General features: G+C 43.6%; 2 long non-coding RNA genes across 2 annotated transcripts; both read left to right on the forward strand.

Moving 5' to 3' along the window:
* Window positions 1-1,850: 1,850 nt before the first annotated feature.
* On the forward strand, window positions 1,851-80,463 carry LOC117802972. The gene is made up of 3 exons (XR_004626461.1): window positions 1,851-2,426; window positions 79,370-79,472; window positions 79,812-80,463. It is a non-coding gene; the product is annotated as an uncharacterized LOC117802972 (long non-coding RNA).
* On the forward strand, window positions 52,962-57,829 carry LOC117802973. Its single transcript, XR_004626462.1, has 2 exons — window positions 52,962-53,236; window positions 55,519-57,829. It is a non-coding gene; the product is annotated as an uncharacterized LOC117802973 (long non-coding RNA).
* Window positions 80,464-144,179: the final 63,716 nt, after the last annotated feature.

A 144,179-nucleotide genomic window follows, 5' to 3' on the forward strand; every position in this document is an offset into this window, starting at 1 on the left:
CCGCACTCTCCCCACACCACCACACGCACATACAACACCCCCGAAAACCCGCCCTGGAAGAGGTATTTCTGTGCTCGCTGCGGACTCTTTAAGCCGCGGGAACATCCGAGTGGGAGAAGCACTGAGCCGGTCTGGGCCCGAGAAAGGAACAAATGGAAAATTCCCTCACACCCAGGCAGCCCCGGGGCCCAGGCTGGGGCGCCGACTCTCGCACCCGGGGCGGGCGCGGTCCGCCAAGCCCGCCGGCTGAAGGGAGGAGGGGCAGGCCGAGGAGGCGGGGGCCTGAGCGAACTTCGGCTCAAGTAGTTGGGGAGCGCTGGCGAGGACGGGGGGCGGGGTCCTCCGGGGTCTCCCCAGCGCGGGCCCGAGCCCCGGGGCAGCTCCGCAGAAGCAGCGCGCCGCTCTTCGCCGCGGTTTGCCGCCCTCCCGGGGGTGCCCCGTGCACGTGGCCTCGCTCGGAGCGGGAGGATCGGGCCGAGCAGCCGCAGCCGCCGCCGCCTCCTGCTCCCTCCTCCTTCTCCTCCTCCTCCCGCGGCCCGCTCCGTTCTCCTCCTCCTGCAGCCCCGCTGGCTCGCTCCCAATCCCCACCCCCCGGGGCCCGGGGCGCCGGCGGAAAGCGGCTCCCTCCCCGCCGGGGTGCAGGCAGGGCGGGGCGGCGGCGCGCCCGAAGCTGCGAGGCGGGCGGGCGGGCGCGCGCGNCCCCGCGCGGAGGGCCCCGCCCCCACCCCGGCCGCGATCCGCGGGGTCCCGAGTGAATGAACTTGATTTCGGGTATCTGGAGGGAGGCGATTTGCCTTGCACCCTTTCTGCGCGAGCGGGGGCGCGCGCGCGCGCACACACACACACACACACACTCCCCGCCCCCCAAATTCCGGTTTTCGGCAAGGGGTGGGTGGGGAAGAGGTGGAAGCAAAGGCTGTCCAGACAATGGAGAGAGGAAAAGTGAGTGCCAGGGGCTCCGCGTCTACCTAGCTGGGGGCTGCCGCGGGCGGTTGGGGCCACGAAGCGGACTCGACTGCCCCAGCCCCGGGGCGGGGCCGCCCCTGCTCCCAACTGTGCTGCTGGGGTCTGGCGGGGCTCTCTGACTCGCCTTCCCTCTTATCCTCTTCCTCTCTCTCGGTTTTCTTCCTCAACTTTCTCCTTTCTCTCGCTCTCTCCCGCTTCTGCCAACCGTTCCCCCCCCTCCGTCCCCCAGCGGACCTGAAGGAACCAGTGACTTTTTCCTTCACCAAGTGGGAGTTATCCACATCAAGCATTTCACAACGACACATCAAGAAAAGTAGGCAGGTTCAAGTCAACCATGAAATGGTCACTTTTTAACCCCGTCCTGTCCTCATTAGGGAAATGCTCAAACACAGTCCGTTTTCAAAGAGCGCTCTTAATGAGGCGAGCTTGCCAAGTCTACCAGCTGCAGCCCCCGTAAACCCAGAGCCCAAAGAAGAAAGGCGCAGGGAGGGTGGGGAGCTGAGGAGGCCGGAGAGAGGGGGAGCGGTGGATCTGGGAAGACAGGTAAAGTCGGGGAAATTTCGAGAACTCCCCCGAGTTAACCCTTCAGGGCACACACCACTGGGAGCGGCCTCCCTGCTCCCCCCGGAGGCAAATCCTCTCTAGTCAGCGTTCTGACAACGTTAATTTCCTTTGTGTGGGTCATTTCTTCTTTTTGAAAAGCCGGGATAAAGTTGACAGTCTTTATAGATGAAAGGAATGAGGTGACAGTCGGGATTAATCCAAATAAATACTCATTTCTCTCTCAGAAATTTTTAGGCAATCTCAGATTAAAAATAAAAACCCGAAAGCATCACTTTGTATTGTACATTATGCTGCCTCCCTCTTCTCACCCTCGGAGCGAAGTCTGAGGGGAGGGGGCGGGGAAGCGCTACTGATAATACCAGCTTTAACTACTGGAGTTTCCCTTTGAACAAATATTCAATTTAACCGGAGTTAATTTACCATAAAAGACATTCCCCTTGGCACGAATGCACTCATGTCCTTGAACACACCTCTTTGAATGCCTGGACTCTTACAGAAGCCATTATTTCGGGGTCTCTTTAAAATCCGGAGCCCATCTCTCTCTCTTTCTCTCCCTCCCTCCCTTCTTCCCTCCCTCCACACCACACCACCCCCAGTGAAATCCTGGCACCCAGAGAGCGCTCCTTTCAGCCAGAGATCCCAGAACCAGCCGCTGTCCCCTGGCAAAAGAGGCCCAGGGCTGAGTCCTGGGCAAGTGTCCGCAGACATTGTACCCCTCCTCCCCTATTAGTTTCCCTTACCAACAGAAACCATTTCCCTCTGCCACCAAAACTAGGTTGCATCCAAAAGTTTCTCACAAGCTTAAAAAGGAAAGGCGAAAAATTGACAACTGTTACACAGAAGAGCCCACAAATCTGCAGCAGCACCAGGGGGTGAAGAAGCAACGACAGACCCAGGTAAGATCCCAGAGAAGTGAAGTTGTCTGGGGCCTCCCAGGCCTATCACTGAGGGGTTCAAATCTCTTTCAGGTGCTCCGTGTTTGTAGAGCGCTTGGGGTCGGGTACAGTCTGATGAGCATGGAGGATGCTTGGTAGTTTTGAGTTTTGATTTGTTTCCAAGAAAAGGGAAATTGAGAAAGGAGTAATGGTGAGATGGGGTAAACCAAAAGGGCAGAAAGAATGAGCAACGGAGACATCCTGGAAGGGCTTCCTAGGTGCTCAATTTATATGGATTTGACTGGCCACTCAGGCCTCAGAGCCACAGGCAGGATGGCTGACATCCACTACCCCCCCCACCACCAAAAACACTGCTTCTTGTCCAGCCAATGTCAAGGTCACTGCAGGCCTTCCCAGGATGAACTTTAAGGGAGACTTTTGTAAAGAGAGACTGGTAGATTTGGGTGTATGGGACATCTGCCTTCTCTCAGCATACTCATCCACCACGTTTGATGTGAGAAGTACCACTCTTTTAAATCCCAGGTAGAAGGGTAGAGAGAGGAAGTTAGAAAGTACACACATTTTATTCACTTTCCCTTTTTTCCAGTATGTCTGTGCCATGGTATTAAGAGTGCTGTGAAAGTATCTCTGAGAAGTTTCTGATACTATAAAAATGGGCCCAACACTTCTTAGACTTGGATACTTACCTCTTCCTAAACCCTCTTTCTTCTCTCTCTCCCACACTGAAAGGTAATGACAGGCCAATTGCATTCACCCCAAAATCTTGTTTGAGGAGCTAGAAAGAAGCGAAAGCCTCCTGCAGCAGCAGGAATATTTGACATTTCAGAATTACTAAAGAGCTCCTCCCTAGAGCACTTATTCCCTGCCACCTTAAAGGAGGAAAAAGTTTCTTTGCTGACAGATAGTTTGTTGACTTCAAGAAGGAATGCCAGTGCTTTGGGGACTGGATTTTTCAAAATTCAATCGTATATTTGAAAAATTAAGCAAGTTACCCAATTGGAGCCTTTCACTGACCTCCAAAGAGGACTTGACATCTCAAGTATCTATCAATATTGATTTTCTTTTAACCTTCTCCCTTCTAAAGAAACTCAGTGACAGGTTGCAAATCCTGGGCAGTTTAGGGAAAGGTTTCTTGGAGCTTAACAAAGCTGTCATTTTCAATACACCCGATGACTTTTTTTTTTTTTAGCTCTTGAATGTGATTTGAGGGGAGGTTCAACAACCACACACCCTGGCTGCATCGCCAATATCAATATTTTAAAACTAAATACAAAAGAGACAGATGACCTCCTGACCCCAGGAAACAGGCCTGCAAAACTGCAAGTATCCACCACACCATGCCCAGGGACCTTTCCTTCTTCCAAATGAACCACAAAAAATCAAACATGTGTAGCCCGGAAAACACAATTTCATATCCACAAGCAGGAACACCAAAAATCCACTCAAAAGCACATATATAAACAACCAACAAGTACTGAAATTGCTTGCACTTGATGGGAATTGCAAAATCATGCCCAGCTCTCTCAGCCCTTAAACTACTACTGTCAAATTAGAATAGCAATTTTTCCCTCCTAGAAAATTCACAACTGGTGAGCTTCCCCAACCCCCATTGCCAGCTTTGCCTTTCACTGAAACGAATAAATAACCGTGGACTTTTCTTCCCTCCTCTGGGAGCTGTTTGGTGTCCCCTGAGGACAAAACTAAATGAGAAAAATGACGCTGTTAATAATGTCGCTGCTGAAATGCCTGTACTCGACTGTTAAAAAAAAAAAAACAAACCATCCCACTAAGTGTGCTTACATTTCGGGCACATTTACAAGCTAGGACTGAATGTGAACAGCGACTGGGCCAGATTCCTCTATTAAGGCTAGCCGGTTTCCACTTCTCTACAGAGATGAAGCCAGTTCATCAACAGAGATTCCCAACTTCTGAAGACATTTGCTCCCGGATTACAAAGTCAGCAGTTGCCTGAAAACTTTTGCATGATTTATTTTAAACCTTGAAAATCGTGGTAATAATTGCCATGCTGCGCTCACAATACTTCAAAAGTTACATACACTCTCACTACACAGTCTTTTCTCTGTGCGACGGAGAGTGTGGTAGTTAACGTCCTTTTTCAAAATAGCTGACCTTTAAAGTAAAATTATACTATCATTTTATTTCCACGTATAAATCGGTTTTTTGTTACCCATCTACTTATGCCTTTGTGACATGAAAACAGATTGGTTTTAAGGAAATGTTTAAAAAGCTTTATCCAAAATAGCCAAGTAGTCTTTACATTCTATATTAAGAAGTGTAGAAGGTGTACTGCAAAGAACACCCCTTTCTCTAATTCTTCTTTTGAAAACTGCCATTCTGTTTCAAAATCAAAGTAACGCATAACAACAGAACTGTGCATTTTAACTTTCAAATTAAAATTTAACAAACAATTTTGTAATTACAAAGAGAAAAGACAAACAACTGGGCCTACACAAAATATATGTTCAGTAAACTTTATCTCTGAAATGTTTTAACAACACAGAAAGTTAATAAATTTCAAAGCAATAATATTGTCAAATCGTGTGATGTCACAAACTCTAAAAGCCAGGTTACAGATGTTCGTGACATCATATTCACTCATAATTATGCTGCTGCTCAGTCTGATCATATTAAAATTAAATAGATGTCTATGCCTGCTAAAGAATAAAAAGAATTTATTTTGGACATCAAACAATGAAACTGTCACCATTTATTGTATGAAACACTAAGCTAATCAATTTCCTATTAAAACAGCTTTCAACAATACTCAGCTTTAAAATTCATCGGGGCCAGTTAAAACCTTTTACCAGTGCACAAGAATGCAGTCCCAACCACGACGATAATTACCCTTCTAATACTTTTATTGCCCAAGCACTTTTTCCTGTGCTCCCCATCCGTTAGGCAAGAATCTGCAGTATATTGTATCGGTGAGTTGGAGTGCTTGACCTTTGCCCACATATGATTTAATAGGGACTTTTCAACGCTGGAGCTTTCTCCATCTCTCATACCATTAAATGAAAACATCAAACCTCAAATGTAAAACTGGAAACCACAAAGTTTTGCGTTTCACAACTCTTTGCAGTTTTTACTTAGGCTGCTTAAAGGTCAGCTTCTTAGCCTCACGATTCTCCACCTCCCCCCATACAGTAAAGGTACTCAAAAGTCACACTAATTCTGATTTTGATTAAATCTTGAACTCCCCAGTCAGATATACACATGCACCCTGCTTATTTACACGTGCATTCTTTTTCTAACCACATAAGCATGCCTGTATGGCTTCCTGGATTTATTCCATTTTAGAGCTGATTTAAATGTCTGTTCAATATGGGTTCAAAAGTTAACTTTTTCCCGCCTGTTGGAAAATTAAAATTACAAAGGATGGTGCTATAAGATTCATTCAAAGAACGTTAGAGTTAATCTTGTGTATTTTGGCGCCTTTTCCCTGCCAGCTACTGTACTGGGGGGGGGGGGGCGGGGGGGCGGGACTTGGAGATCTTGTCTGTCCCGTCTCAAGTTCAATGGCAGTTCTTCTAACCGGAGGAGAAGATGGCCATGTTCACAGCCCTAATAATAATTCCAATCACGCCACTTCGGCATCTTGTGTCAAAGTCGAAACTGGCTTCCCCGCCCCCTTCAGCCTGAAAGCTGCCAAGTCCTCACACACTCCGCATTCAACCACAACTTAATGGATGGGATATTGTGCATTAAAATGTGTCCCAGACGTACTGGCGAAGAGAGCACAAGGGAAAAGGGAGGCGTGCGCTCGCGCACGCGCGCGCGCGCGCGCACACACACACACACACACACACACAGCGGTAAAAATCCTAGAGCAAAAACAGCGGGACTTAAAAAAAGTATTAGGAGCGGGAAGAAATCCATCATAATCTTTTTTTAAACAGGGAGGGAGGTGTGGGAGGACTAACAATTCGATCCTGAAACTTCAGGGACAAGGCGGGGGGAACTGAACTTGGGAACAAATATTGATTTAAAAAACTCTTAACACACCAAGCAGAGCTAAATAAATAGTACTACCCTCACTTATTTTTTTTAAATGCACTGTTAAATGAGAATATGTAACAAAGCTGTGCATATTCACCTTAAAGTGGAGGAAAGAATGCTATAAAAAGAGAGAATGGACTACAGGGTACAACTAAAAATATCATTTGTACAGTAATTTTTTCCAGCATTGGGAGGAGGAGAAAATAGGGAATTAAGCAGGGAAAATGCTCCTTTTCACAGTTTGGGCTCACAATGTTATCCACTCATTCCCGCCATATTAGTGTGACACATGTATTAAAGTTGCTAAAGCTAAAAAAAAAAAAAAAATTTTGCATTGGCCTGGAAATCCAGCACTATAGCTCAACCTGTAAAACAGATGACATTTAGGTAAAACAGTCACTTCACAATGCACAAACAGGAGAAAAAAAAAAAAAACCTGTGTTTGGGGTGAAGGGATACAAGGGACGAACAAGACGAGCAAATAAAACCCATCATTTCCAAAGCCACATACCATTGCACTGTATTGCATTAAATAAAAGAGATCTTGAGTCTGCAACAGAACCCTGGGCCGCGGACTTCACGTGTCTCAGGTACAGATTTGTGGATTTTCTCAAGGGTTGTTTGGGTGTCGTTTTTTGTGCTTAGTTCAAAAAAAAAAAAAAAAAAAGAGCAATCCGGGAGTAGTCTTTTATTTTTTTAATTATTATTTCTGCAATGCCCCAATTCTTGGCCCGAGTAGAAAAAGTCACGTCTAAAAGCAAGCAGCCCCTCAGTCTGGATATCCAGTTTTCCTTCCTCTCACTTGCAGAAGACTGTTTCTCGTGGTTGACTTGAACGCTGTCCAGAGTGATGTATGTGTCTGTGTGTGTGTGTGTGTGTGTGCGCGCGCGCGTGTGTGTGTGGCGTGTGTGTGTGTGTGTTCGGTGGGTTTTATTGTTGTTTTAGCAGGGCTGCTCTAGGGGTGGGGGCTGCCTCCCCTCCCGGGCTCCGGGCGCGCTCGGCAGGGGCAGCGGGCGCGGCCGCGGGGTCGCGCGCTCGCCCCTTCCCCGCCCTCGGATTGGCCTGGCCAGCGGCGGGGCTGCCCCGGAATCGCCACCCACCCGCGCACCCTTTCTGCGCCCGGGCCGCGCTCGTCCCGCCGTCGCCTCCCAGTTTCTCTTTCTCCGGCTCGCCGGCCGCCCTGCCCCGCCCCGGCCGCCCCGGCGCGCGGGAAGCGCGGCTCTTCGCTTCCGCCTGGCGGCGGGAAGGAAGCCGAAAGGAGGAGCCGGGGGGCGGGAGCGCGGCGATGCATATTCATCAGGACGCCCGAGGCGGTGGAGGCGGGAGCGGGCCCGAGTGGGTGTGGCGGCCTGTGCGGCGCGGGCGCCCCTCGCGAGTGGCGGCTCTGCTCTTTGTGCGGCCCAGGACGGGCAGGAGCGCGGCTAGGGCGGGCGAGGAGGGCGGCGCCGCCTGTTTGCGGGGCCGCGCCGCTCCGCGCGCCTTTGTGCTCCCGGTGTCACAGGGCCTCCCTGCCGGCTTGCGGGAGAGGAGAGCGGGGCCGAGCTGCGGCGCAAGACTCTTCACCAAATAATAGCGATGCTTACGGAATTAGTGGTGCTCCCCTGCTTCCCGCCACGTTGCTCGGTCAACTTCGCAAGGCCGCGTTTGTTTCCGTGTAAAAGGACTTCTGAAATGTTCCTCCCGGCCAATCGTTAGCGTTACAACAAAACCACCCGAAAGAGAGCACTCTTGACTTCTATTTATATGCATCCATGTGAATGTCAATAATCTAGGAGTAGGTGCAAGAAATAATTAGCACCAAGAAATATACAACCTTTGGGGCCCCAGAAGTAAACTCTCTAGGTGAGCTTTGGTAGACAGTTAATATTCATAAACAAAGCGGGTTTGATTAGTATTTTTTCAAAGTTAAATGTATGTAGTGGTTTTGCTTAGTTTTTAAGTAATCCAGTTATTTTTATTTTAAAAGCGTTTGTGGTGCGGTAAAATGCTTAACGGTGAAGTTGTTACATAATTCTAATTTAAAATCGAAGTATTAGAAGTAAAAATACAACATTAGCTCTAAATTTACATGGTACTAACCCACGTGTGTTTAGAAAAGATTTTATTACAGAGATTTTGACTAATTATGTAATTGCACAACAGACAATGGCTTCAAATATCCTCTAAAATCCCTGTTCAATTATGTGATTACCAGTGGGACCGGAATAGCTCCCGATGAATTGTTCTTATCTTTCCACTAAATGTGAGCATGGCAGTATTTTAATCCTAGTTATGTTTACCCTCAATGTCCAAGAGAACTTAAACAACATTGTTTAGGCTCTTAGTTTCTACAGTACACATTATAAAACAAGGAAGATATTTTGGCCTCATCACCCCCCAAAAAAGTTTTTTTCTAACATGTATACACACACACACACACACACTATAGATCGTGTATGTAATATACATACCTATTTCAATGATAAGCAGAAGAGTAGTAGTTGTATTGACCCAATTGGACTTCAGAAAATGGCAAATTTAAAAATGGGTTATTAAACTGAAGGTTTAACAGTTCCCAATTTCCCCTCTAGGAAAAACTAGCACAGTATGTATCTATATAGATTTGGGAAGGGAATTGAGGATGGGATTACACACATATACACATATGTATGTATGTATGTATGTATGTATGTATCTCCACCCTCAGCTATAACTTCCCTAGGAAAATTAATTTTTAACTTCTTTCTTGATCCAAGTTAGGTAATTTTAACCACTCAGCTAGGGTAGCTGTAATTTAGTCTACTCAGGCAGTCAATTCAAGTGGGTGACAAACAGATCTGTTTCCATTCTAGCATTTCCTAATAGTAGGTTCATGGTGAAGTAAATCACATTTAGCACTGAGAAACCAAATATAAAATATGAAAATTCAATGCAGCTAACCTTTACAAAATTGTTGCGGATGCAAAGGGAGTGTTTAAATGGACAGTGCTACCAAATTCCAAAACTTTTGTACAGCAGTGTGCCTCAGGAAGTCTTTCTCTTGCAGTTATTTGAAGTCCATAGTGGAGTTACCAATCCTTGCCAACATCTATTTCATGCAAAAGAGAAATTACATTACAAGAAGAATCCAGTTTTGTTTAAGAAATATCCAAAGGCATGAAATAGGGAAAAGAATAGGGAAGGGAAAAGGGAAGGATTTCCTGTGCTTTTCTAGCGATGACTTGAATGAATCTGGAGTTAGTGTCACCTGTCAGAGGATTTCTGCCTAAGCATATTATTTAGTAATAGAACGTACCATTGTAGGTAATGTTCGGTCTTACGTAGATTATCTTTTTTTATTTGCATGTAATTTGTTTCCTTTGACATGTGATGCTTTCAATACTTATTCTCCTACCGATTACTCTTCTGTCTGTCAAGTATGTACATATATCATAATTAAATGATATCCAATGCTCATAAAATAAGAAAACTGATTTCCAATCATGTCTTACAGAAATCGGACTCACTAATTTGTAGTCACCTCAATGGGTTGTTGCTCCTAAGTGTCTTATTTGGCTAATGATAATGGTCTTCTAATCTACACTACTGGTTGATTTCCCAGTTTTCATATTTTGCATTATAAATCAATATATAGAAATTAGGGAGTGCTTTTTTTAAATTAAAATTATCTTGTTTGAAAACCTTTCTTAGAATATAATTAAGGTCGAATACCTTTTTATATTCATCTTTCTAGAAATTATAACTAGTCATTTTTTAAAAATAAGGACTGCCCAACGTTACTTAGGCATTTTGGCCCTCTGACACATCTAACTGAAGCGATTCTAGTAGAAAAGTTAATTTTTTTCTGCCTTCAGTTACAGGCACAATTGATTCTTTAGAACTAACTAGATTTGCGAGTACACTGACACTTTAGATTTTCTGGTTCTTCTTAAAGGCAATTAACTGGTAATGCAGTTTCTGTATGTTTTCTTCAAATTAAGAAATTTTTTTAATGTACTACAACATCTGCATGTGTTTATCTTTGAGAATAATCACTATATAATTATTTCTAAAAGCATGCATTATTACAATGCTTTATGTCATAATTGAAGTAATTCTTCTACCCCATCTAAACCAGTAATTTTCAGTCATTACCCCAAAGGTGTTTATTTTATCTTACTTCGCTATTTCTCAAAAATATAGGAAGTGTGTTTTTATTTCTATTATTTTTTATCATTAGAGGGCACACACTAATTTATTAGATTATTATATTTAGGCCATTATTATGCTAGCATGTGTGCAAACTTAATTTATATAATAAAGATAGTGGAATACTTAAGACATGATACTAAATAAAACACACCATCTTGTAAAACAATTGGATGATATTTTTTAGAATTTAAAAACTGCATAACGTATAAACCTGTGTAAGCATTCACATTGCATATTGCCTCCAGGAAATAGCCTCAAATGTTTCTTAATTATTTAAAAATATTTAGAGAGTCTTAAAGCAGTACGTGTATAAAGTGCCAAGTTTTGGCACTTTGCTTTAGTTCTGTAGATGAGCGATGTCTTCGTACAACTTTTACTGAGGGAAGGAGAATGTGTATCTAGTGTATCGCTGTGGAAGAGGAATAGCCAAGTAGAAACAACAACGTCTGGTAATTATTTCTATTTTCCATTGGTTCTAGCAGTCTTTAGCTCTAATGCACCGTGCCTCTTCTTCAGACATTGCTTGTAAAAAATAAACACAGCATCTTTCCCACAAGACATAGTTGCTCATCCTAAGAATTATATCTGTGGAAAAGACTTCAAGAGATTACCAGATAAGCCCTTGCGATGGAGTTGAAACCCCACACTGCCCAAGACAGGCACACCAGGTCCTTTTCTAACCATTAAGAGTATGGGTACAAAAATAAATACACGCAGTGTTCCTTCTTTCACTAACTGCACGCTGCACCTGTGCACACATATATCTGATGACATCTGCTAACATAATAAATCTCAAGGGGTTGGTGGTGTCATCAAAAACCTGAGACGGTGCTATGGCTCACAGCCTTCCCAACCCCAGGCTAGGGTCTTGTTAAATTTCACGGGCAAAACAGAGGAAGACTTAGACTCATTCTGTGCATGAACCAGGGGTTTTCGAGAGCAGGTTGAAGTGGTTTACCAAAAGGAAAAAAAAAAAAAAGCCTCTAGTTATGACTCAGTGTGCGAAAAATTTGCTCTCTGATTCAATGGTGATAAATCAAGGATGTCTCCCAGCTTTGAAAAAAACATTTTTATCTCAATTGTTACCAATTCTCAATTCGAAGTATCCACCTTCCCTAGCCTACTTAAGGTTTTGAAGACTGACTTTAGGAAAGAAAAGCTATGAGCAATTAAATCTTCATATCTTGCTTACTCACACTTTCATGCAACTTTAGTTTCAACCATCGAAATGCCCATAAAAAGAAAACAATAAACTTGAATGAATTTAGGCTGTAGTGATGATTAAATTGAGCAAAGGAAACACAAGTGTTTTCTCAAAAAAAATGTTCGGGATATTTTGTGCCATATGTAAGGTTTCTGAAACAACAGAATCACTAAGGTATTTTTTAACCATTTTCAAAAAACAGAAGCATCTGGCAATCCAGAAATCAGTGAGGCAACAGGATGCAAGAAAGCGCTAGACAGTCTACTGATCCTTCAATATAGTCCTGGCAAAGGACCATCCTGCCTTTTGCTCAGTGGGCCATTTTTAACACGAAAACGAAAGTCAAGCCCCCTGCATCCCCATCCTGTGGCTACTTGTTCTCAGGGTCAAAGATGCTTATTGGCATATCTAGAACATGGCGATATCATCTCAAATTGCCCACTACTAAAGAAGATCAGTAACCCCATTTCGTGTCTTTATTCCATAACTACGAAAGCCTCAATGCAGCCTGGGGCGTAGAGGAAGAACACAATTCGTCTACAAACACGTATCACATGCTTAGTATAGGTCTCGACCTGGGGCTGGGTGCTCCTGTACCAGGGTGAATACATTATTGAAGATTTCTGCATTTATGGTACAAAGGCCTTCCACTGCTTTGTGCTAATATTCTCTTCTGCATTTGTCGAGAAAAGAGTAAACTTCCCGTGGGATATCTTAAAAGCCTTCAAATAAACACACTAAATAAGAACCTTTGGTTTTTTGCTCACTTTACAGGTAGTTGATGTGGGTTTGTAGAATGAAAACAGTGTTCATAGAAACCAAAGAAAAATGTAATTAGGGACGAGAAGTCAGGTGCCCTTCCCACCACCACCCCAACTGAAAACAAAACCAAACCCTCGAATAATGCATTCAAAAGCCAAACTAACAAAGTCGGGAAACTTTTGATACCACTATTCTTCATGATGTGGGAAGTACTTTTGTGAACAACAGAGGGGGGAAAGAAGGAGCAATGTTAGGTGGAAAAAGTCAGGCGCCCGGGGTTTACCTAGGTGCAATTAACAGTCTTAAGAGCTTATTGCTTAAGGATGGTTGACAAGCAAATACACAGAGCAGGTTGGAAATACAAGTTTCAAGAACATACTTAATATCACTACCTTTCCCTTTTTCTCTTCATGTCTGGCTCCATTCTGAGCTGCCCTCAATATTTCTTTTACCATTATCTTTTTCATTTTCTTGTTGTTAAACAAGCAAACAAGAGTGAGACCCTTTCTTTATTTTTTATTTTTTTAAGAATAGAGACACTTTCAGCGAACGATTAACAAAATATAAATGACATCCACCCACAGTCCCATCACCTAAAAAAAACCTGTTTCATTTGCATATATTCCAATCCAGTATTTGCTTCTGTGCTTGTGTAGTATTTGGCAGAGTTATAAGATTTTAAGGTCAATAGAATTTTGTTTCGTAACTCTTCCACTGAACCCTCTATTCCTATCCTCGATATTAGCGAAAGGGTGTAATATTGTAAGATGCTAAAACTAGGAGAGACTTTGGGGACTTTTGGCAGCATCCTGTGTTTTGCCCTGTCATTTTTTGAATGTTGGAATTCATTTAAAAGGTTGGGGCAGAGTCGCCACCCCCTTTAGATGGGGCTCATCTCCTGGACCCCCTGTTGCATTCCACAGGCTCGCTCTCCTCATGTGGGTTTACCCGCTGCCTCTCACACTCACAAGTTTACAACCCTTGATCTAAACCAACTGCTCTTCTTATAGATGAGAAATCAAAACAAGGTTCAAAGAGATAAAGTGACTTGGTTAAGGCTACGAAGCTAATTGGGAACCAGGCTGGCATCATAGAAGGGTCCCTGACTCTAACCAAGTGCTCTTTTTATTAATGTTTATTTCAGAGCATGGGGAGAAGTGGGGCTCTGTGCATCAGCATGGCAACCTCACCACAACTACTGTGACCACAAGCTCCTTTATAGACCGAAATGTCCCAGGTTAGCCACTCACCATCTCTTATGCTCCAGGTCATAATTAACATTTGACGTCCGCAAGCCAGACACCTGAACCCCCATAAATCCTGGCCATACTCACAGCGTTCGTTTTCTCTTTAAAAAGAAAATATCAGAATGCAAGTGAGGGAAGCTGATCAATTTACAGAGAGAACGTCAAATCCGCTCTCGCTGATAAAGTAAACTACTTTATCATATTCCTATCAGACATATCTCACAAAGGTGCGATGTTCTGCCCCTACCCTAGTAGACAACCACTCTCCTAGAAAATCTAAAACTCCCATATCTGTGCAGCGACTGTATTTTCTGAATATTCAATCAGGACACACGGTACAAATAAGAACTTTTTTGGAAATGAATTTAAGATTTTGGAAAGTTCTACACGAGTTTGTAAAAATGAATCATTTTTAGCTATGGTTTAATAAATGGGCTTTATGAAAAATAATAAACATGTATACCATCTAAGAATGCCTGATCCCCATGTCCATGTGGGCAATATTTAGACATTTGCCCGGACAGTGGGATTTGATTCCAGTGACCGCCATGTTGTCATTGCTGTTTGTGCCCTGTGCGGTTTGCTCGTAGTGCCTCGTTCATCAGACAGGACATCTACTCTCTAAGTTCTTCTCCCAAATGGACGTCAATGTGCATCTCCTACGTATGACGTCACAGAGTCAAAACGGCACATAATTGAGAAGTTCATACATTATGTACACGGGGAATCTGTTGTTACCCTCTTGGTGGGCACAGAGGAGGTCCATATTCAATCAGGCTCTAGGCTCATTCCTAGAAGTGATCGTAGTGGCCCTTATCCTGCACAAAGCTCCATCTGAGTTGAGCAGCGGGGGCACGGCACTGTGCATTCAGGGGGCCAGACCCTACGTGCCAGGTCTCCCTGCTGTGCAGAGATGCAGGCTCCTTCCAGCGCATTTTAAATGACTGCCTACAAGCTGGATCTTCTCCTTTGCTGTGACCAACGGCAGCACCTTAATTAAGCAAGGTCTCCCCTAGGGCAACGGTTTTCCCCAACCTTAGGTTAAAATGAGTGTCATAACAGGTGGTAATAATTACCGTGTACTCTGATCTACGCGTGGCTCTGCTCTGTGCTTGTATGTCACATTTATTATCGCAGCTCTTTTAAAGGTGAGGAGCCAGACGCTCAGAGAGGTTGAGTTTCTGTGAAAGGTTATGGGGCTCCTAAACCAGATCTTTCTAATGCCAAAGCCTATGGCCAAAGCTGACCGGTACACGCAGCGAGGACATAGTGCAAGACTGTAACCACCCAGGCTGAGGGTGGCCCCTTCACAGGACTTGCCTTGGAAGGCTTTGCAACTATTCCTTTTTTTTTTTTAATGTTTTTTTATTATATTATGTTAGTCACCACACAGTACATCCCTGGTTTCTGATGTAAAGTTCGATGATTCATTAGTTGCGTATAACACCCAGTGCACCATGCAATACCCATCACCAGTCTATCCCATTCCCCCACCCCCCCTACCCTCTGAAGCCCTTAGTTTGTTTCTCATAGTCCATAGTCTCTCATGCATCATTCCCCCTTCTGATTACCCCCCCTTTCTTTATCCCTTTCTTCCCCTACCTTGCAAGTATTCCTTAAAGCATTTTTATCACTCTTCTTTTGAAATTGCCTTTAGAACTCCAGGCACATTCTTTTAAATATTATCAATGGGATAGATCTTCCTCCTTTGAATGTGGATTTGAGTTTTGGATATAGCTATGATTCATTCAATACCCTGTGGTGATTAAAGAACCTCTCAAGCTGGGTAAACCAGTTTAGGGCACAAACAAGCATGACAGAATGTAACAAGATTATCTTCGTTCTCCAGCATTTCTGAAGGAATGGAATAGAGGAACAGAAGGGGATAGACTGGACTTAGAGGCACCGTGGTTTGGGGTTCAAATTCTGACTCAGTCACCCGAAAAAATTGTGATTCTGGGAAAGGTGTATAATAATTCATAGCCGAGCTTGCCTGAACTTCAAAAAGAGCATAAGAATCTAACATACCTGCTTCAGTGTTGTTTGGGGATCAAAAAATCTTGTCCATCAAAATAAGTTGGGAGGTGTCTGAAATGTAGTCCTTTCTCAAGAAATATTTCCTGAATCTGATTATCAGGTCATGATTTGTCTCTGTCCTTCGAATGCAGTGAGGGATGGTCAACAAGAGTTGACGTGGTCTGTGACAATGACTCAGGGCTCCTCCGAGTGCTGCTGGGCCTGGCATACAGCATTTATTTGGATTACAGTTTAAAAACCAAGATGGAGGTCCCGAGTTCCCTGATGCTCAGGGAGGTGGATTTGAAGGAGACTAGGGCATAGTATGAAGTTTATGGTAGGCAGTTTCTACCTCAAGTTTACTCCTAGACCTTCTAGAACAGTAGGAAATATAATAGCAGCTTGAGCCAGGACCTCTTCCTACACATTTATGGAGTGCCGGCCCTATGGCGGGTTGTGGTTGAGGGTGGGACATGGGTTGCTGCTCCTGTCGTCAAGAATAGTGTCCAAAGGGCTGGTTTAGTGCCAGGCAGGGAATGATGTTACCGAAATGATAAGAACTGAGAACACCTCAGAACCTAGTGACACAAACAGTGTCGTTCATCTATTGACTAAGAGGTCATAGCTCTTCAGGTACCAAATAAGCACCTGCTGTGTCCAGGAGATTCAGAGTGAACGACACAAACAATATTCTAGCATAGAGGAAAGAGACCTGGAAATGGGAGAGGGAGAAGAAAGTGCCGGAATAGTTAACAGAAATAGAAGCCTTGTTTAGTGTTGCTCTGAATTCATAGGACTGTCAGGCTTCTTTGTGGACGCCAGAAGGGTGATTGGAGAATTCTAGAAAATTTGCAGAGAGGTGTTTATCAAAAGATACAAGAGAAGTGTGCCGAAGCTTTACATACATCGGGGGTATCTATCTATTGAAAACAGAGGATGGGAGCAGCCTCTGAGGGGCTCTGTAGCACTTTCATAACTGATCTAGAAGCACCCTGGCCTATCTTTTGCAGCACCCTATAGTACATGTACAATATTATTTCTATTTTGCAGATGGGAAAACTAGGGTACAGGGAGGTAAATGACTTACTTAAGGCCAATAGCTCCCAAGTGTCAGAGGCAGGATTTGAACCTAGGTAGTGTGGTTCCAGACCCTTGGCTCTTAACCAACTTCATACAAACTTTTTCTTCTCCCCTGCATGTCCCACCCTCAATGGACTGGCATTGCCCAACCTTGAAGTCTCTCCTCCTTCCTGTAGGGCTCATTCTAGGCCCCACATCTCCCTAACAGGGAGCCGCAAGTGTGGGCGACCTCAGCACAACTACATGGCATGACATGGAAGTCTGGCCGAGACTTAGTTACAAAGGAGAAATGAAGGACTTCAGAAGCCTTGGCCTAATTCTTTGGATCCCTCCAGGGTGAGATACAGTGACTGCCCTGTCTCTCTTCCTATGCTTTAAAGAAATAAATAAATTGTTGCCTAATCATACGATGGAACATTATATAGCAAGAAGAACAAACATCTCTACAGCCTGCAAGTAGAAAAGGGCACACCCTAAGTGTACAGTGAGATGACTGATTCATGTCACCACCAACCACAGGAAGGAATGGAAAATCACTAGCAATCAAGAAACCACACTCTGCTCTCTGCCAATTAGTACCCCACCATCCCTCCCAAAGATACCCACTGTCCTGATTTCTAATAATACAAAGTTATATTGTCTGGTTTTGAAATTTATATCGAGGGAAGCATATGATAGTCACTTTTTTATGTCTGAACTACTTTCTTTGATATTTTTTGTGATATTTGTTCTTGCTATTGCTGATAACAAAGGTTTTTTTCCCCTTACTTTGCAGTATGATTTCTCTTGTATGAATACAACACAATTCATCTATTCTATACTGACAATCACTGGGTTATTTCCAGTTTGGAGCCAATTACAAATATCAGAGAGTTGAGCATTCTTCCATATGTGTTCCAGTGTTCATATGTATGCATTCTCTTGTGCATAAACCTAGGAGTAGAATTTCCGGGTTATGAAGTAGCCTATGACAAATTTTATTTTATTTTACTTTATTTTATTTTATTTTATTTTTAAGATTTTACTTATTTATTTGATGGAGAGAGAAAGAGCACAAGCAAAGGGAGCAGCAGGCAGAGGGTGAGGGAGAAGCAGACTCCCCGCTGAGCAAGGAGCTCAATGCGGGACTCCATCCCAGGACCCTGGGATCGTGACCTGAGCAGAAGGCAGATGCTTAACCGACTGAGCCACCCAGGCATCCCAGCCTATGACAAATTTTAGCAGATAATGACAAATAGACTTCTAAACTAATTTACACTCCCACCAGCAGTGCCTGAGAGTTCCAGTTGTTTTACATCTTCGTCAACACTGTTGAATTGGTCTTTCTTCTATTTCTGGAGGATAATATCTCAATGTGGTTTTAATTTGCATTTCCAGATGACTGATGAGGTTAGCTGCTTTTCCTCTGCTTATTGGCCATTTGGACAGCCTCTTTTGTGAAATGTCTGTTCAAATATTTTGCCCATTTTTAGTTGGGCTTTTCTGTCTTTTTCTTCTTCACTTGTAGGTGTTCTTTATACTTCGGGATACGAGACCTTTGTCCTTTCCACACAGTGTAGATTTCTCTCTTACTTCGTAGCGTGCAACTTTACTCATTCAATGTTGTAATAGTTTTGTGAGTTTTAAAAAGCACATTGATGATTAATTAATTAATTATTAGTGCCATATATTTAAGGTGTACCATTTGATAAGCTTTAACATATGCATACACTAGTGAAACCGTCACCACAATCATGATAGGAAACGTTTCAATCACCTTCGAGAGGTTTTCTGTTCCTCTTCATAATCCCTCCCAACTTATCAGCTGTCATTATAACATGGTTTGGATATTTTAGAATTTTATGTAAATAGAATCACCCAACAGGTACTCTTTCTTTGGTCTGGCTTCTTTCATTCAGCATATTTTGACATTTATTCATGTCGTTCTGTATATCAATAGTTCATTTATTTTTCCTACTGAGTAGTATTTCATTGTCTGGTATGGCACAATTTAGCCATCACCTGTTGATGGGCAAGTAGATTGTTTACAGTTTGGGGCTCTTACAAATAAAGCTGCTATGAACATTTCATGTGCAGGACTTTACACGGACATAAGCTTTCAATTCTCTCATGTGAATACCTAGGAATGAAATTTCTGGACACATGGCGGGTAACTCTTTAAGGGTTTAACTTTTTAAGGAGCTATCACACGGTTACCCAAAGTGGCTGTATCTCACAATTCCATCAGCAATATATGAGAATTCTAGTTCCTTCATATCCTCACCTACTTAGTATGATCAAGTCTTTAATTTTTAGTCATTCTAACAGCTATGTAGTGTGTTCCACTATCATTTTAATGTTTGTTTCCCTAATATTTGTTTCCCTCATGACTAATGGTGTTAAGCATCTTTTTACATGTGTGTTTAACATTCTTAGATCTTCTTGGTAAAGCATCCGTTCAAACATTTTGTTCATTTTAAAAATCGAGGTGTTCGCTTTCTTATTGTTGAATTATTGTAGTTTTATTTTTTTCGTGTTGTGGATACAAGTCCTTTATCAGATATTTGATTTGCAATATTTTCTCCCAAACTGTCTTTTCTTTTCAGTCTCTTAACCATATCCTTTGAAGAATAGAATTTTTAAATTTTGATGAAGTCAAAATTATGGATCGTGGGGGCGCCTGGGTGGCATAGCGGTTAAGCGTCTGCCTTCAGCTCAGGGCGTGATCCTGGAGTTATGGGATCGAGCCCCACATCAGGCTCCTCCGCTATGAGCCTGCTTCTTCCTCTCCCACTCCCCCTGCTTGTGTTCCCTCTCTCGCTGGCTGTCTCTATCTCTGTTGAATAAATAAATAAAATCTTTTAAAAAAAAAAATTATGGATCGTGGAAAATATCTAAGACATTTTGCCTAATCCAACAGCACAAGAATTTTCTCCCTATTTTGGAAATTTTATAATTTTATGTTTTACATAGAGGTCTATAATCCATTTTGAGATACCTTTCATATATAGTGTAAGGCATGGATTGAAATTCATTTTATTTATATGGATATTCAATTGTTCTCATACCATTTATTGAAAAGACTGGTTTTTTCTCCACTAAATTGCCTTTATACCTCTGTTGAAAGTTGGTTGTCCATATACAACCATATATGCTATTTCGTTGATTGATGTGTCTATCTTGATACCAATAGCACACTGTATTAGTTACTATAACATAATAACACTTTAAATCTAGTAGTAATTAGTTGTCTAAATTTGTTCTTTTAAATATTGTCTTTTGATGAACTCTTGCTTTGTATTGTTCTTTGGATAAACTCTTCTGGTGCTTGGTTTTTAAACAAATTTTCCCTAAGAAATCTTGAATCTACTCAGACAGACACTCTCCCAACTTGAAGCTGGAAATCACACCTGTGGATTTTAATGCCATCGTTCCTTTGGGCTTAAAAAGTCACTTTCACTCAAAGATCTGTTACTACAATGCACGAACCCCAAAGAGAGTGGGGTTGGGGCGATATCAAGCCAAATAGTCATCAGCTATTATGGTGACTGACAGCCAGCTGAGAATCTGACTTGTTTGGAAAAGGATTCTTCAGAGCCACCTCTTGGAGGTGGGGAAGCCCAGGTGGAAGGTGGGAGGGAAGGGAGTCTCAGATTTATAGTAACTCCTACAAGTTACCCCGCATTGTGTTGACGGTTTTGCATTTAGCCTCTTCTTTCACTTAAGATCTTTATAATTTCCCCTCGAGGACTCTGCTCTAGAGCAGGGTCCTTTTCTGTAAAGGGCCAAATGTTTTAGGTGCGGCCAACTTCATGGACATGAATGTGTGCATTCACACAGCACAGCGAATCATTCAGATTTTAGGCTTTGCGGGTCCTACGGTTAGTCTCCAATGCCTCTACTCAACTCTCCGTGTTACACAAAAACAGCCAAGGATGATATTTAAACAATGAACCTGGCTGTGCTTCAATAAATCTTTATTTATGGACATTGCAATTTTAATATTATTTTTACCCATCGTAAGATATTTTTCCTCTTTTTTTTTTTTTTGTCTCAATCATTTAAAAACATTGAAACCGTTCTTAGGTGGCAAATCACACAAAAAGCAATGGGTTCTGTTTGGCCTGGGGTGGTAGCTTCCCAGCCCCTCCCTAGGGAAACTTCCACACATGAGCATCAGCTCACGTGTACAGGAAGTGCACATCAAAATTTTTCTTGAACCCTCCAAACTAGAAACAACCAAAAGTCCCCACAAAGGTAGAGCGGTTAAATATATTGTAGTTCATTTATATATAACATACAGCTGAAAGGAAGAAGCGAGTCTTGAAAGAATACATACAGGATGATTTTATTTCTATAAAGTTAAAAAACAGACCTGCATAAGTGCTAAAACTAAAATAAAAAAAAAAAATAGAAGCAAAGAAATGATCACAAGAAAAATGGGGGAGGGGACTTCTGAGGTCCTGGGAATGCGGCATTTCTTGACCTGGGTCATGTTTACAATGGTGTTTGCTTTACATTTATTCTTTGAAAGGTACCTTTTATGTATCTCCTCTGACATGTATATCTCATCAGTTTAAAAATCTCAGTTCCTAATTCTGACTCTGAGTTGGCATTTGGAGCCCCATTTCATAGTGAGGTTGGGGAAGGGGGGGAGCTGCATGCCCAGGCCACATGTTTCCAACTTCCTAAAGCTCCTTTGATATAATTTTGAAGACCTTTGGCATCCATCTGGCCCTGGGCTTCACATTTGCCAAGAAGAGTCTTGGCTTTTATAGCATTCAAATGTTTTTCTTCTCAGTTTACTTTTGTCTCAGATACTAATGCTCTCTGCCAAATTCCCTCAAGGTCAAATCCACATTATTATGGGTTCCATTGTCTTGAAGCCTTTCTTGTTTGCAAATTCCATTTTTCCTAATTTCAAAATATAATTATAAATAATTCAATCACATTGAATTGGGCAGTGTATGTGTATACTGGCTACTTTCCCTTTATCCCTCTGCTCCTCAGTGTTTATTCTCTTCTTAATATTTCTACCTTCTGGCTCTCTATGCGTGGCTGTATGTTGTCATTAACCAGGCAGGGTTGAAAGGAAAGAAAAGAAAATATGTATTCATGGTTGGAGAGGACATGAGTTTAGGAGTAAACCAACTGCAGTTCGAACCTCCACTCAATCTACTGGCTGTCTGTTCATGGCCAGTGACCTAACCTCTCTGAGTCTTTTCTTTCATCAATAGAAGTGAGGGCCAACAACTATGAAAGAGAGTCATTGCGAGAATTAGACACGTAAAGGTTAAACAAGAAAATCTGCGCAGTGTACGAAGTTTAACACCTCATGCTCCAGCCACTTCATGACTTGGGATAGGGCTGCAGTAAATGTTAGTTTTCTTTCTTCTTGCCTTCCCTCTTCCCTCCCTCCCTTCTTTCCTTCCCTCCTCCCCTCCTTCCCCCATTTTGCAAGATTTTTCTGTCCACCCTCACCAACCACGTTAATCCAGCAATGGCTTAAGGAGAGAAAAGGATAGGAGGTGGGTTGGGGACAGGAAGAATCAAAGGTGAAAAGAACGATTCTGCTCAAGAGCCTGGAGAAAGAGCCCACATCACATTCTCCACTTTCCTTGCCCATCCCTCTTCATACTTCTCATTTTCCCATGAACTCACAGGTCTATTCACCCCTAGAAATCCAAGAACCCCGGGAAGGCCACTGTCAGAACCTTTAGAGAGCCTAGGAGACTCTATCATGGTTAAAATACCAGGAATAAAAACCACCTCCATATAAATCACTTAGAGCCCTGTCTGGCATATTGTGTGCACCGAGTCAATGCCGGGTATTATTATTGTCATCGCTGGTGTTACAATTATTATTGTTGTTCAGGACAACATCTCTCTGTGCCCAATAGAAGTTGCGAGGCCATCGGCTGCCTCTTTGCCAAATGCACACCCAAGTTACAAATGGTAACGGTTGTTGTTTCTCTCAGCATTTCTCAGTCTCCCTTGTCGTCCCCCCCCGCCCCGAAACGTTTCATTCTGCCTTTTCCAGAACAAACATCATTATAATCACTTCTTGTTCACATCTCCAATATCCCCATGGCTCTCGCTGCTCTCACTGGTAGTAGCAACACCTCTGAATTTACTACCATCTGCAAATATCATTAGCTATTGTTTATTCCCTCTCCCACACTATTAATGAAGATGTTAATTAAGACCAGAACTAACACTGACCCCAGCAGCAATCCACTAGACATTTATCCAACTGGATAAACTTCTGTTAGTCATTACCCACTGCTCATAGACATTACCACTACTCCAGTCCCTTCATCTGCTAATTTGTAAGAGACCAGGGGAGAGAATTAAGGGAGCCCAGTATTATTTAAAAATTAACACTCTGATACTTAGGGTTTTTGGAAAGGGATTTGGTGGAACATCAGAAGGACGGTTGTCAGTAGTATGCATGAGTGCAGTGAGCCAGCCTCTAAAGGAATTTGGTAATTGCCTGGCTAAGCTTATGGGTTTCTGAGAATTTGGCAATATGCTGCAAGGCTAGAGTACACTGACACAAATTATAGAGTTTTCTTTCCAGCCACTTCCATTTAAAGATGAGCAGACTAAGACCCAAAGACTTGTCCAAGGTCACTCCCTCGTTCGTGATAAAACCCAAATTGGAACTTGGGGCTCGAACTTCCTGTCCCACGCTCTGGGTAGAAGCAAAGTTGCTCTTACTTCACAGAGGTTCACCAGCACAATAGCTTTGCCCGCTAAATCCTAAACCCGCGCAGCCCAGGGCCCATCAACTCCATCTATTCGTTTTCAGCAAACTGTGTATAGTAGGAGTTCCTTACATATTCACTCAAGGAAAGGGCATTATTCACCACCATGTCCTGTTCTCTCAACAGATGTATTAGCGATTCTCAATCCTGGCTAAACACTAGAATCACCCAGGGGAACTTTTAAAAAATACCAATGCCCACACCACACCCCTAGAAAGTCAGATTTAATTGGATTGAGCAGAGGCCTAGGCACTGGTAATTTTTTAAAGCTCCCCAGGTGATTCTAATGTGTAGCCAGAGCTGAGAGCCCCCTCAGAGGAGAAAGTGTTTTTCCAAAGTCTCCTAAATTGGGAGGTTTCTCGTTGCATAGAATTGGGTCTGTACAGAGCTGCTGTGACTTAGCCCACGGGAGCAAACCCTTCTCTTAAACTGGAAACTGACTGCCCTTCAGACTTGTCCCTGGTGAAGAGTGCAAATTACATCGCCACCTCAGAGTGACGTCACTTGGCATCTGTTAATCCGGTAGTGGGTATTTACACCCGACAATTTTTCCAGACCTAAACTGTGGGGGCAGTATTGCTCACTTCAATGCTCTCAGGCAGCCCTAAAGTAAGTTACTGGTTGAGTAGGAAAGCTGGCCCACTGGAAGCAAAGGCAAGCAAGGGACAGAAGACCTACCAGGGTTTGAAGGGTTTGCCACTTCCACATTAATACCCACTGTCCCCAGTGGCCCACATTAATACCCACCGTCCCCCCAGAAAGGCAGCAAATGCCCTCTTGCCGCTGGTATGGCAATGAAGCCTTAGTAGATGAAGAATGTAGGTCAAAGACAAAATAAGGAAACATAATCTCAGGCTTCTGCCTGGACAAGAGCCCAAGGAGAATAAAAGACAAGGCTTTGGAAGGTTTCAGAGTCTGCTAGTCTTCTGGCGTCACACTTTGTGGCCTCCTCCATTTTAGGGGGACATCTCTACATGCCTAATTGCCCAGCAACACTCACACCTGTCAGAACTGGGAGTTCACGGTGCTCCTGTTTGCTCCTGCGGGTTGTTCACGACCCCGGGGAGGCCTGGTACCCCGGGACTGAAATCTGCAGTGGGAAGGGGTGCTTCCAGGAAGTATAGATGACTCTCTCTGTGGTTCACAGAAAGATGCTCCATGGAAATTAGGATACCCAAAGAGGGATAAAGACCCAACAGTTTTCCACATCCTTGTCATAAGGAGCAGAGGCCTCATGATGAAACGGGGCGGGGGGGGGGCAGAGAGAAGAGCAAAGAGATAAGAGATGACCAAAAGCATTAGGGAGGGGCCATAGGGATTGCCCTCCCTCCCCAAATATGCTCCAGGATCGGTGCCTCTGGACAGTCGTTAAGGCTGGGCTGACAACACAGGAAAGTGTCCAGGAAGCCGGTGAAATGTGGAAATGGGATATCAGTAGAAGAGACAATAAGACCCAGGGAAAAAGGAAGTGTAAGGTGGGAACATTTTTAGCGTGCTCACTCTCTTACCAACTGAAGTTGGGGCCCCAGGCATGGCTCACAGGCTTGCTGGCTGCTGTTACAACCTGGTTCAGCTTCTGGGAGAGAGAAAGAAAGAGAAGGAATCCCAGCAACGAGTCACTGGTGGAGGGCCAGGACAGGCGCCTCCACCAGTGAATGCTTCCAGATGCACTGAAGTGTTGCCCCAAAACACTTCTGGAGAAACAGCTTAGGTAGAGAGTGCCCCTCTGGAGGAAAAAAAAATCAGTCATTTTGACAAGGTCAAAATACCAAGAAAACAGCATTCCCTATTGAGATGTTACGGGTCAGGACCACACTCCATTAGAAAATATTCTTTTCTGCGTCTCCCTTAGACATTCCGGCTTTGGCATGATTTTTAATATTCCCCCAAACAGAGACTCTCTGGGTACACAGTCTCAACTAAAAACATGTAAGTGATTGGATTTGGGGTAAGGGTTCTCTCCCCCTTAACTGATAAAAAGAAAGACTCTAGAGGAGGGGTGGACTAAAGGAGCTAAATAATCCCATCCAAGAACAAATGATCCCGGGTGGTATTTGGGCACAGAATTAGTGGGCTGTGGTGTGGTCTGCACTCCTCCAATATTGGGACCCAGAGGGCAGTAAAGTTGTCCTTGGGATCTGGAAATTGGGGGCAATTTGGGTGATTTCCCCTTCGCTTGCACCTTGGAAAGGCAGCCAGGGAGGAAGCCAGTGGAGAGAGGAAGGAAGGAGAGAAGGAGGGAGGGAGGGAGGGTGGGAGGACTAGGGTAGGAAGGGAGGATTCATCTATTGAGCACACAGAGCTTGCCAGATATTGCTTTTGGCTTTTTCATATGTGCATTCCACTTAATCTCTAGAATGCCACTGTGAAGAGGGTACAGTTGCTTAGCGAATAAGTGGCCAGGTTATATTCCATCCAGGTTTATCCGATTTCAAAATTCTTCCCTTTTCCCCTTAACAACGAGTCCCCACCAACTACACATACAGACACGTACACCTGTGTACACGCGTGTGCATAGGTGTGCTTGGTTACTTAGTGCTTCTTAATGTCGCCCTATCACCAAGCAACCAAACAATGAGGGCGAATTTCCGATTTCTGTTTTTTCGTGCTCTTCTCAGACTATAAATGGTTTTCCTCTCTTCAGAGTTGCCCCTAATGTTGTTTTCATCTGGCTTTGCCTGTGTATTACTGAAGAAAGGAGGAAAAGAGGAAGGGTGGGGCTGAGGGAGATCATTGGTCCTGGTTCTGTTGCTTACTGGGCAAACACTATTTTGGGGGGCAGGGGTGCGGTGGGGGATGCCACCATTTTGCCAAACCCTTACCATGCCCCCGTGGGAATTCTCTGGTCTGCTTTAGATAAACAGTTCAGCCCTGTTTTACCCCAACTTCTTGATAGTTGAATCCTCCTCCTTGACTGAGAGGCAACCATCCTTGGAGAAGCTTCTCTTCAAGCAGCCATTCTATACTTTTCTGAAAGAGGAACTGCAAACCTCAGCCCCCCCCCCCCATTCTCTCCCCCTCCACCTCATTGCCAGGGGCCTCTACCTTTTTGTTTGTTTGTTTGTTTGTTTCCTGAGAGGAAGTGGAGAGAGGGGCTGGAGATGGGAATGTGCCTGATGAGGCTGCCGCCTGCCTCCCCATTGGTCAGCTCTGCCCAGTGGAGGAGAGCCCTGGCCAGGTTTCCCCGGTGCCTCCCTGGAGCAGACACAGATGCTTCAGGAGGAGACATTATCACAAAAGGGTTTAATAGGGAAACAACAGCGACAACAAACATGTGGAAGGGGATGGGGTGTTGGCAGGGACCCTTGTTCCAGGCTCAGTCTCTGCTCCTGCAGTCTCCATATATTGACTCTCTCCCTTCTCTAACTCCCGACTTTCCAAGGGTTTATATTCACTCCAAAAAGAAAAGCAATCCCCAGGCAAAAATGTGTGCAGTATTTTCATTAAAGTTTGGTGGAGAGGAGGGAAGAGAAAGGAAAAGGCTGGACTTGTGGGGGGGGTGGGGGGGTTGATAATGGCTGCCTGGTTGTGGTGGGGGGGAGAGAGGAAGAGAGAGGGAGAGAAAGGGAAGGCAGGCATGCATACGAGTCTCAAGCAGCAGCCAAGAAGCAGAGAAAGGGCTGCGGGGACAAGGAGGGTGTGTGTGTGTGTGTATGTGTGCCAAAAGCCTTCTAGAAAAAGAGCAAAGATCTGAACGGGAGGAATGGTGAAAAGCCGAAGTGCAAATGGACTTTGGGATCCTCCTGGCAAACACGGCTACGAACAAAATACAAAACAGGCCACTGTGACAGCTCCGAGAAACCCAAGTCCTGAGGAGGCCGGGGCTCTGGAGATGCCGCAGAAATGGCCTGATAGATAGATAGATGCCAGAGTATGCTGACCTGCGGAGGGCCTTTAAAGACAGGGAGAGAGAGAGAGAGAGTGAGAATGGGGGTCTGAGACACTGAGCGACATCAGGTGAAAGCAGCAGAACAGAGACAGACAGGGACAAAACACACACACACACACACATAGCCAGACCCCAAGAGAGGGACACAGAGAGAGTCGCACGCAGAGAAAGAAAGGGCTGGGAGAGGGGGCTGGTGGGGGCGGGAGTGGGGCGAGAGGGAAAGTCTCCAGCCAAATGCGAGAGACTTGGCAGGTGGAGAGCAGCAGCCGGCCGGGCAGTCCCTGCACTTGCTGCCTCTAGTCTATTGTTGTCTGGAGGGGGGGAGAGGGACTTGTTTGTTTGTTTTGTTGTTTGGCCTCTTTGTCTCTTTTGTTCCAAGCAGTTAGTTTGCTCCTTTCCCAGACACTGGGCTCATGGAAGCGCTTTATGGATTTTTCTTAAAGGGACAGGATTCGCTAGTTTACCAGGACAGTTTTAGAGATGTCTTAGTCCTAACCAGTTTTCACCTAACTGGCTATACATACACGTCCGTATTTTTAAAAGATCGTAGTAAGTGTGGAGGGTTAGTATTTATGCTGTTTTGTGACTGGTTAACAAGAATAAACGGGTCAAGTTCACCCTCCCCCCAAGCCTCCTCCAAGCTTGCCAACAGTGCATGGGGAAGAAGGAAGGAAAGACAAAAAGAAGAAAACCCTATAAACAAAAGTAAATGGAAAGCATACATAAATAACTCCAAACCTTGGTACATGTTCTTACCCTTCCCTCCCCCTTTTTAACATCAAGATGAGAAATATAAACTTGAGCCTTAAATAAGCCCCAGTAGAGGGGTTTGAAGGACCAGGGATGGCTAGGACATCCCTTCCCTGACAATGGCAAGGCGCTGCAGGCCTCCCGGCCTCACCCCCAGGCCCCTTTCCTGCAGGCCCTTCCCAGGCTCCATCCTGGGCGCTGGGGGCTTGGGGAGCCCAGCCCAGTCTTGGGTCACCCCCTGGGGCTTGGCCTTCCTGAAGGAATGGACTGTGAACCCACTCAGGAGGCCCAGTGCCCGTGTTGGAGGGCACTGAGTCACTAACCTGAGCGGAGAGCTGCTTTTTCTTTATTTGAGGAGAGGTCTGGGAAAGGGGTATCCCACAAGCCTTTGACTTTTTTGTTCCACAGAGACTCCCAGTTTCCTGTCCTTCATAATAATTTAAATAAGTTTTGGTCTAAAGCAGACAGCTTTTGAAAGAAATGGAATTTCAAAACAGGTCCAAATTCATTCACATCAATTTTGAATTTCTCTCTAGCTCTCCCCTGAAAAGAATGCCTAGTCCTTTTTCTCAATCCCAACTCTGTCCTCTCCTCCCCGTCTTAAAATCTCTCAGTGAAATCTAGGGTGCCAGAGATTAAAGATCAGTGCATACAATCCAAGCGCTTGGGGTTCTAGGGAAGGTTCAAAGAGGGTGGAGGTGGGAGAGGGAAGTGGGTGCCCCTTTGTGAACGGGATCCTTTATAATTCCAAGCAAACACAAATCCGAGCGGCTGCCACAGTTGTAGGGTACAGGCTGGCTCTGGGGGCACAGCGAGCCCTCAGCTCCACCCCACCCTCTGGGAGTTTGGTACTTAAAAGAAAAGAGAGACAATTCTGTCAGCTGCTCCTAGGGTTTGAGGGTGGTGGGGTATTTTTCTCCTCTCAGGTTCCGCGCCCCCCGTTCAAAGCTGCCCTAAGTGTCCTGCCAACATCACCACGAAGTTTTGCTTCTACTAGGGTGCCAGTTGAAGGACCCAGGCCGCCCCCCTCTCCGACACAACCTTGGTGACAGCGTGGGCCAAGGCTTGCAGGGACCAGCCCAGAGTCAGGGGTTCTGGGGAGCAAGGCGACAAGGCGATGGGACCTCGGCTCCTGGCAGGCCCAGTCCGAGTGAGGCCTCTGGGAGGTGCGGCCCAAAGCACGTGGGACACGTGTTTGCCCAGAGTTTGGAAAGAGAGAATGTTGTGGGGCGCAGGTCTCCCCGAGACTCTTGGGGGAAGGGCGCATTTGTAACCAGCTTTGATTTGGGCAGACGTCTCCCGTCCCGGGTCACACGAGGTAACCGATGTCCTCCTAACCTTGAGCGTAAACTTGATTCTGATTTGGGCACATAGGCACAGCCCAGCTGAACCCGTTAGCTTCTGCGGACGTCGCTTAGGGGCAGGCTTCGTCTGTGGCCAATGATCACAGGATCACAACCAGCGCGTGGAAAGATCAAAGCAAAGTGCTGGCCTTGACCCTGGCGGGGTCAAGTCCGATTCCAAGCCCAATCCAGCGGGGTTCAGAAACCGCGATGCAACCCCAGGCCCGGGAGTCCGCCCGGCGCCGTCCGAGGAGGATTTCGTTTCTATTCCCCGCACGCGTCCCAGCAGCGCACCAGGAGATCCAGTTTCGCAGGAACGTTCCCGTTGACTTGTTGGTTTGAAAGTTGAAGCCCCGGGGTAGTAAGGCTGGCCACAAAAATTTCAAACCCCGCTAATCCTAGACAAAATAAAAACATAATAGGCCACAAACCAACCAACTTGGGGCAAATTCTGTGGTGGTCTCCTGGCTGGGCACATGGAACTGCGGGACCTGGAGGGAGTGAACCTGTCTGCCTCTAATTCCCAATGTGTGGGAAGACCTCAGGATGGTGTTAGAGCTAGGTCTCCTCTCCATTGCTTCCTCCTGTCTTCCAAAGAAGTACAAAAACAACCCCCCAAACCGGCCGGGGGGTGGGGGGCAAGGGGCACAGGAAGCCTGCCTAGATCCCGAGCTTTGGCACGAATTTGCCTCACACCAAGACGTAGGGTCTCCCAGGGAGACGAAACCGAGGCGGAGAAACCGCGGCCAGGGAGCCCCTGGCCCCCACTCGGGAGCCAACCCGCCCAGCACGAAGAGTGCGCCTCCCGATCCCCACGCTGGGGACCTGGAAGGCAAGCGGACGCTCGAGGCTACAGCAGGGTGGAATCCTAAAGAAAAAAAAAAATGAAAGGAGAAAAAAATAAATTTGAACAAAACTAAACTACAAGCCCGAAGGTCCCCGCCGCCAGCGAGGTGGGGGAGGAGGGGGCGGGAACGGCCGAGGCGCGGAGAGTGGGGGATGCGAAACGAACTCCATCCCCTGCAGCGTCGGTGCCTTCGGGGGCTCCACCACCGCGCGCTCCCACCCGCAAGGTTTGGACTCGCGGGGGAGGGGGAGAGGGGAGGGAGAAGAGAGGAGAGGAGGCTAAGGTGGAGGGAGGGGGGAGGAAGTTGTGGTTCTCTTTCTCCTCCTGCCAGCGTCAGCCGAGGCGAACTTGATGGAGGTGGCAGAGCTCGAGAAAACTTTGGAAAGTTTAGGTAGCGCGGCTAGCGGTGGAGGCGCAGGGCGAGCAAGCAGTGCTGGGGGAGCGGGCTGGGTGCCTTTGGGAGGCCAGGTCCCGAGGTAGATAAAGGTCCAAGTATCCGGGGTCAGGTCCGCCCACGGCCCCAGAGGCTTCGAGGGGCTGACCGTGGGACGTTTCTTTAAGAGACGGACAAGACAGAGCCGGTAGTAGGGCGGTGTGTGCCAGTGCCGAAAGCACTACCAGGAGACGGCTCAGAGCCACAGCGGGAAAGGCTCGTCTGCCAAGGCGGGATTAGATCCGCCCGCCCAGGGGCCCGGTCCCCCATCTTCCCCCGCCCTGCGAGGGCCGCGCGCGCCAGGGATCTTTGGGGCGACGCGCGCGGTTTCGAGTCGCGCTTCGGGTCTCTGCGCACCACGTGCGCCCACGGCCTCAGGCGGGGACGTCTGCGCGAGTGCCCCCGAAGGGGAGGGGGGCCACGCGGCCGGGACCGGGCCTCGGCGACGTCGCAGCCCGCGCACCCTTGCTGGGGGCAGGACAAAATGGCCCAACCCAACTTCTCCCTGCGCCCTGGGAAGGAAGCGTGGTGCGCCCGCTGGAGCGCGAGGCCGCCGCCGCCGGTTCCACACACTGCCTGGCATTCTGCTTTTCCTCACTGCGCACCAGGGAAAGGCATAATTCAATTATATCATTCAAGTGCCACCCAGCTTTTTCCTCTTTTGCTCTGCAGCCTAGTGCATTTCGAAGGGGAATCTCCCAATTCTCAAATAAATCGCTCTCTCTCTCTAAGCCCAGCTGGGTTTTGTAGTAACCATTGGGGCGAAAAAGACCAAAAGAAAAAAAAAGAAAGAAAGAAAAGAAAAGAAAGAAAAAAAAAAACCCAAATCAGATGTGAGTTTACAGTCTGAAGCGGCTTATTTGGACTCATTGAGCTCCATTCCAACCCCGCGCAGCTCACTCTATTTTGGGAGAAGTTGGAAAAAGGAGAGGATACAAGGTTATTTAAAGTGACTCCCAGAACGCGACTTTCCTTCCAAGACTAGCTAGGTGTCTGCGTCTGGGCTCCAGCTACCGCGGGCCCAGGCGACCCAGCCTTGATTATTGAAACCGGGGTAGCTCCAGGGTGAAACTACCTGTTGGGAGAATGCGCTGTCTAGACCTTCGGCCCTCCTTTCTCCCGCGCAATCCAGGCAGCGACCGGATGGTTCTGGGTTTGGCACGAGAGGGGAGAGGGCAGAAGAGCCGGGAGCAGCGGACAAAGTCAGCAGCGCCTGGTACTACCCAGCGGACTGCGCTGGCGCTTTGGGAACTGGAAGCAGTCCCCAGTACGTTGTGCGGGGCCCCTGGCTGCAGCGATGCGCCCAAACTCGGCACGATTGTCGAAATTCGGAAATCACGAAACGGTGCCGTTCGTGTTTGCGGCTTCACGCAAGTCTAACTTAATAATAATAATAAAAAAGCAAACAAAACAAAAAAACAAGAAGCCTCCTGGCAGCTTCCTCGGCGCCCACCCCCACCCCGCACTCCAACCCCCAGCACTTTCCCCTGCACCGAAATTCACTTTACTACTTCTTAAAATTCGGAAAACGCCGCCGCCGCTTGGACGCGCGGCAACCCAGAAGCTGCTTGAAGCAGCTCTCTTGCGAGCAAACAGAATCTCTGTATCTTAAAACAACCTAACTGGACGAGGAAGCAGAGCTAGCAATAACAATCTGAGTAGTCTTTGTAGCCTACTGGGGAATTTTTGGAGGCTGGGGGATAGGGGACTTGTCTCTCACAGGGACCTGTGAGAAGGACAGTTCGGGCCGGGCCCTGGGGCTGGAAGTCTCATTGGGGAAGCGCGCAGCCCGGGTTTGGCGCGCGCGTTTAATTACATTCTTTCCGGCAAACTCTACTGCAGAGCCGGCCCCGACATTACATCGGGGGGATGTGAAGGCACAGGCTGGGCTAAACCGGGAAATTTCCCCCTCACGCGGAAAGCACTCGGTGTTGTGTCTCCGATGCGGGTTTCTGCCTATTGATAGCGAACCTCACTCAGTTTGGGGAGCAGTGGAACTTGGGAGAAGCTCTACCGACGGGCCCCTTTGGGGTCCGAGGGTACGGGAACCCTTCTCTGCGATCGGGAGCACAGCGGGGCTTTATTTCTCGAGGCATGCGCTCGCATTCTCCACGCTCACAAAGCACTCGGCTTAAAACGAAATGGGGACAAATATTAGGCCACTGCAGGGAAGGAGGAGGGTGAGTCTCATCTTGTTTAGGATACTTGTTTTGACAGCGAAGACTGCTGGGCTACGCGGAAGAACGAGAATTTATTAATGATAATTTATTGCACAGGAATGAGAGTTGTGACTTCGAACTAAAAGACCGCGCAAGACGCTTCCCGCGCGGCGGTCTTTTATGATCCAGGCAGTGTTAGCCTGTTCGGCCCATAAGTCACACCCCTATTCCCAGTCTTAAGTGGCATTTCCCTTCCCAGTGTGCCTCTTTCCTGTGCCCACTCATCTGGGCTTCGTGCTGCCCAGGACCTTTCGGCGTCTGGAAAAACTCCTGCAAACTTGCCTTCACCAAGCGCATACGCGCGGGTGGGTTCTCGCCGCGCCGCGGCGCCGCTGCCCCGGGACCCTCCGGGGCCTGGGAAACCCGGCGTATTTTCCAGCGCTCAGCCTCGGCGCTCCTGTTTTATTTCAGTTCCATCCCAGGGGCACGGACCCAAGGATAATAAACAATGCTGCTTATTAGAGATACAAACGGGCGCAGAAAAGAACCACGCGGAAAAGCAAGCACAGAGACATTTTAGCAAGCGGCCATACATTCAGAACTGTCTTTGAAAGTAGCTTGTAATGAACAGTGGAAGGTAGCTCTTCAAAATTACGGAAATTCGCAAAATATAGGTTTGTCAAAGTATGATGGTTGGAACTATTTTTATTTGGTTTTGCCTCTGGAAATCAGGCGGAGTTGTTGCTACCTGCCCAAGCCTCTCTACAAGCCGCCTCCTCCTCCCTTATCCCCCTCTTAGATCGCTAGGCCTCGCAGGAAAAAAAAGGGGGGGAGGGGTCTTCCAGGTGTCGGCATACTTTGCTACCGTTATTCCAGATCCTCAAGAGTTGAAAACACTACCTTCCCTTTAGGCAGTGACAACGCGGGCTTTGGGGGGGGGGATGTCATTGTAACGGGTGTGGTTAAATAATTCAGAGATGGGGGGGAATTCTCCCTTTCTTCTTTCTCTTCTTCTTCTTTTTAATATAAACGCAGATACCTTCTGAGTGGTGGCCATGAGAGTGGGGGCCGATGATTCCTCTTGAGGTGCGGGTGAAACCGATTTCTGCCCTGCCTGATGGCCTTGGGAAAGGGCCTCCCATCTGCTCTGATCACCCCCCCCCCATGTCAGAAAATCTTCCTGCCTGCAAATATTGGCACGACGCTGCTGCGACAGGCGGTGCTGCTTTAAATAGGAAGGAGACCGCGGGGCGAAAAGAAAGTCACAACCTTCCTACCCACCAGACTACCTGCCTCCGGTCCCCAAAGGCCAAGCGCTGGCAAAGGAGACTTATAAGGAAAACCTCCGACCTCGGAGCAGGATGGGAAATGAATCAGCTGAGAGTTCCAGGAACAAATCTCTATTTGATTCTCAGGGGCTGGGGTGCCCCACAACAGGTCTCCCCCGATTTAGTGCCTGAGCATCTGTACTTCCTATGGCCCTGTCTCTCCACTCTTCCATTGTTGTTGTTCAGATAGAGGTAATGCTGGACAAAATTTCAGAGGTGCTTTAGCCCAATTCTCCTGGGCAGCAGGTTTCTTTTGACTTTATCCAAAGGGCCGGCTCTGCTCTGGCGGTGCTAAGGGGAGGGTCTGTTCTCATCAAAGCTAGCCCCTTTGTCCCACAGAGAACCCTCCTCCCACCAACCAACCAACCGCCTGGGGCTGGCTCTGGCTGGGCCAGGGGACCCGCTCCTGAATTACACCCCCTCTGACAACCAAGGGCATCTCTCTGGAAATGGTCATGGTGTCCACTGCACCCAAGGAATAGTCTAAAGCTTCTCTGCCCAGCCCCTACTTAAGTTGATGGCTTTGGATGGTGTTTGCAAATTTTTGTTTCCTCACTTAATTTCTGTTTTATCTCCAGAACTTTGTCCGCTGTCTCCAGCACTTTCTGCCCAAACTAGAGGCCAGCCTCTCCTAGGAAGGGAAGGATTTGTGCCTGAGGAGCTCCAGCTTGCGTTTGCAGAGACTGGCCGCATTTTAGAGGGCGCCTCGGGCACTTCTGGTGGTGAGCTTGGCTCTAGCCTTCCCATTATTTTCCAATCAGTTGGATCATGTCTTGTAATTTTATAGAGGAGGGAACTGAGGCACAAAGAAGGGACTTGACTTACCCAGGGGCATACGATGAGCTGAGAGCAGAGGCTGCACCCCATCCAAGGATTCTTGATTTGAGGTCCGTTTGCTCAGTTCTGAGGCTGGTGTAGCTGACAATACACTACTGTTCAGGAAGCATCCACAGTGTGCCAGGCCCCTTGCCGTGCCAGAAGCTTTACATAGGTTATCATTACAGTAATTCTAAAGGGCATTATTAGCCCCAATAAAAATTTTTTAAAATTATAAGAGTAACATATACATAAATCAAAATACTTCAAATAATGCAAAAGGACCTAAACTGAAAGTAAGTCTCTTACTCTCCCCCCTTTTCCAGAATGATGTTGGTATTTTTCATCCCTCAATGGCTCTGATCATATCTAATAGATGTTACCATTACTTTCTGAGCGAGGAGAGGGAGGCTCCCATTCAAACTGGTCACCGGCCGTGGCCACCGGTCTCCCACCCCGTGCTGCCATCACTACGTCAGCAAAGGCAAGTGGGGAGAAACGAGAAGTGAATGAGGCCACAGGTTAAAAAAAAAAAAAAAAGGATCAGGTGAGAGTTCACATCACCGCTTCCTTTCCTCCCCACCTGCATCCACTAATGCTACAGCTTTTCAGGAGCTGAGACCATTAACTCTCTTGGTGCAGGTAACCTCATGATCATTTGTGAGGGCTGCTTTCCGTCCAGGCCTCGGTGCAACTGGACAGACAGCTTTCCTTGGGCCCCTGTCACCTCGCTGCTGTCCCCCCAGTGCTGCCTCCAGCCTGTGCTAGTTCTGGGACTGGGGCAAGCTGCTCAGGCTTCCGATTTCCCTGCCTGTCCCTCTGGGTTGCTGGGAGGCTCAAATGAGAGCCCCGGAGAGGACTGTAAACTCGAAATCTTTTTACGTAAATAGAGCAGCTGCTTTTCAAAGGCCTGGTGTAGGACCCTGTGGCCCTTCAGTTCAGAAGAGTGAATGTTTAGGGTTCTTTGCAAAAGGGTGTGTTTGTCTGTGGGATACGGGGGTTCACATTTTGGGGGTGTTGTGTCTATAGAAGCAGGTATGGAAGTGTGTCTTAAAGTGGTAAGGGATGTTCATTTATCTGTGAAAGAGGGGAACACTGAGCCTCTGGAATCCGAGACATCGGTGAATGAGAAGTGGATTTCCTCTGCTGGAGAACACTTACAGCCAAGTTGGGGGGGGCAGAAGGAGGCACGTCCTTGGGGTGCACAGTGGGTCGGTAAGAAGTGGCTGAAAGGATGCTTTAGCCTATCCCTTTGGGTAGGCTGTATTAGATGTTCAGGAGTGGACAGAGGGCAGTGAGGGTGAACGCTGAGCCACTCCAGCTTTCCAGAACCAATCATTTCATTTGTTCGTTACTATTTCTGTGAGTGGAAAGGAGAAGGATTTTAGAGGATGCATGTGATCATGCTTTCAGGAAAAGCTAGTTCTGTTCTTCATTCTGGAAAAATTGCTAGAAAATCCTGAATTGGTTGGGGGGGCCTCCAGGTGAGAGCAATGGGGCGGTAGCCACTGGCTCCAGGGCTTTGCAGAAGAGGAGCCGCCTGGAAGGGTCTGGTGTCTCTGAAAAGCCCTTCTAGAAACGTGCACGAATCTGAGACAGTACAGAGGGAGAGTCTGAGCGTCCAGGAGGAAGGGGAAAAAAAACCGGTTTTTAGATGAATGAGGGGGGTTGGGGAGTGGGCCGGTTCCTGAGTGAAACCGAGAAAGGAGGGAAAGTCATTTTTTTTGAGGCCCAGCCAGACTTCAGGGCTTGCCTTCAATGCCTGTGTCAGGACAAAGGATGCTGCGCCCCCTGGTGTCAGACTGGCAGTCAGCACCGCTCCCTGCCGCGGAGACCTGAGGACGGAGAGCCCCGCAGTCCCGCTGGAAAAGTCCACGGGTCAGGAGGATGCCTTTTATTCCGTTTGCTAAGGGAGTTGAAGTTGAAATCGTCTTTGCTTTCTCGACTCTGGAGTCTAAATAGAGACTCTGCCGGAGAGAGAGAAGGGTTTTGTTGTTGTTTTAGGTGCAATTTAGGCCAACGGGACAATGACTGCTTGGAAGTAGCCTGGTGAGGTGGGAAGTCCATGGACCTGAGAGAAAAGACCTGCGTTTGAGGTGGAGTGTTGGTCTGGGGCGAGTCATTCAACATTTTAGAACCTCCCTTTCCTTGTCTTAGAAACAAAGGGATTAGAGTACCATGCTTTTAATGGCTTTCCCAAGCTCCAGTATTAGGATTTATGAATTACTGCACTATTCTCCAAGAACCTTGCAAATTGGACATTTTTATTTTTATTAACACGCAGGTACACATGTTCTATGTTTCATCATGAGCTCCCTGGTTCCGAGCAAAGGTGTTTGTGTCCCCTTTCCTTTAAAAAAGGCAAAACACGCCTCTTTTCAGTACAGAAGCCATCCCTTCCACCTTTCATGGAGCCCCCTGCAAAAAGCAACAGAGTGAGCAGGTCTTCAGTCTCTGCTCTGTTTCTTTTAAAAATAAAGTAGGAAAGTGTCGTGCTGGAAATTATGCTACTGAGTGTTACATGCGGTAGGTGTGAATATATGCTTCAACAGTTCCAGGCACAAGACCAAAAACGTCCCCAGAATTAGCAGAGTTTTCAGCTATAATCTGGCTAACATTTCTACAAATAGGGTACAAAGACCAATTTGAGAGTGTGCTCTCTCTAAGGGGCTGTACGGTTGGGATTCCGCTGAAATGTAGGGCCATCCCTTATACGGTCACGTGATTTTAGTGGGCTCAGCCCCAGGAAAAATTATGTAGTGGCTGAAAGCTCCCTCTCCTAAGACCCACACATCTAATCACTGGGATGAGTAGTCAGTTAGACCTCATGGTGACTTCTTTCTACGCTGCACTTGAACTCCGATCTCTGCGTGATGTCTGCATTTGGGTTTTGTTTTTAAGAAACTGGTTGGAGCCCTGCGAAGGATCCCTTGAGTCGTCTTGCAGACGTGGAGGGTGTGTGCAGCCGTGGGTGTGTAACAGACGGTGTCAGTACTCTGGATGCAACACCAGGGAAGCAGGTCCCTCTGTAGGGGAGGGGCGCCCAGGGGGAAGGACAGCAGCACAAATGAGAGGACCCATGGCAACTTTTGGGGCCCAGGCCAGTGCAGAGAGTTGGAGCTGTGTGCCCCTCTGAAGTGAACAGCTGTGGCGTGGGCTGAGTTGACCTCCCAAATTCATATGTTGAAGGCCTAACCGCCAATACTTCAGAAAGTGGCTGTATTTACAAATAAGGCCTTTAAAGGTGTGACTAAGCTAAAAGGAGGTCATTAGGGTAGTGCTAGTCCAGTGTGACCGGGGAAATCCTTATAAGAAGAGGAGCTTAGGACGCAGACAAGTACAGTGGGAAGCCAGTATGAAGACACACCAAGAAGGCCCCCATCGCTGAGCGGGCGAGCCGAGGAGTGAAGCCATAGGAAGAAGCATTTCTGCTGACACCTCATTCTCAGACTTCTAGCCTCCAGTATTGTGAGAAAGTAAATTTGGGCCACTCGGTCCATGGCACTTTGTCATGGTAGGCCTAGCAAATAAATACAAGTCGCAGCCTGGTGCGATCCCCCCAATTCTGGGGATCCGTTGAGGGATGTGGACCTGGAGTCATCCGTTTTTTTACTTTTGAAGAGAGGTTCAGAATCTTAAATGTTGGGAGCAGGGTAGCTTCGCGAACACGCAACCTGTGTGCAGTCGCACAGCACCCCATCCTTGGCCCAAGAAGGGCCTCCGTACTTGGTTTAATGCTCTGCTGTGGCCATCTGGAAATTCTTTCATTTTGAGCAAGGGGCCTGCACTTTCTTGTTGCACTGGGCCCTATGAACTATGTAGTTAGCCCTTGTTGACAACTAACACAAACGTAAAATAAAGTGCTGGTTCAGAGTATGGGGGCCAAAACAAAACATGTCTGAGGCTGGATGTAGCATGGGACGCTCGTATGGACTTTCTGTCACCAACTGGATTAAGACCTTCCATTCTCTGAGAATCCCTAGGAATGAAATGATGGCGCCCAGAGATTTTCTGGGGGTGGGAGGAAAGGCACAGATATTCTGTGGCTGTGATTCCCTGAGATTCTGCATGAGCTAGTGCGGCCCTGACCAAGATTTCTTTTTTCCCCTTCAGGGATGGGCAGTGAGAACGTCACAATAAGAATATATGTTGAGGAAAGGCCCAACACGAGGAACCGGAGGGTTGGTTTGCAGGGGAGGGCTAGGTTGGGCCCTGCACGTGGCTGGGGCTGGAGGCTTCCCCCCCCCCCGGAGTCATCACCCATCCAGGCACTGGAGTTGGGCTGTGGAGACTGGAACGGAGGATACTTGTCCCCCAGTCTGAGCAGGATTCTGAGGGCCGGTGCAGCCTCATGTCAAGGCAACATGGAGAGACAGCAAGTAACAACCCTGAGTGAGGATGGGCTAGACTCTGGTTTTCTGCCCGCGGTTTGCGGGCAGGACTCTTGCTTTCGAGCAAGTCGGTCCCAGGATTCTTGGGCGGTTCTCAGTTGGGCTGCATTAGGAGCCTTGAGCTGCTGGAGGGAAACTCTGCCTGTTGTGAGGCAGACTCGAGCACTCACTTGTATGTCAGTAATACACTTCCATTTCCTGGGACACGCCATACCAGCTGCTTCTAATGTGGAAGGGGAAGTTTCCCCCCGATGAAAGGCATGTAGCCATCAGTGAGTAGAGTCATGGGGATATTACGGGGAGATCCTGTTTTTAAGAGAAGCGTTGATTTATAGAAGCTCTCTGAAAATATTATAGTAGAATTGTTTGGTCAGGAGGTCTGCTTTTCTGGTTCTCTTTCTGCACAGTGCTGGCTAAATGGAGAGTGTACATTTTAAAAGAAGTAATTTCTAATGCACATTTATGCAAACTCCCCGAGGGGAAGGAGTGAAAGACTGAGACACTGAATTTCTTGGAAAGAAGTTGCTATATAAATTAGTATAGAGCTTCCCGCCCCCCCCCCCATGGCAGGTTTGCAGGACATACCAAAGAACTCTCCCATCGTGCAAGAGAGAAAATGAAACTCTCTCCTGGCCTCTAACAGGGAAACTAAAATTCCCCCTCTTTCCTGAAAGTTTCCCAAACCCCGTGAATCTGATTTCCAGATCAGAGTAAGGTTTTTATTTTTATTATTCTTTATACTTTGCATAGGGAGAGCCCCTGAAGGAGTACTGTGAAGGACTAAGTGTGGCCTCTCGTGGGTAGGCCAGGACGTCGTACAGCAGGGGGAATCCAGGCACACCTACACAGTGCGCCCTGAGCCAGCTCTTCCTCCTGACAAACACTGCCCTCCTCTTCCCTGAAGTGCATAAGTAGGACCCCTCCTTTGGGCTGATTCTGAAGGGGTTAGAGATACTGACCCAATATGTAAGAGGATTGAACTGCTATATGTGGCATTTCTGACCTAATTCCTAAGTGACAGCACCGTTAAACATGTGGAAGATAAGAAACCTTGCTAAACATTTTAACCGAAAAGACCATTAGTTTCAGAGAAATGATATCTATGTCCACATAAAAACTTGTCCACAAATGTTCACGGGAGCATTATTCATAGTAGCCCGAAAGGGGAAACAATCCAAGTGTCCATCAGCTAATGAATGGATAAACAAAAATGTGATGTAGCCACACGACGGAATACTATCTGACAATAAAAACATGGTATCAAATATTGCTACGTGCTACACTGATGAACTTTAAATCATGATGCCAGTCACAAAGGAACGTGTATCATATGATTTCATTTGTATGAAATTCCTAGAATAAACAGTCCCACAGAGACAGAAAATAGACAAGTCGCTGCCGAGGGCTGGGGGTCAGAGTCGGGGCATTGGAAGATGACAGCACTATGGTAGTTTCTTTTTAAGGTGGTGAAAATCTCCTAAAATTAATTGTGGTGGAGAATGAACAACTCTGAGGATGTATCAAAAAATACTGAACTTTGCACTTTAGATGGTGAATTGCATGGTGTGCAAATTATATTTCAATAAAGTTGATGAATTTTTTTTCAAGAAATACTTTTTTACAAAGATTTTATTTATTTATTTGAGAGAGAAAGAGACAGAGAACTTGCAGGGGGAGAGAGAAGGGGTAGGAGAGAGAATGTGAAGCAGACGCCATGATCAGTGGGGAGCCCGAAGCGGTGGCTTGATCCCATCACCCCACGAGATCAGGACCTGAGGCGAAGCCAAGCGTTGAACACATAACCAACTCAACCACCAAGGCACCCCAAGAAATGATACTTTTAAAAAGACCATTCGTTTCTGTCTCTTTCTGGACACATGTATCTAGGCTTAAAAACAGATTTTATGAGCTAAGTAAAATGACAACGTGAAAAATAGTGATTTTCCCTTAGGGAGAACTTGCAGATCCAAGCATAGCCACAATACTTGTACCTGGAACGACTTGGAACTTTGCTGAAACATTTTTCCTTGGCCCGAAATCATTAAAATATATTTAAAGGATACTGAAGTGACTTTGTTGTTTTTGTCTTCCTGATACTCCTTTCCCTTCCTTTATGTAATAGCTCCCCAACTTTCTCTTAAAGAACCATCCACTTATTTTCAGTTCATGGGGTTTGAATAGTGCTGACCCCACATCTCGGGCTGTATGAGTTAGTCCCGATGGATCAGCACATTTTAGCCAGCGGCGCGTTGGAGCAGCCTCATTCCAGCTTATTCGAACCAACTGGAAAATTTCTAGAAATGTTGTGAGCCACTTGTTAAATGTGATCGTTATTAAAATTTAAAGTATATACATTTATAATTAAATAAATGATATTTAAAACAGAGTTATTAGGCACTCAAAACTCCTCACCTCCTAATGATTTGAATACATGTTACGATTATCCATGCTCCCGAGGTTCCTTACATCTGTCAGATATGCACGATTGAAGTGCCTTCCTGTGCCTCTCTTCCCGACTCCATGGTTCAATGACTTCCTGTTGGCAGCTTGAAATTGACCGTTCGTACTATTAATACCACACAACTATGTAAATGCCATATGTTGGGGCTTCTCCTTTTTCGTCAAGGAGATTGTTAATCATTTACCAGCTGTAGTGGGGTAAATAGTGCCCCTGCTCCCCCCAAAAAAGATGTTTGTGTCCAAATCCCTGGTGTTTGTGAACATGACTTTGGGAAAAGGATCTTTGCAGCTGCGTTTACGTTGAGGCTCTTGAGGTAGGATCATCCTGGATTATCCTAGGAAGCCCCACATACAATCACGTGTGTCCTTGTACGATGAGGCAGAGGGAGTTCGACACGGACACACAGAGGAGACACACAGATAGGACAAGGAGGCAGTGAGACTACAGAGATTGAGTGAAGTGATACAGCCACAAGCCAAGGAACGCCTAAAGCTACCAGAAACTGGAAGAGGCAAGAAACAGAATCTCCCCCTGGAGGTTCTAGAGGGAACCCAGCCCTGCTGACACCTTGACTTTGGATCGCTGGCCTCCAGAAATATGAAAGAAAACATTTCTGTTAGTAAGCCATCCCGCCTGTGGTAAACTGTGATGGCAGCCACAGAAAACTAACATACCCACACACCACTGGCGTACTGTTGTAGGGTCAGGGATGGGCATGTCACCCCAGTCAGGACAACGGGAGGTCAGCTTCTATTGTCAAAAAAACAATCTCCTACTTAGGAGTTGCCAAATGGTGCCATCTTTGCCATGATAGTTGCCTAGGAATTGAACACAGCACAGAAAGCCACCAAGTTGGGATCTAGAGAGAGAGAGACATTCCGGACCATGCTGTTTGAGAAGCTGGATCTAGTCAACTACTGGAATTCTCTGTTACACAAATTAATTAGTTTTTTTAAACCAAGTTCCTAACCAATATACACCTGTGACCTTTCAGAGAACATTGGAAAGGGTTTGTTTGTGCTGACAGGGTTGTAAATACATACAATTGCTTTTATTTGATCAGTTCCTATTGAAATCAGGCCTAATAACAAAGACAGTCAGGGAAACATATATCAAACAGGGAACAATCTGACGTCTACCTGAATTCAATCATGTTCATTTGTTCCAGAAACACTTTTGGTACCCAACCATGTTTGAAGTCTTCTATTCAGGACAGAAATCCATACATTTAAGAGCTTACAACTTATTTGCCAATAAGGAGTTTAGGATAGCTCACATTGCTGAGGTCACCAGCGTTATTAACTTTTCATTACATAGCCCATATTTTTCTGGACAGTACTAAATTCATATAATTTCATTATTTTTCCCAAAAAGAATTTGTTTAATGCACAATTAAAATATTTTAACTTCTTTATGAGATTACATTTAAGTACATTCACAAATCATAAAAAAACTTTTGGCAAATTGAATGGTTTTGGGTTGGGAAAATATTCTAGTGATTTTCTTTCTTTTTTCTTTTTTTAAGATTCTATTTATTTGACAGAGAGAGAGGGAGAGAGCCAGGGGAGAGAAGCTAAAGGAGAAGCAAAGTTCCTGCTGAGCAGGGAGCTGACCCAGGGCTCAATCCAGGACCCTGGGATCATGACCTGATCCAAAGGCAGACGCTTAACCGACTGAGCCATGTAGGCGCCCTTCTTCTAGTGATTTCCAATGACAATGTACCTTTGGTAATTTTGTTCTTCTCAGGAATTTTTATTTTCCATTATCTTAGTAATTTGTTAGCATGGATAGGCACATTTCTGAAAGGAGGGCGTCACAGAAAGTTCCAGAGGTAGACATACTCTACGGAATATTTTTAAAATAAAGAATATCTTTTAACAGCTAGCATCTCTACCTTTACTTTTTCAGTTCAGGAGATTTAAAATTAATATTGCCCCATAATTCTATTTCTTTCCTATACCTTTTCAAATAGCCTTTTTTTTTTTTTTTTTTTTTTTTGATGAGGACATTTTTTGTTTTGGATTAATTCCCAGTCAACTTTTTAAATCTAATTAAACTCAACCTAAGTTTAACTCAGATAGCATTTGTGGTTAGTTTCTTTTTTAAACATTTATTTTACGTTTATTTATTTATTATCCATCTATATATTTTGAAGGGGGAGGGGCAGAGGCAAAGGGAGAGAGAGAATCTCAAGCAGGCTCCATGCCCAGCCCAGCACGGAACCTTTAGGTTAGTTTCTTGATAGTTGATAAACTGAAAGCCCATCTTTGGGAACAATAAAAAAAAAAAAAAAAGAGGTTCCTGAGGGTTGCTTGTTGCTAAAAGAGCCCCTTACTAATAATAAGGCACTAACATCAATAAACTAATGCCTACTTGTCTTGACTTAAAATCGAAACAAACTTTCAAATGCCAATGTCCAAATATTATATTATTGTTTAGAACTTTACATTTGCTAATGGCATTACTTACCAAAGAAAGAATTGTTCTAAGTATTTTCAAGGCAAACAGCAACAACAAATAAACCCATAAACCGCCTAACACAGAAAGAACAAACAAGCCAACCACACACACACAATCACACACATGAGGCCTACGGATCAGAGATTTCGCCAGGACAGCCAGCAGACATTAATCAATCAATAACAATTCAGGTCAAGGGTTGGACTCTCCTTCTAGTCTAGAACAATCCTCTCTTTGTTACAAAAAAAGTAGCCACCAAAATCTTTTGGGAGATGAGTAGTATTATCAATACAGACTGCAAGGAAAACATCAAGAAGTAGAAACTTAGCTTTCAGAGTCCCCATTTTTATAGCCCCATAAAAGCCTAAAATAAAAATTGGGAACACACTAAGTTCACCAAGGACAGGTAAACAGACCCAAAAGAGTGTTTAGGAAGTCACTTTCTATTAACAAAAGCAGCTTTTCAATATTACTCTTTCTTGGTAGTGCCGGCTAAGGGGAACCCCAGCAAGTTAGCTTTTCTCCTAAGGCTAAGAACGAACTCACCACCAAAGCTGAAACACAAGGAACCGGAAAAAATCAGTGATTTGTTCCCTGATGGCAACTTTATGCCGGAGACACAAGAGTTTCTTTACACTAAATCGTTTTCTTCATGTGGAAAACACTGATAGAAATCTAGGTGAATGGATATAATTAAGTACTTGTGTGGCTCCAACTCTAAACTGCTTTTTTTTTTTTTTTTCCATCAAACACCTCAACATTTGCCCAGTAACCAGAAGAGAGGAACAGCCTTCTAAGAGTGAGGCCCTCAAGACATTTCCAAGCCGCCTGGACAAAGGCTTGGAATGACTACAATAGTGAACCATCCTGCCTTGGACCTCAATCTGGATTGATGACCTAATCCATCTTTTCCAACTCCGACTGCCATGGTTTTACGAGCATCAAGACCTGGGCGTCTGCCATTGTCAACAAGTACGGCGTCTTCAGAGCCTGAACATCCACAGAAACTCGAGTATCCCCCCAAAGAACAGAGATCTCACAGTCTCCCACGGCCCTGGGGTGCCGCCTCTAGCTTTCACGTGTGACACCGAAACTTCTCTTTGGCAGGATAATTCTTAAAGGAAAGGAAGTGTTCCCGTTACTCTCCCCTGTTATCTTGGTTTAAGAACTCTGAGTCAGACGGGGCAGATCTCTGGGAAGCTAATTAAGCTTAGCTTAAGGGCCTGTCCTTTTCAGGGGCCGCTTCGGAAGTGCTGTACCTAATTTTGTATTTGTAATTTTCGTTCTTTGTCATGAAGAGTCGCCTTAATTGTATAAGCCATGGCCCTCCCCCCAGCCACCATCGCCACAGTAGGAATCGGCCCCTGAGCTAGGTAAATCGCACCGCGTCTTAGTTTGGAGAAAGTGTCAAAATTAAACACAAACTCTTCTTCATCTTTAATGACACCCCCGACCCCCAAATCACCGTTGAAGCGGAGACCTCTTAGACTCTCTGGTCCTCAAACGTCTTCTCAACTACAGCGCTGGTTCAAAAACTGGCTGCATTTTGAATGTATTCTCCTTAGCTCCCCTTGAAAAGAACTTTTCTTTGTGGGCTCATTATTACAATGGCTTGTAGACTCTAAAGGCCAGAGGAGTTTCCATGAGTGGCCTCCCTTTGGTTAAGCAACATCCCCGTTCCAATTTCAGCTAAGTTTTGTTTTCCAGTAGAGTTAATGGGTTTGGACTAGCCTTCTACACTTTTGTAACAGGGCTCTCAAGGGACCAAGCTACAGAAACATTTATTTTTTTCTGATTACAAAAGTAATGCATATCTATATAAATATACATATACACATATATAAATAACTTGAAACATTATAGTAATATATAGCATTGAAAGTGAAAATCTTCCATAATCCCACACAGCTGAGAAAACCAGTTAACATTTTTTCTCAAGGCATATTTTAAAATTTCATTTATTATTTTACAAAAAATGGGATTATAGTTCAACTTTGAAGCATGCTATTTTCCACCTAGCAATATGTCCTAGACATCTCTCTATGCCAGTCTGAAAAAAATGAGCTGCTTTTTAATTTTCTTTTTAGTGGCTCCATGGTATTGTACCGTATAGCCGAACTGTACTATCTTTAACCAGTTGCCTGCTAATGCACATTTGGGTTCTTTCCAGTTTTCCCTGTATCAAATATTCTTGCAAACATCATTTTACACTTACATCTTTGAGCTGTTGTAGGAGTATTTCTCTATGATGAATTCCCAGAAGGTGAGTTATTATTGGGTCAAAGGGTATGAGCATTTCATTTTTAATAGCTATTGCCAAATTGCCCTCCAATAATTTTATACCGATTTACACCTTCAACCACACTGTAAGAAGAAGCCTGTTTCCCCACCCCCCCTTAGCAACACTAAAACCATGCAATTTAGGGATGTCTGATGTGAGTTAGGAGTTAAGAGGTTCAGCCTGTGGAGTTTTTTGCCTTTGTGAAAAGCTAACAAAGACATCAAAAGTCTCCCCCTTTCCTTGATGAACCCCCTGCTCTGAGCAAGCCGATACCCAGACAGACATCTAGCTAATGTGAGAGGTAAAAATGCTAACACCTAATGCTTGTATCTAGCTGCATTTTTTGAGATAATTTGTCGTTCTGTGTTTAAGCAAATGTGTTAGTTATAGAATACTTAATAACTTAACTATTCAAGAAACAGAAATCGGTCCTGACCCTAGCACTGCTGTTTCAATGTAAACAACATATTTAATCTCAGAGCTTCAGTATGTTTACATCTGCAAAATTCCTTGATTTCATCTTTACGTTTATTGATGCAAAGCAATTTGAAAAATCTATTCTCTAAAGGTATGTGAAAAGTGCCTTTGAGTGGGCTATTAAAGAAGAGCCAGGTTTGCCAATATCTAGGCCTCATGAACTTGCTTTGAGGATTACTATGGTTTACAGCCCCAGAATTAGGATCACCGGGCTTTAGATGGGATAAAACTTTAGGGGTTATCTAGTCAAAAGATTTCAAAACTGCTCCACAGAGCTTTGGGGTTGCTTTAAGGAGACAGAAGAGGCTGGTGGAAGAGGAAGGCAGCCAGCAGTTAAAGGTTCATGGTATTCTAATCCTAGTTGCCCCGCAAGAGCCCTGCTTTGATCTACTTCATATGGTGGGCTACATATTATGTTGATGTCTTATTTTCCTCGTCTATAAAATAGACATGAGAACAGTGCCTATTTAAGAGTAGTGAAGATTAAATTAAGTGATACTATACACATACAGTGCTTAGCCCAGTGCTCCGCACATGCCAAGGACCCAATAAATGTTTGCTAATCTATTATCTAAGATTTTCCTTTGAAAAAGGATTCTGTTGCTTACATCTCAAAACCACTCATTTACTTTTGCATCTATACAATAGGTGATATTTCAGATGGAGTGGTTTTCGATTTGATTGATTTCCTGCTTCTCAGTCCAGTGATCCAACTCTCAGATCCCAGTACACGTTGCTGGAGATGCTGGGGGCTCTGATGACTCCGAGGGTAACTGGCCTCCCACACACCAGGTGGCGCCACCTGCCACCCAGCTGGCCAAGATTATGGCTCCTCTATCTGCCTTGCTCTTGATTTATGAAAGAAATATGATCTTGTGAAGAAAAGTTTTCCTTGCCCTATGGGTGAAGTTGCCCACAGGTTCACCCCGAGAATTGAACATGAAAGTTGCAAACTGTTAGAAACCTTACTTAGTTGCCATCTCTTCCATGATGACGAGGACAATTGCAAGGAGTTCAGAAGTGGACCCTTAAGCCTTCTAAAACTGGCTGAATTTTCTATTCTTGGCCAGACACTTTTAAACGGAAGAACTCATCCAACAAACATACACCCTTATCAATCCTTTCTTAGGAAAGCTTGTCTTTGTGTAGGGGAAGTTTTCAAGTGTTCCTAATGAATCACAGACGTGAGGCAGGACGGGGAGAGCTTCAAGCATTTTCCTTTTTGAATATGTCTAACATGAGACCAAAAATCAGGGAGTGAGGAGCAAAGTCTTCTAAACTGTGTATCTTTTCTACCCAAGAACTCCTTCCGTGCCAGTCACTGCTGCTGTCTGAGAGCCAGACGTGGGCTTGGGGAGGGGCTTCCCTGTGTCAGGGCCATTCAGGGTCTGTGGTAGACTTAGGAACAAGTAGACGTAAAAGCTGTAGAATTAAGAGTTGAAAACAGCGTTTAATGAAACCCCTCCCTCCAGATGCTCTTGATCAAAGTCTATCCTTGCACTAAGACAATTGATCTACAGTTGCATACATAAAATTTTGGCAACACTCTGTCCTCATTGCTTTCACCAGAGGCTTTAGGCCTCTGAGACTGGGCATTGTCCCAGAACTGAGATCCAGTTGCATTACGCATACCAGAAGACACACCATCACAGCCGAGGCCCGTGCAACCACTTTCTTTTAACCTCGCGTCTGTGAAAAATTACTTTCCAAAAAAATAAGTGAAACCCGATGTCTTCTCCGGGTGGTTATTCTTGCGCCTATGAAGTCAATAAAACTCTCCAGATTTATTAGACAGCCCTGCTGCGGAAGACAAGACCACTTCCTATTCCCTAGCAGAAATGTGTACCTTTCCTTTCTGTAACCTTCTGGCCACAGATTTTCATTTTACTCGTTTCTTTTATTTTTCTCAGAAAACTGGTCAGAACCCTGTAAGATAAGTGGCCTGGCCTGCACTAAAATCCCAATTTCTGGCCTCCAAGAGTGATAAAATGAGCACATTTCAGGCTCCTCTAGCTTTTCGTGTTTACCTCCCATTTTCGAGAGGCGCTCTTTTCTTCGTGCCGGAAGTAGCAGAGTTTGGTCATCTCAGATGCCACCACGCTAAGCATGAAATGTAGCGTCTACCAACAGGTTACAGTCCTGTGAGAGCCCACTAACCAGGGGGTGATGACCATGAAGATGACGATTGGATTCAGTTCTTTTTTTTTTTTAAAGAATTTATTTATTTATTTGACAGACAGCCAGTGAGAGAGGGAACACAAGCAGGGGGAGTGGGAGAGGAAGAAGCAGGCTCCCAGCAGAGGAGCCTGACTTGGGGCTCAATCCCAGATCGCTGGGATCATTCCCTGAGCCGAAGGCAGACGCTTAACGACTGCACCACCCAGGCACCCATGGCTTCAGTTCTATTTAATACAACAGTATTTACTGAGCTTTTACTATACATGCTGGGGCCTTCCTGCAAAGGTATAGAGGCTGATGTGCCTTCTGTCAAGGGGGAAATCAACACATTAATGAGTGAAAATCTGAGAGTGACAGATTCCGTAATAAACAGAACGTTGTGGGACACAAAAACTAGAACATGGAAAGGGACTGAAAGCTTTCTCAGAGAGGATGACTCTTGGACTCTGTGTTTAAAGATGAATAAGAGGTTATCAGATGAGCTTGGGGAAGGGCAGTCCAAGCAGAGGGGCCAGGAAGCACAGAGAATCAGAGGTGTAAGGAGCAGGGCATCTTTGAGACCTAGAAGTTCTGTGTATTGAGAATGAAGGCCCAAAGGTTGTAAGCGACCTGTGTTCTTACATGAACGTGGGTATATTTTTTGGTGATGGGAGCTACTGAATGGGTTAGAGGCTTGGAGCAATCACGGTAGCATGAGCAAGGAGGTGGGGGACAAGTGGCTGAGGGCTATCCTGGGGAGACAAGGAAGACAACATAATAGGGCCAGTGCGGTCGAAATGAAGAGGGCGATTCAGAGTGAGAGCAAAGCAGAAGACATAAAAAGGGAGTCAAGTGGCAAAGATTCTCACTCCAGAATGATTTCTAAGCAGTCATATTCCATTATTTAATGGTGCAAATTACCTCCAAAATGCTTTTAATCGTAAGTTATTGACTCACTAATTCTTTTTTTCCTACCCATTTCCAGAAATGATTTGAGGTAGGAACCAATTTTGTACCTGGAGCCAGGGCCGCCCTGTACGGCTGTGGGGCCTTTGGCCGACCTAGGAGCTGTTGAAGAGCATTTGTAGGACATCATCCCTGGTTCAGTCATTCGGAATATCATCAGAAGCTATTTATACCAGTGCTATCTTGACTAGTTTCAGTTTGGATTATCCTCATGTTAATATGGCATCTTAACTGGCACTTCCATGGATGATAACTTCTAGTTCATTTACTCATATTTTCGGACATTAAGAGAGAAGGCTCTTGCCTACAGCACGAATCTGACAAAGGAAAAATGAAGCGCAACATTTGGGGAGTCAGAGAAGTCTTGGTTTGTTCCTCATGAACTTGGGCAAGGCACCTAAGCTTAGTTTCTTCAATTGCATATAGAACAACATCAATCTCTACCTCATAGTTTTGGTGTAAGAATTAAATGAGCTAATGACTAGAAAGTGCTTGGCGCTTAGAAAACGACAGGTTCATAGCATTCTCTGTGTCGTGCGCTGTGCTGACTGCTGGACGGTAGTGTCTCGTTGCAATCTTCAAGTTTTTTTTCAAAATGATCATTTAAGCTCTTTTTTTTTTTTTTTGAGGGCAGGGTTTATTTATCATTATATTCCCAGTCCCCGGAATAGGGTCTGCCTCAAAGCACATAAAGTGTCTTGCCAAGAGGGATTAAATAATTACTTGTCCAAAGTCAAACATCTAGTAAATAACATGACCAGGATTCAGATCTGTGTCTGCAGGGTTCTAAGCCCAGTGCACTTTTAATCATCTCCCGAGTTTGTTGTTCTCCCTTTTTTTCCCCAAAAGAAAATGACGTGGAAGCTGGATGAAGTGGTGTTTTGTGTTTTCTTTTACTACGAGCTTTTAAAGTATTTAATTATCATAAGTTGGGGTTCTCCGTATAAGTAGTTTCTGTCGGTATCATATAAAGGTCATTTTCAGAGCATTTCTACATGAGTCAAGCTCTTCGCTGATCACCTTTCCTCTTGGGCCCAGTTTGTTTTTAAGCTTTCTTGGTGAGGTTCACCTACCAGAGCCTTCTATTTTTTTTAAACACATAAAACTTTATTGAGAGTTAAAAATCTCATTTGAGATCAGAGTCTTCTGAAGGCACTTCACTTGAATATCTCCAAGCTTCACCTCATCAACCAGCACCCCCTCCCTTCTCTCACCCCACCCTCCGAAAGCCCTGCTTCCCCCTAGATCCTGATAGATGGCATTTTTATCTGCCCATTAAAGATGTTGCACCCAGTCTGTACCTCTTCCATTTTCCTTATCGAACTGGTCACCAAGCTTTATTGTTTCTACCTCAAACAAAAAAGGTTTTCAAATCTGGCTTTTCCTTTTTGTCTCAGCTGCTATTCTCATTCAGTACTTCAGGAGTTTGGAGAGCTTCCTAATTGACCTTCTTACCATCGGTCCCTTCCCTCACCAGCCTTTTAAAGGCAAAATTATCCTCCTGTAACGCAGAGCAGGTCAGATGCTCTCCTGCTCTGAGACCTCCGGTCGTGCTCCTTCACGTTCAGTGTCCGAGGTTCTGCTCCCTACTACGTAATCGTATATTCAAAACCAAGCCCAGTCAGATTTTCCCACCACTCTCCTCATGTGTCCTTGGCTTTAGCTGGACTGCACCACTCCTTATTCCCCAAACACCCAACACACTTTAGGATTTTGTGCCTATCTTCCAGCTGCTTCTTCTGCCCGTAGTGACCTTCTACTCCTTTTTGCCCTTGGAAATTCCTGCTCATTCTACAAGGCTCAACTCAATATCACATCCGGGGTGAGGTCTTCTTCACCTCTGCATGTGACCCAACGAAAATGAATGGCTCCCCCTCTGCTTTTATCATAGCATTCCCATCATTTTTATTTTAAGTTTATTTAGTTCTTTATGTATAAATGGTCTATGGAGTCTTAAGGTCAAGGGCTACTTAATTCATTTATATAACCACAATCTCAACACTGAACGATAGTTCAGTTTTTTTTTTTTTCTTTTCTTTTTTTTTAAGATTTATTTATTTGGGGGCACCTGGGTGGCTTGGTCAGTTAAGCGTCTGCTTTCAGCTCACGTCACAATCCCAGGGTCCTGGGATCGAGCCCCGCATAGGGCTCCCTGCTCAGCAGGGAGTCTGCTTCTTCCTCTCCTTCTGCCCCTGCTCTCTCTCTCTTTCTCTCTCACTTTCAGGCATGCAGGCTTTCTCTCTCTAATAAATAAATAAAGTCTTTAAAAAAGCTTTATTTATTTATTTGAGAGAGAGAGAGGGAGAGAGAGTGCATATGTGTGTGGGGGGAGGGGCAGAGGCAGAGAATCCTCAAGCAGACTCTGCTGAGTGTGGAACGTATCGTGGGGCTCGAGCTCACCACCCAGAAGGCCATAACCTGAGCAGAAACCAAGTCTGATGCTTAGCCAGCTGAGCCACCCAGGGGCCCCCAGTTTTTGTCTATTTAAGGAAAAAGAACACATGGATTTTTTGAAAATTAAGTGAATCACAGTTTGGGAATTTTGGTCTAGCCTGTAGCAGGTCCCGAATAAATGTGAATTAATCTATGAACAAATCTGTTTTTTGAGGTTCTCTATTCTTTTTTCATTAAGTCTTTTAAATTTTAACTGCAGTATAGTTAACATAGAGTGTTATATTTGTTTCAGGTGCACAAGATAGTGACTCAACGCTTTTGTACATTACTTAGCGCTCATTGCGATCAGTGTATGAACAAATGTATTTTATGAACACTTGACTTCACCCTGGGCGCAACCTTGTTTAATAACAAAGGTAAGGAATAACTATGAAAGAGCACATTGGTCTCAGGATCATATGAAACTAGAGATCCATTAAACTCAGATGACCCCTAACAGTGGCGTTTCTTCAGACTTGGATGCTTTCTCACCCTGCCAGGGCGCACCCTCACCATGGAGCTGTTTTAAAACCCTGCTTGGAGTTCTGTCGACATCTTTGCTTAAAAAGTGATTTCCAGGGGCGCCTGGGTGGCTCAGTCATTAAGCGTCTGCCTTCGGCTCAGGGCATCATCCCGGCATTCTGGGATCGAGCCCCACATCAGGCTCCTCCACTGGGAGCCTGCTTCTTCCTCTCCCACTCCCCCTGCTTGTGTTGCCTCTCTTGCTGGCTGTCTCTCTCTGTCAAATAAATAAATAAAATCTTTGGGAAAAAAAAGTGATTTCCAAGCAGCCAGAGGGCCAACCGTTTCTCGCAGTTGTGCAAGGCTGTTATCTCTGGAACTTCTGCCCTTGCTTTTATCTTTATGTGTCAGCCCTCGGAGATGAGCTTTCCCTTTGTCTGCCAGAGCAAACAGTAACATAAACGACTGCCATACTAAACGCATCTAACCTCCTACTTAATAGGTCATGCAGTTTACAGAGCTCTCTTGAAGGGTGTTCCATGGTGTATAGAACCTGTTTTAAAGAAAGTCGGCTCTCACTGGACGGAAAATCAGGGGCCCTAGGTTCTAGTTCTGACCTTGCCATTAGAGCGCTTGCGTGACCTGTGGGTAAGTCACTTCAACACCAGTCCTCTCCTCTGTCTCAGGAATGGGAAAGGTTGCAAATTTGGGGCACCTAGGCCATATCTGAACCACAAAGCATGTTGTTTACCCCTTACAGTGTTTTAATTGGGAGATTTTATATAAGGACACAGGGTTTTATTTTCTCTTAAGGAATCAGAAGATCTGACTACCTGGGTCCCACATTTCTCCTCAATTTGTAGAAGCTGCCCCCTTTAACAGAGCATGGGCTTTCCAGGGTCCCAATGACCTTATCAGGTTCTTTTGCCCTTTTGTCTGCCTACACAGAGGTAAAATATCAGTTGCTATTTGTCATTGGACTTGTACTCAAGGGTGATGTTGAAAATATTTCACTACTAAGGCCTGGGGACTGACCTATCAGAATGGACACCTTTGTGCTAGAACGACATCCTGGGGGCTCCTTGCTCTCCCCAGCTGCTGGATCATGGGGAGATCCAAGAGTTCCAGAGAAAGGGCAGATGCCCAGTGACGGGCATCACTCAGTGGGCTGAGAGCAGCCTCTAGACCTCAACCGGTAAGGATGGCGTTAGTCTCAGGTGCACACCACCTACACGTCAGCTCTGCTTGGACTATAGTTTTCTCACAGTAGGGAGATCTAATCCTGCACCCTCATCTCTAATTGGAAACAAGAAAATGAAAGAAAACTAGAGAGAAAAGGCAGAATGATTGCCCTTGCCCTCGGTTGCTTTGTTCATTGACCCACGGGAGGCTAAGGCATCTGAGTTTCATTTCCTGGTACTAACCAATCTCTAAACTCTTTTCCAGCCTAAGCATAAGGAGCCTCTAATTTTATCCATTTCATAAAAGGAGTGAAAATTTTGCAAATCATCTTGCAAAATTTTGCAAATCATTGTACAGAATTTATATAAGGTCTAAAACATGGTTAGAAATCATAAATCACCAATAAATTATCTCCATTTTATTATTGGGCTTTTCAATTTTAAAAGCACTCTGATGTTCTTTTTTTTTTTCTTTTTTAATTTAGCCATGGCTATTTTTCAAATGGAATTAATGACCAAAAGCTAGCCTCATTCTCTAATTACAGTAAGAGACACTAGACAGGAGTTGTTCCAGACACTGACCCATCTTGGCTCAGGGAGAGGCTCTGGGCAGTTTTACTATGTGCTGGCTTAGTACCTGGGGCCAGGAAACATCTGTTATAACATGCAGTCCAGCGGGCGCTCTGCTTCATTATAAAATGGCATTGCAGTGTCCCTTTGAGTTGGCTGGCCTTCGCTTCTAATGCTATACTATCAAGCAAAATGAAATTCTCTGTGTTCCATTAACTGAATAGCCAACCCCAGTGTTGAAATGCCTGGAGGAGAGGGAAAAAGTTAAACCTTCGCCCTCTGGAACGGTGTGGGGAAAGACAAAACAAAGAAATGCTTCCTACAAGTAACTGAGGAGCTTAGATATGCCTGGGTGTCGCTTATATAGGGAATGGGGGAGCTGATTCAGGAATGACTCACACTTCTAGAATGAACAGTTTATATAGTACTTCCTCCTTTTCACTCAGGGATCCTGTTTGGAAGGACAGGGACAATGACAATTGAGAAGCAAAGAGAAAACTGGAGAGGAGTGGAGGAATGCTTGGAACACCAAAAGACTCATTCACCTTGAATAAGAGGACACATTGCTGTAATGAGTTCACGTGATCAGTTACGGCCCAGGACTTAGAGTTTATTCTTGGAACACATACGCTTGGGAATTCTTCATAATGGCATGAATCTCTTATTAACTATTATGAGACCTTACCTTCCCAAATCCTCTTACATGCTGATGGGAAAAGAGAGCCCATTGTCAGCAGTGTCTGCTTAGGAATATCTTTTGTCTTGTAGCTTGTTGTAATCACTTCCAGACCAGTGGTATATTTGTGATTTACATAATGTTACAAAGGAAGAAGTCTCAAGGATTTTTTTTCTCTAAATCTTTGTGAATTATTATTTTAGACTCACTGCCAGATTTTTTTTAAAGGGAGAAGTTGATGAACTTTTAAACATGTCATTACATGCTCCGAAATAGCAACTCTTTGTTCTTGCAAAGATTTTCGTGGGAATTTCAAGGGCCGTGTGTGTGTGTGTGTGTGTGTGTGTGTGTGTGTGTGTGTGTGTTTAGAAACAGGTAGAAAAGGAAATGGGTAAAAAGGAACACTTGAGGTTCACTGATAAAGTTAAATACATATTTTGTGTTTCTGTAGAACAAAAGTTGGCAGATTTGGGGGATCTCACCTAACATTTGGTGTGGGTTTAGGAAGTGTGGCTCTACATTCATTTCCAATCATGTTAATAATTAGGGGTAGCAACTGAAGGGTTAAGCCCTAAAGCAAGGAAATATCTCTAAGTCAGAAAACAAAGGGAAACTTGCATATTTCTGAAGATGACATCGGATCGGCCTGTGAATTTCAAGCAATTATGCGATATTATGATTCCCACTGAGTATGCATTAGTTGGAATACTGTTCTTTTTATTTCTCCATGTCCCGGGGTTGTACACAGAAAGAGCCCTGTTCAACTTTGTATGTCAGAATTTTGAAGGAAAAATTATAGTAAAATATGTTTAAAACAGTGGGGCCTTATGTGAGTGAACACAACATTTTCCAAGGCTTTCAAAAATCCTTTTGTTAAAAATATGGTTTTTATTTTGTTCCTTTTTTTCCTTCTTTCTTTAAATTTTCTTTTCCCCCTTTACTCAAGCTTTTACCTCCCCTCCTTCCTAGAGGGAAGAAGAAAAAAGTTTCAAAGGATATACATAACACAGCCTACATCTAGGGCCTAGGGACTTACAATGGGTTTGTTTTAAATGAGACACCCCACATGGAAAATAAACAAGTGAGAAAAGTTCATCTGTGTATATAACTTCAGTTCCAACAATGATGGTGACAGTCACAGTGTCTGAGTAAGTGTCCCCTAGAGTCATCTTGTGAGCAAAATGATTATTAATTGAGGTTTCTGTGAGTCGAAAGATGGTTGTTCACAAAGGGTAGGAATTTTGCTAGCACGGGAAGAACTGAAGACAGAGCCCCTGGGTTGTTCTAAAAGATAAAATGTCTTTTTTAAATTGAATTAATTAAAAACAAAACAAAACAAAAAGCAGGCATGGTGAAATGCCAAGATTAGGAACGATGATTAATGAATGTCAAATTCGTTTCATCCCGTGATAGCCTTCCTCCCAAAGAAGAGAAGTAATTGGTTTGATGAGTTAGGAAATGCATTTAGCTGTCAATGACAGACACTTAACATCAATGGGTTACTTTTAACATAAAAGAAATCCTACCTCTGACTATCAGGGCTCCTATCGTGGCTTCTCAAAGTCATGGGGACCCAAGCTCTTTCTAGATCTCTGTTCTTCCACCCTTAGGCCATGACGTCCCTCTAGTCATTAAATGTTCTCTCCAAGTGTGGAAGAGGAAAGGGAGGGCAAAAGGGACCCCCTCCCAGCTTCGTTAAACTCCTTTTAAGGTGCTTCCCCCTGAAGTGCCTCAAAATAGTTTCACTTAAAATTCATTAGCGATGCCCGATGATCTTTGTCACATGGCCACACCCAGCTGCAAGGGAGCCTGGAAGATGTGGTCTCTTAGGAGGAAAAAAAATCACTGCCCCAAATGAAATCAGCGTTCTATGACTAGTAATAAGGGAAGGGCAGGGAAATTGGGTGGGAAATTGAAGTCTCCGCCATACTTATATACAACGTCTGTAACGCCAATACATTGTCCGACGCTTGTGGATTGCTTCTGTTTGAATCATGCAGTATTCAAGACGCTAGTTAAAGGACACGGTTTTGCACTGCATTGTCTCAAAGCATATGGCCAAAATAAATACTTTTGCACATCATTGATCCTTTCCTCCACTATTTGCATGGTTTAATCTTGGAAGTGTTTGTGTTCATAACTAACGAGCAGAAAATTCCACATACTCTTGAGACTCCAAATTAGGCAAGTGCCATTTCTTGTCTAAAAGTTATATTTATAAATGGTTATATATTCTGCAATCTTTTTCTTTTCCACATTGTGGTTGGAACGTAAACTTCCTCCGTCGTAAAAAAAAAAATGGACATTTTAGAAAACCTGTGGGTTCATAATTAGAGAAAAGAAAGAAACTTACACAGAATATAAACTATGTAGAGTGTAGAGAGGAGCGCCAACTTAGGAGAGTGACCGCCTTGAGTTCACTTGAATTTCTTCCCTTTCCTTATTTATGCTGCTTAAAATTCCACCCAATTAAAGATCTACTCCCATTCTCAGGCATCCCCTTCTCAAAAGGTCAATTTTTTTTTTAAGATGTAAAGTTATTAGTCAAGCAGCAATCGGCGCAATTACTTTAATCAGATTGCTTTCCTACTGGCTATGATACAATGTCACTGAATGGGAGGTATGTATCTAGTTTTTCTCTTTACTTCATTTGAGAAATAAACATACTCATGGCAAAAAATTCAATGTGAATAAAAAGAGATACTGTGTAAATAAATCTCCATTCCCTACTCCCCACACCCCCGCACCCCTCAACCCCCGATTTCAAGATCCTTTCCCTTCCACTGTTGTCATGCAACAGTGAGGAGGCATTTCTTGTGGGTATTATCCAGAGATATATGTAGGTATTAACACACACATACACACAGTGTCAATGTATAAAAATAATTTTGTTTTACCCAAATAGTCATATATCATGCGCATTATTTAGAGACTTTAAAAAAAGGTTAAAGTATCATTGAAAAATTTTTAAAATAAGCACATTCACCTGCTACATTAGAAAAAGAAAGATTCCTTGCTAAAAAGGAGTTTTAGTGGGGGAGAGGAATTCTGTATTTTTGCAGTGGAGATATTTCACTCCAATATTTTCTTGTGAGGGCCACAGTGGCCTGGGGTCTATGAAGGAAAACCTCAAGAAAATGGAGGAGGGTTGACCTGGGGCTCTAACGCCCATGCATGACAGTGCTCCTACAGAAAATAATGTTCCAAGTCCCTAACAACTAAGTTGACTCTGCATCCAGATTTCCGTAGGAATGGCCCCCACTTATGCCTGTTGTCCTCGCAGAGTTTTTAAGAGCTCCCTCTTTTATTCTTGAAACGGTCCTAGTTTGGATGACAAATTATGCAATCACCTCAGTAATAACTAATAGACAAATTAACAAGTTAGGACCAGCTGCAAAGATGAAAAAGGCAGTCTAACCCCTAGACAGTGAAGGTTCGTCTGGTTGGACCTTGGTTCAGTTACTGATGAGCTAAAGGATCTGGATAAATTATTTAGCTACTGTTTGTCTCCGTTTCCTCAGCTGTCTGAAGGGAAGAATGTCTGCCTCCAAGCAGTGCGATAAACATTTGATCACAATGGCTGCTTCCTAAGTAGGACTACATCCGCATATAATATTTATATTACTTATTATTTTCACCATGCAGCCCCCCCCAACAACTTCGTCCTTATACTGTATAAAATTCCACTGATTGAGATTCATTTAGGTCAACAGTCATCATATTCTAAAAATGGATCATGGTATAGCCATTTAAGAAGAAAAATTAGGTGAGTATAGGATAGTGATTGTCAACTGGAGGGACCCACCATCCCCCCCGGCCCCCCAGCCCCCCAGCCCTTACAGAAGAGAGGATTGGAGTGTAGTCTGAAAATAGAGCAGCACTTTGCACTTCTGATTTGATTCAATTTTGGCTTTGATATTAACATTTAGAAAATCTCAATAACATTAGAGAAGAAAGCAAGTGTGTCCCGCTAGCAAAGGTGAAACACATTTGATATGCTGAAGAGACACTCTTTTTTTTTTAGAGAGGGAGGGAAGTGGGGGTGGGGGTGCGGGGCAGAGGGAGAGGGAGAGAGAGAATCTTAAGCAGGCTTCACAACCAGTGCATAACCTGACCTCACCACCGATCTCCTGAGTGGAAATCAAGACACTGAGGCTCAACCAACTGAGCCAGCCGGGCGTCCCCTGGAGAGACACTCCCGCAGCCATGTTTACTGCACAAGCGGAGCTTATTAATCTACTGATAATGGAGCTACTTCAAGGAGAGAGTTCAGGAAAACTTACAACCAATCACGTCTCAGTATATCTTACCATCGCGTGTAACTTTCCATACATTTATTATTTCCCCAAAGAGCGCCCCTTAATGGCTCTCCCTCTGGCAGAAGCCACATCTCAAACAATGAATGACAATTGTTTGTTCTCACACCTGGGGACTCCCGAGGTCTTTTAGGGAAGGATAAAGGAACCTGCCCTCAGAGTAGGAGAGGAGGGGGAGGACAGAGCGATTGAAAGAGCAAAAGCAGGTATTTTCCCTTCATATTCATTTTCTTAAAATTGAATTAGGTTCCTGTGAAAAGCTGTTTTGTAGAATAACACCTCTTTATGGTTTCACCAGCTGAGACATAAAAGGCCGTTTGTGGTGAGCTGTAAGTTCTGAAGGCAAGAGAAAATTCCCTACTTGCTGGTTATTTTCATGATAATAAGAATAATGTTTGTAAATAACCTGACCCATTTAACCAGGGATCCCAAGTCTGCCTGTCACTGTGGTATATCACCACTTTGACTCTGGGGAAGAGGGTTGCCTGAGAGCTTGATTTATTTTCACATTACAAAATTCCCTTCTCATCCTTCAGAGGTAGTTAAAATTTTAAAAGCATCATTTGACCTTTTGAGAACAGAACATCGGAATACTTCTGGCTTCTGCCATTACTTCTTGTCCAAATAATGTACAATTATCTAAGTATATTTGAAATAATGGACTCAGTCCAATAACTAGACTTACCTCTGAGCTATAGGCCAATGGAAAATTTTGAATGGCACACAGCACCATAAAAAGCTCCCTTTCACCTCGCTCTAGAATGCTTCTGGGTCTGTAACGTTGGGAAGCCCAGAAGAAGCAAGGGACAGTTAGTTTAATCATACTCATTAGAATGGCATAGGGGGTTATAGAAGGTGAATTGAGAGCTTGAGGACTAAAGCAAGGGACAAAAAAACAAATTAGGGATGAGTTGTTGCCTAATACTTACACCAGATTTTGACCCCCAAAGCTGGTGAAGTAAATAGAAAAATGTATCAAGATGGGTCAGAACCAAGGGGCAATGTTTTCATTCACTTTGAGCCAATTCTGAAGTTAGCTACATGGTAAACAAGAAAGCTGAGTAATCCTGCAGAGTAAACACCACTGTGCCATACGTGGGAGACGGAAGACAGAGTTCTTCCTGAGAAAGGTATTTCGGCCGGACCACCGCGCTTTTAACCTTGTGCCAGAACGCGGAGTCATTACAATACATGTGGTACCATCTCGGTGGGGCGGGGGCGGTGGTGCTGTATGCTGGGTTTGGTGCTTTTCATACATTACCTCTAATCCACACAATGATACCCAGAGAAGGCCTTTCCATCCCTGCTTTCCAGAGGAGGAATCTAAGTCATTGGCACAAAGCCACACAGCCAGGGGCAGAGGAGCAGGAATTCGAACCTAGGTCCCAGGTCGGGGAAGTGGGGCTCTGCTACTGGCCCACTTGTCTACTCCCACACCACCGAGGGCTCTGCCACACTGTGGTTCCTGTTCCCTAACCCCAGCTTTCTTCACTGTGACCATCTGATTTCCCTGGCTGCAGATTATCAAAGTACCTGCCGAATGAAGCTCTGGGTCTCGATGACTTTGGCTCTGAGCCGCAGGGCTGGTTTAAAGCCCTGGATGCAACAGGTGTTCAGGCGTTACTGCCTTCTGGCCACTTCCAACTAGCCCACAAAGTTTGTTTCTGTTCCTTTTTTTTCAAGGCCATGTCTTTGTTCTTTCCCCCCTTTCTCCCTCTATTTTATTCCTTGCCTGAAGCTTCTCCCTGTTTTTCCCTGTTTAAAAAAAACCCATAGGCATTAGCCCATAACCCTCAATTCCAACCTGTCTTCCCACCTAAAATCCCCTTACAAGCCGGTGGTTGTCGCACCAGTGTGACAAGGGGTACGGAGAGTGCCGACACCAGCACAGTCCACCAGAACATCCCACAATGATGGCGTCACGTGATCCGCACTGTGTCATGCAGTAGCCACTGGAAATGTGGCTAATGTGACTGAGAAACTGAATTTTAATTTTGAATTAAATTTGAATTTAAACAGCCACATGTAACTAGTGGCTACCGTCGTGGACAGCACAGGGTGGACAGCCCAGGAAGGTTGAAAGATCTTTATGTTTCTGAAGGTCCTGGGATCTCAAGAAACCTACATAAGGCCAGACTTACATGGGCCAGGCCTGGAGCTCATGCTTTCATCTGGCAAGAGTTACTTCACTCGTAGGAGGTCCCCAGAATGCAGAGTCACATTTAAGAATAAAGATCTGGGTAGGCCTAGAGCTGGCCGTGGGAATGGGAGTAGGAACAGGCCTGGTTGCAACCACAACAGTCTGAGGGATAGAAGATGGGGACGAATTACAGAGGGAACCATTCAGGACAAAACCTTGATCTTTATACTCATTAGCTGTGTGATCTTGGGCACCCAGGAGCCCCTCAGTACGGGGTTGTCTGGGACAATCAATCATTTTGGGAAACCTTTTCATATCGCCTAGTAAGACAGGCAGAGCCCACGGCACAGCAATTCTACTTCAAGGGAGAAATCTCCAAGATGCTCTTGCGCAAGTGTATCACGTTACACGTGCGAGAAAGTTCATAGCAGAGCTGCTGGTTGGAGCCCCCAGATGGAACTCACCTGAGTGACTCTCAACGAGATAATGGAAAATCGTGATTTATTCATCCAGTGGAATATTGCCCAGCAACAAAAATGATCACAGTAAATGCATGGCTGCTGCAACAGTGCAGAAAATCATCAAAAAGATAACTGTCCAGAAAAGGAAAAGCAAGCAAGAAAGCTAAGAGATCGGAGAAGGTTTGGCATACAGCGCAGCCCTGGTGATACCACCATGTCTTTTTTTTTTTTTTTTAAGATTTTATTAATTTATTTGACAGAGAGAGCGAGAGAGCACAAGCAGGGGGAGCTGCAGGCAGAGGGAGAGGGAGAAGCAGGCTTCCCGCTGAGCAGGAAGCCCAACGTGGGACTCGATCCCAGGACTTCTGGGATCATGACATGAGTGGAAGGCAAACACATAACCAACTGAGCCACCCAGGGACCCACTACCATGTCTTGAACACTGCCTTTCTTGGGCTGGGGACCTGGAATCTTCCCGAGAGTGCGTCACGGCTTGGAAATAAGTAACTAGGAGATACTAGCTAAGCCTGAGGCTCAATAAGACAATGTGGAGCTCTTAAGAAGGGGATTATTTGGCAAGAGGAAGATGACAAAAATGGAAAACAAAAGGTAACAGGCTAACTCCATCCTTGGAACTCTTACTACCAGTTTAACAAAGAGAGCTTGGTAGCAAATTCATTGAGAAATATCTGTAATTGATTATATATGTGAAGTTTAACGGCTTAGGAAATCTGTTTACAAGTTTTTTCATCGGGTGGGTATTGACTTACTCTCAAAGCTCCTTTCATGAAAGGCTCAATACTGAAATACAAGCGGATCCTAATATACCATTGATTACTCTTTTGGTGCCCAGAAAGGGTGGATCTGTTTGCCTTCTAGGTTGAGAGGAAGGAGGTGTTCCAGAATTAATAATTCAAATACGGCTGTTACACCAGGAGAGGAGAGAAGAGTGTCAGAGGCAGTGTTAAGAATCTGGGAAGGCTGCCAGCATGGTTTGCATGATAAGGGTGGATAAAAACATAAAGAGAAATATGATCCAGTGGTTGGTCTGTTTCCTTTTCATTTTTAAGGGTGGTTTACTTTTAAACAAAATTGTGCGATGTTCAAGTTACTATAAGAACATAGCTGATTACAGATTTCTTTTAAAACCAGAGTTTCTGTAAGGAGCGTGCTGACAATAAGAGAATTTGATCTTCCTGCCTTTTTTTTTTTTAAGTACCTTTCATGATGCCAGAGGGTGTAGCCTGAAGATTTACACCATGCCATCTCATCTCTGGCCACCTTGCAGAGCGCCACCTATAATGCCATATCTGAAGCCCATTAAAATTTACAAATTAAAAGCCAGTGGGAAAGAACATAATCTTGGCAACTGCCCCTTGGGAAATCTTACAACTGCAAGAGCGCCATGGAAGAGTGCTTTAAATACCATTGTGGTTCATCCAATCTCCTCACAATTGTATAGGAGGGCATGTGGCCAAGGCCTTGCAGGGAAGAGGCCGGGGTGCCCGAGCTCGTGATTGGCTGGGGTGGCCGTGATGCTAAGCGAGCCACTTAGCCCACTTTTGCTTCATGAGGAGCACGCCACATGCTTCTTTGCACATTCTTTTAAATCCTCGTGTGGTTGGCATTTGGAAAAATATCGGCTGCAACCAGACCTCGCAATCTTGATGACAGCTCTTGAAATCCCATCTTTCTCACAGCAACATCTCCTGTCAGCTCCCCACCCCTGTCACCAGAGAGCCTTCCCCACCCAAGTTGTGCTCCAAATAGAAAGAATTTCAGATGTACATGTTTGGCTCCCTCCTCTAAAGGCCTTGACAAATATTCAGGTGGTAAATAGCCCGAGAGAAACGCCGCTGGTAAAATTAGTTCAAATATTTCGCAGAAAACAAACCTGACACCACCATGACACTTGAGAGCTCAGCCTCAGCAGTTCTGAACCTTTCCAAACCCTCTTGCCTTCAAAGCCCAAATGTTTTGTTTTAAATTGAATTATTTTTTTTTCTTTCCAAAGCCAATCCTTACCACCGCCTCCTCTCAAAAAAAAACCCAAAAAACAAAAAACAAAAAGAAAAACAAACCATATGGTTATAGGCCGGTGGATGGTCCAACTGGAATTTTACATTATAAGTGACTCTGCTGAAGGTTAATATCCAAGGTCAGGTGTTATTAATATCTATTTGAATTTTGTTCGTCTGGTCTATGATATCATCTGAGTCACCTCATTGATTTATAACATGGTAATCCCAGACCATCATTCATTTTCCTGAAATTCTATTCAGGGCTTGGTATCAGACCCGCTCTTTAATACCCGTTTTGGTTTTCTCTGATCAGGAGCTTTGCAGTTCTTGCTTTTATCACCTGCCCACAGTAACACTATACCTGGTGTCCAAGATCGTTAGATTGATTTTTCACTGTGTCACCTTCTCCTTTTCCTACATCTTATTGTAGAAAAAAATATATTAACCCTTCTCTTGAGAAATGTTTCATGGTATTTCTCTGCCTGAAGCCAATTCTCCACCCTGGTTTTCAGGTAAACAGCCTCTGTAAGCACACAGATAGGCCTGCTAATTTGTCTGTCACGTACGAGACACTGTTTTCCATTTAGCTGAAAATCTTGGGCTCAAACCTCCAGTGGGAATTAACAATCCTCGGGATTTACACTGTGTGTTTTACCCACTCAGCAAATGAGGAAACGAGGTTCAGAGAGGTGTAGGGAACTTACCCAATGTCAGCTAGGAATAAGTGGCAAACATGGGACCTAAGCCCTCAGTCTATTTCCAAAGCTTGTGGATATCATTACTTTCTAACTGCTTCCTCTAATAATTATGCTGATAATTAGAGGACCATCATCATACATGATGTAGTTATTATACCAAAGTGGGCTGGGACGTCTTTGCAAAACATATATTAACACTAAAATTATATCAGCATCTGGTATACGCATATACATTTTTTTCTTGTACATCTAAAAATAAAATTAACTTTTTAAACCATTGGAAAAGTAGCATATGCTAATATAGAAAGTTCTTAATTGGAAGGAAGGAGAAACCCCCCATCAGTATTCCTAGCAATTCAAAGACTACCACAGTTAAAATTTTGATACTTCTTGCTATTTCTCCATGCATGATTTATATATTTATAATCTTCTGTATATTTAAATTTGCACCCCAAATGTGGGGCCAGAAACTCAATATGATCTTGATAAACATGCTGAATCATAAGATGAAATTTAGTCAAACATTATTAATTTCATTGATTAAATTATTGAATAGATAATATATACACTTGTTCAAAATTTCAAATATAGAGAAAGATACATCGTAAAAATCTCTGACTCATAAAGTAAGTACTCCTAGTCTTGACTCATAAAGATGCCTTGCTGTCCAGAGTTTGAAGGCCCAAGCTCCCAACTGTCTTTCTTCTTGGGAGCATATGCCTGCATAAGCAGATGCCAGTTACCGAAATTCTGGACCCAAAAGAATAGAGTCCAGAGAGAAAATTTTCTCCTAGCAAACATCCAACTTCTGAGTTTCTGCCTTCTGCTCTAGAATTCTAGATCTTTGGCTAAGTCAGAGACCCTTCCAAAGAGCCATAATTTATTCTACAGGACTCAACAAGCAATCACAATCCCACACGCCACAACAATTCCTACCTCATTAGACATGCGCGCATAAAGGAAGGGGAGAGGGTAGTTCTATTACGCACCCTCACGGACTAACACACAAGATTCCATTAGGGAAAGACATTAGCCTTATTATTTCTCTTTACAACATACCAGTGCCTGAAGTTCAATAAAATGGATGTTAGTGCTTCCATTTTCAGACATTTGCTAGATTGTTTAGACAAACTACCAACACAGGGGAAGGCAGTCCTAGAGACGTAAGACGAAGGTTTTCAAGTGAAGAGGTTCTCAGAATCTCTTCCATAGGATATTAGTTTCTTGAGATGTTGTTAGGCATTGCACAGAAAAGGGGGGGTCCCACAGACTAACGAGTTTAGAAATTTTTAAGAGAAGGAAAAAAGAAAAAAAGAAAAAAAAATTGACCACAGAATGCTTTTTAAGGAGCAGGGTTCCATAAGGCACACTTTGGGAAATGGTGTGGGATTTTGGCAACTTTGGCACTAACCACGTATATGCTTTGGGGTTAGGTGACTGACTTTTCATCACTCTGTGTCTCAGTTTTATCAGATACTCATTTACTTAGTATGAAAAATTTATTTTTTAGACTGGTTTTGCCAGTAGCTAGTAGGAGCAGATTGAGATGATCTCTGTAAACTTGGGGTGCAGACCCGGGCTCTTTTCCACCTTGCTGCGCTGCTTGAATGGCAGATGTGGTGACACCATTCACTACTGTGCGACCATGAACCTCAAGTTTCTTCATTTGAAACATAGAGAGCAAACCTTTTTACGGAAAATGACCCTAAAAATAAAAGGTAAGCCATAGACTGGAGCAAAACATTTGCAAATGCGTAGCCCAACAAAATATTAATATCCAGAACACGGGTAATCATTGCAAATCAGTAAGAAGGAGAAATAAAGAATTCAATGGAAAAACGAGCAAAGGATAGAAAGAGGTGATTCACAAGAGGTGAATGGGTGGAAACGGGTACCTATTTCACAACACAGGGCATCCACTTGTGGGTCCATTTCTTGGGGCAGTGTTTCCCAATCTCCTTCCCACCATGACACACAGAGAGAATGATAGCATTCACACAACTCGCTGGGGTAGCCTGAGGAGGCGGCTGCCAGCAGGGGCTGCCCCAGCTTGAGGGCTGCGTTCACCCCGGTTCCTGCCTTCCCTGAGGGCTGAGAGGCTCCACACCCTCTACCCTCCTGTGAGCGCTGCTGGTAGGAGTGCTTCACCCTGCAGAAGCGTGCTTTCTGTGGGCTCGGGGAGATGATGGACAGAAACGTCCACTGTAGAATTTTTACGATACGAAGAAACAAAGCAAAATGGAAACAACGACTTACATGCCCATCAGTAGGGGAATAAATAAATAAATTCCGATGCACTTCTGCAAGGGAACACCAGACAGCAGCAGAATTCATGAACTTGGCTATAGGGATGAGTTGCAAACCCATAACGTTGAGCAAGAAAAGCAAAGTGGAAAAGAATACATGTCCTATAGCATACTATATGCATGGAAAATGTTAAAACAAACCCAAATGTACCTACATACCTATTAGGTAAAGCTCTGAAAATATGGATGCGCAGAACATCATCACCTTCGGGGTAGCAATTGCTACTGGAAACAGAGGGAAGGCAATTGGATTTGATGATGGGCGAGGGACTCAAGGTATCTGAGTCCCTATTTCTTGAAAAACGGAAGTAAATGAAACAAATGTGGCTGTAAGTTAGGTGTGAAATCTATATACTAAATACATTGGTCCCTCATACATGTTCATTATACTTTTTGTGCATTCGAAATATTTGGTAATTAAAAAAAATTTTAGATCAATGGTTTCAAGCTTGGATGCACATTAAAATTACTGAGGTGTTTGGGGCACCTGGGTGGCACAGCGGTTGAGCGTCTGCCTTCGGCTCAGGGCGTGATCCCCGCGTTATGGGATCGAGCCCCNACTGAGGTGTTTAAAAATTGTTCCATGCCAGGGCTGCACCACAGACCAATTAATTCAAAAACTTAAGAGGTATGGTCTGGACTTCAGTGCTGTTTAAAAGCTTTTCCAGTGATCCTAAAGTGCCGCCCAGAGTTGAGAATCACTGAATCAGATGATCTCAAAAGTTTCTTTCAAATGATATCCTATATTTCTAAACATCTTAATTGCACTGTTTCCTCCTACGGTTTCATGTGAACAAAACTGTGTGCAAAGCCAGGTTCTGTTCATATTCGCTAAGAACTTGCCTTCTATCAAAACTAGTTATCTTCTCCTGGTGCTCATGCTTCTTTTGTTTTCTAGAACCACATGTTACTCCTCCCCCATTCAAGTTCATCTCTCCCCCTTTCTCCTCCCACCTTTCCGAGTCCACCCGAACAGGCAATTCATCCAAGCACCACAAACAGGCTCTGAATCATTCATATGCATTGCTTTTGAACATATTAAATAGATCCATATGCTTATCTACAGTAAGATATAGGTTTTTCCTTCAGAAAATAGAATACAAAAAAAAATCATTCCAATGTGTACACTTTAAAAATTTTAAGCAAGCATCTAAAATGAAGCAGAAATTAAAAGTAACTTGGACCGGAATTTTGAACATTAAAACATTACAGCAAATTGGTAAAACATAAACCAAATATATAGATGTCTACTTTATATCCAAAAAAGTTACTCTTTCCCTGCCACATACACGTAGACAGCCCTCATAATGGCTCCACTTCAATCAGAGTTGGATCACAAGTAGAACAGTAACGAATGTGGCCTTTTCCAGCATTTCTACCCCTAAAGACTCTTTATTACCTTCTCCAACTTCAGAAATTCCAATGAAGTCATCATCAACCAATCTGAGTTTCAAATGCTTAGAAATAACTGATGTAGCCACCACATTGAGTTGATAGAGAATCAAAGAAATGTGACATTTGTATTAGCCTGGGCAGTTGTGTCATGGATAAATGTATGATTTCCATTAGATTTCCCAAAATATGGAAAAATCACTTTCAGACCCTCAGCACTACCTCTGGGGATATTTATTTTAGATTAGAACCACTAACCAAAGTACCATTGTCTTGTGGAAGCCCTACCAAAATCTGATCTCAGAGACAGTAAGAAAGGGAATACTGAAGCACAATATACTTCAAGGGGCTAGGAAAGCTTCCAACACTACCCAAAGTTCATTGGGAGGCAGACTGACATCCCGAGAGGGGAAAGAAAAGCAGGAAATCATGCCGTAGTTATAAGACCAGACAGACCTGAGTTTTAATCTAGATTCTACAGTTTTCTAAAGCATGGCCCTGGGCGGGTTACTTAACAGTTCTAAACTTCAGTTTCCTCAAGTATAAAATACAGAAAATGAAAATAGTGACTTCCATACCCAAAGCCCAGATCGTGGCTTTTAATACCGTTCTCTGAGAGGGGAACCAGGACTCTGGAGAAATGTTTGGGGCAAGGAATCTGTAAGATGAACCTGGAGCATTTTGCAGTGCCAGAAAGTAAGGAGATAACTCCAAAAAACAAAACAGGAGGGTATGTCAAAGGAACATGAGAGCCAACTCAAAGTGCTCCCAATGGCCAAATGGGAGACAATTTAATCAACAAAATACAAGTGGTATTGGATTATAACCAAAAGTATAAAATAAATATCCTTGAGTTCATACTGATACAAATAAAACGGTTGAATCAATGAATGGGGAAGAATGGACAAATCCCTCATACGGAAAAATTCCCGATAATTCACGGAGATATTACCCCCTCAGAGAGGTGGGCCATAACTCCCCTTCCCTTAAGCATGGGCTGTGCGTTTCTTCCAGAGCACAGTATGGAAAGGAGGTTGGTGGGGAGTAACTTTGCAGTAGAGAAACCTGACAAACACTACTTCAGCCACAGCCATGTCCTCAAGAGTTTATTTATTTATTTATTTATTAGAGAGAGAGAGCAGGGGGAAGAGCAGAAGGAGAAAGACAATCAGACCCTGCACTGAGTGTGGAGCTTGTTATGGGGGGGGCGGGGCTCGATCCCACAACCCAGAGATCACAACCTGAGCCAAAATCAAAAGTGGGATGCTTAACTGACTGAGCCACCCAGGAGCCCCAGTAGTGGACACTCTTGACATGATGTCATGAGACCAGCACTTGACCTCTGTGGTCTTTCTCCCAAGGACTCATTATCAAGTATCATCCTGGGAAAAATTCAAATGGAGGGACATTCTACAAAATACCTGATCAGTACTCCTCAGAACTATCCAGGTTAAAAAAAAAACAAAAACAAAAAAAATCTGTTAAGGTCATCAAAAACAGGAAAAATCTGAGAAACTACCATGGCCAAGAGAAGCCTAAGGAGACACCCGGGGTCCTGGGACAGGAAAAGAAAAAGGACATTAGGTAAAAACGAAGGAAATATGAACAAAGTATGGACCGTAGTTAATGTATCAGTATCGTTCATTAATTGGGCAAAATGTACCATACTGATGTATGATGTTAATAACAGGGGAAACTGGGAGGAGGTGTATGCTGGAAATCTCTATACTGTCTTTGCAACTATTCTGTAAGTCTAAAACTATTCTAAAATAAAACAGTCATTAAGAGAAATAATTACCTCATAGGGTGGTGGTGAGGGTTAAATGAAATAACACATTGAAAGCAGTTAGCACAGTGCCTGGCACACACACAAACTAATCCTTGGTAATTATTATTGGCGAGCAATATTGCAGTGAATTCATGAACTGCTTACCAATCTAGTCCAGACACAGAACATGCACATTACTTGAGGGGCGTTAGAAAGAGATCTCCTAACTCCCACCATCTTCAGTGTTAGTGCTTGTAGAGTTCAACGATCTTCAGGATTCTATTATTGCTGTCCTTGCGAGGTGAGTCTCTCCCATCACCTTTACTGTTCCAGCACTATTCTGCGGGTCAGGATAGGACTCTGAGTAATGAATTGGACGATGATTCTGGATTATTCAAACTTTCTCTGCACAGGGAGAGAGCTGGGCAATGCTCCTTTAATAACTTTCCTCTAACCCTGTCTCCTTATCCAACAAATTTAACGTTAGTCATTTTATGAGAAACGTGCTGCCTACACCTCGAGCGTGTTGGAGCATCTCCGTGGCGGGGCCGCACTGGCTACAGTCTAAAGAGTCCACTTCGCCCTCTGGTACTTGCTTCCCCCAATATCTCTGGCTCCTACTTACACATCCATTCCTTCTACTTTGTCCATGAAGCCTCTTTAACCCCGCTCCCAACTCATATTGGAGGCCACAGCCACCTCCTCTGAGGGCTTGATTTGGACTTGCTTTGGAGCACTGGGGCACGGTCCTGTATGGAAGGTGTCTGCAGACATTCTCGGAATTTCTCCTAGTTTGTCAGCTCCCTCTGGGCTGAGGCCAACTCCAGCTCAACCTGTTCACCTTCTCCACACTTAGCACCAAGTCTAGGACATCCAGTGCTCCAGTGAATCTTATTGAAGTGATGCTAATTTGGAGGCCAACCAAAAGGTAACTGAAGCCCGCAATGGTGAGGATTCATTTCTTTTAGCAGGGAGCTCCAGAGCGGGTTCTACTGACCTGTCTGCAGGGTTGATTCCCAAGAACCTATAAAAAAATAAAACTAAAATAAAAGCCTGCCTCCAATGATTACCTTCTTTCTCCTATCAGTTTTGTTGTGCATAATATCATTATCATTCTCCCTCCTCATTTATTAGAATCAGTCATCTTTTCCTTTTTTTTTCTTGTCCTTGTTATTGACAGTATTTTTGGAAAATTAGCAAATATTGAAATGGTTAAACCCAACATGTTCCATGTCTTCAAGACCGTGGGAGGGAGTTTTGAGGTCGAAGTGTGGATTGCTGAATTATACAAATAGCTAAAATAAGACTTTTATCATCCATTTGTCCATCCATCCATCATCCATCCTCTTTCAACAGCATTTTCTGATGGAGATGACACACGGGTATTACACCAGGTACTGGAGATTCAGGGTGCTTAAGAAAGTCCTTGCCCTCAAAGATCTCCCAATGCATCAGGGGGAGACAGACAAATAAATAAGTACAAATGCAACATGACGAGTGTCATCATAAGAGTAATGAGGACACTGTAGTTGGAGGGACATATTCATAGAGGAAATGATGCTTGGACCCCAAGAGCAAATCAATAAAAATCACTGTTTCCTGGATTTCTTCAAACAGCTTCTATGTCTCACAGAGGATGCAGAGGGCTCAGAAAGACACCTGGCCTTGGACACTTCCCCACATTGACCATCGGCAAGTCACTGGCCACCCTGAGTCTCAGCTTCCTCCTCTGTAGGATGGTATCCCAGCAATTTGCCTAGAAGGATCTTGGATTTACTGGGCTGATCAAATGGACAATCTCTGTACACCATAAGGGCCTCGAGACTATCAGTGAATTATTATTATCACATTTATTACAAGGCAAAGGAGAATGTTTTCCCCTCATAACCTCTTCTGCCCCACTCAACCTCCACAAGAACTGAAAATTTTAGGAGGATCTGTTCTTTCTCTTACATGATCTATTTACTTGTCTGTTTTTACCAGACTGGCGTTGGGTGGCTTTCTCAGCCCCTGGGTGCCCCAGCTATCCAGACGTGCTGCGAGGGCGAGCCTGACAGCCCGAGCTGGGGCATCACGGTAGGCGCTATCCCCATGGAACTCGGAACGCGATTCCCCCTGGACAGCAGTTGTGGGTGGTCCGATTTTAGAACCCGGTGTTCCGTCTAGTCGGACACGGATTCCTGTTTTGTGTGGCAGCAAAGAACAAAAATGAACACAAAATCAAGACATGATGCATCTCAAGGAAGAAAACTTGCATCCCGTTTGAAAAAAGATAGCAGTGATTGAGAAGGGGGGTGTTGGGAAGGGGGGCCGCGGCAAAAGCAATCGCAAGGGTCCGAAAACCGTGTCTGACGGGCTGGCACGGGCTTGGCGTCCTGGTTAAATCCGAAGCAAGCAGGCCTACAGGACCTGGAGCCACATGCTTTTCTTGTGAGCCCGACGAATGTAAAGCTCCCTTAATCCACACAAAAATAAACCTGAAATGTAACCCGGCCCAGATCTGGACCCAGTATGACCTCTTTCCACCACCCCACGGCCCCCTTCTCCACCCTCCTGGGCAATTGCCTGGCGCCGCCCTCATTTCATCTAAAATTCGCCCCCTCCCTCCCCCACCCCTTCTCATATTCTTTTGACATTTTTGCCACCCAAACAGCATCCCAAAATGCCTCATTTGGTGACATCACAGATAGCCATGGGTTGCTTCTGCTCTCCCATCTGTTCCTGCAGGCCTTGCCTCAGTGAGGGCGATACGAAGGGAGTGTTCAGTCGAGGCTGGGGTGGGGGCGGGGTGGGGATCGGGCCTTTGAAGCTGTTTTCTATCGGGGCGCTGCAGCTGTCAGTGTTGGCTGCGGAAGCCAGCGATTGTCCTTGGAGCTCCGCGTTGCCGGCAGTGCCCTGCTTTGGGGTATTAATTGGGCTTTCATTATGTGGCTGTACCCAGAGGCTTTACGGTCGATTCCTGTACCTATATTGATCCATACAAACTGCCAATAAATAAGAGCTCTCTCGGAGCCGCGTTTCATCTTTTTTGATAATGAGTTGGTTTATGTTTTTCCCCGATGTTCTTTCTTCCTTCCTTTCCTCTTCTTTTTTTTTTTTTTTCTTTCTACACATTACCGCATAATAGATCACAGAATCTTTGGGACAATGGACAGGCACATTGGCCAAATCACCTTATTACAGTTCCATATAGTTGAAAAGAGGCTTCATGCTAAATTATCAGATCCCGGCTATTGTGGAAACCAGGGAGGAATAATGCCCCGAAATCACACTGCGGCGCCTCTGTGCACTGATTGTCCAAGGAGCCACCGGCAGGCCTCCTGCAGGAGTGCGGTGTGGATTCAGCCATCCCCCGAAATGAATGGCGGGGCCCAAATTCAGCCTGGGAGGAAGTCTCTTTCCTTTTCGGCAGTATTATAGGTGAGAAGGTATTTTAGGGCCGGGGCTTTCAGGAAAGCAAACAAACAAACTTGCTTTCCATTTGTGTGCCACTATGGGCCAAATGGTTGTATTAGCTTCGAAATGCCCGCATTAAGCAGGTCACAGACGACTTCAGCAGGCAGAATGACTGTATTTCTCCCACACAAAGTGGAGACGAAAGCAGAAATTGCACATCCGTTTCATTTCACTGAAACTTTTCAAAGGAAGGAAGGATGTTCATTAAAAGTTAACAGTGACACAGCTGTGCAGAACTCGCAGAGAAAATGTCATTGTCAAGGGAGCCTGACTGTGACCAAGTATCATTCTCCGTGGCAGAATGTGAGGTTCCTGTGGGCTGGTGAGCTGTTAACGGCATTGAAAAAGAAGAGCAGTGCCCCCAAGAGTGTGGGGGTGCACATGGGGCTGGGAGGCCATCGTTCCAGCCTGCAGGCCATAACTTTAACAAGGAGTAAACATAACTTTGTCTCCAAAAACTAGGTAGAACTGGAGACCCCAACGAAGTTCTTCCTCTTGTTTCTGGGAAGATGGGCGGACACCATTTCTTCGTAATAAACTTTGTACGTCCAATTTTCCATCTGTCTCTCTCTCTTTCTTCTTCTTTAAATAAAAGGCCCACGGGTATTAAGCGGGCAACGGGTGGGAATGCAAAAACAAAGAAACCAGACAAAAAATCCGACTCCTACCAACACAGAACTTTAATAAGATTGCTGTTACTATGTCCCACTCTATGCTATTTTCGCAGGATTATATTCAGTTATTTCTCATGCGATCTCTGAGAAAAACAGAAATCAGGGCAAACAACAAGCGGCTTCGGTAAATACGCGAAGATAACCCTGTATTCCTGCCATTAGATAAATTCCCCTTAAACTGCCTGCAAATGTTCAGTGATGGCTACGGAAATATGGGTAGGAGTAAAGATAATAAGTAAGTGCTAATTTTGGAGAAAATCCATAGTTCCCAATTCCAAGAAATTTAAAAATATCCAATGTGATACATCTCTTTATGAATTGAAAAATGGGTAGTGGATAAAAAAAAATTTTCCCCCCAAGATTTAAGAAATCCTTCTCAAGTGTTCATCTGACCCAAGACTGAGAAGGGACTCAGAACCAATTTAAGAAAACCATTAAATTCCCATTCAAGACCATATGGAGTCATGATTATACGATGGTACAAATATTTTCTTTAAACTTAATAGGGGAATAACAAATCAGCCAGCAATATAATGCAAAACCTTTATCCTCCTGAGGTGTTCTGCCTCTAGTAGCTATACAAATGCACCTCTATTAATTAAGGTATGTTAATAAGGAAGAAAATAAGATTCCATTCAGAAGGGTACAAAGAAGATATAATGGGCATGCACTGCCTTTCAGAGCACACAGATAAAACGGAAAAATGACAGATATTAAAGAGATTGGAGCCATTCCGTCTTTCTTCTGGTTTTCTCATGCTGCCTGGATGGTTCATCACCAATGTATTTATAGTAATGACCTCTATTTATTTAGTACCCACTGTGTTCCAGGTTCCACGCAATATGCTTACCGGATAGAAATACTTCCCACACCATGACGGGTTACGTTCTTGGAACTGGCAAAGATCAATGGCTTTTTATTTATTTTTGATAAGGACTTTGGAGTGAGGTATAATAGTAGAAGACAAAAAGGACAAAGAAAGGTATTTCTCTGCATTTTGTAGATTCTTCTCCATTTTTCAGCTTAATTGCTTCTGCAGGAAGGGGATAAACCTCAGAATATCTGTGCTATTTCTTCTCCCTGAAATAACCGCAATTCATCCCCAGGCCTCTTCGATTCTTTCCCTTACCATTTCCAAATCATCCTCGGTCAGCTCGGAAAGCCTGGAAAGCCAGCCCTGCCACCTGAAGGAAACTCACCCGAGTAGCCACATTTCCTGAACCTCCAATCGAGACACGTGGCCTAAGGAGGGCATTTGAAAGAAAAACTGCCTGAACGATGTGAAACTTACACCAGAGTTGGCATCCTTTTAGGAATCACAGGGTTACGTTTCAGGATCGCACACCAGACAACCCCAAAATCGGCAGACATGAGGATTCTTAGCACGTCCTGAGCGGATCTCTGACAAGATTCCCGTAGGCTCTGCCTCTCCCAGTTGGAACCACTCTAGAATGTCTGCTCTGGGTCACTTTCTCCAGAGTGACTATCTCAGCAACTCAACTTCATAGGCATGAACCAGCAGAGGGTCCCACAGCTTGAGGGGGACTGGGGCATCTTTATGGAGCAAAGCAAGCTGTTAAAAGCAAAATAGAACTAGGACAAAGAGTTCTGTACATATCAGGACTCTGTTCCACTAACAATCTCACTCTGACATGGAAATCTTTTAGACTGGTGTCAGAGCGACAGTAATATTCTATGAAGGCATTCAGCCCATGCGTTGGACTGTAGGGATTTGATCATCAGGACCTGTATTGTCCGAAACAATAGCCCCGCGCCACATGTGGCCACTGAGCCCTTGAACGTGGCTGGTGCAGATTGAGATGTGCTGTAGGTTGAAAATACGCACCGGATTTGGAAGATTTAGAACACAAACAAGAAAAGAAGTGAAACATCTCATGTACAATTTAAGTAGATACAATTTCAATATCAATGCTGATTAGATGTTGAAAAAGTATTTTGAAAATCAATTTCACCTGTTTCTTGTTCCTTTTTAAAATGTGGCTATTAGAAAATTTAAATTTACATGGGTGGCTTGTGTTTACGGCTCACATTACATATTTCCGTTGAACATTGCCGATCTAGACAGCTGAACAGAGAAATAGCATGTGATTTGATAAGCTAAGGCGACAAATTTTTAAAAATTACCTCTGCTTTGCTCTTAAATTTGCGTTTAACATTAATATAAAAATCCTATGTACAGGCTGAGAAAATATTTGATGTGCATACTTTTGTTTTCTATGTATGTATTTTTTATTAGCATCGAATCTCGTTTTTAATTAAAAAACAGGAAAAGATCTTCTGAACAATTAAAATACCTTGAAATATAAAATTGCAGATACTTAGTCTTTGGTTTTCCACTTTCCGTATTCCAAGAATTAGAAATAATGATTTTGTTGATCTCCCTGACCCAGATGATTATTAAAGGAAGTTTACTTGGATTAGATTTTAAAATTCCTTAAATTCAGAAGTTATGTTCAAGTGAAAAAAGGCAATGTTATACCTCTGGTTGTTAGTCATTACTTTGCAAAGAAATAAAATACTACACTATTATTCAGGGGGAATTATTAAAAGTTGCATATATATTTTAGGTTTTATTGTTAGTTTTAATAAATCAAAAAACGTCTCGTATTTTTGAATTAAGCATCGTGGTAAATAAATACTTAACATTTAATTTAAGCAACAGAGTATTTTCCAAATGTACTCTGTGCCCGGCCAACTCACAATGTTCATATTCTTTCACAGAATGTCGAAATCATGTTGTATGACAATTTCACCTTGACGGAACAGCTCATCAGCGATAACAGACAAGTACTAGATCAAAGGCAAAAACACACATTTTTCTCTACTAGCAAGTCCTGGAGTTTAAAGCTTCTATAGCAAATTTAAAGCCTGCTTTCACAATAAATAGCATAATACAAATAACAGAATGCATTATAAAGAGTAGCTTTAGATTCTGTTTACTTAAAAAGATTCCATTTTGCACTCAGGATAAATACTTAGTCTTTAGCCATAAAATATTTTCACTCGAGGACAAGATTCTTGCTTGATAAATGTGCAGGGATACTGTTATTTCTTAATCAGAAAGCTTAAAAATAGGTGCATTTAGAAATGTGTGCCGTATTATTTGCAAACCAAAGTTGTTTTCATTCTAAAAGAGATCAGTCTAAAGGCCGGCACCAGGGGGATGATTTTGCAGAATAAAAGCTGTATGATTTTCCCCTTGGATTTCCTGTTGTTGTCGTTGTTTCAGTTTGTTTTATTTATTTATTTTCTGGCCCAACTTTGGATTATTGAAGCGTCAGGTAAGAATCCGTAGAATATACATACTACCCACCCTGAGTAACACACGGGCCACAGCTGTAACTCAAGTTAAGCCACCAGCTAAGAATAAAAGCACCAGAAAACAAACCAACCAAAACCTAAAGCAAACAACATGCTTATCACATAATAACTATTGAATAATGCAAATATTAACAAAGCAAACCAAGCAGGGGGCCTCCATCTCAGGAAGAAGAAAAGCCAGCAAAGAGAAGGCAGTGATTGGGAAATCAGATCTGCTCTTCCTCCCTGGTTCATTACTGAGAAAAAGTGGATCAGGACTGACATCTGCTGGCCTTGTTAATGGGATGTACCCATTGAAACAAGGGTCTTGGAAAACAAAACATTCTGGTGGGGTGATATTGCATCACTGGGCTAGGGAGGAGGCAATGGTTTGGCAAAAGCCTTGCGGGGGAGCCACCTGCAAAGTGGCCAGTCAGTCACCACGCCTCCAGCCCAGTAGCCTCAGTTTTCCACCTCTTTGATATTTCACCCTCATAACCAGCCATGTTTTTCTAATCACCCCGAGAGGGGACAGAGCGGGTTTCTAGTTAGAATCGCGCAAATTCCAAGGAGCAGTGGTCAACTAGATGCTCGGTAGATATGACAAGACAATGTCAAATCTTTATGTAACGGGTCACTGGAGAATCAATTACTTTAAAAGGCAAACTATGTGTCCACACCCTGACAACCTCAGTAAGCTTTCAGCAATTCCCGCTGGGGGTAGCAGCCGCTTGAGTGTTCATCAAATCAACCACCCAAATCTGACTTCTGTCGTTCCCTCTTCCGCTCCCGCCATTTCTCAGCTGCAGTCTATCTCACCGTACGGACAGCAGGGTTGTGAGATTCTGTCCTCAAGAGGTCTTGCTTCTGATCTCTAGAGTCTTGGATTTCTGAGCACAGCGTTATCTGTCATTGGGGAAGGTGAGCTCTCACAGGCTTGAAGCTACGAGATGTCTGGGACAGGTTCTGCCTTAGTTATCTTCTCGGCACCTAGTACACCGCCTGCTACATAATAGTCACTCAACAAATGTTTGTTGGCTTATGTAGAATATTCTTTATTTTCCCCAGGTTGCTTTTAGGATTGCAACTTCTTGATGGTGGATCCGAACAGAGCTCGGTACTCTCATGTTTCGCTAGAAACACTAGTTTTAATTGGAAATGAGCAGTGATGGTGAGTACTTTGTATCTCCCACCCGTGCCCACTTTCCTATCATTTTAATGTCATCTCTTACGGGAGGCGCGGTCCTAGTGTGCGTAATTGCAAATTAGGCTATGGTTTATAGAAATTCTCCTCCAGAACAATCCTTCACATGCTTCATTTCAATGATAAAAGTGAGACCAATGGGCTAGAAATCTCCACACACCCCCTCCCAACTCTTTGCTTATGTGAATTCCAAAGTATGTCTAAAGTGTATATGACTGCTGTCACATACGTGTGTGTGCCTTCTGGTGTATGTGTGCGTGTCTCTGGACATAAACAACTTACTTAATTTTTTTTTTTTTTGTGAAGCATATGGAAGAAATGAAGCCTGGAAAACTTTCCCCAGAGACAGAAGGAGGAGGAAGCCAGAAACTTTGACTGCTGAGCGTTTAGGAGGCGTGCTGATCATACACTATCTTTAAAGACTCTAACAAAAACGATGCAGCTCAGAAGAGAGCTGAATCAGACTGCCGCCTCAAACTGCATTTTCGGAGGTGGAGGCAAAATAGTGCCTGTAAATCATTAGCTTTAAGGTGAAAATTATTGACTCATGTCAAAAAGTGTACGGACCCTATTTTCTCCTTTCACCTTCTCGCAACTTCTGTACTTTGTCCCTAGCTTACGCAAAAGAAGAGCAGGATAGTTTCACTTTTCTTAAATATGGTTGGAGCAAAGGCCCTTTTTATAGAAAAAGAAAGCCTGAGGGGATAATTCTGCGTATTTATTCCATGGTTAGGAATGCTATGGATTTCATGATTTCTATACATACATATATAGGTACTTTTTAAATCCTCTAAACCTCAGGATCATTCTCAGATGTAAAAAATTAAGATCTTAAGAGGAAATAAAGGACTTAAATTATTGGGTAGTATCATCTCAATATTTATAACTCTAATTTCCACAGTTTTGTTGAAAACATGTTAATTTACATTTTGAAAAAAATTGAAGGGGGAAAATAAAAATCATCTTGTTCAAAAACTTTGCAGAGCATTTTGCTTTTTATATACCATGGTAACCTAATAAAGACACCATCACTTGGCAGATGGCGTGGCATATTAGCCTTGAAATAAAACACGAGATGCCAAAACTATTAACTCCAACGTGCTCAGAAATTAAAATGATTTTTTTAAATTCTTTTTTTCAACATTTTTTTCTTCTTTCATCTGGCAACAAAAAGTAGTGAACTTATAAAAACAAAAAACAAAAAACTTTCAGAACCTACTCAAAGGCCATTTGCAAATACCAGGAAATATGTGAAATACGGAACCTGGAAAAAGAACACCTCGGCTAATATTCTCAGTCCTGCTGAAGACCATTTTAGGCCAACGCATGCAGAATCTCCACTTCTGAATGGCTTGAGCAAAACATTTCTTTTGTCTTGCTCTTGCATCTTCGTCCCAGCCCCTGTTCAAACATGAACATCTGAAACCTAAGGATCCACAGCCATGAAACAGTGCAGAAGGGACCCAGGCCATGGTGGAGCCTGTTCAAAATACAGTCTTGTCTCTTTAAGAGATGGTAGATTTGTGCAGGCAGCCTCAGCAGGCAATGCACGCCACTCACGTCAGGTGGCAACACTCCATATCCCTGTTTCAGGGTGTTACTGAAGAGGTGGGAACCCCTTCCCTTGAAATTTCTCCTGTTTTTATGGAGGCTGACATTTTTATAATTTGTAGGATCTTCATTCCGAATATAAGTTATATTGGATTTTTCCCTTCCTTCTTTCTTCCTAAAGATCTCATTCAGCACAGAACTTTTTAACCTTGTCTGCATCGGGGCCAAGAAAAGTGCAAGAGAGTAATGCATGTCATCGTTTTTCATACTAAAATAATATGGGATGAAAGGAGGTGGTCTTGTCAGAGAGGAAAATTAAATGTCTTTGCCCCATATTAGCCAGCTGTCTTTTAAAATGTTGTCATATAATTTCAGTGCCACCTAAAATGTCTATAAATGCGAATCTTTTTCTGCCAAAGAGATGTCATAATTCACATTCCCAGAAAGGAATTCTATGCCTGAAAGAGACAAAAACAGATTCTCATGACACATACTCAAGTTCACTAGCCTACTAAGAAAGAAGAAACACCTCAAAGAGAACATTCCGAATATAGAGACCAAGGCCATAAACCTCTTTGCCTTCAAAATTTTTTTAAATTTCCAGCTTGAAATATTGGTATGTCCTTTATGAAAAGTGAACTTTAAAAAAACCTTAAAAATAATCTGGCAGTGTTTACTGGTCTTTCCTCCCACCTCTGGTTTTACTTTCCTTTCTGTCATGGGACTCTATCATAGAACTTGGCAAGTGTTTCCACAGTCAGCTCTCAGGCAGGGGACACGTCTGTGCTTGGTCTAGCTAATATTGAAGTTCTATTACCCTTGTTGCCTTAGATTTCACCAGCCTCTACTAGTCATCAGAGGAGCCAAGACCAGAAGCATCAATAAACACACTTACTGGGCCAAGGATTCTTTCATTTGATAAATACTGATTGACTACTAAAAGCCAGGCACTCTTCTAGGCCCTGGAGTTACTGTTGTGAACAAGACAGGTTGAGATGAAGGCAAAACCTCAAAATTCTGGGTGGATAGGAACCAAGACCACATGCATAGACGTATACAGAATAAAGTAGGTCACTTCCCACTTGCTCAAAATACGCTCTGCTACCAGCTTGCCATGTTGGCCAAAATTTCCATCATGAAATCAATTCCTTCGATTTAGTTTGATTCCCCATCTTTATTTGGAGAATTTCTCATCTTGGGAGTTATAATGGGGACAGAGTCTGTTGCTCACTCTATGAGCTAAAAATGCAGAATTGGTCCTCCCAGTCTTATCTGCAATAAGAGGGTAGTAGCTGCAGGATCTGAGCTGGACTAATCTGATACATTTGCTCTGGGCTTTGATGGGGAGCTAGTGACTTAGAGAAGCTAAAACCATGGAGAAGCCATTCAGGCTGCGGACAGGGTGACAGCAGCAGCAACATTGTCCTTTCAGGGGGAGCAATGTTATGACAGCAGCCTGCTTTGATGCTGGAGGAGTCGGTGGAACAAGCTTCAATGTCTAGCCTTTATGTGACATCTATTGTTTACCATGATTTTGGCTGTGGTTTTAGTTTATGGAAGAGACTTTATAATTTTTCCCCCATTTTCCCTTACTTTCCCTTATTCTTGGGCACCCAGCTGGACTATATCATTCATGTCTATATAGTTTCCCTTTTAAATCAGGTGTGACCTTATTACTAAGTTCTGGCTAATAAGTTGCAGTCAAAAATGCATTTGACACTTCCGAGTTAAATCCATAAAGCCCTCCTACCACATCCTCCACAATCTCTCTGCTTCCGTCTACTAGCTGGCTAGCGACGCTCACAGTAAATGGAGTCACGTGTGGAATATGGCACAACCTTCATCAGCCTGGGTCCCTGAATGGCAGTCAGGAGCAGAGCCTCCTCACTGATTAGATTGTAGTGAATGAGAAATAAACTTTTTTATGCTACTGAGATTTCAAGGTTTAATCTTTACAGCAGCTAAATTTCCCTAACTAATGTATGCGTTTATACCAGAAGTGGAATGTTGCCATAACAAAAACCTAAAATACATGTGGGTGGCAAGGAAACTGGTTTGGAGGCTGGACAGATGAAGGTCTGGGTTATGCACCGGCAAAATCTTTGATGAAACTGCCCCCTGCTAGAACTCAGAAGCTAGGTCAAGTGTAAGCGGACTCTTTAGCTCTAGAGGAAAGGGTCGGAAAACAAAATGTTAGTAGCAATTTACAAAAAGGTGGATGAACTCAAGAAAGAATTGGCTGGTTTTCAGACAAAAATGCAACTGAAATGTCAGAAACTAGAGGTGTTGAAAAGTTGGAAAAATTGACTGCTTCCAAAACTCAAGCAGTAAGAAATCAGATTGTATAAGATTAAGCCCTACCGCTCAGATCAAATCAAGGGTGAGGTCTTCCAATCTAGGCTCTGTGGCCTCAGGCTGTTGAAAGAGAGAGCGTTGTGGGGACCAGGAAGCCAAAACAGATATCAGTCTTGAGGATCCTGACAAGGAAAGGACTTGGGGTATGGTTACTAGCATGGGAGGCTGATGGGAAGCAAAATGGGTGAGAAGTCTACTAGGTTTTTGAGGAAATTACACTGCCGAAGAAACCATAAGTCTGGACTAAAACAAGACTTTGACTATCAAAATAGGTTCTAGGCTCCCAAATTTATCAGAAATATATGTGTTTTGAAAACTATGCCACCTCCAAGGAGGACACACTTCCCTCTATACCTAGCAAAGTGGTCAAGGAGGAAAAGGACAAAAGGAAACTTCCAGATGGTAGAGTCAGGGGCCATGAAGATCGATGAAGAAGAGAATTTCTCCCAGAAAGCGGATCTAGGATTTCTTCTATAAACTTTTCTCACTCTCAGGGCAAGGTTTTCACAAAGCCTTCCCACGAGGATTTAAAATCCCTTCAACAGATGACTGGATTAAGAAGATGTGGTCCATATATACAATGGAATATTACTCAGCCATCAAAAAGAATGATTTCTCAACATTTGCTGCAACATGGACAGGACTGGAGGAGATAACGCTACGAAATAAGTCAAGCAGAGAAAGACAATTATCATATGGTTTCACTCATTTATGGTACATAAGAAGTAGGAAGATTGGTAGGAGAAGAAAGGGAAGAAGAAGGGGGGGGTAAACAGAAGGGGGAATTAACCATGAGAGACTGTGGACTCTGGGAAACTAACTGAGCTCTTCAGAGGGGAGGGGGGTGGAGGAATGGGATAGGCCGGTGATGGGTAGTAAGGAGGGCACATATTGCATGGTGCCCTGAGTGTTATATGCAAGTAATGAATCATGGAACTTTACATCAAAAACTAGGGATGTACTGTAAAAAAAAAAAACTAAACTAAACTAAACTAAACTAAACTAAAATAAAATCTCTATGGACCAATGACTGCTGCAACTTTTCTCTTTTCCACAGGATGGCGTTACAGTGATTATTTTGCCTCTGTTCCACCACCTATACCAGATGTGTTGGGGAGAAGGCAGTAGGGACCTTGTCTTTCTAGTTTTAGGCAGCTGGACCATGATGAACCATGGATCCGGACCTGGGGGAGAATTTGGAATTTGGGCTTCGATTTAAACTCAGTGATTGGACAGTACTTCGGTTTATCCTTCCCGTGTGTGTGTGTTGGGGGGAGTGACCGTGTTCTCTCTGTGGGAGGAAGCATGGCGTAGATATTTGGTGACAAGAGGATGAGCTGGGACAGAGATTGGCTAGCTATTCCTCTTTCTGACTGAGCTCAGCTCCCGGCAGTTAAGTGTGGTTCACGTGACTGAGTTCTGACCAATAGAATGAGTACAGACACTAGCATGTGCTTCACACACGGGTCTCCATTCCCTCCCTTCTCCCATCTGCAGATAGAATGTTGAGGCTCAAGGTGTTCTTGGAAAGCATGAGCTGAAAATGTTAAAGCTCTGGTCAGCTTGACTTCCTTAGTGACTGCAACAAAGCCTCTCCCTCTTTTCTTCAAACACCAATTGAACTTTGAGTGAGAAACATACACCATTTTAAACCATTGAGATTTCATGGTTTATCTGTTAACACAAATAGTATATCACAGACATATATAACACACTTGACAATGAACATACTGGTACTGTCTTATCTTTATTCCTGCCCATTTTCCAAGCCTGGTTCTGTGCCCCTCTTAGCAATCCTGTGAGCTTCTGAAATATCCTTTCAATATCTTTCTTTTCTGTTTGTCATCCAGAATTGATTTTTCCTCTTGGCAATTAAAAAATCTGATTGATATATTAGTTGTAAAAACTTAAAGAATGTCCTTAGCACAATGTCCGACACCTAACTATTCTACAAGCATTAGATTTCCCTTTGTTTTAACTGGAGGGACGAGTTTAAAACATCTCTATGAGTCACTGATAGGACCCATCATAGAGTCAGATAATATCTCAATGCAAGTCAAACTGTTGTCTCTGATTAACGGACCAGCTATTGAGCAATGCTGTGAGGAAAATATTGTATGTTTTCAGTACATTGTGATGAGACAGGGAGGGGAAGTCTGCGATATTACTGAACTGGACTAGCTCTGAGGAGCAAGTAAACATGTTCTTGCTCCTGCTCAACTTGGGAGCTGAGCTCAGGTGGGGAGGAACAATAAAAGGAGGCAGAAGAGAAGCAAATTCTGTCTACTTAATTTTTCCCAAGGGCAACATCGATTATGAATAATATATAACAATCCAGATAGTGTGGGATAAAATCTCAGGGCCTTCTTAAGATGGGAAAGCGACAGGTGATACTTGAGGATGCAACTTGATGCCCAGGGACCATATGAGGGTATAGAATGTTTCCCAAGGAGAAGTCCTCAGTTCCTGTGGTGTAAGTTTGTCTGTACAGGAATATGTTAATGAGCAGAATATACTTGCAGGTAGGTAAAATTATACCTTTATGGTTGTATTACAAACCATAAGGTTTAGTTAGTTTCACTCTTGCTTGCAAGGAATAGAATGTTGATTATATTAGCTCAAGTAATTAAGGTTTATTATAGGGAAGCACAAGGCAATAACAGAGATGGAATTGTCCAGAAATCCAAGAACATGAGCCATGTTAGCTGGGTTTCATGGATCTGGAACTAGAAAATCATTCAGTCAAAGCTGAGCTCTGAAGACCTCTGAAACCTGAATCCATATATCTTCATTCTTATTTTAAACCACGAACATCTTTCAGCTATTTTTTAATATTTCTCTTGCCATCGACTCTGAGTTATTTCATATTTTTTTGTTCAAATTTCTGTCATCCCTAGGGTGTGACTTTTTTCCCTCATGGTCCAATATGTTGGCTTCTGCTCCAGCCATCACCTCCAAGCTTCAGCCACCAGAATGGAAGAAGAAATAAAAGAGAAAAACAGCAAAAAGAATGTGCCAACTATCGCTGAAGATAAAGTCCAGGAAACTGCCACTAATATATCTGATTATAGTGTCTTGATCAGAATTTATGCATGAGAGGCTGAGAAATGTAATCTTTATTTTGCATGGTCGTGTGTACAACAAAAATCGGATGTTTTACTATTGCAGCAGAAGAATAGAACAGATTTTGAGAGATGAGAAGCAAGTGAGATAGAATCAAAGAAGGGAACAGCAGCCCTTCGAAGAGTGTTTATTTTATTTTATTTAACAAATACATAGCGCTTATTAGGTTTCAGGCAATGTTCCAAAATGCTTTACAAATATCAACTCTTTGAGTCCTCATATAACCCTCTGAAGTAGATGTCATATTATCTCCATTTTACAGGCAATGAAACTAAGGCCCAAAGAAATTAGCAAGCCCAAATCACATAGCCGGTTAAATGGCAAAACTCGGGTGTAAACCCAATCGGTCTGGCTCAACTACTACCACAAAACCTGGGAGTAATAGAAAGATATTCCTAGGATGCTGGCAAATGGTCAACAACTAGTTTTCTCGGCAGGAGGAATCCCTGATCTGTAGCGTTTGCTGATACCCGTGGCTCACATGTTCTCACTGTGGATAAATCGCCTCCAGAACATTGATAAAAATAAACTTCGGCCAAGCCATTAGGAAGTGATGAGTTTTGAGTATTACATTTTCTTTTTAGTAGAACTTACTTAATTGTAAGCGTATATGATTTAATTTTTAATCCTGGCTATGCTTAATAATTGCCTTGCAAATCCCTCAAAATTTAACAACCGGCTCTTGGGAGCAGGTGCAAGTCACCTTTAGCACAGTGTTGCCCTGGATATTGTGGTGACAGAAAGTCAAGAGTCAGGGAGAACAAAGAAGCTGAAGGTTAGGAGCAGAGAGGGTGGGTATTCCTGAGCCCTCAGGTAGATGCTGTCCTTACTTCCTACGAGCATCCACACTCCCCTGCACCCTACATGCCATTTTGACACAGAACAGCTTCCACGCTCTTAAATGTGACGTCATTCCAGGGCACCTGGATGGCTCAGTCAGTTCAGTGCCCGATAGGTCATGATCTCAGGGTCGTGAGATCGAGCCCCACGTCCAGCTCTGCGCTGGCATGGAGCCTGCTTGGGATTCTCTCTCTTTCACTCCCTCTGCCCCCCGCCCCCGTCTCTCCCTCTCTAAAAAAAAAAAAAATGTGACATCATTCCTGTGTTCTGGGGACTACAGTGCTAGGCTCACACTGATTCAGACTCAGATCACAGATGCACACAAAAAATGATGAATTTAAAATTCAGACTCATTAGTTTTTTTTCTCATTTCTGTTGATATAGGGAATATCAATTTTAAAGATAACCAGTCTCTGGGATTAGTCTTTTGTTACAGTTGTCGTCTTCGACACCTTGCAGATGTCAGCAAATTTTACCAGACCTATAGTTGATGTTCGATTAGTGACAAGTAAGAGGTAATGAACTGTGATTGTTGTAGATGTCTGTTTCCATTCTGACAATGTTGTAACAATGAGCATAAACGTTAAGATGCTATTCACTGGGAAATCTACTAAACATCCCTGACCGTCAGTTACTTCTCATAAAGTTGGTATAAAAGGAAGACAAAAATAAGTCTTACTGAACACACATTACTGGACATTAGCAATTTTGGTTGGTAGTTCTGGATACTGATCCTTAAAATGACATCATCTTGGTCTCAACATTGCATCAGTAATAATGACACACGTCCTTATTTATGATCCATACGATTTATCAGTTGATCTATTACAAAGGTCTTAGCAGAATTCAGATAAAACTCCTGATGCTGGGGCATGGGGTTGAGTGGCCGGAGGCTAGCAGATTCTGTGTCACACTTTCTTTTGACTCAGAAAGTGATGGGGCCTTGAATTGGATGAGCCCAATATGGGGGCATGTGGCCATCTTAAGCGTTCAGAGAAGGAAAAGATGATGGCAGAAGAGAAACCATCCCTTGTTAGCAAATTGGAAAGACTTATAAGTAATAAATCTTTTGAACTGTGGAAGGATTCTGGGGTTCAAATTCTATTTCCCTGTGGTCTTGGCTTCTGTTGGGAGCCTTCCCCGATGCTCCTAGACTGGGTGTGGTAACAGCCCCCACGATGGCCCCAAGAAACCCCCCTACTGGTATTTATGCCCTCACGTAGTTCCGTCTTACACTGTGTCAGGGGTGGTTCTGTGACCACTAGAACACAGCAGAAGAGAGGCACTTGGGTGGCTCAGTCAGTTAAGCATCTGCCTTCTGCTCAAGACATGATCCCAGGGTCCTGGGATCGAGCCCCATGTGGGGCTCCCTGCTCAGCGGGGAGCCTGCTTCTCTCTTTCCCTCTGCCATTCCCCCTGCTTGTGCTCTCTGTGTTAAATAAATAAAAATAAAAGTCTTAAACACACACACACACACACACACATACACACATACACACACACACAGCTAGGTTACAAAAACATTGCAGCTTCTGTCTCTCTCAGATCTCTGGCCCTGAGGGAAGATGTCTACAGCAATCTCATGACTGACTTGGGGCTGCGTCTACCCAGTGAAGTTACTTCCTGCCTCTTGACTCTCAGAATCTGTAGCAGTTTACGATGCTTGTTGTTGTAAGCTGCCAAATTTGGGGTTAGTTGTTATGCAGCAATAAATGCCGAATACATGCACTTAGTTTGTCTTTCTACATGGTCCCGTGTCATTTATTATTCTAGATTACAATCACTTATTCATGTGTCCGACTCCTCCATTGAGCCATTTCTGTTTTGAGGAAAGGAATTCAGTTGACTGTTGAAACCCCACGCCTGGAATCATGCTTGGCACATGGGAGGGCTTCAGCAAATGTCTTTGAACAAATGAATGAAGTGAGAGGCAAGAGTGGACTCGGTTTCAGACAGCACGCTGAGAACTGCCAGGGGAGGAATGAGTCAGTGCAGGTCAAGTTGGGTTATTTATTCTCCGGAGTGTGAGAAATTCGTAATGAATATTCGTTTACTCTCTTCTTTTGTTGTTACTGGCCTCCCTACTGTCCTTCTGAATACCTTACAAGTCGATGCCTACTCTTTTCTCAGCAGCTGTGGGACTCCTGGAGAGCTAAGTTCTGTCTAGGAAGGAAGTTTCTTCAATTTGAAGCCCAGACGCAGAAGACTCAATTTGTGGGAACCCTCCTGCCAGGGGACCGCTCAGGGCATGGGATATATAACGAAACTAGACCAAAGGTAAAACTAAAGCAGGGGTGGGTATAAGGGCTTTTACATTTCTGTTGTTAGGAACTTTTAATTTTTTTAAAGATTTTTTATTTATTTATTTGAGAGAGAGAGGGAGAGAGAGCACGAGCAGGGGAAGGGGGGAGAGGCAGAGACAGAGGGAGAAGCAGACTCCCCACTGAGCGGGGAGCCCAACGCAAGGCTCCGTCCCAGGACCCCGAGTTCATGACCTGAGCTCCAGGGAGATGCTTAACTGACTGAGCCACCCAGGCGCCCCGGTATTGAGGAACTTTTAAAAATGTTTGTTAAAGGAGGCTGAAATTTCAGTGACTGCTCTAACTGGTGTGGTGTCTGGTTACAAATGTTCTAGGACAGGCACTTCCACTGCAGGGCTCAGCCCTGCCCATCTAGGAAAGCCACATGACAAACTCCCCTCCCGCCCCCCACCCCAAATCTTGTCTCTCCAACTGGCAGCTGGGAAGAGTTTATGAGGGAGTTTTTCAAAGAACCACCGATGGCTCTGAACTCCCGTGTCCCATCAGGCTCTAGCTCTCATAATCTGCTGATAAAGTCTTCGTGAAACTTAGAAAGACCGAAAAGCCTTTGGATCCAAAGGACTCAGTCTCCAGCGGAGGGCGTGATAAGGGAGATCACATTTCGGGGCAGGTGGAGCCTTTCTGGTGTGCTGGAAAAAACGCACCACTTTTGGGGCACAGGATCAGGCAAATTTAAATAACTTGTACTTCATTTTCCTGCCTGCTCAAGAACGTGGGGACGAGGGGAAGTGTGACCCATCCCATTATCATTTCCCATTAAGAATTTTTTTTAGAGGGTGGGGGGGAGATACCCAGCACTCAGCTCGGTGCTGTGAATGGAGTCCTGTGCACGGAGCAAGATAGTCACCTGTTCTTTCTAAATGTTAACCACAGGCGGCTCGGCTTTTCTGAGTCTCAGTTTTTTTAATCTGTAAAGTGAAGACACTAGTAATTAGCCCCTAGCACTCACTAAAAACATGTTCGCTGAATCTGAATAGGGTTCTGAAGGCCAAAAGAAATAAAAAAAGCTGCAAGTAGAATTTGGGAATGCTTGATTAAATTTAAGGCCTGCAGAAAAAGTAAATCATAGGAGGCCTACCAGCTCGGGCTGTGGTGCTGCTTCTTCCAAAGGTAATTTAATATCATTCCAGGATATATAAAAACAGCACGACCCAGGAACACCACAGAACTGCACTTCTCTTGACCATGTCAAGCTCAGCCTTTTGTCTCTACATTTTCAAAAGAATATCAGTAAAACCGAGAATAGGCTGGAAAAAGCCACTAACACAGAGACAACACTGCAAATGACTTGCCAAAGTTAGCAGGCCTGCGAGACTCCTGTTTGTTCAAGAGTTTGAGCCACTGCCCTTTCCGCCTTTATAGATTTCCTCAACTATTTGCTGGTTCTCCTCAGGACTCTGTTATCACGGGGTAAAACACCCCTGTGATGAATTCACACAGACCTTCTCAGAAGTACTGAGGTGCACGCCATGTCCAATTTTCATAACCGCTAGACATAATTCTAAAAATGAAGATAGGTGGAAACATAATTAGACATCAAAAGGCCAAAAGCCTGTTTTGCCTGTTTGTATTTTCCCTTTCTTTCTCTCTCTCTCTCTCTCTTTTTTTTTTTTTTTTTTTTTTTTGCAAATTCACTGAATAATGAGCTGCTGGTCTTACTTCTGGTGCCTCAGCTTCCTCATCTGTAAAATGGGACGGATAATACCACCTATCTGCCAGGAAATTAAGAGAGTTCAGTGAATTACAATACACAAAGCACTTCAAAGTGCGACTAGCACAGAGTACAAGCTAAATAAATGCTAGTTGTTATGATAAATATTACTATGTAAGGGAAAACAGCCTTTATGAAAAAGTCCTAAGAGATTTCAAGCATGGTTCTGATCCACCCAAACTTGAAATATTTACAAGTTTATAAATATGACATCCCCTTTGGGCCTGGCACCCAGGCTACACGTGTCTTTGGAGGCCTTTTCAAATGAGTGCTGCGTACTTTCCTCTACACACAGTGAGGTAAGTCAAATCAAGGGGTCATTCTATTCATTTGCTATTGCTGAGTAATAAATGACCACAAGTCTAGCAGCTTAAAACAATGCATACTTAGTATCTCACAGTGTATGTGGGTCAGGGGTCTGAACACAGCCCTCTGCTTAGGGTCCCACAAGGCCGCAGTCAAGTCATCGGCCACGCTGCATTCACCAGGTAGCCTGGCCCAGGAAGAATCTGCTTCCAAGCTCATTAAGGTCGTTGACAGAATTCACTTTCTTGCAACCGTAGGACTGAGGGCCTTCGTTTCCTGCTGGCTGTTGGCTGGAGACTGCCCTCAGCTCCTAGAGGCCACCCATGGTTTCCTGCCCCATGGGCTTTCCCGACATGGCTGCTTACTTCATCAAGCCATCAAGGAGAGTCTCTGGGGCATGTTTTCTTGCCAGGCAGAGTCTTACAGAACATTACATAGCCACATGAATGACATCCCATCACCTTCACTATAGTCCACTGATTAGACGCATGTCACAGGCCCTGCCCACACTCAAAGGAGGGCGATCACACAAAGCACGAACTTCCAGAGGCCACCTCAACGCTGTCCACCCCTGACACAGAGAGGAAAAGGTACTGCCCAATTTCCATTCCAGTTTCCCAATTCATTTTCTGCAACACTTGACCACACTGGTCAGGCAAGGTTTTACAGTCTGTTCATTAGAGGGATGAAACTTCGGGGAGGTGAGGGAAAGTAGAAAAAACTGGGTTTAAGCTCAGAGAAGAGGGCTACTCTCTCCGTGCGAATGTGAAAGTGGTGATGTCAATGTCCGAAACCAGCTCTTTAAAGCCCCAGAGTCCTCCAAGACGAAGGCAGTCTGAGAAGGCACCCGACGTGGTTGAGGTGCAGGCCTAATTCAGCCATCTTTGGACCTACTGGTTGGAGACTTAAGGAGGGGAACTGTCCCCTGACCATGAGCATATCTGTCTGCCTTGTGAATCAATGGGAAGATAACTCTAGCCTCCTTTAAAAACATAAAAGATTACTATTAAGAAACCAATTATTCTCCATCCCTTCTGAGGAGGAAACAGAGTGGAATGGGCTTGAATTTCAGCAAGCAGGCATTTCTATAGACCTAAGGAAAAAAAGTCTTAATAGTAATGATGATTAAGCACTGACCAGACTATAAAAAGAAGCTATGAAATATCTGTCCCCTGAGTTTTTAGAAAATAGCCTAGATACCTAACTGATGGCAGTCCAAAGGCCGTGGAGGAGATGGTCCAGACCTTTCCCTGGACACATAGTAACACCTCACAAACAGTAACGTCTTAGTCAGCTTGGGATGCTATAAACCAGAGGGGGGTGGCTTCGAAAGAACACGTTTATTTCTCACAGTTTTGGAGGCTGGGAAGTCCAAGAGCAAGGCAGTGGCAGATTCAGTGTCTGCTGAGAGCCTGACTTTGAGCTCATCCACCGCCACCTTCTCACTCCGTCCTCATCAGGCGGAAGGCTCTCCGGAGGCTCTCCGGAAACTCCACCCACCCTCACGCCCTGCCTCCTAAAACCATCACATTGGGGGTTAGGTTTCCACACATGAACTTGGGGGTGCGGGAACACACACATTCCGTCTATATCAATTAAACATATTGAAGTTTGCTTGCTGCTCTTGACCACCTACCGGATAGCAGTCATTTTCAAACCGAGATCCTAGGACTACCTGTGTCAATTTCATTGGAGGCATTATTTAAAATGCAGATTCCTAGGCGCGTCTCTGGCTGAATGAATTAAGAGCTCTTGAGGCAGGGGACTACGTGTTTGCTTTTTAAACAAGTACCCTAGAAACTGTTGCTGTGCACACGAAAGTTCGAGAACCACCGTAAGTGAAATATAATTCGTATCGGAACTTGAATTCTCTCCTTCCCATCTCCTCATCCCCACCCCACCACCCCACCCCAACCCTAAATCTCAAAGGCACAAATCTTGCCTCCTCCTCCTCCGAGCAGCCGCAAAGTATCCCACAGGCCCCGTGCTTCCCTCCCTAAAGATGGTCAAGCGACCAAGCTATATGGACGCATGCAGTGGCGACTGCCATGCTGGCTCCCCTGGGAAATTACATAATAGGTCTCTGGCACATATCATGGTTACTAGAATTACAAATGAACCCCCGCCCCCCTCTCTCCGGGAGTCCCGTGTTCCGAGCTAAACCACAACAATATGTCTGTCGCTTAGACCCTGGGGTGAAGGGCGGAGGGGCGTGCTTGGGAAAGTGAGTGTGGTTTGCTGCACGGAAACCCAGGGTGCACCAACCTGCCCACTGCCGAGCTGTATGTAGTCTGAACTCCGTGCCTCTGCATACAGTACTTGAATTTTTGCAGGACCCTATTAGGGTCCCCAGGAGACCTCGCCTATGAAGTCCAAGAAATCTGAGGAAAATGTGGAGCTTACATGATGGACTAATTTCATTTCAATAAAATTCCCATATTACATTCAATGCGCCTGGCTTTATTAAGTTTTGTCATAAACGCTGGGAACATTTCCAAATTTAGGCTTGCACAATTATTTTTATTGGTGCGTTAACTAAAAATCGTATATGCATAAGTCAGAGTGTACATTTGACTTCATCTGGGGAGCCAAAATGAGCTTTCGGTTGATTTATAGTCATTTTACCCCTGTAAATGAGATACAGGAAATGGGGCTTAGTGTTTCTGATCACAGCATTCCTAAACCCTCCGTCAGTTCCACCCACCGCTCTGCCATGGATCTGATGAATTTAAATTCCAAATGTCTATCGGCAACCCACAAAGTCACCAAACAAAGAAGCTGGCTTATTTTCAGACCCAGAGCCATCCAAACTGGGCAAAAAAAATAGAGGTTTGTTGCACTAACGTGAGACTGGGGAGCTCTCAGTGCTTTGAAAGGTTTTAATTGCTATGGAAAAAATCCTTTCAAAGATTTTTTCCTTAACATGGGCCCCTTGGAAACTTTTCATAGGGGAACTGTAAAATATTTATACAGCTAGCAGCACTGTTAAAAAAAAAAAAAAGCAAGCAAGAAAGAAACATAGCACTGAATGAAAAGCAGACTTGACTTGAAGTGAGCCCTGCAGATTCGGGGGACCCAGGGAGGGGAGGTTACTGTGATTTCAAACCCTGGAAAACAAGATTAATCCCTCCCAGCCAGGCCCACAGACAGGGCCAACACGTAGAAGGCCTTGCATTTAGTTTAAAGCCGTGCTGTTGCCATTTTGAAATTCTTAATATTTGAAGAAGGGGTCCCACATTTTCATTTTGCACGGAGTCCCGCACATCACGTGGTTGGCCGGGCCCATGGAACCTTACAGAACTGTTTCAGTATGCTTTCTCATCCCTTCCTCTCTGTTGCCTTCTCTTTTGTTTTTTTTTGTTTGTTTGGGGGTTTTTTTGTTGTTATTTTTGTGTTTTTTGCTGTTTTTTGTTTTGTTTTTTCCGGAGGAATCCTCTCAACTCTGACCCTCAATTTTGACAATCCTAAGTAGCAAAAGCTATACTTCCTATCAATTTGTTTGGCTGGCATACATTCTGTCCGTACAACTTTATCACCCCAGGGCATAGGAGGCTAACAATCCATCTTCAAATTCTTAGAAAACATGGTGCTGACTTTGTGAATAGACCAAAAAACTGTAGAATTTTGGAGTTAAAAGGAACCGTGGTGATCTCATTTTATAGACTAAATGTAGTCCTGGAGAGAGGAAGGGAATTTCCCAAGGCTACTTTGTTTATTAATATCAGGTTAGGGCCATGGCTAGCTCCTTCTACAGCATCTATAAAAAGGGGTTAATATGGACAACTGCAGTCCCCCAGCGGTTCCCAAACTCATGCGAACGTGAGCACCCCTTCAGTATTTTCTCAACCCTCATTCGACAATGACATTATTAAAGAAAGGGCTGAAAAGATAATCACTTTCTCCACACTAGCCCCCCCCCCCCCCCAAAAATTTAATTTCNTTTACTGATGAAGATATTTGGTAGTAAAAATAACAGAAGTCCCAAGGTCTTTTCATGGCTCCAGCCTCCCCATCCATGCTGATAACCTGGGAACCCTCAGAAAGGGGCCAAAAGAATCCAGGGGCTCGGAAAACTCACAAAGTGGAGAATTCACACCAGAGAAATCAAGATTTGGCTACATCACGGAAGCTAAAGTGCTAAGGGACAGGAGGAGACGCAGTCCTGAAAGCTTCTAACAGGGGAGGGTGGTTATAGAACTACCACGATTCCTTCAGTCAGAAGGGACCCTCTTGTCTCAAGGCTGACTTAATTGCCATAATTCAATTAACATGCTCCCACTAATTATATAAGCTTCTAGATGACAGTTCAACAGCAGTACCCAGAGAGTAGGCCAATTTTTTTTCATTTTTAAGTTAATCTTAAATTAATTATAAGTAAATTGCATTGATTTCTTTTTCACAGCCTGCTCTCAACTGTTTTGTTGCAGAATGCTATCACATAATTTTAAAACTCTAGGTCTTATGCAAAAAAAAAAAAAATTTGGTGCCATGTGAAATAATTGTAGCATTCATAAATATAGAGAAGCAAGTTCCTTCTTTCTTTCTTTCCTTCCTTCCTTCTTTCCTTCCTGCCTGCTTTCCTCTTTCTAGGTGACAGTTCTTATCAAATGTTAATGAGATAAATAACAATCACATCAATTGAAAGAGCATTTATTTTCCAAATTCTCAGACCTAATGTTAACAGTGTCTGCTACACGTTAAGAGCTCAATAAATATTTGTTAAATAATTATCAATATTAGTTATTGGATGAGATGCTTTATGCATGACACAAAAAAGCTGAAGAGGCATCAAAGCCCTGGTCCCTGATTTCAAAGAGTGTGGACATCCTTTCAGGAGATAAAATGTAAACACATGAACTTAACAAGTCATTCGAAATCCACCTGAAATTTAAGATACTGAAGAGAAATGCATACCCTACAGCATAAAAATGGCAAACCAAATTAGCTCTCCCACTGAGGAAGATGAGAAAATGGGCTTTCAATATGAGTTATCATATCTGCATACAAATCAGAGTCGACAAATGTAAATTACCTGCTATGAGTCAATGGACAATGGATCCATTGCACTTGGAAACATTTCAACCAAGCAAAGGATGCTGCATTAGGGTTGGCCAGGTGCTAATTTGCATAGCAGCACCAATTCATTTTGAGATACTTTTAGAGTTCCCTCTCAACAAAAGTACACATTCTTTGCACTAAAACACACCCAGTGTTTCCACATTTTCATTTTTACTTGAGTAAAAGTTGAGATATATCAGAATTTTTATAGATATTTAAAACTCCGAAGATAATTGATCACAGAAGAGCTAGAATTACTAATTTTTTTTCCCCTGCAAAGGTCATTCGTCCCACTTTTCTACCTAGTACTTCATTTTACTTAGAGCAAAAGTTTCTCTCATGCATTTGCTACTTAATAGTGGGAGAGAAAATTTAGAAAGTACAGAAATTCCTATTCCCACAAAAATTATCAGAGAAAACAGGCAGGTGTCAGCTCAGTTAGTCAGAAAAACAAAAAGCACATTTTTAAATGTAGGAAATCACTGTGGCTTAAAACTTAGATAATTACCAGGGGTTAAAATGGCAAAAGAGACCTTGGCCCACGAAGATGAGGCTCACCCCTAGTCCTCTTCAGGTCAATCATCCTTGGGGAAAATTTGTTGCCCCTTCCCCAGAAGTGAGGCCTCTGGTGATTCACTGCTTTTTCTTAGAGAACCCTCAAAATTTATTGATTATTAGCAATTGCTGAATGCCTGCTCTTTCCAATAGGCTCTAATATCCCTGAATATCAACAAAGCCTGTTTTTGCTCATCCCCATGTTTCCGGTCTGACCCGTAGTATGCCTTCAAGGAACACTCTTAGGGAGTAAGAAAAAAGAAAGTAAGGCTCCCTCCTCATTCTGCCAAAGTCCTTGTGTAGCTGGAGGTCTCTTTCAATCGCATGTGATAAACGTCCAGCTTGAACTGCTTTAAAAAGGCAATAAGGCTTATAGGCCAATAGGTTCATAAAACCTAACCTTGGAAACCAGGCCTTGAGGCAATATTCAGTCACCAAGGAAAGACTCGGATTGACTCAGCATAGTCACGCGTCCGCACCTTGGACGGATCACTTTGGCTCCAAGGATAGGATCCCAAATGGCTCAACTTGAGTCCGGCTCCCACCTCTGGGGCTGAGGGGGTGTAGGGTACCGCTTCCCAGCCCCAGGGTTGTTAGGAAGCAGGAAGAAGGGTGGGCAGCCTGTGGGACACAGAAAACAATGATGCCCACAGACTCTCCTCTTTTCATCCCTTCTGGATTCTCAACCACAGTAGTCTCGGGATGGGCAGCTTTTATTTTATCCTGTTTATTTAAGAGCCAAACGAATTCACGACAGCTCAGATTACCCTTCCTATCACTATTGACTCTTTGCTGAGGCACAAGTGTGCCCACAAGCCAAGGGCCGCATCACAATTTAATTCAGAGTGCTACCAATATAACCAGTTTTGAAGGATCAACTGAGAAAATAATGCACACAACGTGTTTTTGTTTTGAGGAAACCTGAGCAGGCAGGAGTGGCAACAGGGTTAGGGGCAAAAATTCCCCTACGTTATTTTTAAGGACGCTTTCTCGCTCCTCTACAGAAAAGCACCGAGTGCCCAGGCATATCTGAGTCTTCGGGGACTCTGGAACTCCCTACCGTTTGGCTGCGCGCTTCTCCTGTGGAAGCTGCTCCCGTAAATCAATCCTTCCGACGTCGAGATGTGGACGATGGGGCGGGTATTTTTCTTTATGAGTTATACTTTCGGCCCACATGTGGTCGCACATGAAATATCAATTTTCCCCCCTTTTTCACTTTGCATGTCGAGTTGGGCCTCTTCTCTGTTTACACAAGGACAGAAGACAAGTTTGAGGAAGGTAAAAGGGTCACTGGGCCCATTATCCTGGCCGGCTACGGTTTTCTCCTGCCATTTCCTCTCATCCATCATTGTCCTCCCTCGAAACTCATCTGTATCCCTTGAGATTCGATTATTTTTCCTAGGTAATGCCCCTTTCAGGGAACCTATTTTAAGATCGGTATGTTCTCTGCAAAGCAGTTTTGCCAGAACTTTCCTGTTGATCCCAATTTTCTGTCTCCTCAGATTCTGTTTTCATTGTTCAGGCTGTGCAGGGAATATTTGCATTCTTTCTGATTGTGGGGAACTGTGCAGTAATCTTACACCATATGTATTTTTATATTGAAAGTCATAAGATCTTTATTTTGCATTCCTTAACCATGAGCCATCATCCATTCCCATCCCTCACAAGGGCAAGTGGGGCACGCATGCCTCTCCACTACAGATTTCCCAGAGAAGCCCAGGAATTTGCTTCCCCTATCCCTCCCTTTGACACAGAGGGGTTTGTACTTGTTTCCTCTTGTTTTGTTTTTTAACTTCAGGATAAACACTTTTAATTTCTACCGTCTTCAACCGTCTAACCCCCAGGTACTTCATGCTTGTGACACTGATGTCACAGTGGTTTTCGTTAAAAATAAGCACAGGGCCCCAGGAAATGAAGAAAAGGCCCAGTTAGGAAACATATCAAATATAGAACACTTTTGCCCTCACACTTTGCTTTGCTCACTTAATGAAAATGGGAGGGAGTAGTGGACGTATTCACGGATTCTGGGGACAAAGGATTTCTTAGTATCTTCCATTTCTGTAGCCCACAGAAGATGTGTATTTCCAGAAGATGTGAAAAAAAAAAAGTGTTCCATGGTCAAATAAGTTGGGAAAACAGCACATCAGAATTCAGAGAACACATTAGGGTAGTAAAGGCCCTGATGGTTTCACATGAAATAAGCCTATTTAACTTTGTTTAATTTAGCATTCCGTGAACTTATTTGAGCTTAAACCACTTGCCACAGTTTACCCAGAGGCGACCTGCACAACAACATTCCTTGGACTATCCAATTAGAAGACAAAGAAATACAATTCTGTTATCTTACAACTGGTATGCTCTTTGTAGATATTAAAGACACGCATTTAATTTCCTTCTTATATCACTGCTTCACTGAATCTCTCAAAGACCTGAGCCATGAAGTTTATTGGCTCAGAGGCAGAGCTTCAAGAATGGATTCTTGACATCTTGAATGAGATAATAGGTTTTGAAGAGGGAAAGAATTTTATTCCTGTAGCTCCAAGTTGACATATCTGGGGTGGACTTAAGCTGGGTGGACTGGGTAGAATTCACATAGGGGACACCTAGGTAGGAAGAGGAAGTGGTGAAAGGAAGCCCATTCCTTCCAGTGCCAGCAGCATGAGGGGGACAATGGAGGGTGAGCTGATCAGATCTACTGGAGAAGAGAGAGAAGCGTTGGGAAAACATGGCATGCTGGGACCCCGAATCCTCCCTGAGAGACCTGGGGTTCAGTGTGTGGTGTGGACACGCAGAGTGTCTGCAATTACTTTTACTGCTCTGCCCTAGGTTTCTGTATGGCATGGATGACACCCCCAAAGTGTTCCCAAATCCTCCTGAACCATGACTGAGAAAGAGTTTTACATTTATAGGACAGTTTTGGGCTTAAAGAAAACATGTAGCCTTCTATGCATAGTTTGAGAAGCTAGCTAATCTCTAAATAACTTTCATGTTCCTGCCTTCATCCTGCACCCTACCCTATTCCCCATCGTAATCTCTATAGGCCAGGTATAGATTGGTATGGCTTTAGGGTTTCTATACTCCTCTCTGTGTTCTCATGAGGGTTTATAATGGCATATTTTGTGGGATTTTAAGTGAATTTATGCATGTCTTCTCCTTTAGATTGCAAATCCATTGAGGGTTTTGTTTTTCTCACTGTATCTCCATACTCTACGGTGTGGGCATTTAATATATGTTTGCTAACTGATTAAACTGGGTATTTTACGATTCTTTAAAAGCAGGAAAAAGGGAAACTTACTTTCCCAGTGTTTATAGGTCTTTCTATTTTCCTGTCCCAGCTGGTTCATCAAGCCTACCAGATGTCGTAGAACTTCTGTCCTCCCCCTCAGCATCTTTCTAGCCAAAGCCATGCCTGCGTATTTCAGGAAGTGCCCAGGAGAACAATCAGAAATAAGTCCATTTTTATCCTTTTGCGGAGCCCGTAAGGCTGAGGCATGAAACCCTCAGGTTACAAAACGGTGCTGGGTTTTCTACGGACCTCACTGCACTGGAGCCAGGCTGAGTCCCAGCAGAAATGGGAACGAGGCTCCCACCTTCCTCTTTGTGCCTTTCCTGAAAAAGCCATAAGAGATGAGTGTATTAACAGCTAACCCTGTAAGATTACTCCTCGATCCCTTTCAGGTCTCAGTCCCAAAGGGAAGTATTCTCTAGACTTCCAACCAGGGGCTCTATGTCTGTGTGTTCTCTTATTACACCTGTGACTGTCTTGCTCATAAGCTCATCAGGCTGAATTGTAAGTGATGGTTGACTTATCTGTTTCTTCCACTGGCCTGAAAGCTCCATGAAGACAAAGATATTGCCTATTTTGTCTACTCTTGTACTCCCTTACCTCCCATTGTACCTGGTATACGAAATAGTAATAATTATACCAATTGCCATAATAATAATAACAATAATGACCAATTAACATAATAACCAAGTGTCATAGTGAACACTTATGTAGTACTTTCTCTGAGTCAGACACTCTTTTTTTTTTTTTTAAGATTTTATTTTTAAGCCCCAACGTGGGACTCAAACCCACAACCTTGAGATCAAGAGTTGTGTGCTCCCCTGACTGAGCCAGCCAGGCTCCCCTGAACCAGATGCTCTACTAAGTGCTTTACTATACTAGCTCAATTAGTACTCACACAACCCTTTGAAGTAGGTACTATTGTCCCCTACATTTTATTTTTATTTATTTATTTTTAAAGATTTTTATTTATTTATTTGACAGAGATAGAGACAGCCAGCGAGAGAGGGAACACAAGCAGGGGGAGTGGGAGAGGAAGAAGCAGGCTCATAGCGCAGGAGCCTGATGTGGGGCTCGATCCCATAACACTGGGATCACGCCCTGAGCCGAAGGCAGAAGCTTAACTGCTGTGCCACCCAGGTGCCCCTATCCCCTACATTTTATGTAGGAATAAATTGAGGCGCAAAGAGGTTCAGTAACTTTTCCAAGGTCACCTAGAAAGTAATTGGTGAAGCTGGAATTTGAATACAGGAATCTCATGTGCTTACATTAGACTACACTCCACAACTCTGCATAGACAACATGGTACCATACTCAACATTGCTCCTCTAGGTAATGGGCTCATTCTTGGAAGCAAATAGGGTCAGACCGGGCTGAGGAGAACTTCTGAGGAGGTGGTGGGGGGTGCTGAGGGGACTCCCAGCATGACATGGAGCAAGGACCCCAAGTTTATGGATGGGACAGAGAGTGTAAGCAGAATGAACAAGTAGAGTTGATGTTTGGAGAACCAGAGGGAGAGTAGGGGGCACTCATCGTAGCTGGGGTTAAGTGGGAAATCTGACAGGGCGTCTAATGGAAACTTTTGGATACATTTCCATGTGAAGCAGTCTCTAGAGTCCTACACCAGCTGTTCTAGAAAACCTCCAGTAAAGATCTACACGGTTTTGAAATGCAGCTTCCTGTAAGTGAGACACCTTACACAGACTGGGCTCCTCGGAGCTCCAAGAGTGATTTAGGGTTTACGAGTAGCTTGTGAGGTGTGGTGTAACTCAAACTTAACCCTGGCTTCGGATCTTTTGGGGGAAAAATGAGGAGACGTGGCTGTGGCTGGAGCTTGACACCAGCTGTACCCAGGATTTCTGATCAAGTTCCCTCCGGTTCTGGAGTTTGGGGTAAATTAAAAAGAGTGCAAAAGAGAAAGAAGGAAGGAAAGGATGGGATGGTGAGGAAATAAGAATAAGAGAAAGTGAGAGAGGATGTAGAAAAGCCTGCTCCTTTGATTTGTATGGTGTGACTTCTGAAATTGCTCCAGCCTCTACATAAATCTATGGGATTTATGCGGCTTCATTCATCACACTTGCTTTTGAAATGGAATTTTCTGCCTTGGAGCCTTTGAACGTTGACATCCAAATACAATATATTCTTTTAAAATCACCTCTGGATAAAGACAACACTGTTGAGGTAATTCCCCCAGATCGTAGGTGGAGTCTGGTCCTCAGATCTTGATGATAATATGCTGAAAATAGGACCTCTCTTCAGAGAACAGAAGAGTTCTGGTATGATTAGAATCCCAGTTGCAAACACTCTGGGCCAGGAACCCGGGGAGGGGAAAAAAAAAAAAAATGAAAGAAAGAAAAAAAAAATCAAAGAAAGAAAGAAAAAGAGCCCCTTGTCTTTGATGAACAGTGCCAAGCAGTGCCATCTAGCGGCGATTCATGTTTATCTTGGAGTGGGCTTGACCGTGACCCTGCTTTAGCTCTTTGCTGGGAAATGCGAGTTTGCCTTCCGGGTGGCGACAGGACCTGACACCAAACAGCAGAGTTTGAGTGAAGACACAAGTGTGTCGAAGGTGCTGCCGATCCAAGGCTGCATCCAAAGCATGTTCTGTTTTGGTTTTTGTTTTTGTTTTGGTGGGTGTTTTTGTTGCTGTTGTTGTTGACTTTTGAATTCTGGGAAGTCTACCCAAACAACAGAGAACAAAGATGGTACTGCCAGGAAGGGACTGAAAGGAAGGGGACTACTGTCATCGTCTCTGGGATTCACGCTCCAGACGCATCACCTTCTCTAACCCTCACATTCTCGCTGTTTTGCTAATGAACCAAGGCACAAAGAGTTCAAGTCCCAAGTCACACTGCCAGAAGCAGCAGAGGCGTAGAACTCGAATCCAGGTCTGTTCAGAAAAGCTTTCTCTCTGATTCAGCTTTTGGGGGAATTTTCCTCTGCCAGTTACTTCCTAGAAGGCCCACATATCCAGTCCCTGCCACAGATCCTCAGCCTTTTAGGGTGATGTGACTGAGATGATAACATGTCACAGCAGAGAGGGCCGCTGGAAGGGCTGCCAGCTCTCCTGCTTCCTATTGGCTGAGCTGGGAGAGAAGGAAAAGCCCACACATCAACTCTCAATACTCAGACCCTTGGGTGACGTTGAAGATGCTGGCAGATAAATGCTTTTTCGGCAAAGTTACCACCAGCTACCACTCTTGGGGACACTACTGATCTGATGGGCTGGGCCTCAAGACCTCCTACCCCCACCCCCACAAGGTGCAGGCAGCAAAAACTCCCACCATCCTTCCTGCCTGGCGCCACTCCCTGAAAGGGAGCTCCATCCATTCGGATTTGGTTCTAATAAATCATGTCCTGTGCATGAATGTACTTTTATTGCACAAAAACAAGCTGCTTTCTTTATAATTAGGGAAGAGACAGATGTTGATTTTTAAATAATATTCACTTTATTACTAATTCACCTTAGGCTGTTGAAGACTTGATCAGAAAAATAAATGTTAATTTCTCCTATTTATAAAAGCTCACTGAAATATAAACACAGAAAATATTAGACTATAAAGTCTCTTCAATTCAGTAGGTTAACAGTGGAGATGAAAACCTTAGCTCTGCCTTACTATATTTAGAGAGGAAGAAAGAGGACTTTAGCTAAAGCCATAAACTTCTGGTAATAAAACAAGTATATCCAGTTCTGAATTTTTAATTTAGTTACTCAATTACAGCTATCGCTACAGCTACAGATATTTTATTTTAATTTTTTGAAGATTTTTATTTATTTGAGAGAGAGAGAGCATGGGCAGTGGGGGAAGGGCAAGGGAGAAGCAGGCTCCCAGCTAAGCAAGGAGCCTGACTCACCGTTCAATCCCAGGACCCTGGGATCATGACCTGAGCCGAAGGCAGATGCTTGACCGACTGAACCACCCAGGCCCCTCTACCTCTTGCTATTTTAGTTGACTTTCAAGATGAGAGGAAAAAGGTTTCCCAACTTTTCAATGAGTAAATGATCTTACAGTTTGTAGAAACAAGCCTAGGCGGTAGCAATGCCATTGATTGGTGAAAACTACTGCTGTTGAAGCCATGTGATCAAAACAAGAATTCTGTTAGAATTCTAATGCTTCATCATCAATGTTAAAAAAAAAACTGTTAAGGAATCCAGTTGTGAGTGGTTTATCGTTGCCCTGAAATGCTTTATAGCTGACACCGTGGAGAGACAACTTTTTTTTTTTTTTAAAGATTTTATTTATTTATTCGACAGAGATAGAGACAGCCAGTGAGAGAGGGAACACAAGCAGGGGGAGTGGGAGAGGAAGAAGCAGGCTCATAGCGGAGGAGCCTGATGTGGGGCTCGATCCCATAATGCCGGGATCACGCCCTGAGCCGAAGGCAGACGCTTAACCACTGTGCCACCCAGGCGCCCCAGAGAGACAACTTTTGAAAGATTGTATCAGAGACACCTGATTTTCATCAGCAACTACTGGCTTTGGTATCAAATGTAGACAGTGTGAGCATGGAAACAATAGTGGAGTCTGTTGAGATATTTGTAAGATGCTTTTTAAAAAGTTAAAAGCAGATATTGTCTCAGCGTTAATGTAATTAAGCATTAGAATTAATTTCCTCTGACAAGTCAGGCTTTCACATTTCTGAAGACCAATCTGATATAGAGTTGGTTTTAGAACAAAAGCCCCAAATATTTTAACATCAGCAAGAAAAACAGATAGGACACCCAATGTCAACAAACCCTTTGTTGATGAAAACAACCATTGATTTTTATAACCCACGGTCATGGTAACCATGCGCAGAGGGAGCGAAGCAGGATGGCAAACTTGGATAGGATATTGGGGTGCCTGGGTGGCTCAGTGGTTAAGCATCTGCCTTCGGCTCAGGTCATGATCCCAGCATTCTGGGATCGAGCCCCGCATCAGGCTCCCTGCTCAGTGGGAAGCCTGCTTCTCCCTCTCCCACTCCCCCTGCTTGTGTTCCCTCTCTCACTGCCTCTCTCTCTGTCAAATAAATAAATAAAATCTCATTAAAAAAACAAAAACAAAAACGAAACAAACTTGGATAGGATATGGTCACTCAATGGACCTGATTTGTGCTACTTCCGGTTTAGACTCTACTCTGTCACTTGTTTTAGCTTCTGAAACCCATAGTGGGGAGCCCTTTCCCTAACGGAAACCTCATTCTAGAGTTTCCACCAGTGGAGGCTGGATGGAGGATGAGGGCACCATGCAGCCTTGGAATAGTAAGGATAAAGACTATTTGTTGCATCCTTCCTAGGCTCCAACGTTGCCTTTCTATTATGAGCCTCGGTACTGGTTTTTGCTTATGTTTTGTACATTATTCTTTTAATTCTTGCATTAACACCCCCCTTTTTTTTATTATTCTGAGAAGTTAGATAATTTGCCCAATTCAGTTGGATTCCTGTTGGCAGAGTCAGATGATTTTGCACTCTTGCACTTGGCCAAGCTGGGAGAAGCATCCCCTGGAGCAAGAAGTCCCCTTTCTGGCAAAGACAGAAGAGAGAGAACATCAAGTGCTCCCCCTGTTCAAGCAGGTGCTCTGACTGTGTCCCTAAGCTCCAAGTCGAGTCCAGACTAATGAGCAGATTCTGACCACCACCCCTAACCCCCAACTGCTTTTTGTTTTTCACAAGACAGTGAAGATGTTAATAGTTTGGGAACTAAACACATGGGTTTGTGGAAGTAGACACCCATCAAATGGTGTACCTCCAGCAATGCAATGGCTGAAACTTCTCAGGGAGATGAGTGAAGTGGCTACAGGGCTTCCAATTCTCTCATTTTGGGACTGACCTCAAGACAAGGGAAAGGCTCTCTGCGTGATATGACTCCGGCCTCATGGACGGAGCTGATTGGTCCAGGGTTGGGCATCTGACCCAAACCAAGCCAATCAAATCCTTCTCTAGGATTTTTTGACGAGTAAGTCAGAGGCTGTCTGGTAAACAGCAAGAACAAGAATCGCTGCTGGCTGCCATGTTTCCAGCCATGTAAGAGTTAGTTTGGGAAAATAAAGGCAACATTCAGAAAGAAGTGTGAGATGAGATGGAGTGTATCCTGGTCACCTTTAAAAACACGGTTCTGACTACTTCTAAAGCCCCCTTGTACTCGGGGTACATCTCTCTCTTTAAATCAGTGCATGTTCTGTTTCTGTCCCTTGCAACCACGGAGTTCTGACTGACACAATCTCCTTCCTCAAAGGATGGCATTCTCAGTCTCCAAGTAAATAAAAAAGAACCTCGGATGGGCTTATTCTGTAAGCTGTTTTCAACTAAAGAACAGTTGCCATTCAGCTGTCTTCTCAGAAGCAGTGTTAGTGTCAGCCAGCCAAGAAGGCCTTGCAGGCTTGAGGCAGAGCCCAGGCTGGGCTCACTGGAGAAGAGGAGGCTGAATTTGTGAGGAATCTGGGGGAGAGGGTGGGAGATTAGGGAATAAGTTATAGGAGGAAGAGCCCTCGGAGTAGAAAATGAGTCTTGGGGGAAAAAAACACATCTTTTTCACTGCATGATATTCTGAGGCCGAACTTGTGAACACACAGACTGAAATTGTTCCTTTTTTAGAAGAGGGGGGTGATATATATTGCAATTGTTTAGAATATCATTTGTAAGGATTCGCTGATTCTGAAAGAGTTTAATAGATTCTGTGCCTCCCCTCAGCACATATTTTTATTTGATTTTTAAAAAATATTACATAAATAAGAAACATGAGTTTTTGCTAGGCCATCCGTGAAACAAGGGCTATCGGCATTAAAAAGCGCCTTCGAGTGATCCCTTATTTAAAACATGGTGGGCTATAATTTTAGAGCAGTAAACCTCATTATAACATACTTATATCTGACATTTTCAGGCTGTATTGTTCATGTTTTTAAGTTCTGGAGAAAGGCCCATTAAAGCCGTGTTACTCACATTAATTCAACATTCAGCCATTTATAACACAAACCCCAGTCTTTTGGAAAAATGTCATTAAAAAAGTTTCACCATATATGGACATTATTTATTGCTCAAGCCCCATTGTCTACTTATAATATGCCCTTTATCAGACCCAAATGCCCACTTTGGAGAATTTCGTTTCAAGCAACAACTGGCTTCTTACATTATCCAATGATGCAGGGAAGTTAAATTACAGCCAGTTCATATCATAGAAACAAAATGTTTCCTGCAATTACAGATAAGGGACAGTTCATTTTCTCTCTGTCATCCTGAAAAAAAACCCTCCTAACAACAATTCATGCCTGGTTAAACAGGATTTCCACATCTACCGCTGACATCTTTCCAAATAATTCAGGCTTGTTATTACTGTACAACCGTGGCAAGGCTCAAAAGCAAGCCGACTTGACGAGTCTGCTCAAAGCAGGGCTTAAGTAGTTGTAATTAATAATAATTACATGCCCACTACACTCCAGTTTTATCATATTATCCGTCAATGCAAATAAAAAAACCCACACACAACATGCTTGCAACAGGATTAGTGTGTTAATACAGCCACGCTGCCTATCCCGTCCCTCTAAAGTTCAAACTATTTGTAGTGCTTTCTGTTTTATTGATTTTCACCACTCTGCCTCTGGTTGCAAAATGTTGGTTGGATACAGGACGACTTGGGGCCAGTGCTGCTCTCTCTCAAAAGCCTTCTCCCCTCCTGCCGTGACTGGGATTCAGCCGAGGTTGCTGCAGCCACAAAATACCAACCACTACAGGATTGGGGGGGGGCGGATGCGATGGGAGAGCTGAGCGCTCAGCTTCCATTAGGAGCTATTGCAATATTAAAATTTGTGGAAACACTGCCCTCTATTGTCTACATACGCACATTTTCTTAACGCTGGGAAAGAGGAGCTCCGTCTCAGTAATCTGAGTTAGAGGAACAATAGCAAAGTGACAGGACGTGACACCGACCTTGGGCAAATTGTAGGAGGTAAGGTGCACTGTCCTGTTCAAAATAACAGGATCAAGAGGGGCTTGTCTGTTGACTCATGCTTCCTACTTTTAACCAGTAACGAATATCGATTTCTCACCCCCAACCGCTACCACCACCTAGTTGCACTGGATGGCATACGAATCTGAGCCTCTTTTGTGATTTCTCTACCACCAATCGGTTTGCTGTGCGCCCGGGCATCACAGTCATAAAACCTAGGGCAACAGCAAAATGGTCTGAGGACGGGGGATGATCAGAAAGTCTTGATTTTCCTAGCAGAGGAAGCCGGGATGATTGTACCTGGACTGATCAATGTCAGACTCATTGATCTCCCAAAGCTATTTTTTCTGAATATGTAGATTTTAAAGCCACAATAATCTGAAAAGGGAAAAAAAAAGTCCTCCCAATCACATTAGCAATCCACCACGCAAAGAAACTGGAGTGTTCCAGGCTGAAGAAGTTTCAAGGAGGAAATTTTTTTTTTTAAAGATTTTATTTATTTATTCGACAGAGACAGAGACAGCCAGCGAGAGAGGGAACACAAGCAGGGGGAGTGGGAGAGGAAGAAACAGGCTCATAGCAGAAAAGCCTGACGTGGGGCTTGATCCCATAACGCCGGGATCACGCCCTGAGCCGAAGGCAGACGCTTAACCGCTGTGCCACCCAGGCGCCCCTCAAGGAGGAAATTTTTAATAAATTTTCTTGTAATAAAAATTAAAAAGGGGTCCACACAAGATATTCCAAGGGCTGAACATCTTAAAAGAAAGCACAGAGAAAAACCTATTTCTTCTTTCTTTTTAAAAGATTCATTATTTTAGAGAGACAGAGAGTGCAGGGAGAGGCAGAGGGAGAGGGAGAGAGAGAGACAATCTCAAGCAGACTCCCGGTTGAGCATGGAACCCCTGACCGATCTCACTACCCTGAGATCATGACCTGAGCCGAAATCAAGAGTTAGTCACCTAACCAACTGACTAAGCGACCCAGGTGCCCCCTGAAAAATCTATTTCTAATTGATGGATTGTTATTAGGGTGTCCCTTGAAGCCCTCTACACAGAGAGGACCTGGGTGCAGCTGGGGCTGCTGGCACTGTGTACGGGGTGACCAAAACCTAATCCGTCTGTTGAGGGGGTGCCATAGTTCCTGTGTTTCTGGAAGGATGAAAGCTTGACTTACCCCTCCCCTCTGATCATCTATAGCCACTCCTGTCTCCCTTCAAATTCTCCCAAATCCATTTTCCTTCTGCGATCACATAGAAGAGTATCGCCCCAAGTTCCTGAGCCCCATACATTCTGCGTAGGCCTCCAGACTGAGTGCTCTCTGGCTGGGACGGGAGCACTAGTGGGTGAGCCCATAAGCAGTCGCTCATGGCAAGGGGGCTTTGCAAATCTCCTGGTTGGCAAAGAGCAGTTTCCCAAAGTACCAGCATGCGTCTACCATGGTCACAATTTGTATTCTGGGCATGTACCAAGTGAACAATAAGGGAAATATTTTTTCATGAAATCATCTCCCAGAGTCCAAGTTGTGAAAGCAGACTGTCTAGATTCTAATTGTGGCTCCATCACTTGCTAACTTGAGGACCTTAAGCTGCTTATTTCACTTCCATGCCTCAACTGTCTCATCTGTAAAGGGGAGAGAACAACAGTACCTATTTCACAGGATTGGTATGATGATTAAATAGGTTATCACACCCGAAAAACTTAAAATAAGGCTGTACGCACTCTAGAAATATTACTTAAATGATTATTTAAATAAACAGATTTTCAAAGGAAAAATTTTGACCTTCCAATACAACCTTACAATACACTGCATCACATTCCATAATTGGAGGTCACTGAAAAATAAAATGTAGAAGTGAAGCAATTGGAATGAAATTCTAGCCGGATACTCTGAGCTCTGAGCCCAAGTTCTGCTCTGTGTTAAAAAGGAAAGTGAGTCACAGAGCAGAGTTGGTGAAGACACAGATGAGGCTTCTCCTCACCTGACTGGGAAAGGGAATAACTTTCTCTTCTAGTATTCAAGGCTATGAAGTGCCCTAGTCATTACACCCCCTGAAAGGAACCCCCACGTGGTATCCATCAGACTAGGTTATGCTGCGGGACAACACCCACATCTTAGTGGCTTCAATTAGGAAGGTTTTGCCCTTACTTGTACTCTGTTCACTGAAGGGCCCTGCTCTGTGTCTCCTCACTCAGGAACCCAGGCTAAGGGAACAGCTCCTCCCATGAACATTGTTTATTGTTTTGCAAATGGAAAGAGAGCTCTGCAGCATCTGGAACCAGAAACTCAAAGCTCTTCTCACAGTTCATTGGCTAGAACTGGTCACCTGGCTCCATCCGCCCTGCCACAAAAGCCCCAGAAAGTGCATGGGCTTCTCCTTTAGTGGACGATGTCACTCATCTTGTGGATAGACTCTGAAATATTTGGGCTTATTTTTAAAAAAATATTTTACTGATTTATTTGAGAGAGAGAGAGAACAAGCAGGGAGGAGGGGCAGAGGGAGACACAGAGAGAAGCAGACTCCCCGCTGAGCAGGGAGCTGGAGGAGGGGCTCAAACCCAGGACCCTGAGATCATGACCCGAGCCGAAGACAGACGCTTAACTGCCTGAGCCACCCAGGCACCCCTGTTTGTGCCTATTAAAGTGGAACGGGCTTTTGAACAACTACGAGGCTTTACTCCTGCTCATTCACTGTCTTCTTGGGGATATATTTCTTCTACCAATACCTACAACCCACTTGAAAGGGGAAACTGATGAAATCAAAGCATGGTTTCTGATGGCATTTACAACTTCTTTGCAATCTACCACCTGATTATTATTTTTCTTCTGACTTCACTATGTCAAGACCAATGTTATCCCTCTCCCACTAATATATTATTCACAAATACTTGGAGATCTCCTATAGTCCAGTCATTGTTCTGGATCTTTAGGATTCAACACAGAACAAGAGAGACATGTATCATGATTTCATGTAATTTAGAGTCTAGTGAGAGAGACAGATGAATAGTGGATGAATAAACAGAATATATGAGTTGGAGTCATGGAAAGGAAAACATATATACATATATTGCTTAAAGATTTCAAATTAGGTCAAAGTACAAAAAGGCAGGGAAGGCATGGAACTTGTGTGGGGGGAGCGAGAAAGAGAAAGAGTTGGGGAGAGAGAGAGAGAGAGAAGCCCCTGCTTGGTCTGGATTCAAATCCTTTCTCCAGCCCTTCTACCTGTGTGACCTTGGGCTGGTCACTAGACCTCTCTGGGCCTCCATTTTCTCATCAGTAAGGTATGGGAAACTGGACTCGATGAGCTCTCAGATTCCTCACATCTCTGATGTGCCGTACATTCAATTGAGAGAAATAAATTCACAAACAAGCACCAAGTGTAAAAATTTTCAAGGAAGAAAAACCCAATCACAGCAAGTGAGCCCCATGGTCCTTATAGCTGTCCTCGGTATTTTTTCTTAAGTTCACAGAAGCTGTCACCTTCTAAATAGTGTCAGCTTTAAATAAAGCCGATGGCAACATACTTTGAATACATCGGGACTGGTCTCTTGACTTAAGTTGGGTGTAAAGAAGGATTTCTTGCTTGTGAGGGGCATTTAGCTGCCGAATTTATTTTCAAAGAAGATTGTGGACTTCTCTTTTCAGGAAGTCTTTAAACATAAGACTACTGCTTACCAGCATCTCCTTGTTAAAAATGAAGGAGCAACAGCCTTCCTGCCTCTCCTCTGGCGGCCTGACTGCGAGATTGGCCTTCTGATGGAGTCATTACTTGCCTTGATTTTTCATGGTGGATTCTAACAGGGGACCAGAGGCTGACAAGAGGGCCCCCAGAGTGGTCGAGGCCCCCACCGCCCCAGCTGAGTCCTGCTCCCAGTGTCGCCACTCCTACCTCTTTTCCCAGACCAAGCTCTGTGTTCTCCTCCTCATGCCTCTTCTCGGCTCGCCTCCTGCCTCTCTGGGGGTAGGGAAATGACAGTCAGATCCATCACTGGGCTGGAGGCCAAGAGCCGCAATCCACTGGGTTGGGGCTGGCCCAGTGCCCAGTTTTCAGACAAAGACAGGTTGGGAACCCCCCTGCAAAGACGGCTCCTCTGTCCCTTCTTCCCAGAGTCCTGTTTCCAGTTGGGGCTCAGTCAGCTATGACCTTATAGGGACCTTAAAACCATTTCTTTCTTGGGATCTTGCTAGAACCTCATCCCCATCCCAGTAAGCTCGCTCTCCACCCCCCCCACCTCCGTGTGCGTGCGTGTGTGTGTGTGTGTGTGTGTGTGTGTGTGTGTGTGTGTGTGAGTGACAGAAACTGAGGGAGAGGCAGGGAGGAGGGAGAGGAAATAGGGAAGGAGGGAAAAGCTGGACCAATCAAGCACATGTAAGGGGATTTGGTACATGTAAGGGAACCAAGGATGGTTCATATATGCCCTTGGGAATATTTTTAGGGGGAAAGGTAAGATGGTTGAAAGCAGAGGAAGTCCAAGTAAATGGTAGCTCCAGATTTCAGATTTCAAACTCTCAACCCTTTCAAGCACGGGACCTTTACCCTAGAGAATGGTGAAAGCCGCACGCTCTCCGGCTTTACCTTCTCAGTGTTTTCCTGCGTGTATCAGAAAATCTTCGATTCTAAGAAATCTCAAAACACTAGAGCAAATGCATTATTTTCAGAATGCTTGTAACCACAAAATGTTTTAACAGTTTACATTTTCAAGAGTAAACTGCCTGGAGTGCTTTCTCCCCCTTGCTTATTAATGAATTCTATTTAACCAAGTCAGAACTCTTGCTGTGGGCGAAGCTGGAATGGTGGCAGGGTGGGTGGGGGGAGGGGCTGTGGGTTGTTGGTTTCATTTTAATTTTTTTTGCCCGAAGGCACCATTAGAAAACTCCAGATGCAAAGCTTTCTAATAGAATTCCTCATCTGACACAGCCCTCCGGAATACGTAGGCCTAACCTTTACGATCTGGCGGGCCAGACCTCTATTTGGAAACCTGACGAGGGGGGCTGATCCATTAATGATAATGTGCAATCACTCAGAGCCCCAGAACAGCTGAAGGCCTGAGGCGGCAGAGAATTAGCACTCCGCATATAGGAAAAGTAGTGGCAACAGGACCCCTGCCCCCACCCCGAGGGAGGGGGTGGAAGGCAGGATCACCTAACATTGGAGAGCCAGGGAATGCCCCATGACCACATTTTCTCTTCTCATGACATCAGGGATCTGAGGTTTTCAGAAAAAAAAGCGTTGGCAGGTTGGGGACTGGTTAGCATTCTGGATTTATGGCCCAGAGCGTTCTAAGCAATCACCGTGGAGCTACTAGAAGTTCTGGGACTTGGACCCATGACTTAATCTCCCCATGCTTAAGTTTCCTTCATGAAAGGGGATGATGATGATTATGATCTCGACTTTACAGAATTGTTCTGAGGATTTAAAGAGTGAGCACTTTTAAGAGAGTGCCCAGTACATAGGAACTGCTTAATAAGTACTAGCAGTAGTTTAATCAAACCGGATCTGGGAGAAAGCTGCTCTGAGCTTCAGGCCAGGATGAAGAGGTGCCAGACGAGCAAGCCTATGCCAGGACCCAGAGGCAGCCTCAGGCTTACTGGCCGGGCTCTGATTATGATAACAAGTGGCGTCAGGGCCAAGCTCTATGCCAGAGGGAAGAACAGCTCAAAGTCTGGACAGGTGGCTCCAAGGCCAGAGATAGAGACATGGCTGGGACACAGGGTAAGAGTAAATAGTGAGGCAGAAACACAGCATAAGAATCAAGAAGGCCCCCAAGTGGAGACTATTGGCCTCAGTTTCAGGCAGTCATGTTGTCCCTTCTGCCCTAAAGGAGCCAATATTGGAACCAATTTAGGCAGGAAGCAAGTGTGGGCAGGGGAGGAGAAGGGGTTGGGATGGGGGTTGGAGGAAGAAGGTGTGGTTGAGACAGATGGGAGCCAGGAGTCACCCCTCCACATCCTTCTGTATAGAATGATCCAGGCACTTGGTCGCCAGCTGGGCCAACTCTCTGTCTAGATCTTTTTCTTGTAGTGGCAATGACAAATTTGCTTTTAAAGTGAGTGAGCTCTTACACGTATGAGATAGCTGGCCCGTTGGGGGAAATTCATGACCACAGATCTCTGCAAAGGAGTGGACTCTGGCTTATTCCTCTTTCTATCTCCCGCACACTTAACCTTGTGCCCAGTACAGAGCACAGGCCAACTAGATTAAAAAAATTAACCTGGCCCCCATATGGATCTCAACTCCAAAGTCTGGTCTCACTTTAGAGCTGCAGAATGAGCTGGTAAATATTTAGGAGTTCTCTTTCTTGTCCTTAAGTGTTTTTTTAATGGATGAGTTTAATTTTGCCTTTCCTGAAATACATTCCACAAGTACATTTATGTTGAATTGCCCAGGGTCTGTGTTCGGTTCCAGCCTCCTCTGGGATCGTCAGTAGTCCTTGGGGTCACCATGTCTCCTGATTGAAGCGGGGCTATGAAATAAATAAGCACATCACAGATCGGGAGGGGACTGCTATCCAACTGATCAGACCTCCACAATATGGAAATAAGAAATATGTGGAAATGCTATCAGAATCCCCTGATACCAATTCTTCAGTCACTTGAGAGAGAGAGAGAGAGAGAGATACCAGGCAATTGGGTAGCCTGTTGGAATGAGCAGTACATTACCTATTCATGTTTTGTTCTGCTTTATCCATGATGAAGTTTATAATCTATGGACGTTCAACTTTTTTTGAATTTTTTCAATTTGCCTCATTGACTTTATTTATTTATTTTTAAAAGATTTTTCAGTTTTACTATTTTTTTAAAGTCTTTTTTTTTTTAAAGATTTTATTTATTTATTTGAGAGAGAGAGAGAGACAGCCAGTGAGAAAGGGAACACAAGCAGGTGGAGTGGGAGGGAAGAAGCAGGCCCCCAGCGGAGGAGCCTGATGCGGGGCTCGATCCCAGAATGCCGGGATCACGCCCTGAACTGAAGGCAGATGCTTAACGACTGAGCCACCCAGATGCCCCTGCCTCATTGACTTTAAAAAGAATAATAAATCTACTGCTTATCTATTACATAACAGTCTTAAGGGAAAATGTGAAATATTCAGAATGGTTTGAAAGGTGTTGCATGGAACATACCACCACAGTTATTCTTACTGTTCTCATCATTACGTTAGTCACCACTGATGTGGAAGATGGATATTAAGTTTACAGGGTGGAGCCAGATTCTACCCTAGGTACCCTAGAACCATAAAGATATCTTGGATGAAAAGCCTGGCCCCCTGACAGCTTTCCTTCAATTAACATCAATTCTTTGAGTAGGCTGAAAAAGAGAGGGGAAGAGGGAGGCAGAGAGAGACAGGGAAAGAGAGAGGGAGGGAGAGAGACAAAGAGAGAGGGGGAGAGAAAGAGAGAGAGAGAGAGAAGGAAAAACCCGCGTAACTGAGTGTAGGATAAGCTATTCATTGGCAGCTAAATAGTTACAACAGTTAATAACCTATCATGCCTCATGGAAAACCAAGAGATTGCCAAAAGTCATTGAAGTTTGTGATTCTCCAAACTGTTATTTAAAGCGGGGTTTGGCAAAGCTCCGTGGGTCTGCACCAATTTTAATTGCATTTTTAAAATTCAGAATGGTGATTGCATTCTTTTACTTGTTCCTTGTGTAGTGAAATCCCTTTATGGTGAACTTGCTTATAGTGAAACCTTATGCAGTGATTTTAAAGTTCAAAGCATGTGGGCTCCATCTATATCCAAACTCATGCTTTACTTTCTGACCTTTTAACTGATTCATTCCCAGTTGCACATAACCCCCAACTCTTTCTCTTTTTGTTTGCAGGACATCCAAAGAGATGGCCTGAGTCCTTTTATTACTACCACAAAGAGCTTCTTAAGGGATTAAGATGGACTTGACCGAGGGAGAGGCCCTTCCCCAGGGATGACTGGATGGGCCCTGGAGAAGAAGCACCAGGTAGCAATGTTTGCCTGGGCAATAAACAGCAGCTGCCACGCATCCCTCCCCCTAGACAGGTAGACACCACTAAATATACATGAGGCATTCAGCATTGACCTTTTGCACAGGACTTTCACCGAGCAACTGTAGGCAGCGGTGATTGTATTGCCCTCATAATCACCGAAGGGCTTCTCCACTCCCTTGCAATTTTCCATGAATTTTTTTTTTTTAAATAGCTATCTGTTGAGCCCATAGTAATGCAGCAAGCACTGCGCTAAACATTTCACAGGAATTAGCTCATTCGTCCTCGAAGGAGAACCTTCGCGCTACTCATCTTTGCTGTTGTCCCAAGGTGCAGAGTTGGTTAAGGACCTTGCTCAGGACCGCACAGCCGGATCCTCCAGATCCAGGATCTGAACCAAGGAGACTGACTCTGGATCCCCCTGCTGAACCAGCAAACTCTGCCACTAGCCCACTCATGCACGGCTGTGCCCCACAGATGAAATTCCCATGTAGAAAGCCAGATATCTGATAGCTTCCATTTCTGACTCTGGAGAAAGGGTCTCTGACCGTGCCTTCCACGGGAGGTTGTGCGGAGTAACTGAGAAGGAGCAAAAAAATCCATTTGGTAAAATACCGTGTAATACACAAGCATGTGCCAGTTTGCAGGGGCTTCGCTAACAAAGTCCTGCACACGAGGTGGCAACAGCAACGGGAACGGATTGTCTCCCCGTTCCGGAAGCTAGAAGAGGTCAGCGGGGCTGGCGGTCCCTCCTGAGGGCTGGGAGGGAGGCCCTGCTCCGGGCCTCTCCTCTAGCTAAGGCTGGGTAGCTGGCAATCTTCAGCATTTGTCAGCTGGTAGAGGCCCCACCCAGACTTCAACCTTCACCTTCACTCTTATTCTCCCAAGTGCTTGTCTGTCTCTATGTCCAAATTTCCCTTTTTTAAAAATTTTTATTTGACACAGAGAAAGAGAGAGGGAGAGAGCAAGCACAAGCAGTGGGAGAGACAGGCAGGGGAGAAGCAGACTCCCCACTGAGCAAGGAGCCCGATGTGGGGCTCATTCCCAGGAATCTGGGATCATGACCTGAGCTGAAGGCAGATGCTTAACCGACTGAGCCACCCAGGTGCCCCCAAATTTCCCTTTCTTAAGGGACTCCTTGTGTTACCCTGATTACTTCTCCAAAGACCGTATTTCAAAGAAGGTCACATTTTGAGGTTACTGGGGGTTATGACAAACCTATTTTTTTGTGGGGGAGGGGGTGGGAGGAAACACAATTCAACACATAACCATGAGCTGCTGTTTTTATTAGTAACAATGGTATTAATAATGTCTACAACTACAAATGTGTCATTTTTATCAGGTCTAGTGAGAGCAGTGTACCAGGGACGGCCACACACAATGCTTTAGCCCAGGGCCAAGCCCTAGTCTCAGCCAACTTCAGATACGGTGGCAGGTGAACTTTTCCAACAGTTTTTTGTTTTTAAAGATTTTATGTATTTATTTGACAGAGATAGAGATAGAGAACAAGCAGGGGGAGCGACAGGCAGAGGGTGAGGGAGAAGCAGGCTTCTTCTGAGCAGACGGGCCAAGGTGGGGCTCGATCCCAGGGCCCTGGGATCATGACCTGAGCCGAAGGCAGACACTTAAGTGACTGAGCCACCCAGGTGCCTCAAACTTTTCCGACAGTTTTAAAGCCTACCATCCTGCAACTCTCCTGCTGACATGCGGTGGTGGCTTTCTCCTTCCCAGAATAAGTAATGGGATGGTAGGAGGCGCACTCACGGAAATATGGCAAAGGGAAGTCAAGCCTATAGAGCTGGTTACGGCAATACTGGGAATAATTGGTTTGCCGATGCCTTTTTTTTTTTTTTCCTTGCACGTACTATGATTGATCACTTTCTTGCTTCTCATTGGCTATCCTGAGTCACCTGCCTCCAGCCACCATGCCCAACTCTCACTTCCTAGAGATAAAGTCCCAAACCAATGCCTCTGTCTTCAGCTTCTCTCTTAAAACACAATCCCATGCCCCCAGTTAGCTACTGCAAGTCCCGTAGGCATTTCAGGCTCACTGCCCAAGCTGAAATCACATGCCTCCCACATTCCCCTTTCCCCTTCTTCTCTCTCACCTGCTTCAGGTAAAGGCACGGCCATCTCCCAGTCGCCCCCAAATTTTGGTGACATCCTCAGTCCCTTTCTCTGGCCACACTTCTCCATCCTGTTTGTTCGAACTTGACACCAATTCCAGTGCATTCCACCTTCTAACGCTCAGGAATCCCTCTTTGCCTGACTCTGGCTTCAACACAAATGTGCAGAGCACAGTGCCCAGCACATAGTAGGTCAGCACTTAATACTTTTTCTGTGGGGGCACCTGGGTGGTTCAGTTGGTTAGGTGTCTGCCTTTGGCTCAGGTCATGATCCCAGGGTCCTGGAATCGAGCCCCACGTCAGGCTTCCTGCTCAGTGGGGGGGGGTCTCCTCCTCCCTCTCCCTCTGCCCCTCCCCCCCACTCATGCGCTCTCTCTCAGATAAATAAATAAAATCTTTTAAAAATACTTATTGTGTGAATAAATGGACAGAAAATAGAAATTCCTGTGTGAACCCCCGCTTTGTCCACGAAGCCCAAACTCTTAAGCGAAACATCAAAGAGTCTTCAGTATATGTTCCTAAACGATTTTTCTAGTTACATTCTCTACATCTCTGTCCAGTCCCCCACACTAAGACCAGCAAAATAAAATTATTTCTCATTTTCCAAGCATGCTTATGATTTCCGTGCCCCTAATCTTGCAAAATCGTGTGTTCAGTGTGTGAGTTTGAGATGTCAATGAAATAGTCAAATTGAGACATCAAGTAGGCACTTGGATATATGAACCTAGAACTCACAGGAGAGGCTTAAGTTTGGAATAAGATGTTTGGGAGATGTGGCATACAGATGGTATTAAAACCAAGGCAATGGCTGAGCTCAGAGAGAGAGTGTACATTAAGAAGAGTATTCACAGGACCGCCTGGGTGGCTCAGTGGGTTAAGAGTCTGCCTTCGTTGTGATCTTGGGGTCCTGGGATCGAGCCCCACATTGCGCTCCCCGCTCAGCAGGAAGTCTGCTTGTCTCTCTCCCTTTGCCCCTCCCCCACTCATTCTTTCTCACTCTCTCAAATACATAAATAAATCTAAAAAAAAAAAAAAAGAAGAAGAGCATTCACAAACCCAACATAGGTTGTCGAACCAGACCTGTAGTTTCAGGTGACGGCAGGTCGTTTGCGTGGCAATATCTAGAAGGCAGCGTGTAGAAGAAACTAACATATGGGCGACAGAAGCAATAGAAATTGCATTTTGGAAGTCATAAGCACATTGGTAATTATTGAAGTTCTGACCAAATAAGAGTGAATTATCCCTGAAGGTATCATCAACCTCATGTCTTGTAGTGATCGGATGTTGGAAAATTCAGAAAGAAAAAAATTTAGATGCTAGAGCTATGATTTCCTTATGCAGGCATCTGGCAGGTACTAAATTTTGTTCTTACCACCATTCACTCTCTGACTTTTTAAAAATTGTGAAATATGTCTGAAGAGTATAAAAACATTAGGTACATCATTAATGATTAAAAGCTGAAAATAAATTCAACAAAGTCCAAAAGGGTACATTGCTGGAATCGAATAAGCCCTTATGGTACACTCTCTTACACTCTCTGTCTTCTCCCAGAGACAACAACATCCTCATTTTGGCAATAATCATTCCTTTGTTCTTTGTTATTGCTTTACTACCAATGTGTGCATTCCGCAACCATAAATTGATTGTGCTTGTCTTTGAACTTTATATAAGTGGAACAATACAGTAAACTTTCCTTTGAGAGTTCCTTCTTATACTCCTCATTGTGTTCGTGAATTTCATCCATGTCACCGTGTGCAGCTGTGGATTGCTCATTTGTAGTGCCCATTCGTCTTAACTCTTTGATGCTGGTATTTAGGAATGTAGTTGATTTTTCCTATTTATTTTTTATTTTATTTTATTATATTATTATTTTTTTGGGGGGGGAAGGAGCAGAGGAAGAGGGAGAGAGAGAATCTTCAGCCGACTCCACACCCATCGTGGAGCCTGACACAGGGTTCGATCTCACGACCCTGAGATCATGACCTGAGCCAAAATCAAGGGTCGGACACTCAACCGACTGAGCCACCCAGCTGCCCGTGTAGTTGACTTTTCTATATTGGTTTTTATCTGGCAGGCTTGCCAACTGTTCTCATCAATTCTAATGATCAACCTGTATATTTTTTTGGATTTTCTGTATTCATACTCATACTATCAGATGAAAATAATGACAGTTTTGATAATTTCTCTCTTTTTCTGTTTCCTTTCCCAGTTTTATTGTGCTGGCCAGGATCTAAAGTGTAAGTTTGAATAAAAGGGGTAGTAGCAGATATTCTTGTCTTTTTCCTAATCTTAAAGTAAATATTTTTAACATCTCAATCTATTACTAAATATAATATTTACTTTAAGTTCTTAAAGATATCTTTTATCAGGTCAAGGGAGTAACCTTCTATTGCCCATTTGCATAAGAAATTGTTATCTTTGGTAGAATTTAGATCATAAAATGAATATTCAATTTTAGCAAAAATTTTTTTTTGGTATCTACTGAAGTGATTGTACAATTTTCCTTTTACTCTGTCAGTGGGTACACTAATTTTCAAATATTACATAATTTTGTGCTCCTGAAATAAACCCAGAATCTATTTTCCTTTTGGGGCATGGCTGGTATGGTTTTCTAAGATTTTCCTTAGGGTCTATGCTATGTTCTTGAGTGTGATTGGACTGACTCTACCTATTTTTTTTTTTTAAGATTTTATGTATTTATTTGACAGAGACAGAGAAAGAGAGAGTACAAGCAGGGGGAGTGGCAGAGGCAGAGGGAGAAGCAGACACCCCTCTGAGCAGGGAGCCCGATGCAGGACTCGATCCCAGGACCCTGGGATCATGATGTGAGCCGGAGGCAGACGCTTAACCGACTGAGCCACCCAGGCGCCCCTATACTTATTTTTTTTTTATACAGCCAATATTTCTTTTTTTTTTTTTTTTTAANGCCAATATTTCATTCTGTTTGCTTACATATTTACCACATTCTGTGCTCTTCTTTTTTTCTAGACTCGTGTATGATTTTGGGAACATTTTCCTGAAGGCCAAAGAATGTCCTCCAGCATCGCCATTAGAGAGCCTGCTGGCAACGAGCTACCTCAGATTCTGTGACTGAAATGTCTTGATTTAATCTTCATTTCTGGAGCCCACTTCGCTAGGCACAGAATGCCAGGTCGTTCTTTTCTGTCAGCACATTGGAGCTATTGTTGCACATTCCCTTCTGGCTTTCATTGCTGGGAAGTGAGCTCTCAAACCCGCTTCTCGAACGAACATGCCTTTGCTACCTGGCTCCTTCTTAGGTCTTTCTTCTTTTTGGTTCTGGCTGCGTTTGTTTGTTGTGTTTTCTTTCTGTTTTGGTTTCACTATCCCGTGTCCAGGTATACATTTCTTTTTCATTATACTGCTTGGGATTAGCTGGGCTTCTGAATCTGGGGGTTGGCATGTTTCATCTGTTCTGGAAACTCCTTAGCCATTCTCTCTTCAAATGCTATGGCTGCCTCGTTCTCATCCTGCTGTCCTTCCAGGACTCGCGAAAGATCTACAGCACAACTTCTCATCACATCCCCCCCCAAGTGTCTTTGTCTCCACTTGTATTTCCTACAGTTTTGTTATTCTGTGCTGCTTTCTGGGTAATTTCCACAGATGTCTATTTCCGTTTCTACAGATCTCGTTATGCTACTGTCAAACCTCCCCATTTCACTTTATTTTCCTAATACAGCATCCATTTATAGTCTGTATCAGCCTGTGAAAATGTAGACATGTATCATACCTATAGTAACATGACTTGAAATTACTTAAGATAATCACACATTTAAAAAAATCATACTCGAAAGAACTAATTTAGAGGACACAACAAAAACATCTGGGCCCACAATAGCAAGGCAAATATACTCCCTGTTTCTCAAATAAACAAACTTATTATTATATCATTTTCCGACATACACAAGCGTAGAGGGAATGGAATTAAAAAACCCTCCTCATGCCTATTACCCAGCTTCAAAAATTATTAACACTTTAATAATCTTATTTAATATTTATCCACATACAATCTTTAAACAAATTTTTCTTAGGGCATTATAAAGCAAATCCCGGACATTATGTAATTTTGTCTGAGATGACATTTGATCTGAAAATATCTTGGCACTGATATCTAATTGACCAGAATATTTATTTTTTTGGTGGAGAACTACCACACTATTACTACACCTAAGAAAACCAACAGTAATTCCCTATTTCATTGAGATTTTTATTTTAAGAGTTTTATATTTCATTTCTAGAAGTTCAACTTGGTTCTTTAAATCTAGAAGTTCAATTTGGTTCTTTAGAAAATCTTCAACGTATTTTACGGTTTGTTTCTTGCACGTATTTTCAAGTTTGTTGTTTATTTACTGAAAGATATTAAACAGATTTTATTGTTTGTGCCTGAAACTCCCATGATCTGAAATCCCTGTGAGTCAGCATCTGTGCTGTGTATGTGGGTTTTTGTTTGTTTGTTTGCTTTGCTTCTTGTTCATGGTGCTTTATTTCCTTGTGCAGTTGGTTAATTTTTATGGTGATCTCATTATTCTTAGAACTGTGTTTGAGAAGTCTTTGGGGCTCAGAAAGAAGATGTGTTCTTTAGGGGATCTACATTTGTTTCTACCATGCACTTTGGGACATGACTAGTCCGGGGTCACTCTCAGCTATGTTCTTGGCTGGCGGTTTTACAGACCACTCAGGGAGTGTGACTTAAGACTATAAACCTAATATGAGCTGTAGCTCCAAGTTCCAAATAGTGATTTCTTTTTCTTTTCTCACCTTTGATCAACATTGAGATTATAAACAGTATATTTTCTTGACTGAGGGTGCGGGAAAGGAGAAGTGCTAGTGTTGTTTCTAGTTCATTTTTACTCAGAGGGTATAGTTCTTTGGAACACAGGTTTGTGGATTCTTCACCTTGGTAAGCCTTGGGACTTGGGACTTGTCTCCTATTCCCTGGACCTTGGAAGTTGTGAAAAGAGGAATTCAAGTTCATTTGGTTCAACAAATAGCCTCAGTTCCTGGCTGAAAGTTCCTTCCTTTCTTGAGAGTTCACTGATGGATTTAAGTTGAGATATAGATGATAGATAGATAGATGATAGATAGATAGATAGATAGATAGATAGATAGATAGATAGATGTAGATAGATAAATATCTATCTATATCTCAACTTAATATATATCATATATACATATATATGTATGCATATGATAAGAATTTTGTCTATAGAAGGAGGATTGATCCAGGTACCTACCCTAGAAATGAAAGTTCTCCATTCATTCATTAAGCCATACCTATCTGGCCTTCTGACCAGTGAAGTCAGAAAATTTGAAAGTCAAAAAAGTATACAAATCATTGTTTGGCCATATGTATTACTAGATATGGGATTGTGAAGGAGCCTGGTCCTTTGCAAACATCTAATATTTGAGAATATGGATCTCAGAAAGGTGAAGGTCAATGAACTGAAATAAATTATTGGAAGCTGAGTTCGTTGGATATACAAGTAAGTCTCTTGTATTATACCTTAACTAGGTCTTAAGAGTCTGTCTTAAGCCTCAACGAAACTGATTCTTCCTGGAAGATCTGTCAGTCATGTTTACAGATTTCTCAGAACCTACCATAATAGGCATAATCATTAGCTGAGTTAAGAAACCAAATTGTTGTAGCAGAAAAAAAAATGTTTTTATTTAAAATCTAAATGAATTTAACTCTTTATCGATTTCAAGATTGGGAAAGGATTATCATAATTCTCATGAGAGTGGTAGTAACATTTCCCTAGTGCTTTCTTTTCCTTAAAGGATCTAGTTGGGATGGAAACGGTACTATCTGGAATAGATGTTTCACTGTTTATCAGAGAACATGAGTGAGTTTTGGATATGCAAAGAGAATTCAAAGCTAAGGAAGGGGATGAGGCTAGAAACAACTGGCATGTGCTGCTTAAAACAAAGGTAGGAATTTTTATTTTCTCTTGAGAGAGAGGTGAAGAAGAAAGAGAGTGGGAGAAGGAAGGTGGGTGGGGTGGTAATTATAAAGCCTGCAAAGTGGTCAAAGGACTTGCCAGGTCATGGGTATCTAACACCTAATATTCGACATTAAGGTCTTTATGCTTCCACGACATGAAACCTCTTCTATCTTCCCAACCTCCAGCAAAATTGGCTACACCTGCTTATATGAGCATTTGAGGGGGAGATGCTAGGCTGATGGAGTACATGTGCCAATCAAAGAAAAGGAGTCAAGGCCAGAGTAGAATAAAGGAGCAACACTCTGAGAAGACAGTGAAGAAAAGGAAGTTAGCAGAATGGGTAATCAAAGATGAAGGTTGCCACGAAACTCTAAGTCCTAGAGGAATTTGAAGCTAGACCTTAAGAGTAGGATGTTTGCACATAACACCTGTGTCATGATTAATAGTTCTACTGAAGTTTAAGGGCGCTAGAAAGCTGCTCCAATTTCTAGCTGCTCCAGTTAGACCCTGAGTGTCAGGGTCTAACCAGGGTCTTATAATTCCCCAGTCAAGTGTTTATTTCTCCAGCCAGGCATCAAGCTGTTTTTCTCCACCTTAGATGCACATTGGGAGAGCTGAACTTAGTGATGTCCAGGCCCCACTCCAGATCTTCTGATTTAATTGGCCTGAGGTGGGACCTGGGCTTTGGGACTTTCAAAACCTCCCCACAGCATTCTAATGTCCAGGCAAGGTTGAGGGCCTCGGGTATACAACTACAATAATATTCTAAGGACAGGCTGAAACATTCAAATGCGGTCACAAAAAGCAATAGAGAATGTGTGAGTTGCAAGTGTAATCATAAAGGAAGCTAATTTTGAGGAAATGTATTTTTATATCATATAATCCCTGTGCATGTTGGGACCTAAAAATAAAAGTACAGAGGACAAAAATATTTCTTAAAACCCCTATATAAATGAGAACAAAAATAATCTATCCCCATTCAGCTTACTGTTTACATTTGTATAACTTTACTATTCAACGGCATTCATCTAACTTTACTTTTCCAGAAAACTCTTGCTCAGAAAGCTGGAGTTGCAGATAATTTACTGTTTGCTTCAAGAAATTCTCCCAAATCCATTTATCAATTCTCTATTCATCACCCCTTTCTCAGGACAATAGATCACTTCAAAAGGTGATTCATTCTTCAAGACTGCTTTTGAAATCCTCCCAACTCTGTCTACCAATCTACCAATCTTTAACTATAATATAATAAGTTTTCCCCAGTTTTAATTAAGTGCTCCCTCATACTGCCATTGAAAGACTTACCTTAAATCAGACCCCCTCAAACTCATAAATACCCTAACTTTGTCTCCCCCACTCCTGGATGCTGCTAACACTCTTTCAAGGTGATGATACCTTCTCCTCAGATAAGCAGCAGACTGAGCTCTGTTTTATCAACTAGCCATACAGCACGTATCTACGGATCGTTCAGAGATGGTAACACATTTCAGTTAGGAGATGTCCAAATGCCTTTTTTTAATACATCAAACAAAATAGCTACTATTCGCCCAGTGCCAACTAGGCGATTTACAGACATTGCCTGTAACCCTTCCAGGTTGGAATTACTAAACATACTTTTGTATATGAGATAACGGGACTCCGAGAAGTCTGGAATGTTCCTGGAGGTCACACGACTATAGTTAGAGCAGGGATTTCGATCCAGGTGTTTGTGACTCTCGAGGCTGACTTAGCTCAACGGCTAGATCCCTAGCAGGCACCACGCTGCCTCCCCGAAGCCCGGATCCAGACCTCCTCTAGCTAGCTGCAAGTTATCTCCAACATCTGAGGTGTTACCAGTTTAGAGGGACCCCACACATGCAGCCAGATAACTGAAGTAAGTAAGAGCTGCTGTATAAGTGTTTTAATTCTTCTGGTGGAGAGTGGGTAGGCAAGCGTCCACCGGACTGTTTTTTACGACATCTTCATGTAGCGGATCTATTGTATAATAATTTTTTCTTTCTTTTACAATTTTTTTATGAAGCATTTTTTTTACATACACAAAATAGTCAGAATAATATGCTGAACCTTTAATGTGCCCATCACCCAGCTTCAACACTGGTCAACTACAGGCCAGTCCTGGTTTATCCAAATCCCTGTGCACTCCTCCTTCCAATATTACTGTGAAGCAGATGGAAGAGAAGAGATAATTGTTTTCATAAATATTTTAGTACGTATCTCTAAAATATTAGGACTTCTTCAGTATGTATCTCTAAATGTACCTTTAACCCAAAACCCCCACGATATCATTTTGTAAGTTGACAGTAGTTTGCTAATATCATCAAATATAAGCCAGTGTCCAAACATCCAACTGCCACATAAGTAAAGTATCATAATATCTTAGAGTTTGTAAAATTTGATTACCTTCCAGTGACTCAACATTTCTTCCAGTTAAGTTAGGATGTGAAAACTCATCCTAGTGGGGTCATTTCTCTTGTGAAGGGATTCCTATTATCCACCCCTACGCTGGCCATGTTCTCAGTTCTTAATTTTTTTAATTTGGACTTTCATGAAACTTTTTATTTTCATGAAGCCAGAGTTTTTTAAGCACGGCCTTCTTCCTTCCAAGTTCTGAACCTATGGTCCCATTTTAATTTGCATGTCTGGACCAGATAATATCTTGATGATACTCAAAGCCCCTTGGAGGGTGGGAGAGGATGCAGTTAAGAGGTATTATCAATACAAGTTAATCTGGGTGGTCTGCTCTTATTTTTTCATGTTTAAGTCAGTAAGTACTTGGACAAATAAATCTGACATTTTTCTTGCAGCAATTTACATTCTTGTTCTTATAAAGCATTTCTTTCTTATTCTTTCATGATTATCTGTGTTTCTAATGAGCAAGGAAGAAGCTGTCAACAGCTGATGCGAACCACGAGGAGCAACACCGAGGGATTGTGTGGTTAGAGAGGTATGAGCCACTACAGTTCCCCATGCAGTTTTAATCAAAGTGCACCTTTACCGGTTCATTGTACCCAAGGCAGTTTTTACATTAAAAAAAAAAAGTAAAAGAAGAAAGAAAGAGATATGGAGGGAGAGAAGGAGGTAGAGAGGGAAGGAGGGAGGGAAGGAGATAGAAATTAACCCATGCCTTTGAAGTTAGATAATGATAAATAAATCTTGTTTTTCTTTCTTCAGGAGTGGTCTAGTCAGGAGCACTACAGGTCAACTGTCAGAACATAATTGGGCAATCTCAACCCTGGGACATTATATTCTGCCCTGTAGTAGAAATGTCTATTCCTGACAAGTTGTCCCAACTTGGTAGTAGCTCTGTAAGCTAAATTTCTGCCAAAACATTAGGCAGATGGTTATCAACTGATTTTCCCTTTCCCTATATGAAGATCACTGTACCCTGCTGTTGATAGGATTACTGAGGGACTAAAGCAAATTAATGGCAAGTGGGGGAGAATCCTGTTAGTTTGGACCACACATGTGGTTAAATAAATGCAGGAAAAATCATAGCATTGGGTTTTATTTAGATCCATGCATCCGTTTCTCAAAGGGATTGAAAAAATTTGCAGTGTGATTTGTCCTCTTCTGCCCACACTGCTTGCTTTGTAGCACGGTGCTTGTTTAAAAGGAACCTCATAGACGCGTAATCCCTCCACAGTGCGGCATTCACGTTAGAGGTCTTATATGAAGGTGGGTTCCTTGTTCGGAGCTCAGAATCTTGTATAGGGTGTTTTTTTGCATGGAAAAGATACTTAGCCCTCTCCGATTATCCCTGCCCAGAGACAGGATCTCTGAAACTACTATGAGAAAAGAATAAAAACAGACATCATCGAGTCTGCGTATTATATAACGAACACTTGGCAGATTTCTCATTCCGTGCTTAACTTTGACATGAAGCTAGACAGTAATGTTTGCAGATCAAATGAGATTTTTGCCAGCCCACTACTAGATAGGGAGGATTTATCTACAACCACACTATGATGTTCCCTTAATACCTTTCAAAAACACAAGTGCTTACATCCTAATAGGTTTTTAGCTTAAGATCTAATCATCCACTCTTGAATTAAGATGCTTGAATGAAGCCAACTCATTTGGAACTAAGCATTTTAATGTCAACAGAGACATATGGTATGGAGACAGAATTACAGAGGCTCTCTTCTGAAGCATCCATTAGGAAAGCAAGACTAAGACCCCAGCATCATTATTAGTTTACTCATTTATTTCTCAGTAAATAATTGAGCATAATATCATCTTATGAAAGTGGAAATGGTCTAATAATTACATGTTAGGGATAGCGTACATTCCCATTTGAAATGATTAAACCATTCTCTTGCTCTGAAATTACTACCAACTGTTTTTGTGAATGGCATTGCATTTTTAGACCTAGGAAGATACAACATATATTACATACATTGTGCAAATATGTAGGTAATATAAATATTAAGACTTCTATATTGCTGCTTGTAGAAAAGTACATCTCATCCCAATTACAAATTGTCATTTAGGAGCCCCTAAAACCGATGAAAATGTCAACATAGTAATGCAATTATAAAGTCATCTCTGACTTATTATATGGGGAAAACATATTAGTAAGGAACTGTGGAATACTGAACCCTTGCAAAGATTATTTTCATTGAATTTAGATGTAGAAAGTCTGCAAATTAGAAGGATGCTAATCTAGCTTGTTTTGGTCAAATTAGTATGTTCAACAGTTTCAAATGACTTCGTTATCTGAAGCATTTGACCAAGAGGCATTTCTCTTTCCTTCCTAGTTAATTTTTATTAACTTTCAAGTATCTCTTGGTGGTGATAGGAAGAGGATCTTTTAAACCTTCCAGACTATGTTGGCTTACCCATTTTATGTTTCTTTAACATCCCCTCCTTCTCTTTTGGAGCATTTATCACAATTGTGTCATTTTTTGGTGAGTGTCCATATTTCCTGCTAGCTTATAAGCTAGGTGAGATCATCTGCCTTTTTCACCACCATATTGCTGTGCTAAATTGTGCTCTTTGTTAAAAAGATTCAATGTCTTAAAAAATTAAAAATTAAAATTTCCAAGTATTCAATACCTTTCACTAACGGGTCCCTCCCTATCAAAACATTAAGTTTCCAGTTCCACTGATCTCAAGCTTAGACGTGTGGCTTGCTTTGGCCAATAAAATATGAGTGGAATTGTCATGTGCCACTTCTAAGCAGAAGCCTTAAGAATTTCCACATAGTTTCACCATCACTCTTTCCCTTTGCCACAAGGCCAATGTATCGCAGATAGGGCAGCGACTTTAATCAGAGTCTTGAAATGAAGATTTGGAGTGGAGTCAAAGCTGAATGGGGATGGACATGTAATGAGCAAAAAATAAACCTTTATGGCTGTAATCCACGGTGATTAGGTATTTGTTATTGCTGCTTAACTTAGCTTAATTTGATTGATACAAATATCCAATGACTGTCAAAGTGTGGGGCATGTGGTAGGCATGCAATACACATTAGTTGACAGACCGAAGGAATGGATGGAGACATATGATCTGTACACGCAAGAAATGAAGCATATGCCGATCCGAATTAATAAAAACCTGTGTCTGCATCATTGTTTCAACCATAGTGATTTGGGTTTCATACAAATGTAATTAAATGTTTATTGCTTTTGAAACCTAAGCCACTTAAAAAATGTCATGCGTAATTCAGTGTCAACTGGTGACACAGAGCAGAGACTTCATGGAAGGGAGGGAACGGTGGAGTGTCACACTAGCCAAGCAAGATTTCACTTGAAGATGTGAACTGGAAGGATGAGTGGATTTATCATGGCTTTTGGTCAGTGAAGGGGTGAGAGAAGGACATGGCAGGTTTCTTAAGGGAAAATGCATGAAAACAAGAAAAGGTGTGGATTAGGGAAAACCAGGGACGTGATTTAATGAAGCTGGTGCTTGAGGCAGATTATTCAGGTGGCAGCGGATCAGAGAAGGGAGAGAGGGGACACAGTGAAGAAGCTCTGTCAGAAAATGTAATGTCATAAAAATGGCGGTTCACTCTCAGCTAATCTATAAACTCAAAGTGATCTCAATAAAAACACAAACAAGATTATTATTAGCTTTTTTTTTTTTTTAGGAACCAGGCTAGAAAATTCTAAAGTCACATGGAGAAAAACATAAGAGGAAAGTACTGACAAAATTAATAAGGAGACATTAAAACATATAAAATCAAAAATAACTAAAACAGTAATTTGAATGGGCAGGCAGATCAATGGGAAAGTTTCAAAAATAGAAACAAATATAATCTCATTTGCCAAACTGGTATATGAGAGTTGGCATTAAAAATGAGCGGGGAAGGAGAAAGGGGAACCCTCTTACACTGTTGGTGGGAATGCAAACTGGTGCAGCCACTCTGGAAAACAGCCTGGAGGTTCCTCAAAAAGTTAAAGAATAGAGCTACCCTATGATCTCGCAATTGCACTACTGGGTGTTTACCCCAAGAATACAAAAACACTAAATCAAAGGGATATGTGCACCCCAATGTTTACAGCAGCATTATCAACAATAACCAAACTCTGGAAACAGCCCAAGTATCCATCAACTGATGAATGGATAAAGAAGATATGGTGTGTGTAATCATGCAAGCATGTGTGTGTGCACACGCACACACACACACACACACACACACACTGGAATATTACTCAGTCATTAAAAAAGAATGAAATCTTGCCATTTACAACAAAATGGATAGAGCTGGAGAGTATTATGCTAAGTGAAATAAGTCTTTCAAAGAAAAATACCATATGATCTCACTCATATGTGGAATTTAAGAAACAAAACAAATGAGCATCGGGGAAAAAAGGCCGTGAGAGGCAAACCAAGGAACAGGTTCTTAACTATAGAGGAGAAACTGTTGGTTACCAGAGGGGAGGTGGGTGGAGGGATGGGTGAGATAGGGATGGGGATTCAGGAAGGCACTTGTGATGAGCACTGGATGTTGTATGGAAGTGTTGAATGACTAAATTGTATACCTGAAACAAATATCACATTGTATGTTAACTAATTGGAATTTAAATAAAAACTTTAAAGAAATGAGTGAGGAAAGACGGCATTAGTTGAGGTGGTATCTGCAAAAACATTAAGTTGTACTTGACCTCATATCTTGTACCAGAATAAATTTCAAGGATCAGAGAATTAAATGTACTAGATTGAACCACATGACCGTTTCTGTAGGTCAAAATTGTTAAATATTGGTAATTTCATATGGTTCCCTTAATAGAAACTGAAGTCATGGTAGTATTCAAAGAAACCACATTTTTTTTTGTAATCTAGAGATGGGAAATACTTTTAAACTGTGACACAGATTCAAAGGCCTATAAAATAATAGATGGCTAAATTCAACTACTTAACAATAAGCTTTTTCTGCATGGCAAAAATCACCATAAACACAGTCAAAGCAAATGACAAAACACGGAAAACATTTCCAATTCATATCATAGGTATAAGACTAATGTCTCTTTATCATTATAAAGAACTTCTATAAATTCGTATTCAAAAGACCAACAACCCATTAGGAAAATAGACTAGGAAATGGACAGATAGTTCAAAGGACAAGAAAATCAACTGACTCTTAGTCTTAGGAAAGGAGGCTTGGTCTCACTCGTTTTATGCAAATGCAAATGAAACTTAAAGTAAGGTAGGGGCGCCTGGGTGGCTCAGTTAGTTAAGTGTCAGGGTCTGTTGATCTCAGGGTCGTGAGTTTAAGCCCCACATTGGGCTCCATGCTAGGCATGGAGCCTACTTAAAAAAATTTAAAGTAAGGTAGTATTTTTTCACCTATCAGATTCCAGAAATCTAGGAATTTGTTTACATACTCTATTGGCAAACTCAAGTCTTTCTGGTGGGAATCTAAATTGCTCCTACTTCTATGGAAGGAAATCTGGTCCCATCAGCCAAAATGATGAAGTACATACATTGGTCCTGCCATCCCATTTTTGGAATTTATACCACAGATACACCTTTACATGTGTGAAATGAAAATGACAGCGTTACTAGTTGCAGCATTCCCTGCAAAATCAGAAGACTGGAAGCAATCTCAATGTCCATTACTGGAGAATGGCTACCTAAGCTGTAGGACGGGTCCACAACCACCACACGCAGCTGTAACGATGACTGAGAAACTAAATACTGCCACAAGATGTCCAAACCAGATTGTGTGAGAAAGGAAGACAAAGGCTAATGTGTATTTATACTACCGTTAGTCTTAAAAGGTTAATAGAGAATATACAAGCAAATATATCTCATAAAGAATATATAAACATATATAGTTTTTAAAAGTAGAAAGTTTCTATGGAAGAATATTCAAGAGGCTAATAACATTGGTTGCTGTAGGAAGAGTAACTGGATAGTTATGAAACGGGATGAAGTTATGCTTTTCACATCCTTTGCACTTTTTTTTTTTTGGTGTGTGTATCATATGTATGTATGTATTTATTTATTTATTATGCTATGTTAGTCACCATACAGTACATCCTTAGTTTTTGATGTAGTGTTCCACGATTCATTGTTTGCGTATAACACCCAGTGCTCCATGCAATATGTGCCCTCCTTAATACCCACTCCCAGGCTAGCCCATCCCCCCTACCCCTCTCCCCTCCCCTCTAAAACCCTCAGTTTGTTTCCCGGAGTCCATGTTCTCTCGAGGTTCATTTCCCCCTCTGTTTACCCCTCTTCATTTTTCCCTTCCTTCTCCTACTGATCTCCCTCCTTTGCACTTTTTGAATTTTGAACCATTTTCATAGATTACTTATTCACAAAATTTAAAAAATGCTATTTCAGTTAAAACTAACTGGCATCAACATCCTTTGAAAGGGAACTATTTCTGCTGCAGATAAAGTTATAACTGATTTATGAAAAGCAAAACCCAAACCCCGCATAAAAAATGATCATAATATTCTGCATGTGCACCTATATGCAATTATAATAATTAAATTTTAAGTAATTGATTACACAGAAAATCCATTTCCCACACTGCAGTCAGAGCGAACTTTTTAAAACATAAATTCGATAATGTCACTCCTGTGCTTAAAGTCCTCCTATGGTTCCCCATTGATTTAAAGATAATAAAATCCAGGGGCGCCTGGGTGGCTCAGCCTGTTAAGTGTCTGCTCCTGGCTCAGGTCATGATCCCAGGGTTCTGGGACCGAGCCCCCCTGCTCAGCGGGGAGCTTGCTTCTTCCTTTCCTCCCCGCTTGTGCTCTCGCTATCTCTGTCTCTCTCTCTCTCAAACAAATAAATAAAATCTTTAAAAAATAATAAAGATAATAAAATCCAAATTCCTTAATATGACATATAGGTATTCTATTGGTCTGGCCTCTATGTATTCCAGCTTCGCTTCTCATTTGTTCCATTAACCTTGAATTTGCTCTTGTCTTTAGGAACCAAGCTCCACACTAGACTTTACATGTATCTGCTCCCCTGACATTTATCCTTTTTTTTTTTTTTGCCTTAAGAGAGTCCCACCTCCTTTTTTTCCTTCTTCCCCCCTTCCCCTTGTTATTCAGTAATTAGACATCAAGTTCCCTTGACCCCCAAAACTGGATAAGCCCAAGCTTTTCCATGGTGCCATCACATCCTGCCCTGTTCTCTCTGCTCGTCCTTCCCCCACTATTTAGTAATCAGTACATTTGTCTCCTTCAGTAGATTGTGAGTGCCTGGAGGGAGCCCTGTGCTTGGCCCAACAATTGGCACAGACTTGACTCGTGGTAAATGCTTATTGCATGAGAATACGATGAGCCATCTGTTGAAGAAATCCAACTATGAGGTGGCGATGGGGATGGAGTGACACAGGTGATAGAGAGAAATAATCCGAAAGAGAAGCAAACAGAACTTGGTAACAGATATGCCATGGCTAATTGATCGAGAGTCTAAAATTTGCCAGAGTTGATAATTTCGGCCAGGCCTAATCTTACAGATCAGCAGCAAGCAGGATCTTTCTGGCTCAACTGTGTCCCTTCACCATAGAAGTGCTTACAAAAATGTGTTTCTTCCCCTCCATCTTTCATCAGCCAGTTTGCCCTGGTCTGTATATGGTCCTAATGCATCACACAGAACCAGTCTCCATGCGCTATGATCCACTCTTTGCACTTCAGTCCCCATCAATCATGGAGACTTGACTGTGACACGTACTCCTTCAGGGCTTAAGTGGGTGCTCTAGGGTCACTGGACCAAATGGTACAAAAGTGCACTAAAAGCATAAGGAATCTTTCAGTGGAGTACAATGAGCAACCAGCAAATAGCAAAAGTGGGGAGAGGACTGGGTTCAGGGGTCATGTGTATGCATCCTTCCTAACACTTACCTCCAGGGGCATGTCAGTCCTTCCCCCAAAGAATGCCAAAGGCAGAGAGGATGAATGGGAACCTCTGAGAAACCTGGGCAGTGTGCCTGGTACTTTAAAAAATACACAGGCATACCTCATTTTATTGTGCTTCGTTTTACTGGTGCTTTGCAGACACTGCATTTTCTATAAATCGAAAGTCTGTAGCAACCCTGTGTATAGCAAATCCATTGGTGCCATGTTTTTTTTCCAATAGCATTTGCTCAGTTTGTGTCTGTGTCACATTTTGGTATTTCTTGCAATATTTCAAGCTTTTTGTCTCATTATATTTGTTATGGTGGTCAATGATCTTTGATGTTACTATTACAGTTGTCTTGGGGCACCACAAACCATGTCCATATAAGACAGACATTGATAAGTATTGTGTGTCTTCTAACTACTCTACTGACCAGCTCTTGCCCTGTCTCTCTCCCTCTCCTCAGGCCTTGCTACTACCCACTTGGGATACAGCAATATCAAAATTAGGCCAATTAATAACCCTACAATGGCCTCTAAATATTCAAGTAAAAGGAAGGGTCACATGTCTCTCATTGTATTTTTTTTTAAGATTTGTTTATTTATTTCAGAGAGAGAGAGAGCATAAGTGGGAGGGACAGAGGGAGAGGGAGAGAGAATCTTAAGCAGGCTCCATGCACAGTGCAGAGTCTGATGCGGGGCTTGATCTCACAACTCTGAGATCATGACCTGAGCAAAGAACAAGAGTCAGCCGCTTAACTGACTACACCACCCAGGTGCCCCCTGTCTCTCACTTTAAATCAAAAGCAGAAATGATTAAGCTTAGCAAGGAAGGCATGTCAAAAGCTGAGATAAAATGAGACCTAGGGCTCTTGTGCCAAACACCTGGCCAAGTTGTGTACACAAAGGAAATGTTCTTGAAGGAAATTAAAAGTATTATTTCGGTGAACTCACGAATGATAAGAAAATGAAACATCCTTATTGCTGAGACGGAGAGAATCACAACATTGCCTCATGCCAAAGCTCAATTTAGAGGAAGGGCCTCACCCCCTTCAGCTCTGTGAAGGCGGAGAGAGGTGAGGGAGCTGCAGGAAAAAAAGCCTGATGCTAAGAGAGGTTGGTTCATGAGGCTGAAGGAAAGAAGCCGTCTCCATGACATAAAAGTTCAAAATGAAGCAGCAAGTTCTCCAGAAGGTCTGGCTAAGATCATTCATGAAGGTGGCTCCACTAAACAATAGATTTCAGTGTAGACCAAACGGCCTTCTGTTGGAAGAAGGTGCCATCTAGGACTTTCATAGCTGGAGAGGAGAAGTCGATGCCTGGCTTCAAAGTTTCAAAGGACAGGCTGACTCTTTTTTAGGGTTACTGCAGTTGATGACTTTAAGGTAAAGCCAATGCTCATTTACCATTCTGAAAATTCCTTTAAGAATTACGCTAAATCGGCTCTATCTGTGCTCTCTAAATGGAACGATAACGCACATCTGTTTACAACATGATTTACTGAATTTTTTAATCCTGTTGTTAAGTACTACTGCCCAGAAAAAAAAATTCCTCTCAAAATGTGACTGCTCATTGACAATGCACCTGGTCACCTCAGAGCTCTGAGAGAGATGGACAACAAAATTAATGTTTTCATGCGTGCTAACAAAACATCTATTTACAGCCCATGGATCAAGAAGTCATTTTGACTTTCAAGTCTTATTACTTACAAAACACATTTTGGGAAGCTATAGGTGCCATAGATAATGATTCTTCCAATGTATCTGGGCAAAGTAAATTGAAAAGCTTCTGGAAAGGAGTCACATTCTAGATGCCGTTAAGAATAGTCATAATTCACAGAAAGGGGTCAAAGTACCAACATTACCAGGAGCTTGGAAGAAGGTGATTCTAGCTCTCATGGATGACTTTGAGGGGCTCAAGTCTTCAGTGGAGGAAGTCACTGTGGATGAGGTGGAAATGGGAAGAAAACTGGAATTAGAAGTGGAGTCTGAAGATGGGATTGAAGTGCTGCCATCTCGTGATAAAATGTTAATGGCTGAGGAGTTGCTTCTTATGGACGAGCAAAGAAAGCAGTTTCCTAAGTCAAAATCTACTCCTGGTGGAGATGCTGTGAAGATTGTTGAAATGACAGCAAGAGATTTAGAACACTGCATAAATTTAGTTCATAAAGCAGCAGCAGGGTTTGAGAAACTGCCACAGTCAACCCAGCCTTCAGCAGCCAGCACCCTCATCAGTCGGCAGCCATCGACGTGGAGGCAAGACCCTCCACCAGCAAAAGGGTTATAACTTGCTGAAAGCTCAGATGATGGTTAGCATTTTTAGCGATCGCGTATTTTTAATTAAGGTATATGCATTGTTTTTTTAGACATAATGCTATTGCACACTTAATAGACCACAATACAGTGTAAACATAACTCTGATATACAGTGGGAAACCAAAACCTTCATTTGACTTGTGTTATTGCAATATTCACTTTATTGTGGTGGTCTGGAACCAAACCCACAATAGTGTTGAAGTATGCCCGTGTACCTGCAAATTTTGCATTATAGCTCATAATTTATCTCTGGTTATCTTAATATAAATAGGTTTTAAATTATTTGCAAGTTAAATTACTCCAAGAACTAAATGTGCATTCAGAGCTTTCGGTGGATACACAAAACAGATCCTTCAGTTTCTGCTTGCCAGCCCAGTATACTGTGTGGCACATCACTGAATTTTTCCAGAGTGGGGGTAACTAGTAAGAAAAGCAAAGAACCTGCTTATTGGATTCTTATCCCCGGCTTTTAGGTATCTTTTTTTGGGGGGGGAGAGGGGCAGCTTCCACACCCAGCGTGAAGCCTGACATGGGGCTCCATCTCATGACCCTGACATCATGACCTGAGCCAAAATCAAGAATCGGACACTTAACCAACTGAGCCACCCAGGTGCCCCCCCCAGACTCCCCCACAGGCTTTTTTTTGGTTTTGTTTTAGGGTTTTTTGTTTTCTTTTTTAAGATTTTATTTATTTGACAGAGAGAGAGACAGCCAGTGAGAGAGGGAACACAAACAGGGGGAGTGGGAGAAGAAGAAGCAGGCTCCCAGCGGAGCAGGGAGCCCAATGCGGTGCTAGATCCCAGGACTCTGGGATCACGCCCTGAGCTGAAGGCAGACGCTTAATGACTGAGCCACCCAGGCACCCCCTTCTTTTAGATTTCTTAAAGTGACTGTCAACTGGGAGAATTTTCCCTTCCTGAAAGTGAGACTTTCCTGACTAACAGGACTGTGGGGCCATCAGGCCCATATAATAGAACAATGTTCCCAGATATCAGAATGTTCTGGCAACCTGAGCGTAGAGTCACAGTCCATCAGCTTATTGTGTTAATTTTTCATTTAGCTATAATCATTAAAAGTCTGCCCAAAGGCGGAGAGCACATAGCATTCATTTGTTGCCAAGACTGACCACAGTGGTTCCTGGGCTGCGTATGTGTGTTCAACAAATGTTAGAATGGTAATATTCATACAATGGTACAGTTTTTACGAGACACAAGAATATGAAACCCCTGATGATACTGTAAATAAAATACAGCGTATGAAAAACTGCTACTACCCAGGAATAAGTCTAACAAAATATAAAAGAGTCTTTATGGGCATAAGCACCAAAGGCTATAAAGAAGACTTGAATAAATAGAGACCTACCCCATGTTCTTGGATGGAGAGATTCAATATGTACCGATGTTAATTCTTCTGAATTAATTCATGCAATTCCAAAGAAAATCCCAACAGGAATTTTTCCTTAGGTATTTAATACATACCCTGGAAAAAGCAGTCACTTTCCTTACCTATCAATGTCAGGATGATGATGCTATTTATGGCAAAGAAAATCTATAACTCCCCTCCACATGGAAAGTAGTGCAGTTAAGTGGACTTTCCTCTTTTTAAATTTAATTTACATTTATTAAAATCTGTATTTTCTGGGACATATGAAGGCACTCAGATAGTTTACATGACTGATGTCATTCGGTTTTCTCCCTTCTTTTCCAAAAATACAACCTGCAGTTGGGTCTGGGTCGCTGGGCACGTGTTACATTTCTATAGCTGAAGATCCTGGAAAGCGGGGAAAAAAAAAACCCACTTTCTTTCCAGCTCATCACTAGTGACCTACTTCCTGTATGATGGAACCAAATTGGTGGGAATATGTAGACAAGAAAAGAGAAAAAGAAAAGTAATAAAAATTGAAAAAGGAAGACGAGGCTGATAATTTCATATTTACAAAGAGTTTTCACTTTCACGATCTCATTTATTTGTTGCAGCAATCCTGGGAAGTGGGTTGGGCATTTTACTTCAGTCTATTCAGTGTAGTGTGTGGATAAGGAAGGAGGCACAAAAAGCTTGCATTGGAGAGCCAGTGAAAGGCGTGCCTGGGGGGCTCAGTTGGTTAAGCGACTGCCTTTGGCTCAGGTCATGATCCCAGGGTCCTGGGATAGACCCCAGCCTCCCTCTTCCTCTGCCTGCTCCTCCCCCTGCTTTTGCTCTCTTTCTGTCAAATAAATAAAATCCTAAAAAAAGAAAGGAAACCCAGTGAAGGGCAGAGATGGGTTATTTTTTCTCTTAGGCAATGTGGTCTGTGGAAAGAGCCAGAACTTCAGGCAGGCTTGCATCCAAACCTAGATAGTGAGCGTTCTCAAAATGGAAAAGATAAGGGAAAGCTTTGTGGTGGTGGTGGGAACGGGACTTTAAAGCAAAACCGGTTTGAAGTGTTGGGAGGACAAGGAAGGACCTTTCTGATGAGGACAAAGAACGTATAGACTTGGAGTTGAGAAAGACCGTAGCTCTGGGCCCCCCAGAAGGAAATGGTCTCAGAAGTGGAGGGCTTGTGAAGAAAGCATCGCAAGAATGAAGCCTTGGTAGAAGAGATCAAATGCCTGTCGGAGACCCGAAGGGTGGCTTGGAGAACTGTTCTGATTGGACAGAGCCCTGAAAATTTCAGTGGGGTGGTCAGCATGCACTGGGGTCTGATTCTCGCCCCAATCGCTTTCTTGCTGGCTCAGTGACCTTGGGAAGTTACTAATCCTATTTTGTCTCCAGTTATTCATCTGTAATACGCAGTAATAGTACCTCATATGATCGTTTTGAGGATTGGATGCGTTAATGAATGGGACACAACATGTGTCATGTGGAAATTAATAAATATGATAATGACCATGATAAAGGACATGGAAGTAACATGATGCCAGGCTACTGGATAAAAGACAAAGATCAGTTAGACCTTCAATAATCTGTTGAAAAGTATTGCTTGGTTGGGAAACCAATCTGTCACAGACAAGACATATTTTGCAGATTCTTCACTGTAAATGCATTTGAGGGGCTGGTGCAAGATTTGCACTATTCAGGGTTCATATGATCAGAATTGGAATCTTGAAATTACTTTCCACCTTCTATCTTCACCCCTTCCCAAATGCACGTGGAAGTATTACCTACAAGCTGTCCATTCTGAGTGTTTCTAACGTTCTCTTTCCAAAGGCAAGACTAGGAAACGTGACAAAAACTTTTGGAGTTTTGGGAGGCACTGCTGCTCTCTTTGGAGGTTCCTTTTAGGAAGGAAACAAAAATTCACACTCTAATGCTCCTCTCAATGAGAAGAACACTTCAAAACATAAACACTCTGACTAATCAGAAGGCAACCTGTTCTAGGGGCGCCTAGGTGGCTCAGTTGGGTAAGCGACGGACTCTTGATTTCAGCTCAAGTGCTGATCTCAGGGTGGTGAGATCAAGCCCCTCATTGGGCTCCGCACTTAGCATGGAGTCAGCTGGAGATTCTCTCTCTCCCTCTCCCTCTGCCCCTCCTCCATCTCTCTCTCTCTCTGTGTGTCTCTAAAATAAATAAACAAGTAAAATCTTAAAAAAAAGAAAAAAGAAAAGGAAATCTGCTCTCAACCCAAAGGCCTCTGCATAGATATTAACAACATGGAGAGAAGAAGTTGGCTCATTAATGATTCATGAAAATGGCTGTCGCCATCAACCGAAGCATGTTTCGTGATGGGTAAAATGTTTTGTTTAACACACACACACACACACACACACACACTCACACACACACACACACTCACACACACACACACACACACTCACACTCCCGCTCTCCAAACCTGCAGCTTTGGGCCTTTCTTGGCTGTCATAGTGTGAGTCACCACTCGAGGGAGCCCAAGTTTCTTTGGTCCTGGGCTCACTCCAGGCACAGGACACACTGCCACTGGAGGAGGGGCATATGGCTCTGTGACTCCACTCCAGGGTGAACATTCTGGATGAGATGATACTCTGTTGGAGGGCGGGGGCTGTTCTGTACCTTTTACAGGATGTATACCAGCATTCCTGGCTTCCACTCGCTCACTGGATGCCGGTAGTAACAACCACCCCTCTCCCACTTGTGACAATTAAAATAGCTCCAGGCGACACCAATGTCCCTTGGGGTGCGGGTGGCAGGGGAGTTGTCTTCCTACCCCCAGTTGAAACACTGCTCTAATGGAGCTCACAGAGCTCATGGGTCCCCCAAAACTTTGGTTTCAGAGTCGAGCTGCCCGCCCTAGTTGTCTCCCTGTTGTGCCCGCAGCCCAGTGAGAAGCAGGGTGCGGCAAGGAGTGATCGGGTCCCCTACCAGCCTCAAAGGTGTTATCAGAGACCCGGTATCTTGGCCAGCCTTTGCTAAGAGAGAAAACACTGCCAAGGTACTGTCTGGGGTGGCGGGAGCCGAGGCCTTGCTGTTCTCCTCAGGCTTTTGGTAGTTGCTCAAATGATTTGTTAATTATTCATTACTATTTGTCATAAAATCCTGAAGGAAGGTCTGCCAAGTGGTAGCATGCAGGCAATACTAAAGCAGGGGACGTTTCTTCTCTTATTTTCCAGTGACTATCAGACACGGAGGGACTGGGCTGCTTTGAAAACCCACACAGGACCCTGGGCACCCACACCAGACCCTGCACATGGAAGGTCCACGGGCAAGGTCTCAACAGCACCATCATCTGGGGCCCTGTAGTTGACACTCCCCCTTCACACGCCCTGCTCCATTTGCGGTGGAGATCATAAGGCCATAGGAAAAAGCCTTGGAGGCGGGGGCTTCCAGAATGAAAACAAAATCCGAGGCACAGTCAGTGCTGAGACTGTCCTGTGAGACTCTCGGAGCCTTCCCTCCTCCGCCCTGCAGGGGTGGACACAGTCAGACCAGCGAGGGGCCCTCCCTTTCCTTTCTCTTCTCTCCACCCCCCTCCCCTGCCCCCCAAGGTCCCTTTTGTCATATCTCCTCCCTCTTTATTCCCCTTGATGGCTGCCTTTGATGTTCATTTTAACCAGATAAAAATATGTGGGTTCCGGCAGGGGAGCTGGGGCTGAAGTGACAGGAGACACAGTGTAATTTGCCCCAGATCATGAAAACACCAGAGGGAGGGAGGGCGGCCTTGCTTTCAGCCCCACAGAAAGGAGACCTGCAAGGCTTAACTCCACCTCGCCTGAAAAGGAGCCAAGGCTCTGCAGTGCAGTGAATTTCCGTGAAGTTAGAAAGTTAAATTCCAGAGTCACAAAGAGTCCCCCCCACTGCACCCCACCCCCCAGGAGTGAGAACTGAGGCCTTGTTGTTCTGTGTGCCGGAAGGGAATGTGGGATCCCAGGGTGCCGGGCCCACGGGGCAGGAGAAACTGCAAAAATCCTTCCTAGGTCTTTAGGGATCCCCCTCAAGGAGTTATGGGGGAAAGTAGAGGCTCCTTTCCTGACCAGGGTTGTTTATAACCCAGACTTCATCACTTGACAAGTTCCCACGGGTCAGCAAGGACACCGCAGGCTCTCCTGATGGGAGCCACGGGCTGTTTCTGCACCAAAGGGAGCAGCCTCACCTTTCTCTGTGACCTGCATCCCACCTGGGCCCCTGGGACAGTGTCCTTGCTCCTGGCACGGCCAGCACGCAGTAGCAGAGGCCTTCACAGATGGACCCAAGCACATCGTCAAGGTATTAAGATGCCTATAAAATTCGGTGATTCGTGAGTGGGAGAAACACCACATAGAAGCCAGAGAGAGGCTGGAAAGAGCCTCAGGGCTGTCAGATTTTGAGCGAGTGACAACTGGTTCCCATTAACAACACTTACTGAGTGTCCAGGGGTGTGCCTCTGATCTGGTGTGGTAGAGTTTTATAAACTGTTTATTCATTCAATATTTATCATTTATTTATTCATTCAATAGCCATTCATTAAATATGTACTCATTCAAGAATATGTATCTATTCATTCAAGAATATTTATTTGTTCATTCAATACATATTTACTGATTCAACATCTGTTCAGTAAATACTTATTGAAAACCCACTATGGGCCAGTCACTGTTTTTGGCTCTGGGGATCTATCAGTGAGAAAAACAGAGACCCATGTCTGTGTAGTTTTGCACAGTGCCAGGCACCTCAATTTTTAATTTAAATTCAATTAATTAACATATTGTGTATTATTAGTTTCAGAGGTAGAGTTCAGTGATTCATCGGTTGCGTATGACATCCTGTGCTCATTACACCACGTGCCCTCCTTAATGCTGGTCACCCAGTTACCCTGTCTCCCCGCCAACCTCCCTTCCAGAAACCCTCAGTTTGCTTCCTGTGATTACGAGTCTCTTATGATTTGTCTCCCTCTCTGCTTTCATCTTGTTTTATTTTCCTCTCCCTTCCCCTATGCTCCTCTGTTTTGTTTCTTAAATTCCACATATGAGTGAAATCATATGATAATTGTCTTTTTCTGATTATTTCGCTTAGCATAATACCCTCTAGTTCCATCCATGTCACTGCGAATGGCAAGATTTCATTTTTTGATGGCTGACCAATATTCCATTGTAAATACACCACATCTTCTTTATCCGTTCATCCGTCGATGGACATCTGGGCTCTTTCCATAGTTTGGCTCTTGTGGACATTGCTGCTGTAAACATTGGGGTGCAGGTGCCTCACATTTAAGTCAATCCTCACAATAAACATATGGGATGCATTCTTACCCCCATTTTACAAATGAAGGAACTGAAGTTTTGTAAGATCAAGTAACAACACAGATACTAAGTGGTGGAAAGGATAATCAAGCCGCGGTTTGTGTGACCCCTACTCTGTGTTCTTTTCAACGTGACGGTCATCCTGTGGACATGTCACCTCACCCGAGGAAACTATGTCGGGATTTATTTTCGGAGAGGAACAAACCAACTTACACACAAAGTGCCAAATGCAGAAAACCAACCAGTTCAGCGAACCCACTCAAACTTGAGTGTGCAAGTGTGTATGTTCACTGTGAAGCATGATATTAACAGGTCTTA

The sequence above is a fragment of the Ailuropoda melanoleuca genome, chromosome 7, assembly GCF_002007445.2.
Source record: "Ailuropoda melanoleuca isolate Jingjing chromosome 7, ASM200744v2, whole genome shotgun sequence".
In the NCBI taxonomy this organism is placed as follows: domain Eukaryota; kingdom Metazoa; phylum Chordata; class Mammalia; order Carnivora; family Ursidae; genus Ailuropoda; species Ailuropoda melanoleuca.